General features: G+C 33.0%; 9 protein-coding genes and 2 pseudogenes across 26 annotated transcripts; 8 read left to right on the top strand and 3 right to left on the bottom strand.

The window, feature by feature from the left end:
• Positions 1-3,250: 3,250 nt before the first annotated feature.
• On the top strand, positions 3,251-6,780 carry LOC129307830 (protein NRT1/ PTR FAMILY 5.8-like). Its single transcript, XM_054948750.1, has 4 exons — positions 3,251-3,500; positions 3,730-3,947; positions 5,119-5,642; positions 5,747-6,780. The coding sequence occupies exons 1-4, from the start codon at positions 3,446-3,448 to the stop codon at positions 6,549-6,551; spliced, it is 1,602 nt and encodes a 533-aa protein (XP_054804725.1). The 5' UTR covers positions 3,251-3,445; the 3' UTR covers positions 6,552-6,780.
• Positions 6,781-7,902: 1,122 nt separating this feature from the next.
• On the bottom strand, positions 7,903-9,932 carry LOC129301839 (uncharacterized). The gene is made up of 3 exons (XM_054940449.1): positions 9,850-9,932; positions 9,390-9,559; positions 7,903-8,627 (listed from the first exon to the last, which is right to left on the bottom strand). The coding sequence occupies exons 1-3, from the start codon at positions 9,930-9,932 to the stop codon at positions 8,449-8,451; spliced, it is 432 nt and encodes a 143-aa protein (XP_054796424.1). The 3' UTR covers positions 7,903-8,448.
• A 2,791-nt stretch (positions 9,933-12,723) lies between these two features.
• Positions 12,724-16,835, top strand: LOC129301845 (potassium transporter 5-like; annotated as a pseudogene).
• Positions 16,836-26,625: 9,790 nt separating this feature from the next.
• Positions 26,626-30,753, top strand: LOC129294381 (potassium transporter 5-like). Its single transcript, XM_054932710.1, has 8 exons — positions 26,626-26,861; positions 26,946-27,174; positions 28,232-28,480; positions 28,567-28,617; positions 28,733-28,993; positions 29,099-29,266; positions 29,374-29,628; positions 29,712-30,753. The coding sequence occupies exons 1-8, from the start codon at positions 26,691-26,693 to the stop codon at positions 30,647-30,649; spliced, it is 2,322 nt and encodes a 773-aa protein (XP_054788685.1). The 5' UTR covers positions 26,626-26,690; the 3' UTR covers positions 30,650-30,753.
• Positions 30,754-48,744: 17,991 nt separating this feature from the next.
• Positions 48,745-54,833, top strand: LOC129292261 (uncharacterized; annotated as a pseudogene).
• Positions 54,834-60,624: 5,791 nt separating this feature from the next.
• LOC129290068 (protein indeterminate-domain 12-like) lies at positions 60,625-62,892 on the top strand. Its single transcript, XM_054926781.1, has 3 exons — positions 60,625-60,923; positions 61,013-61,409; positions 61,588-62,892. Exons 1-3 carry the CDS (start codon positions 60,737-60,739, stop codon positions 62,549-62,551), a joined length of 1,548 nt encoding a protein of 515 aa, XP_054782756.1. The 5' UTR covers positions 60,625-60,736; the 3' UTR covers positions 62,552-62,892.
• A 964-nt stretch (positions 62,893-63,856) lies between these two features.
• LOC129295016 (cysteine-tryptophan domain-containing zinc finger protein 3-like) lies at positions 63,857-75,676 on the bottom strand. 6 transcript variants are annotated; one of them, XM_054935561.1, is made up of 15 exons: positions 74,956-75,077; positions 74,621-74,743; positions 74,192-74,264; positions 73,963-74,093; positions 73,427-73,825; positions 71,996-73,344; positions 70,532-70,926; positions 68,537-70,428; positions 68,297-68,457; positions 67,153-67,313; positions 66,440-66,600; positions 65,372-66,118; positions 65,077-65,243; positions 64,875-64,979; positions 63,857-64,182 (listed from the first exon to the last, which is right to left on the bottom strand). In XM_054935561.1, exons 4-12 carry the CDS (start codon positions 73,993-73,995, stop codon positions 65,924-65,926), a joined length of 4,746 nt encoding a protein of 1,581 aa, XP_054791536.1. In that variant the 5' UTR covers positions 73,996-74,093; positions 74,192-74,264; positions 74,621-74,743; positions 74,956-75,077; the 3' UTR covers positions 63,857-64,182; positions 64,875-64,979; positions 65,077-65,243; positions 65,372-65,923. The 6 variants fall into 6 exon arrangements, with proteins under 6 accessions (XP_054791536.1, XP_054792761.1, XP_054791043.1 ...); XM_054936786.1 differs by having other exon boundaries at positions 74,185-74,264; XM_054935068.1 differs by lacking the exon at positions 74,621-74,743 and having other exon boundaries at positions 65,391-66,118; positions 74,956-75,676.
• A 7,905-nt stretch (positions 75,677-83,581) lies between these two features.
• LOC129319214 (peroxisomal ATPase PEX6) lies at positions 83,582-90,539 on the bottom strand. 4 transcript variants are annotated; one of them, XM_054964231.1, is made up of 16 exons: positions 90,016-90,539; positions 88,911-89,531; positions 88,579-88,822; positions 88,060-88,198; positions 87,536-87,719; positions 87,059-87,250; positions 86,604-86,888; positions 86,357-86,428; positions 85,636-85,722; positions 85,408-85,530; positions 85,186-85,296; positions 85,064-85,102; positions 84,857-84,978; positions 84,625-84,674; positions 84,318-84,385; positions 83,582-83,790 (listed from the first exon to the last, which is right to left on the bottom strand). In XM_054964231.1, the coding sequence occupies exons 1-16, from the start codon at positions 90,292-90,294 to the stop codon at positions 83,701-83,703; spliced, it is 2,706 nt and encodes a 901-aa protein (XP_054820206.1). In that variant the 5' UTR covers positions 90,295-90,539; the 3' UTR covers positions 83,582-83,700. The 4 variants fall into 4 exon arrangements, with proteins under 4 accessions (XP_054820206.1, XP_054820213.1, XP_054820199.1 ...); XM_054964238.1 differs by having other exon boundaries at positions 84,318-84,398; XM_054964224.1 differs by having other exon boundaries at positions 84,625-84,769; positions 90,016-90,538.
• A 7,864-nt stretch (positions 90,540-98,403) lies between these two features.
• Positions 98,404-103,549, top strand: LOC129319182 (zinc finger CCCH domain-containing protein 32-like). 5 transcript variants are annotated; one of them, XR_008595459.1, is made up of 8 exons: positions 98,407-98,785; positions 98,933-99,075; positions 99,553-99,615; positions 99,763-99,882; positions 99,957-100,247; positions 100,352-100,663; positions 102,149-102,761; positions 103,263-103,549. XR_008595459.1 is itself a non-coding variant. In XM_054964189.1 (7 exons), the coding sequence occupies exons 1-7, from the start codon at positions 98,692-98,694 to the stop codon at positions 102,214-102,216; spliced, it is 1,098 nt and encodes a 365-aa protein (XP_054820164.1). In that variant the 5' UTR covers positions 98,404-98,691; the 3' UTR covers positions 102,217-102,361. The 5 variants fall into 5 exon arrangements, 3 of the variants coding, with proteins under 3 accessions (XP_054820164.1, XP_054820172.1, XP_054820151.1); XR_008595458.1 differs by having other exon boundaries at positions 102,149-102,685; XM_054964189.1 differs by lacking the exon at positions 103,263-103,549 and having other exon boundaries at positions 98,404-98,785; positions 102,142-102,361.
• Positions 103,550-112,752: 9,203 nt separating this feature from the next.
• On the top strand, positions 112,753-119,984 carry LOC129318532 (zinc finger CCCH domain-containing protein 32). Of its 5 annotated transcripts, none has more exons than XM_054963384.1 (7): positions 112,753-113,181; positions 113,328-113,470; positions 113,944-114,006; positions 114,154-114,273; positions 114,348-114,638; positions 114,778-115,089; positions 119,233-119,456. In XM_054963384.1, the coding sequence occupies exons 1-7, from the start codon at positions 113,088-113,090 to the stop codon at positions 119,305-119,307; spliced, it is 1,098 nt and encodes a 365-aa protein (XP_054819359.1). In that variant the 5' UTR covers positions 112,753-113,087; the 3' UTR covers positions 119,308-119,456. The 5 variants fall into 5 exon arrangements, with proteins under 5 accessions (XP_054819359.1, XP_054819373.1, XP_054819341.1 ...); XM_054963398.1 differs by lacking the exon at positions 119,233-119,456 and adding an exon at positions 115,769-119,170 and having other exon boundaries at positions 112,756-113,181; XM_054963366.1 differs by having other exon boundaries at positions 112,757-113,181; positions 119,240-119,984.
• A 19,893-nt stretch (positions 119,985-139,877) lies between these two features.
• Positions 139,878-143,675, top strand: LOC129303953 (BTB/POZ domain-containing protein At1g03010). Of its 2 annotated transcripts, none has more exons than XM_054943551.1 (4): positions 139,878-140,219; positions 141,322-141,388; positions 141,770-142,966; positions 143,059-143,675. In XM_054943551.1, exons 1-4 carry the CDS (start codon positions 140,128-140,130, stop codon positions 143,596-143,598), a joined length of 1,896 nt encoding a protein of 631 aa, XP_054799526.1. In that variant the 5' UTR covers positions 139,878-140,127; the 3' UTR covers positions 143,599-143,675. The 2 variants fall into 2 exon arrangements, with proteins under 2 accessions (XP_054799526.1, XP_054799533.1); XM_054943558.1 differs by lacking the exon at positions 139,878-140,219 and adding an exon at positions 141,130-141,203.
• Positions 143,676-144,179: the final 504 nt, after the last annotated feature.

Here is a 144,179-nt window from a genome sequence, read left to right on the forward strand (position 1 = left end):
AAAATATAAAAAATAAAATTTATTAATTTTATTTAAAAATTTAATAAGTTTTACTTTATCTCCTATTAAATATGTATGCTTTAATAATATATTTCTCTCACCAATTTTTAATGAAGGGTAAAAAATGAAAACTTATAGTAAAAATTTAATTACATGATTTATTAATAGGACAAAAAAAACTTTTCTTTACCGTATAAATAAAATAAAAGGAAATATTACATAAGTGTGTGTAAATATTTCATCCAGGTATATTAAACTTTAAATATATTAGATCCATACAAATGCAAATAAGAGGGAAGAAGCTGGGGGAGGGGGCATGGCCCCCTCACAATGCATGTGTACACCCCTGATTACCTAATTAGGTAGATTATTTTCTTTAGAACATGGTGGGCCTGTCTGATTTTTTTGTGATGATATTGATCACAGTGAAATAAATTCTTTTTATTGAAATTATGACTCAAATTTTTATAATTCTCTGTGGTTATTTTTATATATTATTTAATATAAATATATTATATCTTTATTTGATATTTTAGGAGATATTTATTGTTATCCAAAATAATATTTTTAACTGATATAAAGCTTTAAAAATATATATATATATATATATCTTATCTTTTCATCTCTCACGGTAGAGATAATTATTATAATTTTCATTTTTTATATCAAAATTATTATAATTTCTATTTTTTCTGGAAAAAGATAAGTCTTCTTTTCTTTTGAAGAAAGACAAAAATTATTAAAGCGAAGTGGTACCTTGGGCACTAAAAACTGAGATATGGTCAATTTTAAGATCACTCACTTGAATAAATGGAAACTTATCACCTGATCTTGTCCATGAAAAGAAGCTTTCAATTTCGATCCCAAACCAATAACATACCAGAAACATACCTTCTTTATCATGTTTATAGTGGAAATTAAAGCAGAGATGGTCATCAGTGAAATCCTTTTGAACGTCATGATAGTGTCTCCCAATTATTTCATCCAATACACAGCACTTTTAATCTTAAAAGTCTTCCCATTCAATATAATATTACTTAATTAATTAATATTCATACACGCTGCTCCCTCTACGGTTCTGATCCTTTGCATGGATTACTCTCCTCTCTCTCTCTGATATATTTCATGTCAAATCCATTCAGCTCAGCAGATTTCCAGTCCAGCTCCCATTAATCATGAGATTTTCGTAGAGTACTTACGATAAGTGTTCTGCAATTTCGGTGTACTACTTTTATTTTCTATCCTTTTTCTCTTTTTCGAATCTTAGCTTTTAAAAGGTTTAAAAAGGGGGAACAATTACTTGAATAGTTACGTAATCTTAGTGCGGGCTTTCATGGGATTGAGTTAGAATTGTACATGCATACGTAACGGTAAGAAACGCGGTGTGATTATGGCTTTCATATCATATTATAGGACATATATGTTTGGCGAACTTATACATGCGTTCGTAGAAGTTCAAGGGACCATTGTGGCTGATGAGATTGCTTGACGAACTTATAGTGGCGAGTATTTATTATAGCTTATCTCAGTCTTGGTCACATATATAGTTTGCGAGGTTTTCATACTTGAATAGATTGATTAAATCAAATAAACAGGAAAAATCTGTAGTATAAAGCATGATAATTCATTGAACAACAGAAAGTACGTAAGCTACCGAATTTTGTTGGTTGGATCACTGAGAATCAGTTCTCACAAAACACAAAAAGCCCAGAAACTCAATCACCTATATGATCACCAAAGATAAAGAACCAAAAACGTGAGTACGTGACACTTACAATTAATCGATCCGTCCTGCACATCGACAGACATGTGGGAACTGTACATAGTCAAAAGAAAAGTGGTATCCATCTCATTGAAGCACCACACACACAGCAAGTATGGCGAAAAGCATCTCTGCAACCTTGCCTCCTGATCATGATTATGTCTTGGATATATAGGATTGTCTGTAACCTCTGCGAGCCTGAGTGTGTGTGTAGCGTGTGCGCGTGTGCCATGACATGTTACTCCACGTCTTTTGGTTTGTTCCTGATGCTAATCTGCTGCCTAATGTAAGGACAATCCACCACCAGCCCAGTGCAATTGTGGTGCCGAGTATTGACCCAACCCTTTTTAACTTTGAATCCCCATAATATCACAGAAAATAAAAGTTGGGATTGAGTAGGAAATTCACTTTAAGCTCAAATGGTGGTGGAACATAAAGAAGATGATAAAGTGACATTGAAATGGCAAAGAAAGGTGGCCACAGTGTGGAAGAGTCCTTTTTAATTAAGATTGTCGTTAGCTTGATCAAGGATGACTTGCATGCACATGCATGTCTGGCAAACTAGAAAGTGGTCTGAGTCCATTTGACCATTTTCAGCTGAGTATTTGTCACTGTAGGCCATCATATCAACATCAGTTTAGCTAGCAACTCCATCCTATTAGTTCTGATATTTGGAATATCCTCTTTGGATAATGTGGCATGCGCGTATAGGACTCGAGTTATGGAGGATCAAGTAAGTGAGGAAATTTGGGTTCCGCACTCTTAACACAATTTCTGCTCGTCAAGGATCCGATCAAAAGCTGAAGTTGATGCTAAAAATATAACTTTATTATTTTGAGTGTAAATGAGTAAATTACCTTTGAATTTTAGGTCTAATAACACTATAGACTTTGAATTCGTACAAATTGTTCTCTCAATTTTTCAAAAAGTAATGCAATTTAGTTCTTAATGTTAACAATTTTAACCATTAGTTAATTGGATACTGATAGAAGACAACTTCAAGAATCATAGAAAAAGACCAAATTTTTCTGGTCCTTTCATGTAACTTTTAGGTCCTTGTCTTTAATTTTTGAATCCTTTATTATAATTTTTGTTGCCCTTTTCTATAATTTTTGAGATCTTGTTCTATCATTTTATGGTTAATTAATAATCAAAGTTAACTTTTGTTAATAGCAAAGGTTAAATTGCACTGTTTTAAAAAATTGATGAAACAATTTGCATAATAAATAAGTTTAGGGTCAATGGCATTACTTAATCTAAGTTCATGGGATAATTTGTTTATTTAGCCTATTATTTTTAATAGATTTTTAAAAGATGTGTCTGATATGATCGAGGGACTGCGCTCATCATAAGCACCACAGTTTAAAGATGTCAATTAAACAAGCAATTATAATGAGATACTTGACCGAGAATCCAACAAACAGTAACAACTTTTTTTTGTCCCGTTAAAGAGCTAAAGCCAAGTCCTCTGCTATATAATTAACCACCAAAGGGACTGAGAGTATCTCCTGACTATACAGACTGAAAAGGCCAAACTAAGTACAATATTCACTTCTACATGAAGAAGCAGAATCCCTTTTGGTTTCAGTTCTTATTTCCCTCTTCTTTGTCGTCCCTTCAGTAACAAGCTTCAGAGTGCAGAAAAACTTCATTTTTCCTTTTCTTCTCAATTTTCCATCTCACATGGCTGGCGGGCAGAGACCCCAGGGGTTTAACAAATCGTGTATACTGCTCATAGGTAAGCCATATTTATGTCTACTTTCTCATTTTCCAACCATAATACACTTACATTTCATCATCATGAACGAGAAAAACAGATCGAAGTACGGATTCTTATTTCCTTTGATATCAGATAAAGGCTGATCAGAAGTTCGACTGACATGCATATTAATTCCAATATGTTCTTCTGGCCCCATGTTTCTGTATATATTAGAAGCATAACATGTGGTTTTTGATATGTATGACAGTTATTGCTGGTATAGAGAGATTTGCATTCAAGGGGGTGGCGTCAAACTTAGTGACATATCTAACAGATGTAGTGAAGATGAGCAACTCGTCTGCCGCGAAGATGGTGAATAGTTGGTGTGGATTCACCTCCATAATGCCACTGTTTGTAGCTCCCATTTCTGACGCTTATTTCCACAAATACTCCACCATCATGCTCTCTTCTTTCCTCTATGTTACTGTAAGTTACTCTCCCCAATCTATTATCTGTTTTTTTTTTTTCCAGAATACATCAATACAAAGTTTATATAGGAAATGATTGATGCATGTTTTCCTAGAATTGTTTACTTTTGAGAGTGACACAAAAAGTGAGAATGTCTGTGAAACAAATCAACTTCGGTTCTTTCTTTGTCCTCCCTATTCTCTCCTCTCTCTCTCTCTCTCTCTCTCTCTGAGTTCTACAAGAACTTCACAATATTATATAGAAGATTCAAATTCATAATCTTTTTTTCGAACGAAACAAATTCATAATCTTTAAGGGGATGTTTTGTTGCTGGAAAAAAATGAGGTGGAATATTGGATTAAAAAGATAAAGACAATAACAAAATGATCAAAATATGAAGGGAAAATAAGTCAATCATATTTATGAGAAGGGAAAAGTTAATTTAACTCGTAAGATTAAAAGTTATAATTCAAGAGATTTATAAAAGATGTGGTAATTCCCATATTAGGGGGAGGATAATTTAGTTCATCATTCTATCTTCATCCTTTCTAATAATTAAATGGTTTTTAATTTTTCTTAATTTTTTATGTCTGATTAGTCTGTTTGTTCTTTAATTGAACGTTGTTCATAATTTAGTTGATTTTTTTTTTTGCTATATCAGATGAAGATGATAATTCATAAAGGTATTGGAGTATGAGTCATGCATGCTTTACCAACCTTTTTTTCCCCATTAACATGCTTTACAACTTTCATAATTAAGTGGATATATTTTTTTTTACTTCAAAATTGTCCTATTAGGAATAGACATATAAAGTATTAATTCATCTTATACTTACATTTTTTTTGAAAATTCAACAAAAATGATTTAATTGACATGGATTAATCGACTCACACCCCGTAAGTGTATCGAGTCAAACCTGCTGTTGGCATCATTATCTTATTAATTAGTGATGTGATGAGATGGAAAATGTTACTTTGTTAATTGTTAATGTCCCCGGCATATACAGATGTACTTTCCATAGCTGTCAACTTATGGTCATGGGAGCTTTTAGTGTGAAGATATTTTCCCCAATAATTTGGTTAAACCAGGTCACTTAAACTTTTATCAAAAATAATAAAAATTAATCTGATGATAAACAAAATGGAAAAGGTTATTTCATTTTGTTTCTGTGTGGATCCTCGTACCCAGGGACTTGCAGCATTGACAATAACAGCAGTGGGAAGGACGAGGCCGAATCGACACAGGACAATAATAATGCCATCCTCGTTTCTAACTTTGTCTCTTTACGTAATTTCATTGGGACAAGGTGGTTATAATCCCTCTCTGCAAGCATTCGGAGCAGACCAGCTGGATGACGAGGAGGAATTACCATGTAGCAAGGACGATCAAAACTCCAATACGAAGACACTGTTCTTCCAGTGGTGGTACTTCGGTATATGTGGCGGAAGCCTATTGGGCGTCACCATCATGTCCTACGTCCAAGACACCTTTGGCTGGGTCCTAGGTTTCGCCATCCCTACCATCTCAATGGGTCTCTCTATTCTCATTTTCTCGTTTGGAAGCCCTATCTATTTGTTCAAACAACACCACCATTCTAAAACTTCTAACAAATCCTTTATCAACCTGCTCCACGCAATCAAAGCTTCTATTCTCAGACGCTTCCATGGCGGAACAACCCCACCTATCGACAAGTCTGAAGTATCCGAGCTCGAGTAAGTTCCCGCTTTCCAAATTATGGATGTCATACTTTCGTCGCTTGGAAAGTCATGTGTTTACTGTAACTCGCATAAGTTGACTGTTAAATTTCTTGTGACAGACTGCAAGAGAAGTCGTTGTGTCATGAAAACATGGACAACATTCCCAAGAGGAGGATGTTCATGGTTTCGAATGCCAAGGTCGTGCTTCGGCTTTTGCCGATATGGACAATGCTTCTGATGTTCGCGGTCATCTTCCAACAGCCTGCCACGTTCTTCACAAAGCAAGGAATGACGATGAAGAGGAACATAGGTGGCAAGTTCAAGATCCCACCCGCCACACTTCAGAGTGCCATCACGCTCTCCATAATTCTATTAATGCCATTATACAACAGAGTCTTCATACCACTGGCTCAGATCATCACGCGTCAGGAGAAGGGCATAAGCGTGATGCAAAGGATGGGAATAGGAATGGTGCTTTCAATCATAGCCATGGTTATTGCAGCTCTGGTTGAAAGGAAGAGACTTGAAATGGGGAGAGAGATGAAGACCGAAACGGTACCATTGAGCATATTCTGGCTGCTTCCGCAGTACATACTTCTGGGGATTTCGGACATTTTCACTGTGGTGGGAATGCAGGAGTTCTTCTACAGTGAAGTTCCAGTGGCCATGAGAACGATGGGGATTGCACTGTACACCAGTGTTTTTGGGGTTGGAAGCTTCGTCAGTGCACTGTTGATCACGCTTGTGGAAGTGTTTACGAGTTCAAGAGGGAAAACAAGTTGGTTCTCTGATGATATGAATGAAGCACGCTTGGACAATTATTATTGGCTTCTTACGTTGTTAAGTGGAGTAAGCTTGGTAGTATATGTGGTGTTGTGTATATTTTACCAACACCATAAGAGTGACTCGCAGAATGAAAATTGAGTTTTCTCTCCTCTGGCATTTTGTTTTTGGCTCTTCTTTAATTTGTCAACCTGCGTACTTGACTTGATTTCTAATGATAGTGATGTACATGTGTGTGTGTGTGTTTATGCTTTCTGTCTATTTGTGTCCCTAACTCCTAATTTTCTATTTTCTTTGCTACCATGGAATGTGGAATATTCAACAATGTTATAATCCAAGCAGAAAAATCAAGAAAGTAGGAAGAAAGACTTGTCAAGGCTGTTTTCCCCCCTCCATGAGTGGCTTTTATATCTCACTTCTTGTGTATTTGTTCTAATCTAACCAATAATTTACTACCGTTGATATCTCATAATTTCTTTCTATTTGATTCTTGCCACGCTAAAAGGTAGAATTTGTGGGCTTGTTTAAAACTGTTTTATTTTATTATTTTAAAAATTAGTGTTTTGTATATCATGTTTTGAAAAAAGCAATGATGAAAACAAGTGTTTTTTAATTCTTTTTTATTCTTCGTAATAATAATCTCATAACATTTAAAATATGTTTTCGGTTTTCTATTCTAAAAAATAACATTTATTTTTTTTTGACACTTTTTGAAAATATGTTGTTAAACAATTTTTTTGTTTTTTATTCTGAAAAATAAAACATTATTTTCAAAATAGTTTGCCAAACAACCACTACATTGCTTCAAGCTTTTCTTTTTGGCTTAAAAAAAAATTGTCTTGGAAGAAGGATCACACTTCCATTAGGAATCTCTGTAAGGCAGGTGAAATGAACTCAAGTTAATTAATCTACGACTCAGATGTGAAAGCCAACAATCCCAATAATTGAAAGGCCGTAATCAAAGAATATTATAAGGGAGCGTTACAACCTGCAAACAGCTACTAGACATTACATTGTCTCCTACCTTTAAGGCCACATATAGTTATGTGTAACAGCTAACTGCTAACCAATCCCAAGTCCCAAACCATATGCAAATATATATATTTTTGTATTACAGTCACATGTATATTAAAGAATTTATTAAAAACAGCTTATGACAATATCACTTTTTTATAGAGAAAATTACATCTAGATCCTATAAAAAAGAATTTATTACTAAAAATCTTATAAAATTTACAAAATACTTTTAAGTTTTGAGTCTTGCATGTTTACAACTTGGCAACGAGAATTGTAAGTTATAAATGTTTATTACCATTTATAAATGCGCAGGATTCAAGACTTTAAAGTATTTTATAAATTTTATGAGACTTTTTTAGATAATAAATTTTTTCATTAGTGTAATTTTCCCTTTCTTCTGCCTTTTCATTTCTAAAATTCAATCAATAGTTTACACTTGACAAATCATGCATTGAAAAAGAAAGAAAGAAAGAAAGAAAGAAAGGTTCACCTAGATTTTACTTTAAGTGGTGTGTTTTAGTCCCAAAATAAGTCACCAACTGTGTCCGGACATGACAACTTACATTGGCGTAAAATAAGTACATAGGATTTGAGAGTATACCTCGAAAGTAATTAACATCCTGAGATTAGAGTTCCCCTCAAAACTCAAAGGTAACATCCTTAGCCAAAACACAAGATAAAGCTAATACTTTATATTATATACTGTAGAAGTACATGAACGTCTGGTCGTGCCTTCCAAGATGATGAAGCACAGCACAGACTACAGATACCACAGAGGTTCATAACGCTACAAAGCACGAGAGCAGGGGACGGGCCACATTCCTATGGTATAAACCACAGTGGACGATGAAGGAAACTAACTGGCAGGAGAGCTTGGCTTGATATTCACAGATAACTTATTTGATTCAGAGGACATCATGTTCTACAGTACATAGAATCCTCTGTACCCTTTATTAAACACAAAATCCACACCGATGTAGGTGGTGCATTCTGGGCAGAGAAAGACTCCGTGTCATGAACATCAGGAGCGGATAATACATGGAGCACACCTAGCCCATCTGAACAGCTTCAAATAGTGCCTCTTCTTGCTTTTTCCAGGAGATCCAGTCAACTCTGACTCGTTTCTTTTCAGCATCTCCCACATAACATGTATATCATGATATTCAGAAGCCTTCACTTCATTTCGTATTTTCAGCAATCCTGCACATTTTTCCAAAGTCCACCTCTAACATCAATCGCTAGCAACTTCTCTAATTGTACAGAACAAAACTCGGGTACTAATTATCTATGATAAACAACAGAAACTAGTAATATTCCTCATATCTGTTGTTCTGTTGGGGGAAAAAAACCCCAAAGAACTATCATATTATTATGTTTTGGCCCTCTGTAGCTTTAGACTCCTGGTTAATTTCTCGAGTTTCACAACATTAAAGGCAGTACCTAATAGTCGTTCTGCATCGGCTTCTTTATGGGTCTGTAATGAAAACAACGGAAACTTAAAGCACACATCACAAATTAACATTGTTATAAATTTAACTTCCAGCAGGGTTCATATATATCGTTCCATGCGAGTAACAAGCATCAGAAACAGCTTCTTGTCAATCTAATTTCTTTTCATCACAGAAGAACTGAATCAAATCAGGATCGTCCCTGTCCATCACTGAGAAAAACAGTCAAATTATTACAACACCCTGCCTCAACCATAATCAGGATTGTCCCAAACATGCTTGAAACTGCTATTACAACTGCAACTACAATTACACCGCATCAGAACCTTAATCTTAACCAACAGCCAATGCTGTAAGTCACTATTTATAATAATATCACTTGTTTGTTATAAATAAGTCCAGAGATAGTACCATCTAATTAATCATCAAACAAAATTCCCAAAAACATCAACAAGGCGAGAGAAGAAGAGGCGACAGGGCACCATCAACCCCAAGGAGAAGAGGAGGAGCTTACCTGTTTTGCGAATGCCGAGGCGGGTAGCGATGCTAATCCAAACACTACGCATCGGGTGGACTAGCTTATCCCACCACTCCATCTGCCGTAGAAGGAGGAGACTCAAGCGCAGATCAAGATCACGCTCCCTCACCACGAGTCCAGAATGTTCGAACCCGCAACCCCCTCCTCTATATTCCCACCAAAAAATTTCAAAAAAAGAAAAACACAATTTAAATGAACATGAGAAGAAAGAGTAGTTTCATTTCATCAACAGAATAGTGACAATTTAAAAAAATAATAATAAGAAATTCAACCAAAAGGGAAAAACGAAAGGAACAGATTGACCAGGGTGAAGTAACGAACCGCGTGAAAACTTGTTAGCGCTGTGTCAGTATACTCCTCCTAAGAGAAATGAGTGAAGGATGTGGATCGTAAAGAAAGCCTGGGCTCAACGACGAATGCCACGTGTCGGGCTCACAGAATTCTATGGTCAGGTTGTAATCGCGTCGGTTGGGACGTTCTGTCTTCCGTGCTGTGATGGGCCTGTACACGTCGTGCCATCTTCCGGCTACGTGGAGATTCAGTATTGGTGTTTTGTTTCCATGGCTCGTCGACGCGTGAAAAAATTATAAGGTCCTCGAGTAGTCGAGTTTCCCGTACGATTATAATTTTATCAATCAAAATGTCCTATGCTAACAGTTTCATATCATTGGTCCCCAAAAAAAAAAAATTCCGTACCAATCATCAATCAGAAGATGCTAAAGTACAAGAATGCTAATTTCTTTTATAAAAGGTCAAAGATAATAAATTAGTAATGTGCCTATATATTCTCGAGCATTAACAGTGGCATGTTTCCTCTATTATCATCATTTATCAATGGCTTTGACTTGTCCCATTGGCCAAAAAAAATGGCTTGATGAATTTTTTTTTACTATATTTCCAAAATTTAAGTGAGTTGGGTTTAAGAGTTATTGGATCAAGACATATTTTCAAATTTAAAAAATACTTATAGAGATATTTGTAAATTACCTACGATCTTATAACTCAAAAAATATTTTTTTGTTAGTCATTAGTATTAAAGTTCAATGTGTAAACTGCATAGTTTATACCTTTTAAATAATATACGGCTCCCTACCTCGTCAAATATGTACAACGAAATAGAAGAATTCTGTCACTCTCTCTTATTCTAAATATAAAACTTGGTTGAGAGTTTTGTTTTGATTCTAAATAGATCCCAATCTTCTCTGACGATCTCTCCCATTTAATATTTTTTTCCCTCAAATTAAATTTATTAATTTCACATTTTTTTTCACTCCCTTGATCTCTCATATTTACACCTATGTTGATGTAGGAAAGTAAGAAATTTTTTTAAGGATGTATATGAACAAAGTAAAAACTTATTTAATTTGTAGATAAAATTAATAAATTTTAAGATTTTGTTAAGGTTATTGGAGCGTTGATTTTTTCTTTTTTATCAATATTAAAATAATAATTTTAATTTCATCAGCTGATTTAGTTAACGGTGCAAATTGAGGTATGGTGTGGAGGGAGGGGGGATATTGGCAGGAGCTATCTCACCCAAGTTTTTAAGTTCTTTTTTTATATTATTGTTTGCACTCAAATTGTAAATTTGGAGGCATGAGATTGACTTAATTTAATTAACTTTAAAATAATTATAAAAAAATAAAATATTTATGAAACCTTAGGCATTAAGTCAAAACCATCACTCATGATGAGCGACCATGATGAAAAAAGTGCTTTCTAAATTTAAAAAAATGATGATAATTGTGTTTGGACACCAAGCCAGGATCATTTATAAATAGAAGAACTTTCTCTCAACAATCATTATGAGCATCAACAAATAACCAGTCTTAGACTTCATGTCTGTTACTTTATTTTACTTTTTCTTTTATCATGTAATTTTAATCTTTATTTTTCTATTGTACGGCTATCATAGCCTGCCACCTCTTTCTTTAATTAATATATCTCTGTTTCCTTGCATTTGCATTAATTTTCTTTATTTCTCATTTTCATATTTGGGTGAATTGTGGTAACAGAGCCCAGGTTCCTGCATTTGAATAGAAATTAGATTCTTCTATCTTTTTGAGACCCCGCGTCTCTGGCATGCGTCACGACACCACGCCTGATTGTTTTTCATGAACTATTTTTGGCACGCACAGTGGGACTCGTGTGAAAGAATGCCAAAGACACATAAGGATCAATATGTTATTAGAAAAAATAGACCTGAGTCTTATACACAGGACATGAAGTAGAAGCTAACAAGAGGTAAAGAGCTTTGTTACAAACTCTAAAGGATGGACTGAGGAATATCTTTGCTATACTGTCTAGATCATCACAAGAGCAAGCTTCAATTGGCTCACACCTTTAAAGAATAAATGGACTCCGCGGGCAGCCTCCTAAAGTGCCCTTTAACAAGCACCAGTATAACATTCCTCAAAGGATAAATGGCAACTCTAATTTAATAGTAGGCCTGTTTGGCCACAAGGATCAGAGCCATTGGGGCTAATACCATAAGGGTCGAAGCCACAAGAGCCGGAGCTATCAGGGCTAGCACCACAAGGGTCAAAGCCACAAGGACCATAATCATCGGGGACAAAGTCATTGAGGCCAACACCATAGGGCTGGAGCCACCGGGGCTGGCACCACAGGGGTTGGAGCCACAAAGGCCGGAGTCATTGGAGTCAGCACCATCAAGTCTAGAGCTATATAGGATTTCAATTTGATTATTTAATGTTAGAGAACTAAAGTATATTTTTAGTTCTCTAACATTATATAAGATTTCAATTTGATTATTTAATTTTGTAAAATATTTTCTTAATCCTTCAATCCTAATATTATTAATTTTAAATGATTATTGTTTGTGTCAATCATTGTTATTTTTTAAAAAGCTAAACTTAATATGTCAACATTTGAATATGTTTTGTCAATATTTAAAAATTTAATATAAAAATTTGTTAGGATAAAACTAATAGTATTAGGATTAAAAGACTAAAAAGACACTTTATAAAGTTAAGGTACTAAAATGAAATATTATGAAAAATTAAAGGACTAAATGTATGTATAGTTTAGCCTTTCAGAAAATTTAAGTGTTAAATATCCATTACGTCCTTATTATAATTAACTAACTTTAATTAACTCAGATCGGGCGGGAAAAAAAAAAAAACCAGAGATCGAGAGATTAGCTGTTTAGCAGGACAGTTCCACGTTTAACTGAAATTAAAGCAACAGTTCTAATTTCTTGTGAAATTGTGAATGGGAATAAGTTCTGGAAGACCAACTAAGTAAGACAAATAAGTCGACTAATCAATGATCATGAAAGAAAATTATGCTTATGAGAGAGGCAAGGAAGCTTGAAACGTGGTTGTCTCTGGCTCTTTTAGCTACGCGGTGAGTCCCCCCAAAATGATAAAGTGCTTCTCTAATTTTTAGGTGTTTTACTTTTAAGAGGCAGTGACGATACCGTGACACTTGACGAGCTTCAAGCATAGAGGAAGATCACTACTGGTCGAGTAGCGTCCGAAATTATGTCAAGTAATGATGAATTTTACGAACAAGCATATTTGTATTCTAAGTCATTTAAATATCATATCGAAGAACTGAATATAAAGTTAGGGCGTTGATGGCTTGTTTCATCTATTGGTTCGGCGATATAACTTATTTTAGTAAGTTGGGTCCCCACTCGTAACTGAACAAGAAAAATAAAAATAGCCACAACACACGGCTGGACAAACAAACGAACGCGTTCACTCCACTGGAAAAAAGAAGTTTAGGGTATTGCGGTTGTCCTTCAGTTTTTCAGTTATGTGTTAATGCTCAATATATATGATAAGGATCAATTAAAATAGTACTCTTGAGATTGGAGAAACTAAGGTTATCATGATAAGAAAAAGGTGCAAGAAAGGATAAGCCTTCAATTTGGCAAAGTTCAGCTTTCAAGGCGACCTCCAGTTTCATTAAAATGGAGGGAGGGACTACTAGGCTGGACAAGAAGGTCTCAAAATATTATTGCTGATGATGACGAACTCTTGCTTTGCTTTTTTCCCACCAATTGTGTTATACATAAGCAGAATGATTATTTCTTTTATTGTTTCAGGATGTTTCTGTGGCAGTGACAATACTACTAGCATTTCAGAGTCAGCCTAGGAATCGTGTACGGTGACATCGGAACATCACCCTTGTACGTTCTGTCCAGCATGTTCAGCGGTGGAATCAATTACATTGAGGACATTTTAGGTGCTCTCTCTTTGATTTTCTACACCGTCACGCTCCTTCCTCTCATCAAATATGTCTGGATCGTCTTGCAAGCTACTGACAATGGTGAAGGTATACATACAAGTAATATATTATTAATTACTAGCTAGAACAGCAGTAGTGATAGTAATTTCTCATCAACTGTTGGAAAACATATATACAGGAGGGACGTTTGCATTGTATTCTCATATTTACCGATATGCAAAAGTGAGTTTGATACCGAATGGACAAGAGAAAGACACTAAGGTGTCGAATTATCGGCTGGAGCGAGCAGATTGCAGGACAAAGAGGGCTTCTGGCATCAAGTCTTCATTGGAGAGAAGCCAATATGCTAAGTTCATTCTCTTGATTGTCACTATGCTTGGTACCTCCATGTTCATTGGTGATGGAGTCGTCACCCCTTGCATCTTTGGTTTGTCACCTGTTTGCTTTCTTATTCGGTAAATATGGTGTGTGTATATATGCCACAAAAAAAAAAAAAAAATCATTTCTGTCCAAGTTAATGAAAAATCATTTTCGCTTGCTGCAGTTTGATCTGCCGTTGGAGGCATCAAGAGGGCGACCCGATCAATAACAGATGGTAAATATATGAATTTACTTGCAAAGCAATACATGGCTTGACTTACAAGTAATTAATCTCTGTTGCTTGTTCGCAGATGTTGTGGTTTGGATACCTGTAGTCATCCTCGTCCTCTTGTTTGTGGTTCAAAGATATGGAACTGATAAAGTGGGAAACAATTTTGCTCCGATTCTCCTTAAGTGGTTCACCTGTATTGCAAGCATTGGTCTTTACAATTTCATCAAGTATGAACCATCCGTCATTAAAGCTGTTAATCCATATTATATTGTGAAATACTTCCAAAAGAACAGGACAGAGGCATGGATTTCTCTTGGAGGCATTGTGATGTGCATAACAGGTTCTCTACAGCTTTCATTTTTCTATATATGTTCGATCTAGAATAATAATATCTTTATTATACTATGGACAAAAGAGTAGATCATGTGGTATAGCCATCAATAATTATCCTTGCGTGGGGTTGGTGGAAAATTGCGTGCAGGAGCTGAAGCCATGTTCGCCGATGTGGGACATTTCTCAGTAAAGGCGATACAGATCAGTGTGCGCTCTATTGTTTATCCTTCTCTCATGAGAGCCTACTGTCACAATCTCTATTCAGAAAGAGAAGAAATTATAAGGTTACGGTGCTTTTAGAGACGTCCAGGACGATGGAAAGATTTTTAAAAGAATCCAAAACATTCAAGAAGAATTTAGTATGTTCTAGAATGTTCTAGAAGTATCTAAAATAATCTAGAATAATCTGGAGAAATTTAAAAGTTTTTAGAAGGTTCTAAAAGCTTATGGAGAAATGTGGAGCTATATAGAATATTCAAGAATGTTCTAATAATATTCTACATATAATTTGAAGGTTAGTCTCTAGAAATATCTTTGTAAATATCTAAATATTTATTGTAGATATTTTTATGGAACACTCTAGAGGATGAATGTAAATCGTAGGATCAGATTGATTTCCACCGTCCATTAAGGAGGTGCGAATTTTTTAAAGAAAGGGAGAGGTCTATAAATACCCCCACAACCCCTCATTTGTAAACAATAAGGAAAGTAAACAATGTTTTAAGCTCTCAAGTTCTCTCATCCAAGCTCTCTTCTTTTTTGTGTTCAAGTTTTCTAGTTTTTTTGCTTACATCTTGAGGGTTCGGCTGACTTAACAAAGATCAAGAGGTTGATCACGCTAAGACCGACACGATTCAAGGAAAAGGAAAGTTTCAAGGCTGTGATGCTATGCTGGTCAAGCCTCCTATCTTCACAAACATCCAGAGAATGTTGCTGACACCTTCTACAAGTCCGTACCAGGTAATTGAGTTTGACCAACTACATATGTACGATTCCTTTATTCTAAACCCAATCCAACGCAAAAGTCTGTGTGCTAGAAATTAATGAGTCAAGGTTGAATGATTTTGTAGGTCCTTTGTATTGGCCAATGTTTGCAATTGCTATTTTGGCAGCAATCATAGCTTCTCAAGCCTTGATCTCTGGAACTTTCTCTATAATCCAACAAGCCCTTTCACTGGGATGTTTTCCTCGCGTGAAGATTGTTCACACATCAACCAAGCATGAAGGACAAGTCTACATCCCTGAAATAAACTACATTCTCATGATACTATGTGTCATTGTTACTCTCGTGCTTAAATCCACCACTACAATTGGCAATGCCTATGGTATCCCTGCTTTTCCATCTTCTTTCACAATCTGAACTGTTTACTTGCATATATGAGGTAAAGTTAATCTGTTTGCTTCTTGCCTGTATATATAGGGATCGCTGTGGTACTAGTAATGACCCTTACATCTGCTCTGCTGGTGATAATCATGCTCATGATATGGAAGAGGAAGACCAACATGTTTTTCATCATCTGCTATAGTGATCGTTGGCTTTGTGGAGCTTATCTATTTAAGTTCAGTACTCTACAAATTTGATCAGGGAGGGTATCTTCCTCTTGCTTTTGCTTTGGTCATGATGGCCATCATGTACGTTTGGAACGATGTTTACCGACAAAAATACCATTACGAGATGAACCAGAAGATCAGTCCAGAAAGAGTAAAGGACATTGTAGCTGAAGAGACCAAGCTGTGTCGAATCCCCGGATTGGCCGTGTTCTACTCACAGCTTGTTGAAGGCATCCCACCAATCTTCAAGCATTACATGACGAACGTGCCAGCATTACACTCGGTTCTTGTGTTCTGGTGCATCAAATCCTTACCCATCAGTAAAGTTCCTGTAGGAGTGGGGTTTCTGTTTAGCCGTGTGGATACGAAAGAACTGAACATATTTCGCTGCATTGCGAGATATGGGTACACTGATATACGCAACGAGAAAGAGCCGTTTGAGAAGGTGCTAGCAGAGAAGCTAAAGGAATTTATAACAGAACAAGCAAGGGAGAAACAAGAGGAGGGGACGAGAGAGGTAAAGAAGGTGGAGGAGGCAGTGAAAGCGGGGACTGTTCACTTGGTAGGGGAGACAGATGTGATGGCGAGTAAAGGATCGAGTTTAGGGAAGAGGATTATGATAGACTATGCTTATAGTTTCTTGACCAAAAATCTGAGGGAAATTAACCACCAAGGTCTTCTATATTCCACATGAGCGTATGGTCAAAGTAGGAATGATTTATCACCTATAGAAAACGCGCGCTTGCTTTGTACTGTGGGTAAATGTAGAAACGATCTGGGAGGCGTATTTTATATCAGAATTATTCTTTTTTTTATTTTTTTTTCCATAAAGAGACCAGCATCTTCCTGTTAAGTATTGGATTTGGATACTCAATTAGTTTTCTAATTATAATCATTGAATTTCATTAACACTTTAAAATTTTCAAAAATTATGCTCCTTCAAAAATTTAAAACAACTCTCACAATGAGAACACTCCTCACTACATATACTAAAAATTTGAGATTTGTTTGGTGTTTTTTTTTAGTATCATGTAATATATGACAAATTTTTTTATATTCGTTACAATTAAATCAAATGTTTTTTATTGGAGTATGTAACCCACTTATTAATTTAGTGGATTTGTGCTGCTCACTAAAATCAAATGATTCAAATCCTGAAGTATGTGTGTATGTATGCATAATAATAATCTGTGTATGGCTGGCCCAGGGCTTTGTATTGATGTCAAATATTTGAGAAATTAATACTTTTATTGACATATAACCTTGAATAAGAATCATCTATGCACGTTGTTGCTTACCGCAAGTGTTTGGGTTGTAGTAAGTAATATAAAATGAGTAGAGTATCGTTTCCTCGAGAATTTGTTTAGAAAACTATAATTAAGCAAAAGATTAAGCAAATTTGATCAAGTTGAGCTACACATAGTTCGGTGAAATGGTTTTGCAAATGAAACTAACACGAGAAAATTAAGAAAGTGAGTGATTCACAAACTTCCAACACAAATTGAGACCTAGGATTAATTGTCCCCCTTACATTTCATAACATCAAAATTACCTCCTCTCATAAATGCTTTTAATGAAAATAAGTGCTAACCTAAGGTTTTAAAATACTTGGACAAGCTCTCTCAAGTCATGAATAAGTGTTTAGTTAAATTAATTGCCCAATCTCTTGTTACAATTAATAAAACTCAATTTTAAACACCAACCCTAATGTGGCTTTGCAAGGCTAGCAAGTATATTTCTATCTTACTAGCAAAACCATCCATTCAACATGCAAATATCAAGTTCTTACACAATTTTATCCAAGTTCTACACTCAACCTAGCCCTCTCAAGCATCAATTAAGTGAACCAAACATCTAAATGGTGGCCAATCAAGTAGAAGCATTAAAGAAAGAGTAAAATAAACACATATATATCATTAATCACAAAAAGAGAGGAGAAATATAGTGTTAATCCATACAAGGGTTTCAAATAATCCTAGAACAAAGGGTTTAGCTACTCATAATCATCCACAAGCTACAAATATATAAAATAAGTGGACCCATTTCAGATTACAAGAGAGGAAAGGGAACAAGAATAGAAAAACCAAAGAAAATGAGCTCCAAATGTCTTCAAACTTCAATCTCTTGATCCCAACTCTTCCAATGCCCAAACCCTAGCACAACCAAACTCTAAAAGTGTCTAAAAGTCTGAAGAATGCATTTTGGGTCGAGCTCTCAGCTTATATGTGTCCTAGCCAACTAATTTCTGATAAATGAAACACAACATTTTTTTGACAGCGATGAAAGTCGCGAACGAAAGTCACGACTTTAAGACGACTTTAGCAGTTTTGCACTGTTTTTATAGCTAACAAAAATCAGTCATTTTGCTCTTGATTTCTTCATCCAAAAGCCTTCCAAAAACATCCACAAAGCTCCAGAAATGCTTCTAATCAAAATAACATGAAATTAGGCCAAAAATATCAAATTAAAGCCAAGAACACAAGCCCAAAACATAATGCACAATTTCTAAATTGGGCAATAAAAACATATACAATTAAACTAAAATGGACTAAAATCTAAGGAAAATGTGATGAAATAACATGAACTTCTAGAGGTTAACACATGTCATTCTACGTACAAAACCCTAACTAGATTTATGAGCTGAGCTTATTTCACCTAAAATAACCACCATAATATTAATTAATATGATAAATAAATTTCCATATAAAATGTATCATCAATATAAAACTTATTCCTTTAATTTTGATAGAATAGTCATCAATATAGTAAAGTATAAAATCTATAAGTGATATATATATATATATATATATTATAGTTGATAGGTATCCTCCTTTGGGTGACAATCATGTTCAAATTATGGTTAATCGTTAAATATATGCACTTCTTTCATAAAGATTTGAACTTTGATTCAAAAAGTTGTGAGGAACTGCCTTTCACTAAACTTAACACCTATTGGTTATAAGAAGTGATATTATTCAAAAATAATATATGTAAAGTTTGGCTTTTCTTAAACTTCATGCATTATTTTTTTTATTCTTTTATCTTTTTCTCCACGCATTTTCTTGTATAACTTCATGGAATGGAACTTTTTTATTTGTTCAATATTTTCTTTCGTATTTTAGTAGATCGACATATTAGAATGATGAGTAGATACTCCAGAAATATTTATATTCTTGCTGTATATCTCGCAAGTGTAGAAAAAAAATCTAATTTATGTTATTATGTATCAGACCATCAGCCTCTGCCTTACTCAAAAAGGAAAAAGATATTATTTAATTTTTATTTTTGAGAAAAAAGATTTTTTTCCCTTTTTTGGGCCCCGAGAAAAGTTGCAGATATTTTGTTGGATGGTATCTAGTTTCTACGAGATTGCGCGTTAGTTACGTTCCGTGGTGCACAGGAACGAGTAGGCAAGCTGATTAATTTGCATTTAACAAAAATTCTTGTCATTTTTGTCGGGTTAAAGGACAAGTTTGTCCTTAAATTGTATGTCATGAACGTCTGAAATTCTAAATTTTTTTTTGGGTGTACTGTTTTCTTTTAATATCTTTAAATGATGTAATATTACTCCTGTCATTAATAAATATTAATTTCATTGTTAGTTAATCCAAAAAATGGTAGAGTTCAGTTTGATATCATTTTCTGCATTTATTTGATTATTTAATTGTTAAAGTTAATTTTTTATTAATAGCAAGGGCAATAGTATATTGTATCATTTTGAAATATTAAAGTGATATATCCCAAAAAAACAAAGAGTTTAGTATCTTGAGTTAAGCACTCCTGAACCTATAATTTAAAAATAAATTTATTATTTAATTCATTTTGTTCAACATTAATTAATAGTGATGGGAGGGCAACTACCAAGAAAAAAGGTGGGCATGTTCTTCATCCTTTTAAAAAAATAATACCATAAAGAGGGCATATTCTACTTTGATTCCCTTTTCAAAACTAGTTATTTACAAATTTGTATTTAATTAATTCTTTAAATATAAAAAATACAAATTCTTCAAGAGAAAGTGGCATATAAAAATAATTGAAATAGACATACGACAAAACAATTCCACAAAGTGGCCTAATTAGACTGCAATTATGAGAGATTTTTCCGACGACGTTAAATTTTATGGTCAAATTATCATATTGATCATCTCCATATATAGTGAGAAAAGAAAGCACATGAAAGCTAATCGTTTAACTACTCCGAGCAGATAAATCTTCCAATAGCATGGAAGCAAAGGTTTTAACGTCGGCCTCAACTAAACCCCTTGCCCGCAAAAAACGAGAAGCAGAACACTCAACATCAAAGCTGATAGATGATGACTTTAGCTTGCAGAATCAAGTTGATTATTGTACATTTGGCTTTCCTTTAATTTCTCTTACTATGCAAAGTGTCTTTGTGGTAATTTTGCAACAAAAATTAATATCAGACACGTACGTATATGCGTGGGACTACTGTTTGTCATATGCCCATACGAGCCTTCTGCATTTTTCAATTTGCAAATACTCCCTTAGATTTTTATAAGTCACAGTTTTAAAAATTTTCATCGTCCCGAATAAAAGTCATATATAAAATGTATAGAATATTAATTTTTCTTTCCACAAATGCCTATATATATGGGAAAGTGTTTTATTGACTTCCTCTCTCTTTTTTTTAAAAGGTGATGTTAAAATTTAATGAATTAAAGACAGTATTGAAAAATAATAATAATTTTTAAAAAATTTAAAGAACATGGAAATTTTTTTTAACTATCTTGTTAATATTGTAAAATAATTAAAAGTTAGATGAATTATTATAGCTGACGTGCATCCCGCTGTTCAACAATTTGGGCCATCTACATTGTGAAGTGACACCACTCTTAACCGATTACGACGTGTGGCTCCTTTTTTTCAAACTTGGCAGTCTCTCCCTTTGAACTTTCCTCCATCCTCCTCCTTTATGGGCACTTTCTCTTCCTTTGAACCGATTACGACGTGTCGTCCCTTACACATGCATGCCTCTTCTCTTCGAAATATTTTTCGATACTACGTACAATTTTACAGTCAAATTATTTGTTCTCCATTCTTTTATATATATATATATTGCATAAAATCTCGAGAATAAAATGCATTAATATGTACTACTCTTGATTAAAGTCGGGAATTCGGAATTCGGACAGGCCGGACTTAGCCCGAATCCAAACAGGCCCGACTCCTTAAAAAGCCCGAATCGCCAAGCCCGACCCTAATTCCTTCGGACTTCGGGCGGCCCGAATATCCGAATTTAATTTTTAAAATTTTTTAATTATTTTTTCACTTTGAAATTAATTATTTTATTTTATAAAAATATAAAATATATTTTTTAATACTTAAATGATGTCTAGGACTCAAATATATAGTATTTTAGTATAAAATAATCTAAAACTTAAAGAATTAATTAATATTTATTATATTATATATATTTTTTTAAAATATAATTTTTTTATTTGGGTATTCGGGCCAAGCCCGAACCCGATCGGGCTTGGCTCAAATTTTTTCGGGCCTATTCAAGCCGGCCCGAATAGGCCCAAACATAAAAAAATACCTTTTTTTCTAAGCTCGGTCCTAAAATTTTTCGGACCAATTCGGACTAGCCGTCGGGCTTGGCCGAATTACCGGCTCTACTCTTGATCACTAGAGTCACTACTAGTGTTCATGTTTCTAAATTTTATTTTATATTTGATATTGATAGTATCTTAAAATGATATAAGAAAAAAAAGTGATTTAATGAGAATAAAATTCATGCAGATCGATAATAAAGTGAAGCAGCACAATAGTCATTGGTTTTTGTTTGATCAGGAAACATAGGGCGGTGCGTACTATAAAATGTCGATTCACATTAACATAGAGAGCAAGTGAAATGCAAAGTAATATATATTGCAAAATACTCTTCTCATCTAATTAAACTGTAAGATATTTTTTCTGGCTGATTAAACTTGATCTAAAATATAAGAAGTTAACTTGATGATGCTTGGAGTCCTATGTCCTTGAAGGAAGAGATATGCTTGGCCTAAAGAGCTAGGGTTCTAAGGAACAAGATGGATGGCTTGAGTTAAGGGGCTTCATTAGAATAAAATTTCGAATTCCTTCTTTGATTCTCTCAATTCATGTTATATTGATTCATAATTGGTTCAATGTATATGAATTGTCTTGTACTTAATAGATATTACGTATAAAGAAGGATTAACTGGACGTAGTTCAAGATTGTGTTCATTGGATTTCTTACCTTGTAAGTTTGTTCTTGACCAGCAATGAATTTGATAATAAAATGTGTTTTTGATCCATCTTCTCTCTTGTCTACTCTCAACTTGAAGCTTGTGTTGTTCACTTGAGAAGGTCAACCTCAATCAAACTAAGTGAGATTCAGTAATTAATATATTAAACACCTAAATCCAATTGAATCAACTTTGTTCTTGCTATTGATTTCGAGCTCATCACTCAATATATACTTTTGCAATCATTTTTTTAAAATTTATTCATGTACTAATTAATGTGAATATGAGAAATATAATCTAACTAAATACTTTTTCTCACTCTTCGTAATGAAGAAGTTAAGAAAAAAAAAAGACCCATCATGCATTATATTTATTTTTATAAAAGTGAAAAAATAATTACTTTTATTGATGCCTCCTTTCTTCGATCCTTATTATAAAGTGTAGAGATTGAAAAACTTGATATAAAAATACTTTGTAGGGGTATTAAATTATTTTTTTCCATATTATCTCTATTAAAATCATTAATTATGAGAAAAATGTAACGAAAATTAAAAATTGTTCATCTAATATAGATAAAATTAAAAATTTATCTTTGTTCAAATAAAAATAATAATTTAATTATCTTTTTTAAGTTCAATAAGATGATTAGAGGTGACTTGTAACCAGAAGAAAGAAAAGGGTGTACATGAAATATGGCGAATCTCTTGATCCAAAAAGCACGAAGCAGCCAAATATGAATGCAGGAGGGCCTTCTGATTGAGTGTGGGGTTTAGGAGTGATGAGTTTGACCGGCGACTTGCGAGAAGAGAAGAGAGGGGTGATGTCATGATGAGGTTTCAGCAGACGCAAAAAGCGAAAAAGGCTTGCAACTTGCCACGCGGAAAACTTATTATCGTCACATGCACTTCCCAGCACCCTTTTTCTTGGACAAATTTTCAAACCCACAGCATTTATATTAATTTATTAAGCTCTTCTTCATGAACTACCCCCACCCCCTCACACTTCATGTAGCAATAATCATAGATATAGTATACTTCCTTTCAATTATAATATAATATAATATATTTTTTAAAAATATTATTTAATTTAAAATATAAAATATTAAATAACTTTTATTTATATATATATATATATATTTTTTTTTCTACTATGTCCTTATTTTGTTTATTACTCTTTTTTAAAAATCATACATTATAATTTTAATTATTATTATCAAGAATTTTGCAAAAGATATTTAATGAGCATATAAGTGAAAATATATAAATATTTTTTAAAATTTAAGTTTTCAACTAACATTATTCATGTAAATTGTAAATTAATTAATTATGACTTATATTATAATTTGAAGGGATAAAATTAATTAATTACTATGATAATTTTCTCACATTGCAGATAGCGAGATTCAAATTTTCGCAATACTCTTATAATTAATATATATGCGTCACATTCTTATAAATGATCAAATTAATATCCATGGACTCCATCCTACAAAGTCATTCCTATATTACTTCTGTTCCCGTGGTCGTATGAGTTAGAAATTAAGATAATTGTTTCGTAGTTCTTTTGCTTTCATCTTTCTCATAGAAATAACAATTATACTAAGTAAGATTTAATTATGATTTCAAAAATCTAACTTTCGATTCTTCATATCCACATGTTCTTTTAAAATGGCTTTCAGGAACATATAAATTAATTGTAGATATAAATAACAATTTGATCTCAATTGATGATCAGTGAACTTCGCTAATATCACTATTAATTATATGAAGCGTCTTTATTTCAATCAGTGGTTGACTAGATATTTAAAGTGACATTATGTGATATAAAATTTATAATAAATCATACTGTTATTTGCAAGTTGTGAATAATATAAATATTAGTTTTTGGCCAAGTTAAAAATTTTAAGAGGTTTTGTGTTTACTGTGTTCATGATCTATTTAACTGTTTATTTTATTATTCTCATGTACGAAACATATTATTAAAATTAAAATTTCCTCAATTACATAGACTCTAGAACTGTGCCCCCTAGCTATTTATCATTTTTTAATGCAAATTTGTCAGTTTCTCTAATTAATCAATGGACCACAAGCTTAATTTATGCAATTACTAGATAAATTGAAGAATCCCATTTGTTCAGAAGATTTTGAAATGTTTCCACACTGCTTGCATCCATTAACTCCCATTGTCTGCTTGTTTCATGCCAATATTTTAAAACACGGATCAAATAATGAACCAAAAAGATTCGCAAGTTTGGCAAATTATGGTTTTTATAGTTTAACCAGAATAAAAAATAATACTTAAATGAAAAATTAGGTTAAAATGGTCCAAGCGTGCTCCTGATCCTTGGATTTTTCTCTAAGTTTTCAAGAATTGTCTAGGTCAAAATAGATTAACTCAAGTCAATTGCCAAAATAGGCCAAATAGTTAAACTAGACTTTTTTTTTCTAGGTGATGGTTCAATCATTTGAGCCGGTTTAGGTTTGAAAATACTTTTTCAAGTACTAGTTGTTTTTCTTAAAATATTTAACTTTATTTCAGTATACAAGCGATTTCAATTCTAAATCTGTCATTTTTAATTTAATAATTGGCTTAATATCAATAAAATAGTTATACATTGGACTCTTTCTTTTGACATGCACACACAAGGTCCGTCCAATAAGAATATTGCTTCTTTAAACCCATTGTTTGACACGAAAGGGGGAGTAACATAAGCTCTCTCGATAACAATTATAAGTTAAAAGTTAAAACGCGACTGATTTCCCAGTACCTTGGATCTGTTGATTCTATTTGGATTTGAAAGGATGAGAAACTCACATGGTTCGGCCCCAAAAGGAATATCCCAGTGACACTGATAATATTATTAAATAGTATTAAACTATGACGCGTTTGTTTTTTTGCCTAAAGCTTGACGCTTCTGTTTATCAAACTTAAAAAGCGTAAAAGTAAAATATTGCAGCTTGACTTTTCCACTGTACGTGTAAATGCAAATTGATTACCCTGCATACGTTGCCCTATTTGTTGACTAAAGCATATAAAAAAATAGAATATAGATAGATCAATATAATCTATATAACAAATAAAAATTCATGAACTTATACTATTATTAAAATATGAACATTTCATTTTGTTTTTCAGATGCATAAAGAAGTGTAAGCTCGTGTTTTAAACTTGGGGACTGAAAATTCACAGTGCTTGCTTCGCAAAAAGTTCAAAACCAACCTAAAGTTTAATTTTTTACGTTTTAGAGTATGATGTAATTAAGTTTCACAATCTACTAATTAGGAAAAAAAAAATCGAAGATCGATGCATGCATATATAAACTTGTTTACCAAAAAAAAGATGTATAAACTTGAGGCAATCTCCTTTAAATAAATTAAGCTATTTTGTTATATATAAAAGCGTTAAGTATAATAATACAGAAGGCTTTAATATTCTAATAATCATTACGTGCATCTCATCAAACTTTATATATCAAAGATGTTTTTAATTTTTCAATACAAAATTCAAAACATGTTCAGGAGCTAAACTTATACTTCCTGTAATTCTATAGTCCCAAAAAATTCCATAATATCAATATGTATATGTATATATATGTGTGTACTGTAAAATATCTATATTGAGAAGTAATATCATTTACAAATTAAATTATGAATGTAGAGTCATAGAGTCTAGACTATACTATTCATTTTTTAGTTCTATTATTCTATATGTTAGATGAAGGAAGCTAGCAGAGCATTACAGATGGCGGCTAGGCGATTGGGTATTTTTCTTTTAGTTTTTCATCTGGTGGGAAAGGAAATAGGGGAAAAAAAACGGCACGTGTGATTGACTCTCTAGTCCTCATGACGTGCGCTGTATGGACTGGAAGAAGAATGCAAAATGAAAATTGCTGTCCTAATTTTTTTTTTAACACAAACATGCTCTCTTAAATTTTTAACTGAGACAATCTTTACAGAATCAGAAGTCTCGGTTATTAATAATTAATTCTCAAATGCATATTTTCGTGTGCCTCTTTTTTGTTTTTTGTTTTTAAGTATCACAAATTATAAAATTTGACTAATTAAACGATGGAGTTGTAATGAGAAAAGCGGAAGTTACAGTGAGGTAGAGGTAAAAGGCGAAATAGGTGGAAGGTAAATAAATGTTGTCAACAAGAGTTGAGGGGGACCACCAGCATGGGAAGATGGAAAATATTTTCCAGCAAGTTGGGGTGCTTCCTCGTCCCTTCCAGAGTCTCTTGCTTATATAAGCCCAGGCCTCCATCGTCCATCCCCGGCCACTCCACCTCCTTAAAACTCATTTCATACTCTAGCTGGTACGATACTCTCTGTTTACAACATATATACAAGTTTTCAGTCAATGGAAATGGCATCCAATGACGACACAGGTAAGCACGAATCAACAGTAATTATGCGCAACAGCCAGAGTGATATTGCTAGCTCAGATCATTCCAAGTTCAGCGCCGGCGATCACCGACATGATCCTTTCGACCTCGAATCCCATAGCTTTTCCGCTTCCCATTCCTTTAAGGTCACTTCATCTTCTTCTTTCATCTCGACGCATGCCTTGCCTGCCTTACTTCTTTCCTAAGGTTTTGTTGATATGTATATACAGGGGCCGGCGTTGAGGGTGGTGTTGCAGCTGGCGTTTCAGAGCATGGGCATTGTGTACGGAGATATCGGAACGTCGCCGTTGTACGTGTTCTCCAGTACCTTCAGTGATGGCGTCGTCCACCACCGCGATGACATTTTGGGGGTTCTTTCTCTCATATTTTACACCCTCACTCTCATCCCTCTCTTCAAGTACGTCTTCGTCGTCCTTCGAGCCAATGACAACGGCGATGGTAAATATCCTCCTCCTTTCATCATCATCATCACCATCATCTCATTTCTACTTGTTCTTTCCCCTTAGAAATTAGAATATATTCTCTTCGTTTAAAAATATAAAATATTTTTAATTAAATTTTATTTTTTAGTAAAATAATTATCTACTTTTAAATTAATCATATCTTTTCATATTTATTCCTGTTAAACACTCTATAATAAATATAAAATTATTATCACTAGGGACACTCTTAAAAAAAATAATGATTATACTTGAAAAAATTAAAAATACTTTACATTTAATAACATCTAATTCCTTAAAAAATAATAACGGAGGGAGTAATTAATATCAAACTCAACACCTAATATGTAATTTAACTGTGCATGTTAACTTCTGCCATTATTATTATTATTATTATTATTATTATTATTATTTTGCAATTTATTTATTCTGCATTTTCTGTTTTCCATGTTCTATCTTGATGGTTCCTTACCCCCCCAACCTCTCCATTCCTCCCCAGTCAATAAATACCGCGTGCTTATTAATGTCCAAAGATTTCAACTGTTTGAATTTAATTTTAAAGCTTTTAATCAATAGTTTTAAAATAACAAAATTATTTTTTAAAAAATATAATAATAAAATTAAATTAAAAGTGAAATAGTGTGTGTGTGTGTGGAAATTTAATTTTGACGGATGAAAATAAGGATTCGTTGCCTCCCTCTTTTTCACACGTTTACTAATTACGACAGCTCGAGAAGATTATGACGTTGTACTTTTTTGGGTAAATTTGCCTCTCAACGGAAAGCGCGTGATTTACGAGTCTTGTTTTACCCTTCCAACACGAGGCAGAACTGGGCAACATTCATCTAATATACTCCAACCTTTAAGTCCATCCATCAATAGTCCAAAGTTTTAGTCAAGGAGCATGTCAGAAAATACTTCAAGAGAAAGAAAAGTTATGCGCTTATGGGTATTATGTTTAATTAATTAAAATATAAGTATCAGGAACGCTTTCAACCTTTTCAAAATTCATTTATTTACAAGTTGCAGTGAAAATTAATTCACTACTTTTTCAGGAGGGACATTCGCTCTGTACTCTCTGATATGTCGTTATGCGAAAGTGGGACTACTTCCAAACCAGCAAGCTGAAGACGCAGAAGTGTCTAATTATCAACTAGAGTTGCCAAGCAGTGAGATGAAGAGGGCTTCGTGCCTCAAATCAAAGCTAGAGAACACATACTCCGCCAAGCTCTTCCTTCTCTTAGCCACCATGCTTGGTACTTCCATGGTCATCGGCGACGGCGTCCTCACTCCTTGCATCTCTGGTTCGTCACTAAACCAATCCCTTCTTTTCTCATCATTTCATTAGTTTATATGATTTTTCCTTATCTATTGTTAAACTTGACTGCAGTTTTGTCTGCTGTGGGAGGGATCAAGCTAGCCACACCTGCAATGACAGACGGTATGTTCCCACTCATCACAGTACTGTTGCTTAGTCTTTTATGGTTGATTTACAGTTTTGGTCTCAAGTTAATGGGAAGTTAATAACTTCTGTTACTTTTTTAACTTTTACGCAGATAGGGTTGTTTGGATATCAATAGTAATTCTTGTGGGACTTTTCATGGTTCAGAGATTTGGAACTGACAAAGTTGGATATAGTTTTGCTCCCATTATCTGTCTATGGTTCACTCTCATCGGAGGCATTGGTGTTTTCAATTTCATCAAGTATGACCCCACTGTTCTTAAAGCAATAAATCCAAAGTATATAATAGATTACTTCACCAGAAACAAAAAAGAAGCTTGGATTTCACTGGGTGGCGTGGTGCTGGCCATAACAGGTTCGTTCCTATTTACTGGTTTTATTTTTACTGTGGCTGTAACATTGATACAAGTATCTCCAATAACATTTCTCATGAGTTGTGATCTGAAATTGAGCACTGCAGGAACTGAAGCAATGTTTGCTGATGTTGGACATTTCACAGTTCGTTCAATACAGATCAGCATGTGCTCTCTGACTTACCCTGCTCTTATACTAGCTTACACAGGACAAGCCTCCTTCCTTCGGAAAAACAGCGATCTTGTTTCAGAGACATTCTACAAGTCCATACCAAGTATATTCATATTTTCATCAGTTTAAGCTATAAACTTCCACACTGTGAGTTGGCAACTTCGTATCATTCTGTGATCAACTAATTAACCATGGAAAAATGTTTTGCAGGCCCATTGTATTGGCCTATGTTTGTGATAGCTGTTCTGGCGTCAATCATAGCTTCTCAAGCCATGATATCTGGGACTTTCTCTATAATCCAACAATCCCTCTCACTCGGGTGTTTCCCTCGTGTGAAGATTGTTCACACATCGGCCAAGTATGAAGGACAAGTTTACATCCCCGAGATTAACTTCATCCTCATGATAGCTTGTGTGGCCGTCACTGCAGCATTCAAAACCACCACAAAAATTGGAAATGCCTATGGTAATCCTTCCTCTCACTTGCCCTCTGTTGTTCACCATCCATTAAAAACAATTTCTAATCGAAAATTTTATATGCACGTGCAGGTATAGCAGTGGTGTTTGTAATGGTTCTCACTTCTGCTTTTCTTGTATTGATCATGATCATGATATGGAAGACCCACATTCTGCTGGTTATCAGCTATGTTCTTGTCATAGGATCTGTGGAGCTTCTCTATCTGAGCTCAGTGCTATACAAATTTGACCAAGGAGGATATCTTCCTCTTGCTTTTGCTGCAGTTCTAATGGCCATCATGTACGTATGGAACGAAGTGTACCGAAGGAAGTACCACTACGAGCTGAACCATAAGATGTCTATGCAGAAGCTTAAGGAGATAGCAACCAACTCCGATATTTGTCGGATACCTGGTCTTGCAATGTTCTACTCTGAACTTGTTCAAGGAATCCCTCCTATTTTCCAGCATTACGTTGCAAATGTGCCTGCTTTACACTCTGTTCTCGTCTTTGTCACCATCAAGTCACTGCCCATAAGCAGAGTCGCCATGGAGGACAGGTTTCTGTTCTGCAGAGTGGAACCTAAAGAACTCAATGTGTTTCGCTGCGTTGCTAGGTACGGATACAACGATGTGAGGAACGAGCAGGAGCCTTTCGAGAGGGTGTTGGTGGAGAAGTTGAAGGAATTCATCGCCAGGGAGTTCTGGATGTCTCAGAAAATGATCCCTAGCGACGAAGCTGAAGGTTGTATCGAGGAAAACGAGAGAGGAGAACAAACGGAGGATGAAGAGATTAAGATGAAAGAGAGTCTTGAAGCAGAGATAGAGACAATAGAGAGAGCAACTAGGGAAGGAGTGGTTCACTTGATTGGGGAGAACGAGGTTATTGCTAGAAAAGGGGCAGGAATGTGGGACAGGGCTTTGATAGATTATGCGTACAACTTCTTGAAGAGGAACGTAAGACAGAGCGGGAAGGTGTTTGAGATTCCTCATAAACGTATGGTCAAAGTTGGGATGAAATATGAGCTTTAGAACTTTGGGAGATATCTCATCAGTTCTTGATCCCGACGTAGGATGTTACAGGCTTCCTGTACAGGAAAATAAATTGCAAGAATTTGCCTACTTACGGATTGTGACATACTTGCAGTTTCCGTTTCATTTCATCGTCGCGAATGTCTGCAATCTGCTTTAGACCCAAAAAAAAAAAAAAAACCCAATATCAGATATTTATGCATGTGGGCCAGCAGGTTTGGTTTGGTTGCTCATTAAGTGTGGTGCTCACCACTTGAGCACCTGGATCGTCCGGGTTTTTTATCTAAATGATTCAGATTTTAAGATTTTATTTTTATATTTTTATTTTATATTTATTATAAAAAATAAAAAAAATTAATAATTATACTTTATTATTAATTTGAATAACATAGATTTAATTTATACAGTTTAATTTAATATTAAATTTTTTATAATTTTTATAAATTGACTATTTAGATATATTTTAGACCATTTAAATTTATTAATAAGCTTTTTTAAAAACCATCTGAATTTAACAATAATTTTTTTAAAATTCATATAAATTTTTATTTTAGTAAATATAATAGTAAAAATTAAAAATAAAGATAATCTTCAAATTAGCACTTTAAAAAAATTAAAGATAAGTTGTAACTTGAAAATTTTAAATTCAAATTGTCTAGAGTACATATGGATAGTTAATTTATAAAAATTATAAAAAATTTAATATTAAATTGAATTATTCAAAATAAATCTATATTGTTCATATTGATGATAGAATAAATTTTATAATTTTTTATCATAAATATAAAATAAAAATCTTAAAATCTAAATTATCCAGATTAAAATATAGACAGTCTAGATTGCTCATCATGTGATAAGCACCATGTTATTTATCATATGACGAGCACCAAAATCAAAACTCATAGGCCATTGCATTTAAATATTACAGTTGCCACTTGCCTATGGCTTGAATATAATTTTTGATGATTATTACTCCCTTTGTTAAAAAAATGTAAGGCATTTTTTAAGAAGTTAGATGTTCAAAAAATGTAAGGTATTTTTAATCTTTCAAGGTGTAATCATTACCTTTTTTCAAAAGTACCCCTATTAATAGTGACTTTATATTTATTATAGGGTGTTTAATAGGGATAAATATGAAAAGATAGAGTTAGTTTGAAAGTAAGTAAAACTATTTTATTGAGAGGTAAGATTTAGTTAAAAATACTTTATATTTTTGAACAGAGGAAGCATTTTTTTAAAAAAATAAAACTATTAAAATGTTTTTAAGAAGTTATGCATAAAATCACATGTCCAGATTTGCCCTATGTTTGATAGATTTTTTTAGGAGAGAATGGAATAAAGTAGGATGGCTAAAAAAAACATACATTATTTTGTTTTTTAAATAATAATGAAATGGTAAGGAATGGCCTCTAAAATCTATGGGAGGTTAAGAATGAAATAATATAATATAATTATTTTATTTATAAAATTACTTATAGCCTCGTGCCATTTTAAAAAAATCTCATCTATTATTTTTATTCTTTAGTCATTTCTCTCGTATCCCGTCATATTTCTCTCACTCCTGTCATCTCTCTCTCTTCTTGACATTACAACTCTACTGCATGTTCCTCTTGTATAATGGGTATGTTTGCTCAAGTAGTTCGATTACTTGCTTTCTCTTTTTATTCTTAATTCGTGGGTGCCATGTTTGACTATAAATTTTAATTATTATTATTATTTTGTTAGAAAAATATTATAATAATTTAATGAGTATTATTATTTTCTTTAAATTTAATCGTATGGGTAATATTGAAAGAAAAAAATTTTAATCCATTCCATTCAATCTATTTTATAATAACTTCTAAACAATGATAATGTAAGACCTTTCCTTTTCATAAAAAAAATCCCATAAAGTAAAAATTTTTGTTCTATTTCACTCCCCTATGTTCCATTCCATTTTATTCTATTAATAATAATTTTTTTCATTCTATTCTAAACTCCTAAACCACTCTTATATTTGATGAGTGACCTAAATTCACTCATTCAATAAGTGTCTTGCATACCATCATAATAACAATTCTATTTAGTCGGACATAAAATATTTTGTTATATAATATTCATAAAATATTAAATTTTAAATTTTTGAAAAGAGCAACATTTGTGAGTAGTAGTTTCATCATGAAGATTATTTTAAATTTTTTGAAGGAAATATATCTTGATCATTTTTAAGTATTTAAAATTTAATAACTGTAATTTAAACACTCATTAAATGAGTGAATTTAAAATACTCATTGAATGCAAATACTAAGTATCCACCATTGCAACAACAATGCATAAAGACGAAAATTAACCACGGAAAATTGAAGAACCATTACAGTAAGAGTTTTTTCCTTCTTTTGGGGATGTTTACAGCCCAATTTTGAAATATCAAGACTTTTTGTCATTGTGATTTTCTCCCTTCGGAAATGCTTCTTATCACTTATGCTAATGGGCATGATTGAGATGATTGGGTTATCCACTTATAATAATGGGCTTCAATAGTAGCCCAATAACATCCGGCCTATTATCTAAAGCTGTTAACCACGAAAAATATATTAATTTCTTTCATTCTTTCATTAAAAAAAAAAAAACAAAATGTTCATTTCTCTTTCACATATTTAATGAAGAATACTCTTTTTTCAAGGGGAAAAAAAATTTACCAGACACCAAAGGTTCAGGTAGTTGTTGGCCGGCAAAAAACAAAAAAAAGCCAGACTCATCTCATATATTACGTTTTAATAACAACTTTTTGATGTGCTTGTTATTTTGATAATAATTCAGAGTAAGTTGAATTCAACACATATTTATGGACATCTCAAAGTTGGATATATACCAATGAAAAAGTTGGAAAGATAAACAAATGAAGGAAACACGCAGGTTACATGGGAAGAAGAAAAACCTTGACAAGGGCAAACTAGGGCAATATTATTAAAGTTTCTTTTGTTTATTTTGGATGGAAAACAGCGACTTCTTGAAAGCAATTCAATAGCTTTAGTTCCAGGCTCTTTCCTTTTCTTATTCCCTCTCTTATTCGAAGAGCTTGGGTTCATGCGTGCAAGTTGCAACTCATTTCAACTTTGCTTGCTCAGCTCATTAATACATTATCATCATAATGACTTGATTGAAAGGGAAAGAGAAAGTAGTCAGTGTAAAGATTTATATTCAATGACTCTATTTAATACAGACATTGAGTGTTTGTAATATTTAAATTGTTAAAATTTAAATCAACTATTTAAATAAATTCACTTATTTATTAACTACAAATAGAGTATGAATTTAAAATTATTAATCTAAATTTTAACAATTTTAGATATTATATGTATTTAATGCTTGTATTAAACACAGTCACTAAACTTAAATCCTCAATGTGAAAGGAAAAGTTGCAAAGAGCAAATAAAGTCATAATAGTTATTTTACTTCTTCTTTTAATTTAAATCCTATGTGGGTATCCAACCATAAAGTCTTTTTGCACTTTCAAGATGCTCAAAGTTATTCGGGTAACAATTGACAACCCAAATTGACTTTATAAAAGTATATCTAAATGAGCTCGAAACTGAATTTGGCTAATGCGAGTATATGAAGCTTTTGAGATATACATCTAACTAATGCTTCCTACACCCTTAAAGAAATTCACAAATTCACAATGAATGATATTTCGGGCCCACACCTTTCTTGCAACCATAAGAAATTTTTTTGATGTGATCCTCGTCCATGTACAAATTAATATATATTTTGTATTTTAACAGTTAACCCAAATTTTGTAATAACTAATACTATTTAGTAATGTTAGTTATTAGCTATGAACCATTTGTTTTAAAATTATGCTTAATACACAAATTTTATCTAATTTTATTTTTAAATAAAATAAATAAATTCAATTTTTTATAATTATAAAGTGCTTTTTAACTTGAATAAGATATAAAATATCAAATAACATTAAATTTTAAACATTTTTATAAAAAAATTACAAATAATAAAAATCAATATCCTTTATAATAGTTGTACATTCAAAAGTACACTTCATTATATAATTCAAATAACTTTCAATTTATTAAATTGATTTTTTTAAAAAATACTTAAATATAAATTTTATTACAATAACTAATATTTGTTAAATTGAATTTTGTCACATAAACTTTTGATAAACTGATTTTTGATTGATAAAAAACCAAACACACACTTAATTATGATAGTTTAAAAATTTCTGTGACAAAAATTAAGAATAATGTTATTTCCAATGTTTTGGTTAACGTGAGAGCTACTTATACTCTCCTGCTATATCAACATCCTAGAATTGATAGATGTTTTTCATTATAAGTACCTTGATGATATATTGCTAATGATTATTTTTTAATATATTTTTATTTAAATATATTAACTATGAAAGAGAATATAATATAAATTTAAAATGTTTTATTTAAATATGTGTAAAATCAATTTTTTTTTTCATTTTGAATTAACCATTTTTATTTTATTTCAATAAACTGATTAGAGGTGCTTTATAATAAGATATAGAGGAGTATAACATTAAGCTTTGAAGTTTTTTTGATTGAATTTTTCATTGACCCCTTGTCTAGATTGAGAGAAAACTAGGAGGAAGAAAAACTCTCAACAACAACAACAACAACAATTACTATTTTTTTTAAAAAAAAATTCTTCTTATTTTATCTCCTTCCTATTTTCTTTCAATTTTGCCTCCATCCAAAGTCCAAACCGAGCCTTACACTCAAGTATGGTTACATGTTTAGTAGATTCAAGTTTGGAACAGGATTGAGCATACCAATAGACAGAATCCACAAAATGATGTGTTTTTTTTTTTGGTAGAATAAAAAGTGATTTGTTAAACGACAACATGTAGCGCATAAAATTTTGAAGATTCTTTTAGATAAATTCAAACATTGAAATAAATATATGAAAGGCACGTTTTAGCATTGTTTATGGAATAAAGATGCAAACTTAGTTATTAATTATTTTTTAGGAGCATATGATATTTCATACTATGAGGTGATGCAAAATAAATTATTAATCGTTTAAAACAGAATACCTAGCACCTCTTGTTAATTTGAGAGAGATGGGTGTTTATTTTCCTCGTACATTTGTTTACATTTGAAAGAGGGCGCCAAAAAGGCATATGGCATATTCTATGCCATGTGTTGCGGTACACGTTTAATGCGCCGTAGCGCATCGCCAAAATCTAGCATTTATCAAACATTAAATGCATTTGATTTCAAAAAGAAAAAGGAGAGATATTGAGCGGAATGTCTGAGGAAGAGATCATGGCTGCTAAGGTGTGATCCAAAGGGCATATTGGAGGCAACATAAGCCTGAATTATCTTTGGGTAAGTTCCATATTTTCACTCCTTCTCCTTTATATGATTTTATGACTTCTTGAGGCAATGGAGGCTTTGATTTCAGTTTTCTGAGGTTTAGACCAAACCCATTGACTTAATTAAGGTCTTGAAAAGTTAAATCAAGCCTCTAACCTTAGGTTTATAGGTTTTATAGTGATTTAAAATTTTTAACTAGGGTTTAAACGAACCCTATAACATAGGTGAATGATTGGTGATGTTAATGTGTTTGGATATTGAATATGATTGTTGGAGTGTGTTGGAAAAATTGATATTGTTAAATGAGAAATTTAGGTATAATGGGCACCCAAAAGTTGTGATTTTAGGGTTTAATTGGAGTGATAATTGACAATTATCACTTAATTGTATAGATTAGGTGTTGCTCGAGTGTGGTTGTGCGTGTTGAACATGTGGAGCAAACATAGACCACGGTAACCTTTTTTGTAACAAAAGATTGAGGTAATGAAATAATTTACTCTATTCAATAAAATGCTTAACTTTTTGTGAGTAGATGTGTTAGTTGCCTATGTGAGTTTTGAAAGCATTACATATTGCGAAACAAGGTTTTATGCATTTGAAATGATTTCTAAATGATGAAAATTTATGAAAGTCTCTTATATGAGTTAAATGTAATTTGGATACAAATATGTGGTATGTATGATAAGTGTGAGCATGATCATGATAGGGAGTAAAAGTTCACCTGTAGGAAGAAGTAGTGAAAGTCCATATGACATGCATTTCCTTAATGCCTAGTAAGGTATGGTGTTGGAGATTATTTCCTTAGTATTCATGTGGGATACAGCATTAGAGATTGATGCTTCTTAACATCAATGATGTAGTATTGGAGTTATAACACCTCGATTCATGTGTAATAGGAGAAACCATAGTCTCAAAATGAGATAGGATACCTTTAACTAAATGATCTTACCATTGAAGGTGAGCTCGAACCATTATGAATGTGCACTTGGTCTCAAAGCTATGGTTTTAGTTGAGGTAATATGGAGGCTCATATGGTAGAATGATCATGCTAAAGTGAAAATGAACCATGATTATTGAAAGGATTATGTTGACTATGCTAACGAATGTTTTAATGTATATTATCTTTACTTTCTTACGGTTGTGCATGATAATTAATAGCGGTGAATTATTTGTTACTAAGATATTTATCTCATCCCGTGATTATATTTTACATGTAAGGGCTCCAATAAGGGCAAAAGAGAGGAAGGGACTACTAAGAACTAAGGGCTACTTTTGTATAGCTCTTTTCCCTTATCATTTTGGTATTGTAATGAATATTAGGAATATTCTTCCAACTTAGAAGCATTTCATTGTTTTGTATTCACTTGCATGAAAATCATGAAGCATAAGTGTACATCTCGATCTAGATTGATGTATATGTATTAAAGTTATTGTGAGAGGTCGAGATAATTGTGTAAGTGATATGCTTGTGTTGGAATGGTTTAAATGACATTTATGATGAATGTTATCCACCCCTTTATATTGTAATGGAATGAGATTTTGGTGGTCATTTTGTGTATGGATTGTTATTTATGATATATAATTGGCCTATTAGGTTGTTTGTAGTCTATTTGAGTTTGTCCAAGTGGTACTAGGGCTTTTGGCACTTGGTTGTGTGGTTTGGATACCCTTCAGTGTGTTATAGGTTAAAAATAAATTATTTTGAGTTCAGGTATCTACTTTTTAATGATTGGGAATTTGAGTATAAGACACGTGTTAATAGCTAGAGGGCTCAAGAACTACGTGTGAACACTTGAATTGCTTAAATTAAATCTCAAATGGTGAAAGGCGCACTTCAAAAGTTAGTCTGGAGTGCTGTTATGACAGTAGGTGTGTAACATCCTAATTTTTAGATAAAAAAAATTTATGAAATTTAAGTTTTTTTTAAAATGATGATAATAATAGGAATTTACATATGGATAGTTAATTTATAAAAATTATAAAAAATTTAATATTAAATTGAATTATTCAAAATAAATCTATATTGTTCATATTGATGATAGAATAAATTTTATAATTTTTTATCATAAATATAAAATAAAAATATGAAAATAAAATCTTAAAATCTAAACCATCCAAATTAAAATTTAGATAGTCTAGATTGCTCATCATATGATGAGCACCATGTTATTTATCACATGACGAGCACTGAAATTGAACTCATAGGCCATTGCATTTAAATATTACAGTTGCCACTTGCCTATGGCTTGAATATAATTTTTGATGATTATTACTCCCTTCGTTAAAAAATATAAGGTATTTTTTGAGAAGTTGGATGTTCAAAAAATATAAGGCATTTTTAATCTTTCGAGGTGTAATCATTTTCTCTTTTCAAAAGTGCTCCTATTGATAGTGACTTTATATTTATTATTGGGTGTTTAATAGGGATAAATATGAAAAGATAAAGTTAGTGTAAAAGTAGGTAAAACTACTTTATTGAGGGGTAAAATTTAGTTAAAAATATTTTACATTTTTGAACAGAGGGAGTATTTTTTTTAAATAAAACTATTAAAATGTTTTTAAAGAAGTTATGCATAAAATCACATGTCCGGATTTACCCTATGTTTGATAGATTTTTTTATGAGAGAGTGGAATAAAGTAGGATGGCTAAAAAACACTTGCATTATTTTGTTTTTTAAAGAATGATGAAATGGCAAGGAATAGCCTCTAAAATCTATGGGAGGTTAAGAATGGAGTGATATAATATAATTATTTTATTTACAAAATTACTTATAGCCTCGTGCCTTTTTTAAAAAATCTCATCTATTATTTTTATTCTTTAGTCATTTCTCTTGTATCCCGTCATATCTCTCTCACTCCCACCATCTCTCTCTTCTCGATATTACAACTTTACTGCATGTTCCTCTTGTATAACATGTATGTTTGCGCAAGTAGTTCTATTACTTTCTTTCTCTTTTTATTCTTAATTCATAGGTGCCTTGTTTGACTATAAATTTTAATTATTATTATTTTTTTGTCAGAAAAATATTATAATAATTTAATGAGTATTATTATTTTCTTTAAATTTAATTGTATGGGTAATATTGAAAGAAAAAAGTTTTAATCCATTCCATTCAATCTATTTTATAATAACTTCTAAACAATGGTAATGTAAGACCTTTCCTTTTCATAATAAAACTCCCATAAAGTAAAAAATTTTGTTCTATTTCACTCCCTTATGCTCCATTCCATTTTATTCTATTAATAATAATTTTTTTCATTCAATTCTAAACTCCTAAATCACTCTTATATTTGATGAGTGACCCAAATCCACTGATTCAATAAGTGTATTGCATGGCATTATAATAACAACTCTATTTAGTCGAACATAAAATATTTTGTTATATAATATTCATAAAGTATCAAATTTCAAATTTTTGAAAAGAGCAACATTTGTGAGTAGTAGTTTCATCATGAAGATTGTTTTAAATTTTTTGAAGGAAATATATCTTGATCATTTTTAAGTATTTAAAATTTAATAACTGTAATTTAAACACTCATTGTATGAGTGAATTTAAAATACTCATTGAATGCAAATACTAAGTATCCACCATTGCAACAACAATGCATAAAGACGAAAATTAACCACGGAAAATTGAAGAACCATTACAGTAAGAGTTTTTTCCTTCTTTTGGGGCTGTTTACAGCCCAATTTTGAAATATCAATACCTTTTTGTCATTGTGATTTTCTCCTTTCGGAAATGCTTCTTATCACTCATGCTTCTTATCAATACCTTTTATAATATTTAAACTGTTGAAATTTAAATCAACTGCTTAAATAATTCACTTATTATTAATCACAAATGAAGTTTGAATTTAAAATTATTAATTTAAATTTTAATAATTTAAATATTATATATACTTAGTGCTTGTGATAAACACAGCCACTAAACTTATATCCTCAATGTGAAAGAAAAAGTTGCAAAGAGCAAATAAAGCCATGATAGTTATTTTACTTCTTGTTCTAATTTAAATCGTATGTGGGTACCCAATCATGAAGTCTTTTTGCAATTTCAAGATGCTCGGGTAACAATTGACAACCCAAGTTAACTTTATTAAAGTATATCTAAATGAGCTCGAAAGTGAATTTGGCTAACGCGAGTATATGAAGCTTTTGAGATATACATCTAACTAATGCTTCCTACACCCTTAAAGAAATTCACAAATTCACAATCAATGATATTTCGGGCCCACACCTTTCTCGTAACCATAAGAAATATTTTTGATGTGATCCTCGTCCATGTGCAAATTAATATTTATTTGTATTTTAACAGTTAACCCAATTTTGTAATAACTAATACTATTTAGTAATGTTAATTATTAGCTATGAACCATTTGTTTTAAAATTATGCTTAATACACAAATTTTATCTAATTTTATTTTTAAATCAAATAAATAAATTCAATTTTTTATAATTATAAAGTGCCTTGTAACTTGAATAAGATATAAAATATCAAATAACATTAAATTTGAACATTTTTATAACAAAAATTACAAATAATTAAAATTAATGTCCTTTACAATAGTTGTACATTAAAAGTACACTTTATTATATAATTTAAATAAATTTTAATCTATTAAATTAACTTTAAAAATATATACCCAAACATAAATTTTATTATAATAACTAATATTTATTAAATTAATTTTTATTAAATAAACTTTTAAAAAATTAATTTTTGATCAATAAAAAACCAAATACGCACTTAGTTATGATAGTTTAAAAATTTTTAGAATAAAAATTAAGAATAATGTTATTTATGATGTTTTGGTTAATGTGATAGCTACTTATACTCTCCTGCTATGTCAACCTCCTAGAATTGATAGATGTTTCTCATTACCTTGATGATATATTACTAATGATTATTTTTAATATATTTTTATTTAAATATATTAACTATGAGAGAGAATATAATATAAATTTAAAATGTTTTATTTAAATATGTGTAATGTAACATCCCAAAAATTAACCTAAGGTTAATTAAGTTAATTAGAGCAAATGAGTAATTTTAAAGGAATATTTAGATATAAATAATTTTAGTTAGAAGATTAATATTGGATTTAATTTAGATTAAAATCCTAAGTTATGATCTTATAGTAAATAGAAATAGTAATGATAATATTAAAAAAAAGGGAAGAAGAAGGAAAGGAACATAAAATCAATTAAAAATTGAAGGGGGGGAGAGAAGTAATTTTTACTTTGGGTGTTGAGGTGTAAATAATGCCAAAAAAAAGAGAAAAAGTGGAGGCGGAAGAAGTCATTCACATGTGTGCATTGAAGAAGACAAAAGAAAGAGAGTAAAGGCTGTGGGACCCAAGCTTGTTTTTAAAAAAATGCTTTACCTTATTTCATCTATTTCTCTTCCTTCTTTCTTCATTTGCCTCTGGTGCGAATAGAGAGTGAGCGAGAGAACACGAGTGACGTTGCGACTAGAAGAGCTAGTTTAGAAGGTGAAGCTCCATAATAAGATATTTCAGATGAGATTTTAAGTATTTTAAGACTAAGTAAGTGTTTTAAATATTTTTTTAGTTATTTTTTCCCTGAGACTGTAGATTCTGAGATTTTAAAAAATCAAGAGTTTGAAAGGGGGATGAATTTTGATGAGAAAATTTGGTTGTTGAGGTTGTTGGTAATGTAATAAATATTTTAGAGTATTATTTTGTTGATAGAATTAAAATTTGAAGCATTTGAGTTTATTCCTAGATCCTTATGGGTAGATTTTTGATTAAATTTAAAATATAAATTAATTTGTTGATATTTAGATGATTATTTGAGATGAGAAATAAATTATTATGGCTATAGAATAATGATTCTAGGCTTGAAATCAAGTTTGTAATTTTTGGGTATTTTTATGTGCGAATTTTTTTGAAATAAAGGGAAATTTTGATATTAGAAAATTATTTGAATGAAATTATTGTGAAAGAAACTATTGAACCTAGTAGATAGGTTCAAATACATGAAATTAAATTTTAGAACTTAAGAGGCTAAAACTAAGGTCTTAAAAAAATAAAATAAAATAAAATAAATACTTAGGTATTAGAGTATGAGTGAAAATTGTGTTAATAATATTATTGACACATTGGAATATGATCAATTGTAGATTAATTTCCCTTTGACACCATTCAAGCTGCTTTTGGAAGTGTTATAACTTGAGGGGTAACCTTTGACCTCTCAAAGGTTGAGGTAATTGGGGAAAATCTATTTTATGCATTTGTATGTTACTTAATTAATTATGTTGGTGAAATAAAAGAATATATATATATATATATATGTCTAAATTTTAAAATGGTTGTTTGTAATGCATGTGACTTTGTTGAGACTCTTTGACTTGTGACCAAGTTAATTATGACTTGGTGTGAGTAATGAGATTGATGGTTGATGATTAAGTGTATACTCTTGATTATAAGTTATGGATTATGCACAGTGATGAATTGTATAAGCATGTTGAGTTTTATATAATGCTAATGTGGTTTTATGTAATAATATAAAAATTGATGCAAGAGGCATGATTGAAAAATGATGATTCTTGATGTTTGTTAAGCAAGAAAGTTGATGAGCGTGTGGGAAATTGTGAATTATATATGAGTTTTTGAAATGTATTTTCTCATGAGCATTATCATATGGCGAGAGTTCGCCTTAGTGAAGGAGTTAGCAGTCATGCAAAATTCATATGGTACTTGGCTATTAACTAATAATCCTAGGGGTTATAATCGCTGCTTACCTTATAAGATACTATAGCATTGTTCCTATTAAGGGACTTGACCCTACTAGCCTACTTGAAGTTTTGGGTAGAGCTAGTTTTGGGTATGACACCCCATAGTGTGTGATTTGGAGGAAATCGTGTTCATAAGTAAGTAAGGTAACCCTGGCCCGATAGCCCCTCATGATATGATTAAGGCCTTAGGTAGTCTCACCGCATAGAAAATCCCTTTCAGTTGTTGGCCCACAGATTTCATGTCAGAGGAAATAAGGGGGGATATAAGGAAGAGATCGATCATGCATATTATTACTATCATGTCATTTGAGTGATTGATGGCTATGTTAAGAATATGATTATAATTGTAGAAATGAGAACATATAGTAATTATGCGAATAACATATATGTGGCTATTTGTGCAAATTTTGTACTTGGCTTTATTCTTCAAATTATTCACATGAGTTAAATGTTAATGTGATTAACATGTTATTAATGTGATTGTTTGAATGATCACCTTGATAAATTTATTGGCCACTTGCATTCATGATTAATTATCATGCATTTGTATAACTTGGATGTACCTTGGTTATTGAGTGATTGTACTCACCCTTCTCTTTTAACATATTACAGGAGCTAGCTCATTTTAGAAGAACAGAGAAAAAGAGCATTAGGCCAAGTGATAGTAATCACTTCTGTAGGCCTTTCTCTTTTTATTTTTATATGTGTATTTAGTTTATGATATTGCCAACTAGGATAATATATTCTTGATCCACTTGTATTATGGGTTTTGCGTTGAGGGAAATGTATTTTGGGCCCTGGGGAATGTGGTTTGATGCTTGTGCTATATTAACGAGCCAAAATATTTGTGCAAGTGAAAATAGTTAATATTGCCTAATTTGAGAACTTGAATGTTGTTATGGTCTCCCCTTGTGTTTTTGATGTCCAAGGGTGAGCAGTTGATATTAATTATATGTGAACGAAAAGAAAAATTTATGTATATGATAGGCTATTGATGAATAGGTGATATATAGAGTATGATGATTAGGTAATAGTCATTGTGATAAATGTAATTGAGACCTTGGCCCCCGCTACCAATTATGGAAGGGTTTTAAGTGGCCAAGTGTTATGTCGTAAATATGTGTATATATATATTGTATAGTAAGGCATAGAGAGAATAAAGGGGGAAGCTCTTCTCCCATGTTGATGTATTTCCTTTATCATGCTTCCGCATATGTTTAATTGAATGATACAATTTTTTGAAATATTTTAAAGATTTAGGATCCCTTTGTATTGAATCGTTTGTGAAAATACATGTTAAGAATTTATTTATGTTAATCTCTAATAGGATAATCTTTTTGGGGTTAGCCCTTGATTTACTATAGTTAGTCTGATAATTAAGTCCTAATTTAGGATACCCTTTACATGTAAAATCAATCTTTTTATTTTCAAACATAGTTAATGAATTAACCATCTTTGTTTCATTTCAATAAAGTGATTAGAGGTGCTTTACTAAGCTTTGAAGTTTTTTTGATTGAATTTTTCATTGACCCTTTATCTAGATTGAGAGAAAACTAGGAGGAAGAAAAATTCTTAACAACAACACACAACAACAATAATTACTATTTTTAAATTTCTTTCCAGTTTTGCCTTCATCCAAAGTCCAGACCAAGCCTTACACTCAAGTATGGTTACATGTTTAGTAGATTCAAGTTTGAAATAGGATTAAGCATACCAATAGACAGAATTCATAAAAATGATATGTTTTTTTTTTGTAGAATAGAAGTGATTTGTTAAATAACAACATGTAGTTCATAAAATTTTGAAGATTCTTTCAAACAAATTCAAACATTGAAATAAATATGTGGAAGGTACGTTTTAGCATTGTTTATAGAGTAGAGATGCAAACTTAGTTATTAATTTTTTTTAGGAGCATATGATATCTCATACTATGAGGTATAGTTGTCAAACTCTCGAGTTAACTCTACGAGTTTAACGTTTTTAAGTTTTTAGCTTATAAAATTATGTTAACTCACTCATAAACTCGGATTAAATATAAACTCAGTTAAACTCACGAGTTTACCTTTCAATTTACCACTTTATGTTTTTAATTTTATAAAATCGTGTCCACTAATTCATAAACTTGAACTAAATGCAAGCTTAGTAAAACTTGTTAAGCTCATCATTTTTTTAGTTGAGCGAGTTAAATATATATTATGAAAAATTCAATTCATAAAAGTTATAAGACCTGGTTCAAAGAAAAAAAAACTTAAAATGCAAAAACTAATATTAATAAAAAAGAAAACAAAAATATCAAAAATAAGTTTCCCTATTTTACAATTTTTATGTCTTACATATGATAATTTATCAATATAGATGGGTGTAATTTCAATGATTTATATTTTAATATATTTAAATTAAATCATGACCATATTTAACATGTATTTGTTAATAAAGATAAACTCTTACGAGTTTACGATACGAGTTTATATTTTTGTCGTAAATTTATTTAAACTTGTGAATTTAACAATCTTGCTATGAAGTGATGCAAAATAAATTATTAATTATTTAAAACAGAGTACACAACACCTCTTGTTAATTCGAGAGAGATGGGCATTTATTTCCCTTGTACATTTGTTTACATTCGAGAGAAGGGGCCAAAAAGGCATATGGTAGATTTTATGCCATGTGCCGTGACGCGCGGTTAATGCGCTACGGTGTATTGCCAAAATCTAGCATTTATCAGATATGAAATACATTTGATTTGAGAGAGGAAAAAGAGAGATATTGAGAGGAATGTCTGAGGAAGAGCTCGTGGCTGCTAAGGTGTGATCTTAAGGACACATTGGAGGCAACATAAGCTTGAGGCAATGAAGGCTTTGATTTTAATTTTCTAGTGTTTAGACCAAACCCATTAACTTAATTAAGGTCTTAGGAAGTTAAATCAAGCCTCTAACCTTAGGTTTATAAGTTTTATAGTGATTTAAAAATTTTAACTAGGGTTTAAATGAACCCTATAACATGGGTGAATGATTGGTGATGTTAGTGTGTTTGGATATTGAATAGAATTATAGAATTGTTGAAGTGTATTGGAAGAATTGATATTGTTAAATGAGGAATTTAGATATAGTAGGCACTAAAAAATTGTGATTTCGGGGTTTAATTAGAGTGATGATTAACAATTATTATTTAATTGTGTAAATTAAGTGTTACTCGAGTGTGGTTGTGTATGTTGAACATATAGAGCAAACATAAACCACAGTAACCTTTTTTGTAACAAAAAGGTTGAGGTAATAAAATAATTTACTCTATTCGATTAAATGCTTAACTGTTTGTGAGTAGATATGTAAGTTGTCTGTGTGAGTTTTGAAAGCATTGCATATTGCAAAATAAGGTTTTATGCATTTAAAATGATTTCTAAATGATGAAAATTTGTGAAAGTCTCTTATATGAGTTAAATGTAATTTGGATACAAATATGTGGTATGTATGATAAGTGTGAACATGATCATGATAGGAAGTAGAAAATTACCTGTAAGAAGAAGTAGTGAAAGTCCATGTGGCATGCATCTCATTAGTGCCTAATAAGGTACGGTGTTAGAGATTATCTCCTTAGTATTCATGTGGGATATGGCATTGGAGATTAATGCTTTTTAACATTAATGATGCAGTGTTGGAGTTACAACACCCAATTTATGTGTGATAGGAGGAAATCATAGTCTGAAAGTGGGATAAGATACCTTTGGCCAGGTGATCCTATCATTGAAGGTGAGTTTAGGCCATTGTGAATGTGCACTTGGTCTAAAAGCCTATGATTTTAGTTGAGATAATATGGAGGCTAAGATGATAGAATGATCATGCTTAAGTGAAAATGAACCATCATTATTGAAAGGATTATGTTGACTATGCTAACGAATGTTTTAACGTATATTAGCTTTTATATTTTACAAGTGAGGGCTCCGGTAAAAGCAAAAGGAAGGAAGGAACTACTAAGGACTAAGGGCTACTTTTGTATAGCTCTTTTCCCTTATCATTTTGATATTGTAATGAATATTATGCCAACTTAGGAGCATTTCATTGTTTTGTATTCACTTACATGAAAATCATGAAGCATGAGTGTGCATCTCGACCTAGATTAATGTATATGTATTGAAATTGTTGTGAGAGGTCGAGATAACTGTGCAGCTGATATGCTTTTATTGATTTTGTGTTGGAATGGTTTAAATGACATTTATGATGAATGTTATCTACCCCTTTATATTGTAATGAAATAGGATTTTGGTGGTTATTTTATGTATGAATTGTTTATGGTGAGTTTGTCCAAGTGCTACTAGGGCTTTTGGCACTTGGTTGTGTGGTTTGGATACCCTTAAGCGTGTTATGGGTTAAAAACAGATTATTTTAAGTTCAAGCGTCTACTTTTTAATGGTTGAGAATTTGAGTGTGAGACCCGTGCCAATAGCTAGAGGGCTCGAAGAGCCACGTGTGAATACTTGAATCACTTAAATTGAATATTGGATGGCAAAAGGTGCGCTCTGAAAGTTGGTATGGGGTGCTATTATGACAGTAGGTGCACGTTGTAGTATATAGCAATCACACTGTGATGCATTTGCCCAGCAAGAGTATGGCTTTCTATGCCATCCATCGAGACAAGAGGAGGCCTGTGCCATGGTGGATGAGTAAAATTTTAGAATTTTCCATATTGCTATAATTGTGCTTTTAAGCACTATTATGTTTTTCATACTTCCGTTATCTTATATAATTTATTTTAAACTATAATTTGAACTCAAACGTCTTTTTAAAAAAGAGTTTTCTTGAATCCTAACATTTTAAACTTTTTACCTTTAAACCTGAGGGTGTGATGACTTTGTTTAATGATTGTAATTATTCTTGATTATCACATCGATATGTTAGAATGTTGTCTTGATAATGTCAAGGCAAATATTACAATTATCGACGAGGTCTTTGGTGAGGCAGAGGAAGGTGCTGCTAACAAAGCAACTTTAGAAGTAGAGCATGAAGCATTTGGTAAAAGGGATGAGACTTGAGAACTCAATGCTAGGCATGTCGACACTGGAAGTGGAGTAGAAGATGAGATAGGTTATTTTTAATTTAGGTCTCACCCATTCTTTAATGGTGTTTAAAGATGCCTTCCCACTGAGCTTTGAAATCTCCATAATCACCATGTCCTGGCAAGCATTTAGTGAAGGTTCATTTGCAAAACATAAATTAGTTTCATAGCAAGCCGAGAATATGAAAGAGAGACTTGGAAAGAGTCTAAGGGAGAAAGAGAATGTGAACAAACATGAGCCCCACGAGAAAAATAAACGCCTGTCCCTTTCAATTTAGACGTTGGTTTTTAAATAATTGATAATTGATAATTTATTTTACATTATTCCATAATATTTGTTGAAAAATAATTTATGAGTAAACTTTGACCTTTATCCTTTTTCTGCAAGCTAGCTGAATGCTTATCCACAATTATAGCGGAAAGAATTTAACAAAAAAGGAACAAAAACAAAGGCACAAATTTTTATAGAAAAATGAGAAGCCACATTTCAATGCGCTTCAAAACGCCAATTGTTGAGCCCACACCAAGGAACGCAAGCAGTGTAGCCCTAATAAATCAAACGCAAAATCCTCTCTTTCAACATTTCCCTTTAATGCTTTTAATTACTCTCTTCTTCTTTTGGCCTCTTGACCGTCACAAAACAAAAAACATCTCTCTTGTAGTCCTACACAGTACGACTTTGCTGTCATAAAGCTTCACCTCTCTCCTGTTGTAATACGAGGTAATCTGTTTAATACCTTAGCATCTCTCATTGGCCCCTTGTTTTGTCTTCCTGTTATGTTGTCTTTAATCTCTCATCTCTGTTTTATTCTTTTCTCCTTTTCATCGCGAAGGAAGGAAAAGAAGTTGACAATTGAGGCTATTACTGGTACTCACTTCCCTAGGTCAATTTCTACACGTGGGATTTCAACGTTTGAGGTTGAAGCTATTCCCTCAAGGTCACGTCTCATTTCTAGTCTTTCCTTCCATGGTTTGCATTTTTCTTATGATGTTCTTTGACTCTATACAGCTTTTTTACTCATTTTTCAAGTGGAATTAACCATTAATTATCACGTCAAGTCCATTCTGAATTTGTGATTGTTTAATTCACCTCTATCTGGTTGCTCCTAGTTTGGTTCATATAATCTTACAGTTATTGAGTTGAAAAAGTTATTTTTTTCATTGCTGGTTTTCTTCGAATTTTTGTTCAATTGTTTGTTTTATTACTGTTTAATTTCCATTCTAATAAGTGTTTGTAGTGGAACATGCTGATTCCTGGCACGTAACTTAGAATTTCAAGATGTCCTCCTGACCTTCTTACTCGGGTGTTGTTCCTGTGCATTGATTAACGTCATTTATCCTTTTTCTCCTCCCATTTATTTTGCAATCGAGAATCAGGAGAGTAGAGTCAACCTCAGAAAACATGTTTTAACAAATTTCCTGCAATTATGTTGAAGCATTACTTGAATTTCTTGTTCATAAACTTGGTGGTTATACTATTTAGGCTCCAAGGGTTGACTTATGCCACTGCCTCGGTTTATTCATTTTCTACTCCTCCTCCTCCTACTATTTTGGAATCTTTTAATGAGATATTCATGCACATTTTAGTATATTTTGTTCAACTCTTGGTCCATTATTAGCAGATGGATGTTCTTTGCTTGGGTGACAGCAGAGAAGGTACTAAAGGGAAATCTTTTGAGATGTCCACTACTTGAGATTCCTCTGATATGGATGACAAATTTGCGGACCCTTAAGTGCTTCCTTGTGTTGGAGATCAATATCAGGCCGAAATTCCTCCATTAGTTATGGCACCTTGTCCTGCTTAGCTTATAAACAAGTTTAGAGATTCAGAAGCCAGGGTAAATATGCCAGAGTCACTGGGACTACCCATTCTTTTTATAAGGGGTTGTTGTAGAGTTGAAAGCAGTCGAGAAGCTTTAGAATCTTTCATCAGCGAAGAAGGACAAGTTATTTCTGAGAACAATTGTGATGATCAGTTTAAAGTTGAACCTCAGACTAATTTTCCTGGAGAGGGAAAAAATGTCACTGGAGTTTTAAACTTTCAGTCTTCTTTTAAATGTGATGAGATGGGTACTGATTCAATTCCAGAACTAAAAATTAAGTTGGATCAGGCAAAAGACAAGTGTCGAATCCCTGAATTGTGAGTTGAACCTTGGACTATCACTGAATTTGACAGTTTCCTTCTTGGCCTCTATGTCTTTAGGAAAAATTTTAATTTTGTAAAGAGATTCGTTGGGAGGAAAAAATGGGACACATATTATCCTTCTATTATGAAAAGTTTTATAGGTTTAAAAGCTTTCAGCGATGGTCATATTGTAAGAAGTTGAGAAATAAGCGGTGTATATAAACAACAACAACAACAATAAGCCTTTATCCCACTAGGTGGGGTCGGCTACATGGATTGCAAGACGCCATTGTGCTCTATCATTTATTAAGCTTTTAGAAATATTATTAATTAAGAGATCACGTTCAACAACTTCCAAGAGTGTTCTCTTAGGCCTTCCTCTACCTCTCTTAATCGCACTCAAAGTTATATGTTCCACTCTTCTCACTGGTGCCTCCCTTGGTCTTCTTTGTACATGCCCAAACCATCTCAACCGATTTTCTACCATTTTTTCCTCAATAGGTGCCACCCTCACTTTTTCACGTATGTGCTCATTTCGAATTTTATCTTTACGTGTATGTCCGCACATCCATCGTAACATTCTCATCTCTGCTACTCCAACTTTATGCTCTTGCTGTCCCGTTAGAGCCCAGCATTCACTACTATATAACATTGCCGGTCTGATAGCAGTACGATAAAACTTTCCTTTAAGTTTATTAGGCACCTTACGGTCACAAATAACTCCTTTAGCTTTTCTCCAATTAAACCACCCAGCTTGAATTCTATGTGAAATATCTCCACTGATTTCGCCATCATTTTGAATAATGGCTCCCAAATATCTAAACTTTTCCACTTGAGGTATAATTTGATCTCCCAATTTCACTTCCAAATTATTTTCGAATAGTCCTTTACCAAATTTACAATATAAATATTCCGTCTTACTTCTACTCAGACGAAAACCTTTCGACTCCAATGTCCTCTCCATAACTCAAGTTTACAATTAACCTCTTCTCTTGTCTCTGCTATAAGAACTATATCATCCGCAAAGAGCATACATTTCGGGATTTCCTCTTGAATATGTTCCGTCAAAACATTTAAAATCAAGTTGAACAAATAAGGACTCAGAGATGATCCCTGATGTAGTCCAATCTTTATAGGAAAATCCTTTGTTTGACCACTAGGCGTTCTTATACTAGTTTTTACCCCCTCATACATATCTTGTATGGCTTTAATATAAGCAATCCGTACTCCCTTTTTTTCCAACGCTTTCCAAAGCACTTCTCTTGGTATACGGTCATAAGCTTTTTCCAAATCAATAAAAACCATGTGTAGATCTTTATTTTTACAACGATACTTTTCCATTAATCCCCTTAGTAGATAAATTGCCTCTGTAGTTGATCTACCTGGCATAAAACCAAATTGATTCTCAGAAATACTTGTCTCCAATCTCAACCTGTGCTCAATTACTTTCTCCCACAATTTCATTGTGTGGCTCATGAGTTTAATCCCTCTATAGTTAGTACAATTCTGAATATCTCCTTTATTTTTATAAATAGGAATTAATGTACTTCTCCGCCACTCATCAGGCATTTTCTTGGACCGTAAAATCACATTAAATAACTTAGTTAACCATCTCACCCCTTCTTCACCTAAACATTTCCACGCTTCGATAGATATACAATCAGGTCCGTTAGCTCTACCATTTGCCATTTTCTTAAGAGCTTCCTTTACCTCCTTATCACGTATTTTTCGATAGAATGACAAATTTTGTTCTCCTTCACCAGTTACTAAATCCTCCAAGTTACTAGATGAATCTTCTCCATCATTGAAAAGTTTACAAAAATAAGTCTCCCATCTATTTTTAATTTCATCATCTGTAACTAAAATTCTTCCCTCTTCATCCTTAATACACCTTACCTGTTCTAGATCTCTTGATTTTCTTTCTCTACTCTTGGCAATCTTATAAATATTTTGCTCTCCTTCCTTCGTCTCAAGGTTCTTATAAAATTCTTCAAAAGCTTTGGAACGAGCTTCACCCACAGCTCTCTTAGTTTCCTTCTTAGCCATACGGTACCTCTCCCAATTTTCCTCATTGTTACACAAATGTATGGCTTTAAAACAGTTCTTCTTATACTTGATTTTGTCCTGTACACTATTATTCCACCACCAAGACTCCTTATCTCTCGGACCAGAACCTTTCGATTCTCCCAAAACTACTTTTGCAACCTCCCGTATCTTTTTAGCCATATCCTCCCATATGATGTTAGCACTTCCCTGAGAATCCCAAATTCCTTCATCCAAAAGATTTCGCTTGAAAATATCTTGCTTCTCACCTTTTAATTGCCACCACCTAATCTTTGGTGTTACTACTTGTCGACGTTTTTGGATTTTACTCATAATACACACATCAAGGACTAGGACCCTATGTTGTGTCGTTACAAGCATCTCCAGGGATCACCTTACAATTTTTACAAAGTGTATATATGGGCAAAAAATATTCACAGGGTGGAGGCAACAAGAACTGCTATCAATATTATTTTCTCTTGTGTCAAGGGAGTGTCAGAATACATTGGTAGAGGTAATCATCTAACGTACTTTGCAAATCATGTTATACATTGTATAAATATGCAGTTGAGTGAGTAATGTTCTTGTGGGATTAAATTAAAATATTAAATAAATATATTGGCTATGACCTACGAAGCAGAATTGGAATTGTAAAAATGTTTCAATTCCTTATCTTGGTGATTGTGATATTGTCCTATATTTCTGACATATTAGATGACTTTCTTTGGAGGTTAAATGTCAACAATCAGCGTGCTTGGGATTTTCTAAATGCTTGAGAAGTCTTACAATAGTGTGTTGTGCATTAAAAGAAGGTCAAGCAATAAATAATGATATAGGGCTTCTTACTTTTTTTATGCAATTAGATTATGCTGTGGCCATTGTGGTAGAATGCTCATCCTCATCTTCTATTATCGTTACTTCCTCTTGCTGCATGAGAATTTTGCCTCTAATCATTTTATTGGGGCTTCATTTCTAGTTGCTGATTAGCAGTACTAGTTTAAGGCCAATGGCATATTTCCTCATGTGTGATTATCAATGTCACGAAGGGGCAATGTGAAATTTTCAGGTTGGCCTTTAGGTCTTTCTAGCAAAGAATCAAATGCAAACTATCGATTATTATTCATTTCATCTCTCCCTAAACAATTTCTTTCCATTGGTATTTCTTTAAGATTTTGATGTCTTGGACAACCTCATGCAATCGTTTCAAACTTGATGGGCATAAGATAGTTTTATCGTTCAATACCTGCTATAATCATGTGAGGCTGTTGATAGGAAGCCTTGATTTCCTATTTATACATGCTATTTTTGGCATTATACACCTTCACTTTTCATGCTAATAAGGCATATACTACAAAGTAAGTGCTATAAAGACTGTGCAGTATATGTATTGGATAGAGAGTTTGGATGTTAATCTAAAAAGGAGGCCATGGATAGAGAAAATTCTATACAAACTAATTAGTTCATTAGGCAAACAAGGGTAATGGAATCATGTAGGAAAGAAGTAAGATAAATAATAGTTATATATCTTTATCAGGTAACCATTAGACGTACTACTTATAGATGGTTAATCCTTCTAAAGATTTTATATTTGTTTTTCATGGATATCTTTGTAGGAGACGCCTATTGGATTTAATGTTTAGTTTCAAATTTTTTATCAAACTTCACAGGCTCTTTTAGCTTATGTTGCTAAGCTGGCCCATTCGTCTTGTTGGTTTCTGTTAACTATGTACTGTATCTTCTGATTTGGCATTACTTTCTGTAGCTTTCGAAGACTTTTGTGGAGGGAAAAATGCCTTTTGAAGAATATGTATTTGCTTTAAAGAAGACTGTTGGTGTTGGCATGCTGATAGATGTTGTTGGTATTGGCAAAGGAAAGTATGATCTCAGTGATCACATCTTCTCTATTCATCGTGAAATTCCAATTGGCAAAGCCTGCTCCTCTCTTTCATCTGCAGACATAATCAAGTTTTTGACAGGAGGTTTTAGGTTAAGCAAAGCTCGATCAAGTGATCTCTTTTGGGAAGTTGTTTGACCTCGTCTTTTAGCAAAAGGGTGGCGCTCTGAGAAGCCTAAGGATTACAATCCTTCTGGTTCAAAACAACCTCGGGTTTTTCTTACTCGTCGTGTTAAGAAATTTTCAAGATGGAAACTGGTGAAAGGTAACCACTACTTTGATTCTGTAAGCGATATTCTAAATAAAGTAGCATCTGACCCAGTATTTCTTGAGAATGAAAGTGAAGGCACTGAGGGCAGAGTTGATGGGGAGAATGAACAGAACAAAGACAAACAGGATCAATATGGTTTGTTAAATAGGCAACAACATCATTATCTTCAACCTCTTACTTACAATCTGATAGAGCTGGTGATTCCCAAAAGATTTTCCTGTCATTTCCTAAGGCTTACAGTGGACAATCTAGGCAGGGAGGTGATTTAAAGAAGACTAAGACCAGTGGTCAAGAGGTTTATTTGAAGGTTTATAACTGTAAGATTCAAATAATAAAAGAAAAGTCAGGTTAGGTGCAGCCTAGGGTATGGGTAGTGTCAGCAAGGGTAATGACTACTTTTCGACTCTATAAATATCTACTTCCGTGACGAGGGATGAGGGGGGATTATTGGAGAATTGTGGTCAAGTGAGGAGAGTTCTGGCCTCTCGAATGCCAGATTAGGGGTGGAGAAGATTATCTTTTCTTCATCATTTTATCTTTCTATTTCAGTTTGTATTTGTGAGAGACCAGTGTCCGTGTTGCTGCTCAGAGGGTATAGTTTATGTTGTTTCATGCTCTGTAATTGCCATTTCAGTGTAATTTCAGTCTTTATTTTGATTGTAATCCCACTCTATTGTTCAGCAATAGTAATTGTTAGTTACATTTACAGTGTATTTTCTGGTTTTGCTTATTTTCAAGCTTAATAGAGTAGAGGGTTCCATCACAATCTAATGAAATTCACTATTATGGATACCGGCATAGCATATGATTTGGTACAACGCAAAGTGAGAGAGCTGAGAAGTTTACCTTCTGGAACTCTAAATATATCCACTTTCATTAGTTCTTCTCGTGAATCTGAGCAAGTTACATATGAAGAAATGGATCAATGTGAACAAACTAATTCTTTAAGCCTTGTACTGGAGTTTGCAGAGAGGCCGATGACCGTTGAGTCAAAAGATTGTACTCCTATATCTGAAGCACTGAATGCTGATGAGCTATCTGTAGAATATCATAAATGTGGTTCTAATCTGCATAGTGACAAGCTTTCAGGGGAGGAGAATGACTTACATTTCATTCAAAATGTTTCATATGGTTGCTTTTCACACCTCATGAATCCTGAAGAACTTAGCCACTGCAATGAAAGCACTCCTGCAGGCAGGAAGTTGGGTTAAATGAGCCTACTGCACCATCAAATCTGTGTGATGGATCAGGAGACTTGTTTCTTTCTGTGGATCTGTAAAATATGTCTCGCTCAAGTTCTCTAGTTAAAGGCAGTCCAAGTGGGAGCAACGTAGACGATGCTACTCTAAAGCACCTGGAAGGAGAAGAATGTGCAGAAAAGCCTAAAAATAGGATGTTGATTGACTTGAACCTTCCTCATGTTCCACCTGAGCTAGGAACTGACATGTAAATTGAAATACCATCTTTTATGGTTGAACTGCAAAATATCTCATCATATGATAAAACTTAGCCCAGCCAAATAGAGAAGCATGTTCACAAAGAGCAACAACCTAACATTGTCAGTCATCGCTAGAGTACAAGGAACTGCCCATTGACCACAAAAGCACTCGAAGCTCTAGAGTACAGCCTTATTAACTCAAAGAGGAAGAGAAAGAATTTGGATAACTCATACAATAACTCGAAGTCACAATGTTTACGTGCAACTGTGGAACAACTGTTGGTATTACCACTAACAATGGCACTGATAATATAATGGCAGAGGAGGTGAATGAACTCCAGGCACAAGGCACGAGCAATCTTAGTAGCGAGGCTCGCTATTACTTGTGAAAAGATTGGCCTATCCTCTTCTTAAAGGACGTCAAGTTCATAAATTTTTTTTGAGGCGCTCATAGTTTCATTCTTTGAAAGGCTTCCACAATTATGCAAGGAGATCAAAGCTATCACAGCCTATACTTGTTTTCATCAGAATGTGACAGAGAATAATAAATCATCGTATCAGTGGATCACGTGATTTAAACATGATCTTTGGTGCTGAATCTTATTTCCTATCAGACTGACGGGAGTCTAAATTATGGTTTGATGATAAAAGGTTTGCCTCACCTCAGCTTTTCATTTCATGATTTAATTAGCCTGACTGAGGAAGCCTAGCAGATATAGGTGCAAGTTAAAAGGCATTCTACAATGACTTGTAACTACTACCACAAATTTTCTCCTCATTAATAGTGACCTCTTAATAATCGTAGTTATTTGTTAGATCAATTTTATACATGTTATAAAGGTTTTTTACACATTTTGTTATGTGAGCTATAAATAGCACTGATTTGAATAGATCAGTGCAAGTCTTCATCGTTTGAAAAAAGGAAGGTCCATTCCTTTTTTGACTCACATATTTGACCAAGTCAAATGATGTTTGTTTTCGACCATGCAACTCCTAACTAGTCAAGTTCCCAATTTCCTTTGTTAGTGTCTTCATCACATTAAGTAGATAAGGGTTTATAAGTTGACAGGATCAGGGTGTGCGGAAAATGAATGTGGGTTTTCTTCAAGCCTTCTCGTTAGTGCTGGTCCTAAGGTAGTAGGTTACTTGATAGACATTCTCTTGGTTCAGGACTTGGTCAGAGAGGCCCGGTCCATCTGCAGGCCATTAGATTTAATTTTTAAACAGAGAAAGCCGTGTTTGAATATTTTAGAACAGCTTCAGTTCTAGTGCGATCTCTTCAACTCAAGAACAACGTAGCTGTGGTGAGGTAGATTGAAAGGAAAGGTGCTTGCTTATTATTATATATTGAGTAAATGAGCAAATTACTTTTCAAATTTTAAGTCCATTAATATTAAGATTTTGAACTTATTTATTGTGCAAATTATTCTTTTAAGTTAACTTTAATCTTTTTTTTTGGGTCAAAATCGTTAGTTGACCAGAAAATGAAAGAAAGTAATATAAAAAATTACAAAAAATGACCAAAAAAATAATTTTTTGGTCCTTTTTTTTTTTGGTAATGTTCAATATTTTTTTTATTTTATGGTCAACTAATGATAAAAGTTAACTTTTATTAACAACAAAAATCAAATTGCACAATTTTTAAAAGTTGAGAAAACGATTTGTATAATAAATAAGTTTGGGGTTTATGATACTATTAGATATAAAGTTTGGGGATAATTTGCTCATTTACCTTTATATATTTATGAAAAGTTTCTATTTTTTTTTAATACAAAAGACATAGAAAACCTGCATAAAAGGTAAACAGAAATCAAATCATGTCAGGTTTCATAAAGGATCTGCATCGTGAAGTGGATGATTAAAAATAATACAATCGAAATTTCCTAGAGAGGCTTGGTGAGTGAGTATGTTTGCATATTTGTTTGCTTTCCTGAACGTGTGGTTGAAGATAATGATCTAATCTTTTATGACAAATTTCTTGACTTTGTTGATAATTTCAAAGAGAGGATGATTGTCAAGAAAATTATGTTGAATAAGTGAGAAGGTTTCTATGGAATCAGAGTGTGTGCCGAATAAGTAAGCATGAAAACTTTCTATATTTTAATTGTATTTGTTTTTAGTTCTTATAAATTTATTTCCTTGTTTTTAATCTCTTTAATTCGATCCATATGTAACATTAATATATATAATTTAAAAAATGTACATAAATAACATGAGTTGTTACTGACAGAGTTAATTATTTCGATATAACTATGCTAACTACTTTGTTGATATGGTAAAAGTATGTCCACATGAAAATAGATTGACAATGTATGAATAAAAATAAAATGTAAAGGGGAAAAGGCTTTCGTATATATTAAGATTATACCAGTGTGAAAGATGAAGACAAAATTAAATGCACATCAATAAAAGGGTTGAAAAAGTTTAGTACACATCAATAAAATTAATTCTGTCAATGCCAACTCATGATCTTGCATTTTTAAAATTAAAGAATTAACGTTGCAGGTGAATCCAATTAAAAGAATTGAAAATAAAAAAATAAAATTATAAGAAATAAAAATAAAATACAATGATATCTACCGTTATATTCTCTCTATATTTATTATAAATATTCCAGATGAAGGAATTGCCTGCTGCATGAAGCCATGAAGTTATGTTTTTTCACAACTCAGACCTGTGATTAACAAGTCACACCGCGACAACTTTATCGTTGCGCCAAGGCACTCCTCCTTATAAACATTCCAATTATTAACGTTGGATGCTCAAGGTAATAAAATAATTGTTGTCAATTTTTCAGCTCCCGAGGCTCCATGCAGGCTTTGATGAGCGACTGAATACTTTAAAAAATCAATATTCAAGTACGTATTCCACCTAATCAAAACACGTCCATATCAACAAATATTAGTTTTATGAATTATCTTTCCTTAGATAATCAAATTGTCACAAAACGAATTTAATATTCTCGAGGGAAAGCATAATCCGCCATTGTCCTTTATGTCGGTTTTTTCTGTAAGGTTGCTTTGTCTCTGTCAACTAGTAATCAGGTCAATTTATAATTATCAAAAAATCAGAAATCCAATTTCCGCAATAACGGTTATAAATTGGGTTTACTGTAAGATAGTGATGAAGAAATTAATCTGTGGGATATATAGTTGATAACAACGTTGGGAGGCAAGCTTTGTCGTTGCATTGTTTAACGTATGCAGGGTTCGTTCATCAAATATATCGATCTATATAAGATTGATAATTCCTACGAGGGATTCTTGTTCGTCGTTTCTCGAAAGTTTTAGATGAAGAAACATAGATAGATATATATATATATATAGAGAGAGAGAGAGAGAGAGAGTATTTTCAATGACAAGGCCCTCAAAATTCTCTGACTCGAAGTTTGAAGCGTAGCCCATGTTTGATATTCTGATTTGTGTCTCCTTGTTTGCTTCTTGTTTGTTGGTAAAAGCGTGTGGGGGCTACGAAGTTCAACATAGAACAAATGACAGAAGAAAAGGGAAGAGATCTTTTTTTTTTTTTGGGTAAAGAATATCTAATTGAGATAATGACTGCTTTTATTAATAATTATGAACAACCCAAATGTGAAAAAATATTATGAAGGCATCGATTTGAGACCTTTCTACGGAATCTTTAAAAAAAAAATTGCCAGAACCTTTCAAGCAATCTTAGCTTAATATTGACATTTGCACTAATTAACTGCTGCTTCCAAGAAAAATTGTAAATTTATTTCTAGACAGAAGATTATTTTATAGACTTGCTTCGTATTCAATCTTTCTTAACAATAATAATAGTTCCCTAGCCGGGGAAAAAATTTCTGAGATTTTCTTACATTCTGCTGAAACAATCTGAACCGCTACAACATGCATCATGTGGCAATTATCAAACCTTCAACAACATATGCGTCATTCTTGTCAAATTGATCATAATATGAATATATGCTTTACATGTTCTATTAAAAAATATAAGAAAGATATTATTTTCAACATGAAATTGGACATGTACATCTCTATATTATCATATTATCTCACTTTTTTTTTAATTTTATCTTGTTCCATTTTGTTTTATATTCCAAAGAAATTCAAAAATACCCTGATTTTTAATTTCCATCTCATGACACACGCACACACTGGAATCTTAAAGAGATTATAGGATGCTCTTAGTAAATGTGGTTATGGAAAGATTGCGTCTAGGTTAACTCGGAAGCAACCAAGCATCTTTTATGTCATATATATATATATATATATATATGAAGAGATATATATTCCCCATTGCCTCGCTTTGTTTCCTTCGATCGTTTGGATCAAATTAATGACACACTCCCAATTCGGCTTCTCCAGCTGATTATTGTTTATTTATTTATTTATTTATATATCTGAGCTTCGTTGCCGTTGGTATTTATTAAGTTGCTAAATATATAATAGAAGAATTCAGGAAGCTCTTAAGTACTAGCTCCAGGCATTCCGACCAATAACGCATATGTGTAGGTGTGTTATTATTCCATTAGTCTTTAATTACAAAGTTAAAGATCATGAAAACAGCCATAGCGGGAAACAAATTTTATATATATATATATATATATAAAACAATTTATATGGGGGAAAGCTGTTGAACATAATATATTTATATATATATTGTTTTCATATCAGTTATAATACAATGTGATATAGTTTACCTTCAAAATATATTTAATGGGCTTATTTTTTTTTTAGAGGAATTTGAATCATGACAAGTGAATTTGAAAAAGAAAGACACTTGACCACTTAATTAACTAGCTAAAATAATAATTTGGTTGTGTATACGATGAACTTTTAGAAATATTTTCTCAAACGCTAGTTGAGCTGAAAAAATAGAGAGCAAGAGGATATATCATATATGGAACACTCAAACTGTCGCACTCTATCGATCGGTTACTGTAAAAAAATAAAGAACTAAAACAAGATATTGATACAAAGAAAGAAAGGGGACATCATCGGCCTTGCAAGTTGTCTTTCATATATAAATATAAAAGGCCAAGGTCGATGACTTTTGCTTCCAATTACTGCCCGCCTCATCAAGAAGATCAGAGCGATCCTCCAACACTTTCTGGGTTTTTGTCTTCCTCTTCTGCCAGATAAAGAACGTACAGGAACGAAATAGAAGAAACAAGACCGACAGAAAAATGTCAAACGTTTCAGGCGATGAAAGAAGCTTCTCCTCCGGGAACACGGGAGAAGTAGAAGTCCATCAAGAAGTCAACGACGATCAACAGCACCAACACAACACCACTTCAGCTCCCAATAACTCTGCTCCTTCCAACAGTAAGAAACCACCACCCAAGAAGAAGAGAAACCTTCCCGGAACACCAGGCATGCCCCACATACATATTTCTCGTTTTTTTATCATCATTTAATCTCTTATAATGAAGTCCAAGTAAACTGGCCGGTGAATGAAACAGATCCGAACGCTGATATTGTTGCGTTATCACCGACGGCACTCATGGCGACGAATAGATTCGTGTGCGAGATATGCAACAAGGGGTTTCAGAGGGACCAGAACCTGCAGTTGCACAGGAGAGGGCACAACCTGCCATGGAAGCTGAGGCAAAGGTCGAGCACGGAGGTGAAGAAGAGGGTGTACGTGTGCCCCGAGCCCTCGTGTGTGCACCATAACCCAGCTCGAGCTCTGGGAGACCTCACCGGCATCAAGAAGCATTACAGCAGGAAGCATGGCGAGAAGAAATGGAAGTGTGACAAGTGCTCCAAAAGATACGCCGTCCAATCTGACTGGAAGGCCCACCAAAAAACCTGTGGCACCAGGGAATACAAATGTGACTGTGGCACCATTTTTTCCAGGTATATATCTTCCCCTAAGAGTTGATCGCACCCAACCAGTTTAACCAGTAAACCATACCTTGATTGGTTCAATAAAATGTTTGCTCATGACTACTCTTACCGGCTTCCATGTGCCTTGACCAATCTAATTTTCAGTAACTTGCTTGAATCGTTTATTGATAATAAATGAATAGTGCAGGAGAGATAGCTTCATCACGCACAGGGCTTTTTGCGACGCTTTAACTGAAGAAAACAATCGCGTGAACCAAGGATTAACCAGCAGCATGCAACCAAACATGCAAAATCATCTGACAGATCTGATGCCCGCCCTCTCCCCGGACCTCGGTCCAAGCCCATTCAAGCCTACGAGCATTGGGCCCATGTTCTCTACCACGTCAGGATCGCTCTTCTCTGGCCCAAGGCCCATCTCTCCCTCCTCCTCCTCGGCGCTCCAGCTAAGCCCCAACGCTTGCTCCACGGCTTTCAATTACTTACTGGATAGCAAAAACTTGGGCCCAATGATTTCTGGATTGGCCCAAATGTCTGCGACAGCTTTGCTACAGAAAGCAGCCCAAATGGGTGCCACCGCGAGCAACAGCATCAACTCTCCAATGATGCAGAAGAGCTTCGTCACTAGCATGGCTGGTCCTGATCATGTCTCTTCCATGAACAAACTACCATTTTCTGGTGCTGATCCTTCCTCCTATGATCATTTCCATCATCCTCATCGTGATCAACCCGACATGGCTGGGAATAGTGGCGGCGGACCATTCACCAATCAACTGTTTCACAAAAGCCCACAGGAAATTTCACAACTGTTTGATGCCACAAATGCTGCTGGATCTGCAATTACTGATATGGGCATGTTCAGCCAGATTTTCCTCGCAAGTGATCAGAACCCAGGATTGATGATGAAAAACAATGCGGAAGGAGAGAACAGCGGTGGTTCAAGTTTGATAATTCACGGGAGAGATGTGGGAGAAGGGAATCCGATGGGGCCAAATATGGCGACAGTACATGATTTCTTGGGTGTTGGGGAACCACAGCCACAAAGGTTGGAGATAGAAGCGATGAATCAGCAGGGGGTATCAGTTATGAATCAGTTTGAACACCATCTTCCTCGTGGGGATTCAGCTTTGGATAAATCCATTTGGGATGTTTGAGTTTGCTTTTAATTAATTAGTTGGGGCAAGTTTGGCACTGGGACGTCCTTTGGGATTGTTGGTTTCTGGATGGAACATGCACTCAAGGATGTTAGTGAAATGGGAAAGGAAGCAACAACATTTGAATGGTGAATGCCACATTCTCAATTATCAGAGGAAGGATTGTGTTTTTACAGAATTGAAATAACAGATTTTTACCTGCCAAGACAACGAAATGTTTTATTGCGCATGTGTCATATTGTTGATGCCATGAATCATGTCTCGATGTCTTCTCTCTCTTTCTCTCTGCTGTTTTGGAGGCAGTGATGCTAAGATTTTAGGAAGAAAAGAAAATTGTCACAGTTGCCCGCTCACTCCCTCTTACCACTCTCTTTCTCCGCATTGTCTTCAACTTTGTTCCCAACCTGCGTTCTCATCAATATACACGATGCCTCATTCCCATCCATGCCCTCCTCTCACCCCCCGCTTTTCTTCTTTCACATTTATCGACACATGATTAATTCTACTTGCCTTGTTTTTCATATATATATATATATATATATATATGCGATTACTCAGATGAAAAAATGTATTAGAATTTTATGGTTTCACCTTCTGTTTTTTATTTCTTTTGTATCATTATATACATTTTTTACCAAATTAATTTTTTTGATATAAAACATGAAAATATATTTTGAGACAATATATGATGATTTTTAATATCAATAATTCAGTTTTAAAATATTTTGATGAATGGTAATTTTAATTGTAATATGATCTTTACCTTCAATTTATTTTGATAAAGATAACTACATGAGACAAAATATATTATAATATAGGATATTATAGTCATTGTGTCATTTGTTCTTTTTATATTTTTTTTCTATTCATCCAAATAGGAGTGATGTTGTATCATTTTTCAACTTTTCCTAAACTCCCAAAATAAACTTTTACTTGTACAGATTATATCAATATTCATTTTTTATCTCATAACTCTACATCAGTATCAACATCAAATATTAATTAGCAACCCCACCACAGACCACAGTCGACATAATACAGGGCTCTAAATCCCTCGACTATTTTTCCCCAAAGCGTCAGCCACTTCGTTGTTCTCTCTAGGCACCTAATCTCGAGGTCTAAACTCCTTTCTTATAGGAAGTGTGAGGTTTCTAATAGTGCAGCAATTTTTCCTTCATACTTTTATATATTGGAGCTTCGGACTCTCAATAAGCGAAAATAGAGCCACCTGAAAAACAAAGTACTTTCATAACAAGAAAGAATCAAACTCAAACAACCTTATGGTATGAAGGAGAAGATCATTCCTGAGTTCAAAATCACTTTCAGCTATATTTATTTCATTTTGCATACCAAACAGATACCAATGTTTTTGGCGCTTAAAAAAGGTTTATTACACAAGGTTAGCAAACAATTAAATGCACTATTTCTGTACATGAGAAAGAAACCAGTGGATGGTAGCTGCAAGGTTGGAATGTCAAAATTGAATTCTCTGAAGTGAGCTTATATATACTCAACGCCAAGCCGGGGACATCCATGTAATAGTAATACAAATAATCAAGGAAAACAAAAATCTCCTGTGAAGCGACAACCGCAACCGCAACCGCATCTAAAATTTGACTCAGGCGCTGAACCTGAAAGTGAAACCAGAGATAGGTTGCGACCCACAGATCAGATGACAACAAATGCCACGCACAGTGCTGTGGACAAAAACCATATGAAGCAAACAAACGCAAAAAGCACGACGCTAATAGGAAATAGTGTATCACCAAGCATTAACTTGTCGAGATACAACCAAAACCAACATCATGCTGAGCACGGTAAGGTCAATTATTCAGATGAATCGGACAAACAATACTACATGCATCCTTTTCTGCGGTTAAGACTTGCCATGCAATCTGACAATATTGATATAAATCCAAGCAACATGAAAAAACTTGCATAACTCCCTACGTTTGGTTGCTTTTTTTTCTTTTTCTTTTTTTTTTTTTTTTTTGGGGGGGGGGGATGGTTATCCTTTTCCAACGTATTAAAAAAAAGAGATATGCATTGCTAGTTATATTCTTCTTGTCATTACTCCGTCTTTTATTATTATTATTATTATTATTTTTACTCCTATCATTTCTCACCTCCAAGATTTTTTTTCTCATTATATTTTTCTTTCAATTCCATTTCATTCTTTGTATATAGCATCCTAAAGAGCAAGAAACTATAAATCAAAATTTATGCAACAGCATCGCCTAATGACAGGCAAGAACTTCACTTTCTCATAAGTTGACTGTATAATAGGGTATATGACGGAATGCCAAAAGCTGGGACAACATACCTATCAGTTACCGCAGAGGAAGCTATCACAACAGCTTTAACATGAACGAATAGCTTCATAAACGCCGGTGTGTAATTGATTGTGAAAAGCTAATTTACATATCCGCTACTTTCATCAAAAGCACAAAAAAGAGATGGGGGGAGGATGCAATTAGACATGCCTCAATCGAACACAAATTTCATAAGAAATAATTCTTGTATACCTCTAAGCTAACAAAGTATTGGCGGGCTGGCAGCATACTGCTGTGGACTCTAATGTATAGATTTCCTGCTGTACATCCTATTTCCTTCTGCTTCCTGCTACTTATCAACAAAAAAGTAATTGAAAAAAAAAAATCCACCAGCAATCCCAGAAATTGTATATGACAACCTGCAAAGACCAATAAAAATAAATCAGAAAGAAATGGCTAAATTGTAAAGAAAATATGTATAAGCATTTTTCAAAGAACAAATGCATATTTATGGTATTCATAAGAAAAAAATAGCAGAAACGCTTACTTGCATGACTCTCTCCTACCTGTCTTCCTCCGAAGAGCGCTTTCACCACCAAAGAGAGTACAAATTTCACATAGAAGGATGATCAGCAAAACCCACAATTTCCTTTACCCATTGGTTAAAAATTTACAAATTTACAGCTTGAAAAATTATAACTCCTCCAGTATGTGAAACCACCAAAAGATGGCCAGTAATATCAAACTTCAAATTCAAAGTCTACTCACGTCCACTGATCAAATCTTTAACCAAAATGCATCAGCTTTGCTGACTTGTGTTTCCCAACATCTCCACAATATCTCAAGGTTAACCATAACTGTCATTCTTAAAGGCATAAAAAATGAATTGAATGCCCTGACTTCGTTGATTCAACAACTGTGGCAATCGAGCAAAGGCAACACTAGCTTTAAAAGTTGGCAAGAGTGGCTGGTGTTCAACATTATAAACACAGCCCTTCATATCACCATCCAGGTCATCTTTACCTCTGGGAATCCTATATGCAGGATCATGAAACATGCTCTTCCCAAGCAAGGACCATCTTTAAACTAATTGGACTTTTCAACGATTAATAGCTTCCATTGCAAGCCGAACTAAGCGTAGCAAACCCTCCACATCTTGGAAGTTAAAATCAAGAGCTTTCTTGATAGGGGAAGTACCCTCTGCATGCTTGACCTCACATGAACTTGAACTGGCAACTGCAAAAGCAATCCGTGATTTCCTTGAGGCTTCCATGGCAAAATTCACATCCTGAGCCTGCAATCATTAAAAATAAATTATACAACCGAAATAGACCAACTCAAGTAAGTGCTTAAGCTAGCATATAGTGGTGCATGACAGTTTCCAGTGTAAATGCTACTCCATGACACATGACAATCAGTGAATTGATAACATGGTGCCTTTTGCAGCCGCATAATCATAAAGAGAAGTACTGTCTTTCTCCACAATTTCAATTTTTTTAAAATTTGAAATTACATACATATTCTCCAACAGGATTCCTATTTAAGTTTCTGAGGATTTTCCCCTTTAAAGGCCTTCTTCTCTGTGTAAAAAAAAAAAAAAAAACTGTTCACTTACAAATTTAAGCAATCGCATTACTTTGGGGCGATTTTGGGCAGCAATAACATGGTTTCCAACAACCTGGGGAGGACTAACACCCTTTGACAAGGTTGTCTTGTCTGCTGCTGCAGAGTTGTTAGCATTGTCAACATCAGAAGCAGATGATGAGGGAGACTCGCCTGACAAAAATACAAGGTCAAAATTCATCACCACCACATTCTCACAAGTGATGGGAGACATGATCAAGAAAGAATGGTTGAGATGATAACAAGAGATAAAATAATTAACATTCATCAGCATCAATAAAATCAGATGTATCTACTTTTTCGTCTCATTGTTGCATTATATCACACAGCCGCAAAACTAGATAGAGATGTATCATAGTATAAGCAATTTGGCCATATTTCTAAGAAAGGAAGGTCCAAATGATCAATGATAGTTTATATGCCATTCCAATTATTCTACAAGACAGTCAAAATATTTACCAAGTATCATCACCTGAAGCTGAGACAAATACATGTTCAATTAGTAATTGGAAAAGAGATTGGTAGGTTGGCAAGTAAATTTTTGGTAACCAAGAAGGTTATGATTTTCATATGGAAGAAATTCTCCGTGTCAATCTAGGGAAGAAATTTCTGAGGTTACAAACCCAGAAAAACTACAAGCAATAAGTGAATTTATTGGGGAAAAGGGGGAAAAAAAACCTTCTGCTATGTCATAAATTTCATTACCAAGAGGAACGGGTTGCAAAGATGCCTGCAACTCACGTTGATCTCTGCTTGCGCTAGTGTGGGAGGAATATATTACCCTCATATATGCCACCTCCATGCATTTGTAAGCCAGAGCAGCAGCAGCCATGTCTTTCAACTTTTCAAATTCGTGGGCACAAAACCTACCAAATGAAGGTGTCAAGAAAAAAAAAATCCACAAAAAGATTCAAAACCCAACTATGAGCTTAAAATGTATAACAGAATCAACCAGGATAAGGTCATTTAAGGTTCACGTTTATGCAGATGCATCATCCCCAAATATGCTCACTTAAGAAAGGTTACAAGAACAGATTAAATAGAAAAGCCAGGGACCTAATATTCTAATTGCAAAGGAAAAGCAATAAAGAAATAAGTAACACAGATAGCAATAGGATAATAGTGAAAGACTATATGCATGGGTGAAGAGAAGACAACAGATATAAAGTTGGTAAGGATAATGGCGCAGCAACAGCAACAATAATTGATAATCTCAATGGCAGCCTGTATAACATTGGTCCTCCAATCTCTATTTAGATGAAACTACAGCAACACAAAGACATGACCATTTATTTTGGGTGAACTACTAGGAAACATCACATTAGCCTACAAGACAATACTCTTACACTCTCTATCACATCTGAACTCCATCACATTACTCCGTAGCTGAAATTCTGCCCAACCTTACAAACACAATATGCATCCAAGGTTTCAGATAAGAGCCCCAGAAAAATGAGTCCCGGATCTCATGTATAATATGTCAAATTAAGAAAATCTATGGAATAGCTAAAATTATTAACCATCAATAATCCAAATCTAGACACTTGTTAAGCTTTGAAAAATACATGATAAAATACACAACACGATGTCTTCATGTAGTGCCCAAAGTTTTTGCCAGCCCCTCTTAAAGAACAGTTAGGTGCTTTGCCTGTTTTTTGGCTCCAGAATCTCCAATTATATAAACTAATAATAGCATACCCAAAGTCTAAGGATGTGATAACAATTAGATGGAGTGGGAAGCATCCGCAGATGACTACACAATCATTTGTATGTGCATTTCACTCAGAGCAGCATGTTGCCCATATAAATAAAGTTATGCATGAAGCAGGAGGAAAAAATGTTAACATACTCGCACAATTTTGCCGTGCTACTATATATTTGCTTTGCTTGATTCATCTCACTGTATTTAGCATTATCATTGTTCCCAGATTCCAATAGAGAGGCTCCTTGAAGAAACTTGAGGGCTGCCTCAAAGTAAAGACCAGTGCTCTCAAGAGAGGATCCTGAATTCTGCAGTGAACCCCAAATTTCTTATTAAAACCAAGAAGATCGAAAGACTTATTGTAGAAGGTACTATATAAAAAAAGACCTTAAGACGATCAGCCAAATGCTTTAGATCTTTAGCTTCTTTCATAGCATTGTTAGCAGCATGACCGGAAGATTCCCTTCTGATTGGACTTGGGGCATCAAGCTCCTTGGACCTGTGTCCATTAAGCATGGAATGTCTTGAACTAATTGGCTGAGTTACATTTTGATTATCAGCCTTTCTGACTTGTTTTTTCTGCAGTGTCAAAGCATTATCAACTTTCCAAGGATCAACCACCATATCTCCATTTCCTTGGTGAGGACCACCAACTGGCTGGGGGCCATGACACAATGTCTCAGTTTGAGCCCCTCCAGAGGGTGGCAACGGGAGAGACTTCCCTTTACCAAGAACTTCTTGATCACTTCTTTCAGAAAGAGACTTCCTGGAAAACCTTTCTTCAGCACAATCTGGAAAATGATTCTGGCCAGAAGCAGACAGCTGTTCCGGTTCACAAATGGCATCTAGAGCAGTATCTTCAACAGCATGGCCTCTATTTAACTGATTGTCTTTTTGCCTGCTATCATTTCTGGCACAATCTTTCTTGCCAGCAATTATATTCTCACTTCTGTCAGATTTGAGTCCAAGCTTATCCTGCAGCTTAACTTTGCCATCCCCATGTTTTGCCTCAGATGAGGGAGGTTGATCTTGCATTTGAGAAAGACTAGTCTTCTTGACCTTTTCAGCAGTAGATTCTGATTTACAGCTCATGCTGTTGTCCTTCAAACGTGATGAAAACCCTTGACCAGTTTTCCTTGGATTAGACATATTATTAGTACAACAAACATCATTTCTGTCTTCACCTTGGCATTGATCCTTTATCTGATCCCCGCTGGAATATTTCCTGTATTGGTCTACAGTGTCCACTCCACCATTTGTGAAGTGACTAGATGTGATGTGAGGAGAGGGCAACATCTGAACTTTAGATTTTCCATCTAACACATGATTAACATCCTTCTGAAAATCAAGCATAGAAGGTCCACGGGAACCATGATGGACCACAATAAAAGCTTTGCCCTTCCTAATTGTCCCAGATCGATCACTCCCACCATCATCTTCACCATCTAAACATCTGATTGGACTACCTATGGCACCAGCATCATGAGAATTGTATTTCCCCATAAGTTCCCCACTTGTAAACTTCTCTGTATTTCGACTTCTCAAAGGTGAAGAAGAAACTGATTCCACTGGTGAACCTTTCACTTCCTGAAAGCTGGCTTTCGTTTTATGTGAGCCAGAAACCTTAGAAGAGCTGGAAGTGGCGGCAGCAGAAACTTGCACAGATCTCAAGTCCCTTTTCATGCTGTCCGCACCGTCCAAGCTCTGCTGTGACAAGGTATTCCCTGGATCTTTCCTGATTTTTTGATGTTTAGTCTGACTAGCTCTTTTGTCAGTCTTACCACTGCCTTTACTAATACTTGACTCTCTACCCTCTGACTTTGATAATCTTGCCTTCTTTTCTTTCCTGGAAAACTCATCCTGTGCAGAAATCTTGCTCTCCTGTTGGTGGTGGTGACCTGAATCCTGATACTCCTTCAATTTCCTTTTCCTTACACTATCAATGGTATCACGATTCCTCAAATCCAGAGACTCCTCATATAAAGAAAGACAGCCTTTATCTCTTGTTTTTTCGACAGAAACTTGCAACCTGTCCTTTCCATCATATTTTGAGTCTCCTAATGATGAGCGATCTTTATGCTTAGGCTGTTCCTTGCCAGCTGCAGTAGTCGGAGAACTGCTACTCAAGCTATGATGGAACTTCCTAGTAGCCCCACTTGGGTCAGGAATCCACTGCTGATCAGTAAAATGCATGTTATCAGTCTTGCCTTTTTTGGATTGTCTAAAATAATCTTGATCAGCATCCCTACAGCTTTTCGCCTTCAAATTCTTAGTATCACCTGTCAACAAATTTCAAGTAGTTAATAATATTACTCAGAGCAGTTTAGCAGGTCCTCCATCATCATTAATAAGATAACCAAAATGAATATCAAGTTAACTCACCTCTATCAGAATAGCTCTCTGGTTTCTTCTGCTTGGTTTTGTGCTTTTCCCCTCGGACATCAGGTTCACTAATTGCAGGAGATTTGTTCATATCACTTATGCTTCTACTTTTCATTGATGACTGAGAGTTTTTCTTTATAGAAGATGACAACTGAGATGAGCCATCTTTACTCGCCAAATTTGATATCTCTTTAACAGTTCTTTTCTTCCCACCAGGCATTGCATTTAAACCATGATTTAGTTGGTTTTGGTTGGGATACAGGACTGCTGATGAAGTTTCCCCCATCAAAACACTTCCAGAGATACTTTGACTTTCAGGCAGAGGAACTTGGAATAACGCAATGTGAGCTTTTGTAGTTTCATCTTGACTAACACTACAACTATTCATGCCAGGCCTGCACAATTTTGTACATATTGTCAGAGCTTTTAATTAGAAACACTTGGCCTAAACCTAGTACATTATGAATCTGATATAATCAGGATACCTAGTTGTCATTACACGTTTTGAAGCACCTGTTTGTTTAAACAAACAAAATTGACTTTTAGACAGTTTCGAAATTTTATGGAATGTCATTTATCACGTAAACAAATTATAAAAAGCAAAACTTATTTTGTGATTGGTTACCATCATAAAAAAAAGCTATTTAGTATTTAGTCATTTTCAGATGTTTCTGTTCACAAAAAATGATTTACCATCTAGTCATTTTCAAAATTCATGATATCACCGTGTACCTTGGTATTTTTAAGTGCATTATCTCTCATTTACAACATCTGATTATTTTCATAATTTATCCAAAGTAACTTCTCAAAATTAAAAAAAAATGCTTTTTTTCAATTCTGATTATTTTTAAAAGATTCGAGCCCACTTGTTTAAAGCTTAAAAAATAAGTCATTTTTAGATAGTCTAATATAAAAAGTGATTTATTTTGTAGAGATTTTATAAAAAGCAGAAATTATTTTATGAATTGGTTACAATAATAAAAAGTGATTATTATTTAGTAATTTTCAGATTTTATATCTTCATGGATCTCTGCTCATAAAAATTGATTTGGTATTTAGTTATTTTAAAATTTTATGATATCTTTGTGTATATCCATATTTTCATGATATTCTCAATCATCTACCATATCAAATTATTTTCGCAAACTACTCAAAATAGTTTTTCAAAACAACCAAAAATCTGCTTATTTTTGTATTTTGATTATTTTTAAAAGCTTAAACAAACATCATAAACTTTCACCAAATAGATTTTCTTCAAAAAAATGTGATTTTTCATTATATAAGATTAAACAAACAGGCCCTTGAACAAACATTGGAATTTTTCTCAAAAATGATTTTTTCCCAATAAATAAGCAATTTTTTCAAGAAAAAGGCTTAAGCAAGCGGGCCCTAGGTAAAATAGCTACTTCAATATTTTTGCTATGGACAGATCTATCAAATAATAGTCAATGGAATAGAGCTTACAGCCAGTTAAGCATACTACACAGCCACTTTTCAGGAAGGCTTTTAGGATTTGTGCCAGGAGGGAGAATACGCCATTTCTGACACTTATCACATTGTACCCAAAATTCTTCTATGACAGCAGGAGGCACAGTTACAGGAGCCCCATCTCCATTGGTTGACTCAGTAGCATGCATGTTTCCAGAGCACCGGACTAAATTTGTGGCTGTTGTAGGATATGCTTCAGATACTAATGGCTTGTCAAATTTCTTACCACCTGATCTCTCTCTTACTGCAGAATTAATCATGGCTGTACTCCTCTTAACCACTTCAGAGTCCTTCAGCTTATCTTCATGAAGAGTTTCCAGTGAATCCATTCTGTCCTCATCATCTTCCAAGTCCCCAAAGAAATCTCTATATGTGTCTTTATCCTTCCCATGATCTTTCTGTAATCTGGCATCTTCTATCTCATTTTTAGACATCAAAATATCGTCAATCCTATTCTTAGTCTTTGACATTAAAGTACCAGCCCTTGAGGCTTCTTTATTGCTCTCTGTAGCCATAGTCTGATTACTTCCCTTTAATTTTTTCTTTCCCCCAGGAAATGAATGTTCTGTAACATGTAATGCTGTGCTATCATGTTCACACAAATCACCTTTTTGAAAAGTTTTCTTTGGCAACTCTACATGTTCAATGCTTAAATCTGCTCTACCTCTGTCAACATTAGATTCAGCTGTTATTGAGTGAGGTATTTCATCTCCATGAAAATTGTCTTTCACTGTATGAAGTGGTGCGTTATCAAGAAATTTACCAACTTTATCTCCTGCAACTTTCCTTCCGGAACCACCCTTCATCTTTGATACAAAACCATTCACTTCAACAGATGTTGGATCCACTCGTTCCATTTGCACTTGTTCAGTACAAAAGGCTTTCTCCAGCACCATATCCTTGTTGGATTCCTTCAATGTATCAAAAGGCCCACCCACATCTTTTAATGACTCATCACTGGAAGAATATGAACTGGATAAAAGTGGAAGCTTCAGGGTTTCTGAAACCAGCTCCTCAGCAGTCAATGAATCAATAACTTGCTCCTTCGTTGATAAAATTCCAACATCATTTCTTGCACTTTCATGAGTGCCACCCTTAACTTCTATCAAGGACCCATATCCATCCACATATTTCATTTTCTTCCCCCCTATTTTTTTGCTGTCACCCTTTATGGTATTAGAATCAAGTTGCAACTTGAATGAACTTTCTGGGCCATCCATATAGATAGGAACAGGTATGCTATCTTTGGCACATGTTTCTTCTCCAGCCAATTGAAGAAGATCATCAGACAGAGGAGACAATGGCATAGGAAGAGATGACATAATCTGTACCAAGAGACCACTGTAAACACTTAATCTCTTCAAGGACAATGTGAATAGAAATTTAAATTGTAAGTAGATAATTCACCTGAAGAATACTAGCTGGGGATTCAAATGGAACATCATGGGGCCCACGAGAAATTTCTTCACTTTCTGAGGAGCTATCATCCAATGATGATGGTGACACATCAAGACCAAGTCCACTATAGATTGCAGCATTTTTCCGGGTCGACAAACTATCAGTGCCCATTTTAATTCGAACCTTCAGTGTCTTCTGGTCTGATATGCTCAAAGATTTTCTATTTGCAGATTCGTAATTAGAAGTGAATGCCTCAGCACAAGTAGACGTCATGCATTTTTCTTGGTTGATTCCTCCATCAGTGGAGAGTGCCTTAGCAGCAAGTGGCCTAGAAGAATTAACAGAATTTGGCCCAGGTCTCAATGACAGGGTTGCCATTGAATAATCGACAGAATCTCCTTGCCCACCCTGTTTACAATACAGTATGAGAAGTTGAAGTCAAACCTAAATGGGATATCATGCTATGCCAAGTCATGAAAATCTCATACAATCATCAGTTTAATTATGAAATGGACTGCATAATAGCATGCCTAGAAAGAATATACCTCTAATCGCAAATTGTTGGGAGATTTTGGCATAGTTTGACCATGAACTTTTGGTGGAGTCCTTGGATGAGACCAAGCAGGAGAGCGCTGATAGGCAGGTAAGAATGAGCCATAACCACCAAATTTAGCCCCTGTACAATGAATAGTTTCCCAATACATTAGGGTGGAGTTTCTTGATCATGTAAATTTACACTCAGATAAATTATGATTCAGCTGACTTACAACTTACCTAGATTCGCTGCTGAAACTCCACCTTCAAAATCTTTTTGGAAGTGTCCCAGGACAACTTGAATTTTTTCATCCTAAGAAAAACAAAATACCAGAAGTTCAATGTTTAAAAGAAGAACCACTAATTCCCAGAGGAGATGAAATCTAAAATGACAAATCTCAAATAGACGCAGATTAATTATGGCAGAAATATAAACATTGTTCCCTTGCTGGAAAACGTAGGCTAGGATGTATCATAAAGCTGCACAATTAGCAAGATATGATATGCATTTCATGCTGTCTTATAATTAATCAGGAGAATAGGAGCAGCACAACTCTAATATATTGGGGTGCAAAGCAGGCATTTGCATGGATACCATTCTGAGAAGAAACTTGCATTCCAGAGTTATAGACAGTAATTAAAAATCCGGGAGAAATTATTCCTACGTACAAAATTACATTCAGATTTCAGGCTGAGCCTGATTCGAAATCACCATCTGTTTGAGAAGTGGATTAACAGGAACTCTCTCCGTCCTCCTAATGCTTCAAGTTGTGATAGAAAAGGCCACTAAGTCTGCAATTTTCTAAAACATCCCTTGTGTAAAACATCGTAAAATCTACATCCTTTTTCCGAGTAAGAAATTTAGCTCCTCGCATCTCCAAATGACAAAATTCATACCATATACGGAAACAAGATGTTCAATTGGATCTAAGGCAGTTAGACAAGTAGAAACCAAAATTAACTGATAAAAAATAATAATAATAATAACAACATAAAGCCCTTACAATGTAAGAGAGGGCAACGTCAGGATCGATGCTGGCATCAAAATCTTCGTTGTTTTGATAGGAGCATGCCTCGCCTTCCTCAAGCTCGGACTCTTCCATATCTGCCCTACCACCACCAGCACCACCAAGGCTTAACCCTAACCCCTTCCTCGCATCACTACTTCCCACAGAAATCATCCAAACAAACACCAGAATATAATAAAAGTTGACAACTTCCCACCGTCAAAATCCCGGTTTCTATTCGACCAAATTCGTGGGGTCTAAAAACTACCGCTGTTCGTGCCCTAGATTACTGGCAATCAAAACGATTGCGTAGAAATCACAAACGCAATTTTGTATAACTAAAATCGATGAAAACTCCCCTCTTGTTCAAGAAAACCTCAAACGCTCTGAATCTGGAACCTTACTTCGGCGTCAGCCCCGTTGTTTTAGAGCTGCGATTGATGAACAGAGTTTCCCCGTCCCTACCTCTCCCCCTCGCTCCCTCCACCCCTCTCTCTCTCTCTGATTTTTGGCGAATACAGCAGCCGCGTTTTTGTCCCTTTGTTTTTTTGGTTGAATAGTAGTAATATTTTTTGTTAAATATAATTTTAATCTAAGAGAAGAGAGAGACCGGCGCAAGAAGACTAGTTGGGTTGACAAGGGAAAGTGAAAGAAAAACAAGCCGCTTTGCCCTTCACGGATCTCTTACATGAACTTTCCCCTACAGATCCCTGCCTCCAGGATCAGATCTAACCATACTTGGACCTGTTAACGAAGCGCGTGGCTATAACATTTTTTAGAGAGAATCCCCAATTAAATTTTTAAATTTTAACTTAATAGATCTGACGGTATAAGGAGGCTCTATTTTTACGTAGTTAAATCAGATTTCAGGCCCAAACAAATATCTCATTGGCTTACAGTTATCTTGTTTTTTTATTGACGAATTATTGGGGATTGCATGAAATTAACATTATTAATTTTACAGAAAAGCCTGTATTTTATAATGGATAAAATCAATCAATCAATTATTAATTAATTTATATATTCAAATGTTATCGGAGAATACTCAATGGCCAATTACTTTAGTATCACGTCCTTATTTTTTGCCCTTCATTTAAATTTAATCTTTAATTTCTATAACTATAACAAAGACTAATTATTTTTTAAAACATTTGTTATTAATACTGCTTCACTCACTGTAGGGATTCATTTTTTTAAGGCTAAAATATATAAAACCTCCCTAAATTTTAAAACAATTACATATAATCCCTTCACCTTTAAAAGTTTAAAATAGCTTCTCTAACTTTTAATTTTGTTTTTCAAAATCCTCCATTGTTAATTATGTTAATTTTTTATGAGAATTAAAATGTTATTTATCTAAAAAAATATTATTAAATAAAAATATTATATTGTATAACTATTTATAATAAATTTTTTATATTTTTTAAATAATTGAGACATTGATAATAGCTAAAAGAAATATTATTATCACCATATAAAATTTTAAATATTTACTTTTATGTTAGTTTTTTGTATTTTTTTATTAGCAATGGTGTCTAGTTTTCTAGTATTAAAAGAAAAAATTAATCTAACAAGATAATATTTAAAATTTTAAATATTTTACCTATGTGTATTACATTAATCTAACATGAAAATATAAATAAAAATTTATTTTTTAAAATAATAAAATTATGCACCATTAATAACAAAAAAATGAATAAAACTAACATAAACATAAATATTTAAAAGTTTATGCAGTGATAATAACATTTTTTTTTGTTATCAATGCCTCAACTATTTAAAAAATATAAAAAACTTATTATAAATAGTTATATAATATAATATTTTTGTTTAATAATATTTTTTAGTTGAATAATATTTTAATTCTCATAAAAAATAACATAATTAATAATAGAGAGTTTTGAAAAACAAAATTAAAGGTTAGAGAGGCTATTTTAAAATTTTAAAAGTGAAAGGGTTATATGCAACTGTTTTAAAGTTTAGAAGAGTTTTATATATTTTAGCCTTTTTTTAATGACATTTTTGTAAAGGTATGTTGATTATTTAAATTAGGGTTAAAAAAGTTTTTAATTAATTGGTTATTCAAATATAATTTGATTTTTTTGCAATTTCAACTTTCAATGCATGTCATTCCTATTTTATTCTTATTTCTATAGAATAATTATCTGTCGTGTTATATCATATAATCATATAAGTCATATTATAATCTAGTAATAATTTAAATAACTATTCATTCAATTTAAACTTTAAAACATAAATTAGTTAGGTTTAGGTAGATTATGACATTTAATATATGTGATTATGAAGATTGATATGAATATGAATTTGAAAAGCTCTTACAATTATAAAATTTTAAATTACAAGTTTATGCATTAATTTATTGATTTATTAACAAATTAATGGAATAATAAATAATATATTGAAGTGCAGTTGTTTATATGGCAGGTGAATAAAATATAACAACCAATTTAAATGTGGCGGGCTTTGCATTGGGAGAGCAAGTTCATTTAAAAATTAAAAATAACAATTTGAAATAAAAAAATTATTTTTATATATATTAAATGTCTAGATGCTCACACAACAAGGTCTAGAATTTAGACTAGTCTAGGAGAATTGCGATAGCCCCACTTCATACCAAGCGGTGAAATAAAAAATTATTAAATTATGAATTAGATAGTTTAAAATTTTAAATTTAGAATCTACATTAGGAGTGAGACTCAAGTGAGTTTAAGAAAATAAAGTGTAAAATATAAAGCGGAAGAGTGAAAAACAAATTTATACTTTCTATTTGTAATTTTTCTCAATTAAGGGTTGCATATACCCCTTATGTGTACGTGCCTTTGGAGCCAAAAAATATATTTCAAAAAAAATGAAGTTGGGTTTTGGTTACCCAGTTAAGTATGTTTTTATTTAATTCTCAAAAATTGAGTTATTTTAAATTTTTAAATTAAATTTAAATTTTAAAATGTATGCTTGTACTTTAAAATTATAATTTATATTATCTATTTTTAATTTTTAACCTTATATTTTAGAGAATTGTTATAATATAAAATTTAAATTTTAAACAATTAAAAAGGCAAAAAAAAAGGCTCGCACATATTGTTATTGGCCTCAATCAATAATAGTCAAACTTAAAAAAGTTATCACTTTTAGGGTGACAAGGTTTTTAAACCATGAGCTTGTAAGGATCGGGTTTATATGAATTAGGTCTATCTATTTTTTTTTAACTCCATGGCCCTTTTTGGTGTGAAGGATTGGAATCAGAATTAATTAATCCTATCTTTTTAATGTTTGATGCGGAGGAATGAGCTTTTCAATCTTAATGCCAATCTTATTTTATATAAAATTATTCAATATTACCACCCCTCTTGGTATCACAAAATTATTCTTGAGATTAATTTTTTAAAAACCAAAATGCCCTTCCAATCTCTTCACCTCCTTCCCTTCCTCTCAAGATGAATCCAGCACTTTTATGTAGAGCCCATGTCTCAACCAAAGGTTCTTCTCGTCCAGATCAGCAGGAACGATGCTTTTGACTTGTAGAAGTGAGCTTTAATGTTCACCCATGGGTTTAACTTCAATGCTTAGCCCATTGATGAGCTCTAGAAGATGTGACGCAAATCATCTCCCTATCTTCACTTCTTCATTTTGTTGGAAGTCATTCATGTCGCCATCTCTATCACAAGTCATCTCCCTCCTTCCAAAACGTGTCTTTGTCATTTCTGCATCTCCTTCCATCTCTCTCCATTAGCCTCCCATTAGTTCAAGTTTGAATATGCTCGCCTTCTCCCTTTATCTACCTCCCTCCAAATCACATCTGTTTTGAGATTGTTGATGATGTCCAAATCTAGTTCACGAGTTTGATGACATTTCAAATCTAGTTTTGAGATTGTGTTTGATTCACCTTATAGTTTGAGTCTAAGATATGATTCTTTAAATTTAGTTCATGGGATTTACCAAATTGGGTTTGAGGCTTTGATTTTTTTGGTTAATAATAAAAGCTATAATAGCCTTTTAATAATTTTTGATTGATTATGAAGTAAAATTATTGCAAATATTTCATTAAAATATTATTTCATACCAAACATACTTTTAAAGCATCAATTTTAACTTGAATTTTAATATCAATCTCAATTCCAATATCAATCTTAATCCATTAAAATTCATATCTTCATACCAATTAGGCCTATACAATTACTACCAACTGTTATGTATGTGCAAACTTAGTTAAAGAGGTTTATTCTTTTTTTTTTTTCAAGTAAGAAAATAATTTCTGTTGTAGTCTACCTTTTATCTTTTATGCTAGTAAAAAAATAAAATATACTTAAAAATAAGTTATAATATAGTTTGTGTCTTTTTATATGATTTTTATTTTTAATCACATGCACAAAATTAGATTGAAGCATTCCTTTTACTCCTGCAATGATATTTTTTTTGGGACGCAACCCCTTTAATCTTTGCCTGTAAAACATCATACGGTGTTCAAAAATAGCCTCCAAATTTTACAGTCAACGTTTTTGAATATGTCTTGAGCGCGTGCTCCACCAACGGCATTAATTGCGCTTAGAAGAATATTAGTCCAGTTATGGTTCATCCTAAATTCCAAATCTTGGCCCGGCAATTATCCCTTTTGTTTTTTAGCAAGAGGAATAGATATTAATGTCATGAGTTGATAAACGGGATCAAACGTGAAACCTTTTATTTAGAAGAGAGCTTGTTTGGAGTATATCACTAAATTACAAGACTATTTACAGTAATTATCACCTTTTTGAGTCTTTCATGACCTTATTTTGGGTTTATTCATTGGATGAACCCAACTTTTTCATTCCCCTAGTTTTTATTATTGATAGCATTAAACCCCTGCCAGACAAATATATATTTTTAAAAGAAGATTTGAAATGCAAGTAATTTATAAACATATAGATATAATGAATTTTTAATGAAAAATTGAGAGAATATTATTATGTGGAACATTTTTTTTTCACTAGCATGTGGCACATAATCTTGGAGATTGATACAGTTAAAAAATTCCATACAAAATAGTAAAATATCACAATAAAAAATATAATCGATTAAGATATGATATATGGTGGCTTCCAATTATATATACGGATGGTTAAAAAGGTCGACAGTGATGATGAAATAAAAAAAAAAAATACCACGATAGTTAAATGTTAACTAATTGGCTACTCTAGAGTCCTTATACATGTACAGTGAATTTATGGATCAAATTTTACAATCTCACGTTTTTTTTTTTTTTGGATCATACAATCTCTCGCTTCATAGTATACTGCAAGTGTGAATGTATGTTTGCAGGGTACGAGGATGCATATTTTCATTTGACTATTATTGTCCCAACAAAGTCACTACTAATGGGCATGATAAATGTGTAGATTGTTATTGAAACCTACACAATTATCATTATTTGATAAGAAATCTCGCCTTTTTACTAAAAACAAACAGAAGAAGAAGAAGAGAAACATTTACATAATAAGTATGTAAAATTTGTTCAAGTTAAAATGGTTTATTATTTGAGTTAAATTTTATTAGTTTTTTTTAAATATTAAATGTTTGAGTTAGAGAGTTCCTCCAACTCCTTGGTTCCAAATAGCCTCCCAGGTCCCAGCAACATCCTTCGCATGAAAAATAACGAATAAAGAAGATTTTAAGGTTAAATGAAGACATGTCAACAACAAAAATACATTAACCCTTTCAAAGTAGTTGAGAACACAAAATTAATTTAACGTGCATGATCGGTTGATCTATATAGAATCAGATTCTAATATACCCCAACCTTTAAAATTTCATGGACCTTCCTTTCTTACAAACTCTCATCAAAATGCCTGAAGAATTATTTCCAAACAATTACAAAAATCTGATCGTCCTCGAGAGAGAAAGTAAAGCTATAAAATAAAAAATAAGACAATAAAATTTGACATCACTGTAGTGAATACCAACAAAAAATTTATATCAGCCTTGTTGAGCTTCACATGAATATATTCCAGATACGAATAACCTCATCTTTAATGCGAATGCCATAGAGAAACGCAATGTTAGTGCATAATTATTGTTATTAGTTTCTAAAATTCAAAGCAAGTGATATCTGTATACGAGAAGGACCCTAAAAATAATGACATGTTAATTCATACAATACACTCACAAGATTCAATACGAGATAAAAGGTAGATAAATAAATTTGTATTGTGTGTACACATATACACACGTTTATTTATATGTGATGTTTTGGTTTGATGTTACGTTGGAGAAATTTTTGAATTTAGACTATCCGCAAAATGAAATTCGAATTAAACCCTCGACAAAATAACTATGCGATATACAGAGGATCATCATCTGAAAAAAATAACCGTATGATTAACAACAGAAATATAGAGGATTATTAATATTTAGTTTTTTTTTTGGATTGAAAAATTTGAAACCTGAACAATCTATTTGTGCAGTTAAAAACTATTCAATTATCCAATTGAATACATAAATTAATAAAAAACCTTTAACTATTTATTTATTCAATAAAAAATAAAATTCTACTATATCCAAATTTAAATGAGACTGATATATAGATCATCAAGGAATAAGACTGACAATAATTTAGACCATAATATTCAAAAATATGTGTCGATTTTAAATCCTGGTTGAAGAATATTTAAATTTTTTAAGATAATTAGACGTGACAAATAAATTTTGGAAAACAAAAATAGATTACTAACTTTAATAGGCTCATCACCAATCTGAATAAATTAAAATTCGTAATTTTAAAAAAATATTCTTACCATAATCAACATTCAAAAATTGTTAGATTTATCCTTCAACTATATATATATATATATATTAAAAAACTAACTTAAAAAATAGAAAATTTATACTTAGATTTTTCAAGATAACTTTAAAATAAATAGATTTTTAATTAAAACAATAATTAGTTATCATCATTAAATTTATCTAAAATCAATTATTAAACCTGACTTTTAAAGATAAAGAAACTCGGAAACACAGAACTGCAAAAAACACTCCAAGTCAAACCATACTTTTATATGATAGAATGATTGATGAACGCATATTATGCTTGCCATCAAGGAGACTAGTTTCAATACACAGATTATATGCTTTGCCATCAGTCGGCGAAATGCTTGGTCCATCTGCTAATTAATTATTTTTTTTAAATGATAGATAACTAGAAGGGAAATTTCGCCTTATGACCTAACCTAAGGGAAGACTCATTCTGCATCAAAATGTGTGGAAAAAACACACACACTACGTGATGACTTTTTTTCAAAAAAAAAAAATAATGTCATCAACTGCTAGCAGTCTAATACGTTGACCTTAAAATTGATGCTATGCAACATTTATCTCGAGGAGCGTATTACTTGGACGTGTCTTGGACACTTGGACCACCGATGGTTGTAACAACTCTCGGTAGCGAATTGGACAATTGGTGCATTTTTAAAATAAAAATAATATATTTAAACTTTAAAGCAAAGAGTTGCAAGGTATTAAGTTGGATTGAGTACTTATCTTTCATCATATTTACCTTATATTTAGGTTGGACTGAGTTGCCAGGTATCAAGTTGCCAGATATTTTTTTTTAATTCATAATACAGCTGTTTTAAAACTTTGATGTCTTATTAACAAATAAAAAAATTACCTGATAATTTAAAATGTAAAAAATATTTCAGCAAGAATTAGAGTTAAACTCATTTAACTTGTAATTCAAACAACAAGGAAAAAGAACACGCTTTGCATTTGGATCCCTTTGGATCCGGGATCCCCTTTGCTGTCCACCTTGTAAACCAAACAATATTGTGATTGGAAAGTTTCTGTCAAAAGAACTTGAAAAAAATAAAAAAAGTTAAACAACGTCACCCTTTACGTTATCAAAACAAAACAATTCAAAAATGTCCGTCCATATAAATAGAATTTTGAAGGTCTCCCTCAAATCCGAAAAGGATTATCCCCACTTCCCAATATTTTCACAGAATTACAATGTCCTGCACACTTGTAACATGTTAGATGTAAAACAATGTTTCATTTCATGTCATGAACTTTTTTTTTTTTTTTAATCATGTCATGAACTTTGAAAGCAACCACAGGAAAATACAAACAAAATGGTAAATGAGCCCGAAGCCGAAAGTAGTGGTTGAAGTACTGTATCAACAAACGGACAAAATTTTTGGCCCCAAAAAAAAAAAAAACAAAGGACAAAACAAGAAAAAGTGAGAATTGAAAGGGAAAAGAAAGGATAGATGTATCCACTGGTTGACCAATAAGAAAACGGCATAGGCGACCAATTTTCATCCACTTGACTGGAAAATTCATGCTTGGGGTCCCTTGAAAGGGAGGGAAACCATATCCACCAAATGAATATTTAACAATTTACCTAAAAGCAGTGGAATATGCATTACTCTTCCAAAACTAATGGACCAGAATATGCTTCAGGAGTTGCGCTTCAAACCTTCAAATGAAGTAAGAAGGAAGGGTGACGCACTGAAGAAGATTGGAATCACCCACGTGACGCCCACCCCAGGGATATTGTCAAGGTATGTTGAAGATATGTGCAAGACAAGACAGGAATATTCCTTTTTGTGGGAACACATGACCGATGCCAAAATAGCAACATGAATAATTACATTTTATTTTTTATTTTTTCATTCAAAATTGATCATTCATATTTATTATGGTTATTGTCTTGGTTTTGCAGGAAAACGAATCATACAAGAGTAAGATGGATTATTTTGACGTCCCTTCAAACTGATCTCTCAGTTGCTCGTACTTTTTAAGCTCAGCCATAGACAGAGAAGGAGTCAGCTCCACCAAGACCTGAAAATCAGAAAATGGCAGTCAAACAAACAACGGAATGATATAGAACCAATAGAGAAAGCAAATTTGGCAATGGCTTGGTGCTAAAATCAAACGTTTTTAAATTTTTACATGTCCCTATTACCAACATGTATGAAAGGCACTGGAGAGTGTATCCTGTTAGTAACTGTACATCTCCAGAGAATGTCAAAATTCAAACTGTCAACCATCTTCAGGAATTTGACTTACTCTTATTAAGATATTAATAAAGTTCCCTACACCTGGGGCTAATGGGAATGTTGTAGGATGGGGTTGATACATACATATACGTATAGAAAATATGTTGAATCATATTAAACTGGGTGAGTGATGCAGGCCATTTTTACACTAAATTTGATTGATTAAAGACATTTCAAGCACGTAAAATAAAAGATATAGTGCCGATAAACTTTTACGCATGATATTGTTGCCAATTAAGGGCCCAAAACCAAGTAATTTTACGATCTCCGCTGGGGGCACCAGAATTAAAGCCAACAATAGCAAGTTACCTGGACAAAATCATCGTATTCAACAACAACAGAATCTGCTTCGTCATCCTTACAGGAAGATTCTGGATCTGCACTTAAAACCTAGAAGGTGGTGTCAGGATTAGCAACTCCTAAAGCACAGACTAAATAATTCAACATCAAAAGAACATTTAGGTCTCTAAATACGTCCCCTGCTTGCTAGGGTAAATAGACAACTCAATATTTTCCTATAAAATTGACAGTCCCATCATCTCCACTACCATAACAGGCCTAATGTCAAAATGCAAATAAAGCAAGTAGGAGACATTGTCATCCAGGCCAAACTTACCTTGCGTTTTGCAGCCTGAAACCATGCATCTGCACACAAGGCGTACATGTCTGCACCAGTAAAGTTTGGCGGACACTTTTTAGCTATTGAGTAAAGTGACACATCTTCTGACAATTTAAACTTTCGGGTAAGTGCTTTAAGAACCCTGGGAAAGAAGAATAATTGAGGTGAACAAGGCCGTGTCACATACAACAAATACATCAAAACATAGAGGAGGAGGAGAAAAACTTACCGCTCTCTATAAGATGCATCAGAATTAACTCCAACATACAGCAGTTTATCAAATCTGCCAGGGCGTAAAAGTGCAGGGTCTATCAAGTCTGGCCTGTTACTTGCACCTATAATAAAGAGATCCTAAAGGAAGCAAAAGAGATTCCACATGTCAGAAGCAGAGTAGGGAATAAAATATTTTATAATGTTTTTTCAAGCCATAAAAAACCTGTGCAGAATCATTCAGGCCATCAATCTCTGCCAGCATCTGATGAAAAAGGAAAATTTACCACATTAGGAAACCCAAAGAATTTACAAACACCATGGTCCCCCTCAGAAAAATAAAATCACCTGAGAAACCACTCTGTCCATAACACCCCCAGAATCCCCAGAAGCACCTCGAGCAGGAGCAAGAGAATCAAGCTCATCAAAGAAGATAACACATGGTCGTGATGATCTGGCCTGCAATGTGCATAATATTGATGTTCACTAAAGCAAAATCTGATAATGAAAATTGTCCCCCCCTATTCTTAAATTTCTTTTAACTTCAGAACTACTAAGAAAGTACAATACCTTCTGGAAAATGTCTCGCACATTCTTCTCAGACTCTCCAATGTACATGTTAATCAGTTCAGGCCCTTTCACACTAAGAAAATTTAAGGAACATTCGGTAGCAACAGCTTTGGCTAATAATGTCTACAATCCAAAGAAAGAGCAAGAAAATTAGGAGACGAACTTCAGTCAGAAGTACTATAGAAGGTAGAAAGGTGAAGTAGGAACTGTTGACACTCTGCAACTTACTTTGCCAGTTCCAGGAGGACCATACAGAAGAACACCAGACCGCTTACGTAATCCAGATGAAAACAGATCCTTATGCAGGAGAGGCAACTGAAATGTGAAGCATAAAATGAAATATTTAGAAATAATGGCCTGTCAAAGTGTCAACAACTTTTCCAAGCTTTTATCTATATGTGACAAAAACTTTAACAAATCTTCGTAAGTTATTAATAGGTGACTTATTTCACAAACTTTCTTTGCCCAATGCACGAGAATCACATTAGTTTAAAATATGAAGTCTAACAACCTGCATTATTCACTAGCCATGAACATACATGACTTCTCTCTATAATTTACTATTCACAAGCCACATGAGCAATGCAGTTTGCATTGTTCTTTGTACTTCTCTTTATTCCATTATTACTATTAGCATTATTCTTTTTCAATTTCTCTAAATTCTCAACCCGAAAATTAAACAGTAGCAGGATCTAAATATTTCAACAATTTCATATCAAATCTGAATTAGTTGGACAAATACATCAGGAAAGATGGCATCCTAAGTCCTAACAGGAAATATATCTGAAATCTCTATCTGGCGTCTCTTGATTATGAACTTCAGTTACAAGGCTGGAAGTCTAACGCCAAATCAGACAAATTAAATATCCGGTAGAGATTTAACAGAGCTGTAAAAAAATTACAAGAAATATGTGACTATTAAAACAGTTATGCTGGACAAGAGGCCAACCTGAACAGTATCCAGGATTGATTTTTTTACATCTTCAAGCCCACCAACATCTTCCCATTTCACATCAGGAACCTGAGAAAAAAATTCAATGTCAAATTTCCTGCATTGAGGAATATATTCTCCAAAAGATTACATTGCTCATTATTTGTAGCAAGAACAGAGGTATCTCCGGTCTGAGCTTTTAGCACTGCTCAGTGCCCAATGCAGATGAGAAAATAATCATGGAAAGCTGGTTCACTTAATGTACCTTTGGAGCACCCAATGCAACTGCATTTCTTTTCTTTGATCGATCCAAAGCTTTTGCCAAGTGTTCTTTGCCATGAACCTCTGGCGCAACTTTCCGGTGGTTGCTCTCCGGCATCACTTCAGAACTAAAAGAACCATCAATATCCTTAGGCCTGGCTTTGTCTACAGCTTCGGAACTCCTGGGAAATAGGTTGGCACCAACATCAGCAATCAAAGCACACATGTCCCGGGGCATAAAACCAGATGTCTGCCCAACTATTTCTTTTACAAAACTGTCAGCATCAGTCTGCAAGAAGCAATGATCTGATTACTCATAATCAACAGTAATGATCAAAGTAGACCAAACCATTATCAAGTCCCTATCTTTTGACTCGAAAAGGGGGCTATTCTGAGAATAATCAATGTCTAAAAAATATTAAACCACAGAAGCAAGATGCAGCTCCATTTTTTACTTACATTAGAGAGGAATTCAGAGACACTTTGCAGTGACTGGGATAGCATTTCAGCCCTTTGCTCTTCAGTCAAAGGCCCCATTTTTATTTCATGGCTGAAGCAGCGTCTGATAGTTGAAGGCAGACCTTCTGAACTAACAGCAGCTGCAATCAACAGGATCTGATGCCCACTTGTCTTTTCAGCACTCTTCTCAACCTTCACCAGGATGTTGTGAAAGTTAAGATCCACAAAACTATATTTGTTTAAAGAATCACAATTCAGTTACTCTTTCGATTCTTGATTCGGAATCATTCCTTGACTGGCCCATTGGAAAATGACGTGTAGGGATTTATATATGTACTTCAAAATTGTATTTCCTAGACCTTAAAAGATGTTATATAAGGAGGACACATTTTGCAGCACATTGGGGAAGAATATATAGACAAAATTATGGACTACAAGACAATGGATAGCAGCAGTGAAACTCAAGTTAGATCTTACAAATTCACCATTTGGTTTCTCATGGGAGTATATGCCACCATCTTTAGGAGTTGGCTCAGTGAATTTCCTAATAATTGATGCAATTTCAAATGTATTTCCTCTTTGATCATTTACTGGACCCTCATTAGCTTGCATGTCTCGAAAAACTTCAAAATGACGCAGAAGAAGTATAGTTGGTGAGTATCTGTAAAAATACCATACACTAAGTGCAGGAATCAAAATTTACAGATAAGACAAAACTCAATGAACTGAGTTTCTCAAATCCAGACAAAACCTAATTATTTAGTTCATGGCTCAAGCAAGGCCAGAAATCTCACAAATATTATGTCAGAGAAAGGATTCTGTGTCTGTATGTGTGTGGATTTATAACAAGACATGTACTTGTGATCATGAAAAGAACATCCAGTTAACAGAAGATGGTAAAGTATAAGTTTCTCTTGACAAAAAACATAAGAAATGCTTGGGAATATAACTTCCAAAAGAATTTGCATCTGTATTATTTGTAATGTTTGAAATATAAGAACCTTCGAGCTGTCTTGAAAGCTTGAACTAGCGCAGCAGATGTGTTCCTCTCTGACAATGTTAAATCATGACAGTTATATTCCACCACATGCAGGCCCAATCGATGAGCAACATATCTAACAACAGTCCGCTTCCCACAACCTGTATTATCATGCAATCAGGGATCAGGAAATGCAAAATGCACTGCCAATGCAATTCAGAATAACAATTCAAGTGATATTTTCTACAGAAACCACTCAATATATTATCAATAAATAAATTAACAACTAAATTAATCAAATGCCGATCCCATAACTTGCATAATGATGTGATCAGGAACCAATGCAATTCAAAACAACCATTTCTGCAATGCCTTCTTATGAAAACCATCAATATAATAACATATCATCAATAAAAAAGTTAGCAACTGAAAATATCACATGCCAATCCTGATCACAAATCTTTTTACAGGACATGGAACTGGTATTTAAAGGATGAGAATCAGTTACCGATTTTTGCAAAATACAAAGTCTAGAACGCACCTTCCAATCCATACAATAGAACTGAAACTCTGAATTTTAAAGAAAGTGCTGATGGACAGCAAGCTGGTGTAAGCACTGAAGCCAAAATTTTTACTGCGTCCTGTTGTAAAGGCACAGGCTCTTCTGGTCCAGCAATTAACAAATCTGGTGGAAGAGCAGAAGAGAAGCTCCCTCCAAGCACCAAAGCTGTTGACGATCGATTGACACGAAGAATTGGTTCATCTGATGGTTCCATAGCAATGACCTGAAGGTATAAGTTACATTCTAACAGTAACCTGGGATATACAGGGGTAGGTCTTGAGCATTTATAGGGAAGAAATAAATAGATTTACCTTGAAAAAGATGAGATTTCCATTTTTCTTTTGTGATTCTCGGTTGCATGGAATACATGCTACGGAATTGCAGTTCCAATTTATGCTGATGCTAAAAATATCTCCTTTTGTCAAATATCTATCCACTTGAAAATAGTTTTGCAATGCCAAATCAATCATATTCTGGCGGTCTTCTGATTCAATAGGTGAACTTCCCCTTATTGTTTCAAGGGTACCACATTGTGGTATCTTCACAAAAGAAACCCTTAAATGTGATGCATACCTAGGAGCTTGAACCAAAGGTACCAATTCTATGTTGATGACAGAAGTCTCCGTGCTTTTTGCAGTAGCCTCACCATCCACTTTCAGGTTGAAATAGGATGCTAATGCCTCTTCCCCTTGGCATAGAATGGATTCTAAGCATGTTATGTGCAAATCGAGGTTAAAAGCTAAGAGAGGAGATATATAAGCAGCTTCATGATCTAACGTGTCACCATGAGGGAAAGCACAAGAAGGAAATGCAAGCATTATAGGGGGAGAGGGCAATTTAACACCAGATGTGCAGTCATTGCTGCCAGGAGGATCTAAGGCAACTGCCTGAGCAATTCTCTGGATGTTCATCTCAACATTCTTGACAAGCACCTTGCATATTAAGGGGGGAAGATGTATTAATATTTGCACTTTAACAGTAACTAATTACAAGGAATGGATTGTAGAAACTTAAAAATTTCCCGCAGTTTCACGTAGGTCACATTGGATGTCTTCTCTGAATTGTTCAACAGCGCATAATTTTTTATGCAGATAAAATAAAATCAATTCCCGTCTCCAGGTAAATTTTTATAACATGGAAATATAACCGTATGCTACGAAACGCACTTGGATTGCTTCTCTGAATGTGATAGATCATAGAACCGTCTCATCACTTTCGTATATCATGCTATCTTTTTTATAGGAAACAAATCCCCGATAAAGCAAATTACATCAGTTTAACATATACATTAGTTCAGTTATTTGACATTCGTTTGAGGTTCTATACTGTACATAATTGGAGTTTCAAAGTGGCACCCACTGCAAAGGACTAAAAAATGGGGGAAAGAACTACTAGCATGTCATGCAGAAGAATTACCAGTGAACCCGCAGTAATAGTAAGCCTTCTCAAAAGCGAAGTTGATAGGCCGACCAACGCAGAATCGTCAAGAGCAGCCGATTGAGGTTCTGTTCTCTCGTTTCCATCCTCCGAGAGTCGGAGAATGCCCACGGGTAACTGCAAATTCCTGAGAGAGTCGTCATCGAAGAGCTTGTCTCCGGCTCCAGGGCTTGCTTCCGCGCCTTGTGATGAGCTGAGCACAGAATTAATTAGCAACTTGGTGGAAGCGAGTACCAGAGGTTTCCTCCTTCCCGCCATTTGATGATGATTAAAATCATAAACCACCAAGAAAACCCTAATTTGTCAAATTCATATGCACGGTGGAAGAAAACCAATTGGCGCTGTCTCAAGTCTCAAATTGAAGTGGATGGTAAGTTCGGAAACGATGCAGGTGACGTTGGTCTCAGCTCGCTTGCTCTGACGCCACTTTTTTTTTGGCTGGTTTACAATCGCACGGGATTGCAGTTGCCAGTTGCCCTTTCGATATTTTCAATTACCAGCGATCAGCGAATGAAAAAAATTTGGGTGAAGTGGGGCAACAATATTCATTGTATTCGAAGGAGCAATGCTTAAAAAATCAGAATAATACTAAAAACTGATTAGGATACTGTTTTACAGTTTAATAATTTAAAGCCCGTTTATTTAAAATCAAAAAATAAGTAATTTTTAAATAATTTAAAAATTTTATTGAAAAATTATTTTATTGAGATCTTATAAAAAAGATAGTATTTAATGTTTGATTACAATAAAAAAAGTATTTATTAATTATTTATTTTTAAATTTTATGATATTTTTATAAAAAGAACTTATTATTATATTATTTCAAAATTTTATATTATTTTTATGTATTTTTTTAAATATTTTTTATCTATTGTATTAAATTATTTTAAAAATTACTTAAAGTAAGTACTTAAAATTTTTTTTAAAATTTTGATTATTTTTAAAAATTAAAACAAACATAATAAAAATTTACAAAATAAATTTTTAAAAAAATAAGTAATTTTTTATAAAATAATTTGATTCACAATAAATATAATAATTGTTTAAAATTGTTGTTATAAACAAAAGCACCAAAGTCCAGCGCATCTCTGTTGAATTTTATGGGGACCGAGTTAGCTTGTTAATTATTGATTCATATATAGTTAGAATTAGAATATAGATCAAGTGAAAAAAATTAAATAATAAATAATCGTAAGCCAATGTCAGATACAAGGGCGGAACCGGGCCTTAAGTTGTTGGGGGGCCGATTTTTTAAAAAATAAATTTATATTTAACATTTTAAAAAATTAATTTTATTAGTTAAAATATATTTTTATATGATAATTATTAGAAGTATAATTACATAAATATTTCAAGAAAATTAAAAAAATACAAGATACCATATATCTAATATCTAATATTTTAATTTGAAGAAAAATTTAAATATAATATATAAAATGCTGATATCACAAATATGTTTTCATTTTGTCACTACGTATTGATGTTTTTTTTTTTTAAAGGATAGGACATGATAAAGTTTTATGAAAAAAATTAACAAACCAATAAATGCATTAAAAAATTGAATGTTCTTTTTATTGAAATATATTCCCTCCAATCTTATTTATAATTCACTGTTAGCATTTTTACTGGAACCAAGAAAAACTTAAATTTTATTAATTTTGTCAAAAAATTTGACAAGTTTTAAACTTTATCCTCATTGAATATACATATTTTAAAAATAAAATATCTATCATTTATAACACTCTCAGCATTTAATAAAGAAAGAAGGATAAAAATAAACACGATAATTATTAAAGTACTTTATAAATAAGATCAAAATAAATATTTTCTCTTTACTTTATAAATAAAATCAAAATAGTACAGATAAAAGAAATGTGTGTATATTATATTATCTACATATTAAACCTATAAGTATATTTGTATAAATAATTAATTAGGATGCAATATTGTACTTTATTTTAACCAAAAACTAAGATGTGGCGCGACTTTGTTTTTCTCTAATTTTTTTTTTCCTGTGGGGTTTGAGCACTACCCTATATTTGTCGTGTTGAAGGGTGGTTGTGCTAGGGAGGCTGTTGGTCAACGTGGGTCCGCCCCTGGTCAGATGTTCATATATGAAACCTATCACTAAAAAGAACGCGGATGATATAGGATTTCACATCAAAATATGCTATTGTAGATGATTTGGATTGGCTGCCACCTCTATCTCCATTCCTCACGGGCTTGTGTTGTGGCGGTGTTACCAGCTAGCTGATATTTGGAATGCCCTAACGGAGAGTGAAGTATTGGGCATTTACTACTTCTCTTGATTGGGGAATAATTAAGGCCCAACTCAATATATGAAGGAATTCTCACTATGTAAATGGAATTAGAAATGAATTCTTAATATAAGCTTATTTGGTATTATAGATTTTGAATTCTTCAAAATCTTAATTCCAACAAAATAGCTAGAATATAATTCTATCCAAAGCATGATAGAATCAATCCAATTCTTTAAATTTTGTTCAAAATAGCCACTTCTATCCTTTTCATCGTTAGTTTCCTTCACCTTAATCCATCGTCGTTCTCTCCTCCACCTTCTTCTACTTTCAACTTCTCCTATAACTTGTGTCGACTTTCTCTTAGAGCTCATCAAACTTCATTGCTTGCAACAACCAACACCCATTATGCAACCGTTTTGGTGACTTATGAGCTTCTCACCACCATTGCAGGGTTGGTCATAGATCTAGACATGCAGTCTTGAATATGTTGGCAGTTTTGTGGTGTGGCGGGAGGAGATTTGGTTGGAAGTGTGTTGCAATAGGTGATTGAAAGAGATTTGGCTGGTTGGAGGTGTGTTGCAACAGGTCTGGTCATTATTGATAGGGTTGTTAGGGTGGGCATAAGTTTCTTTTTAATTGTGAAAATAATACTTTGGTCTTTCTCATTTTAAGTACATATATTTCATTTAAATTATATAAAGATTCTATTCCTAAACACACTTTCAAAGCCCAATTTTATTCCAATTTCAATTTTGATTCTTATTTTAATTTGAATTTTAATTTCATTAAAAACTCCTCTATCAAACCAAAAAGGGCCTAATAGTCTTTTGCTTGTCTAGTCCAATTTTTTTTTTTTTTTGCATAAGCTCCAACATTTGTAGGTTTTTAACCTAAGCTAGCTTGGTTAACAACTTATGTTGAGAATTTAATTGTTATTATGTATTCAATACTTGAACACACCACTCCCTCATTGAAGAGTAAGATAGTGAGATTGCAGGATTTATCTCATGAATATGAGTTGTGTTGTATGAGTTTCCATTACAACTTTGAATGTAAAAATTCACATTATGACTCGAGATGATGTATGCAATAGCAAGCATATTTAGTCATTTAACAACAAACAACCATAGTATTATATTTTCTTAGTGATAAGGCAAGAATTTATAAAATAAATTATAAAAAGAGTTTAGATACAATTTTCTTGGTAATAGCAAGGCCCTTGGTTATTATTCTGAAACACTATTTGATTTGAAAAGTATCTTACTATATTATGTATAACAACTATTATAAATTTCCTCTCATACCCTCCCTGCTCCCTAGTCCTCCTCAAGCTTGCTCGGCATGAAGCAATGCAAGTTGATCATCTTTTCCCTTAAAAGTTTAGTTCCTTTTTTTTTTTTTGGAAAAAATGTATCTTTTAATCCTATTTTGAAGCTTTTAAGTGATCATATCCTCCATGCTTCCAAGCTCTTTTCAAAGTTTACTGGCATCTTCATGGCTCTATTTGGGTGGTTCAAGAATAGGGTCCTTTTTTTGGGGCATTTTAGTGTGTTTGGATAAGGAAAAAAATTGATCCCCCCAAAATTGATTTTTTTAGCAAATTATCCAAATAGTCAAAAAAGGACAAAAATTGATTCCAAGGCCGTACGCATGCTTTCCCGTAAGCTCCGTCCATAAGCTTTTGCCAAAAGTTTGTCAAAAATGTTGGAAAAAATTACAAAGACAGGTCCAAAAAAAATTATAAAGAAAGCACATAATTTAATAAAAATAAAATTAAACTCTATGCTTTTTTCTTTTTTTTCTTAATAAAATTTAAACTTTGTATCTTTAAAAAATTAATATTTGGTATTTAAAAATTAAATCATATAATAATTTATATAGCTAAAAATTAATTTTGATTAAATTATCCAAACATCTTCAATTATGTTAAAATCAATTTTAGAAAAATAATATCTGAATAGATTGTGTTATAACATAATCAATTATGATTAAAATCTATCACTTAATTAATTATTTTTATAATCTATTATATCCAACTGAAACTCGACTTTTATAAGGTTTTTCTTTACCTGTCTTCCCTTGGCTAGAATTCTTTTATTTTTCTCTAGACTCGTTCCTTAGTTTTAAAGTTTGGATTCATTCTCATGGCCTTCCTCTTTCTTACTATGATGAGTCCATTGCTGCTTTTATTGGTAATAAAGTAGGCAAGTTTTTATCTTTTGAACATTCCCGTCTTTCCTTTAATGCTGGCCTTTGCTTATGTGTCTTTGATTCTTGTTTTTCGTTGCTTCCCTCTTCTTTGATTTTGTTTTCACATTTTGGCGAGTCTTTCACTATATCTGTCTTCGTGGAGAATATTGGTTGTGTGCGTGTGTGCTTGTTGTTTTCATGCTGGGCACACATATGGTTTGTCAACAGTTTCTTCTCTTAGCATATGTAATATTTAGGTTAACTACTCGAGTTTCTCTAAATCGGTTCAAATTGTTTTTATCGAGCCTGGTTATTCTTTGAAGGGATTTGAGGTTGTTTGGCCCAGCCTTAAATGTTCTCGAGATGGTTTTTCCTCATCTTCACCTCCAGTTTCACTTCGTGTTGTTACGCATTCTTCTTCTGCATTAGCTTGTTCTTCATTTGCCACTTCTAGGCGCAAATTCCTAGGGTGCGATCGTGGTCTTGATTTAACATTGTAGCCTGCTATGAAGTTTAAGCATAATCATTCTTCTGAAGGGTTTTCATGTTCTATTGTAATTGTAACTGCGTTCACCTCAATAAACCATAGTTGGGAATTTTTTTAACTCTTATGAGGTGTCATTTATTTGGTCAACTCAGATGTGATTCCCACTCTTGGCTGTGTTATTCTTCATGTGTTGGTTTAGTTTGATCTTTCTCTGCTTTCAGTGTCTCTCTACTTCAGCCTCATGAAAACACAAACTGGAGATAAAGCCTGGTTGGACTTGTGAGCTCTCCTCTGCTATAAATTTTAATGGTCTTTCAATGGGTAGATTCGGACATGGTGGTTGTTCAAGATGTCATTCTGTAGACCAAATGGACGAGGATCATCTTATGGAAGCTTCTGATATAGGGTCAGGTCTTGGTTTTACGAGCTTTTATTCTAAAAAAGCTCACCTTTCAAAATGATGGGTCGTTGGTTGGAGGGGTGTTATGAAATGGGTAGTGTTATAGTATCTCTGGTTGTTTCAGGCTGCTTACTTCTCCGTTTTTTTTTTTTTTTTTATAATTGCTTCTGTCGTAGTTGGTTCATGTTTGGCTCTCAGAGTTGCTTTCCATTTTTCTTACAAGCTTTGAAATTACTGGCTATTGTTACATTTTGGTGGCAATTGAGCCAAAATTCTGAGAACCTTTGGCTCTCATTTCTATGTCTGCATGGTATATACCTCAATTTGTGGAGATGGTTCTTCATTGATCGTGTAGGTTCTGGCGTTCTGCATTGTTGCTGGCACGTTGATCCTCTAGTGACTTGCAATGATAATCTTGAACATTACTTACCAAGTGGATCAATGCTCGGGGGTCTTTTTTAAAGTTTTAATGTTCTTTTGTTTGGCCCATATCTCTTTTTGGTTGGGCCCTTTGTTTGTTTGTATTGGATTCATGTTTATTGTTTGAATAAATTGTCCCTTGGTGACATCAAAAAAAAGAAAATTGCCTCTATCAAAAAAGAAAGAAAAGAAAAGCAAATTGTCTCTTAATGAAAAATGCGTATCTTTATGCAATAGCTGGTTTCATGAGTTCCATGATCTCCCAAATACTTCATCCAGCGCTTAATACAGGACAAACTTGATCAATTTCATGCTTATTAAGGAATAATTATTATACTTTTTAAATTGTTTAAAAAATGTAACTCTTTAATTTTTCATTCTCTGCATTTACTAACCACAATAAGTTACTTTCTCTAATTTTGGTAAAAATATAAACAATTTAGTCTTTATAGAAATTGTTTTTTTTTCCATTTTACCTATTGTATTTATTCACTTGGTTTTTGTGTTTACCCGTCATTCTTGATTTCTTCCTAACTTAATTCATTATTGTTAGTTAGGGAGGGTGAAAAAGAAAAAAACTATAATATATTTTTATGAGAATAAAGATATATTTAATTTTATTGACATGCTAATTGTAATTGAAAATTGCTTACATTTTAAACAGAGAGGAGTATTGTCTATAATTTCAACTGATAATAAATAAACAAGGGGTGAAATTATAAAAAAAAAATCAATTACTCTAATTTTGCCTTATCAAGGATAAAACAAAGCTTCCAACATTTCCCCTATATTAAGAATAAGCCGGAGTATTTAATTATTGTTAGCAATCTAACTAAGTCGAGACAAATAGATCTGATTTGGATTTCATTCAATGAATAAAGTTTCATAAAATCTTCATGAATGCTCGAAAGTTCAGTGAATATATCAACAAAAACTTCAGTGCGAAACATCAATTCAATCCTCTGCATCGTATCATTTTTCAGCGTTAAAAAAGGAAGTCTGGTTTTGGTCAACAGGGGGAAGAGATGCAGCTTGCTTGCCTTCACGCATATTCTTGGACCTCTCAGGTAATAAATGTTTCCTGTTGTGATTGAAATTTTTTTATTGCAATCACCCAATATCATAGGGAATTGGAGTATTATCATCTCTTGTCCAAATTAATTGAAACTTTGACAATCTTACAAATATTTTAGAAATATTTTCAACATATTTATCTAATACTATTGCTTATTTTGGTACTCCTTTCATTTTAAATTATAAAACATTTTTAAAAAAAATATCACATATCAATAAACTTCACTAAATATATTTAATAATCTTATTTTTTAAAAAATAAAAATATAAATTTTTAAAAATATTGATTATTTAATATATTAAAAAAAGAAGGGATGTAAATTAATTATAAAGAGATAAAGTATAATATTAAAATTGATATATTTAATGAAAATTTAATTTGTTCAAAATATTTTATATTTTAAAATAAATTTTTTTTTTAAAAAAACATTTTATAATTTGAGAGAGAGGGGGTATTTAAATTTAAAATCTCAAAAAAATTTGATTCACTATTTTTCATTGGTCAAACCAAATACCTTCAGACATGGCTGGAATTTCTATCTCGCTGCACTGAACCAAAATCAGCGTTGTCGCACAACACGACTTTGGTTCGCGCGTGCCATACTGCCGTTGGCTTATCACTACTGCCGCAGCTACAACGTCGCTGTCCGTTGTATCTTTATAATCCATTCATGTTTCTTTTGTCTGTTTGCATCAGCACAAATACAATGTCCTCCGTTTTCAGATATACAATATCTCTTATGATACTTTTAACATCATTGCTTTTCTTTTTATTATTTGACCACACACATGTTTTATTATATTTTATTTTGTGAACCATACAAGGAGGTAAATGAAAAAACTTTTTCATTATCGCTTTCTAATTCCTAATTGTAGCGCTCGGGGAACAGGGGCTTTTTTCCTTCCTCTTCGTTTGCTTCTCCAATCGTCCGGCGAAATTTAAGACCTTGTTATTCTTATCACCTTGTTTTTTTTTCCTCGCCATAATTCTTCTATTTCGGCAAAACTTTCAAGTGTCATTAGTATCCGACCATGCAGAGATTTCTAAATGGGAATCTTAATAAAGAAAATTCCAATTGATATCACCATATTCTCCCCCACCAAAAAAAAAAAAGACAGCCGCCATTCTCCGCCATCGGAACGGACCAATAATAAGGAGTCTAGGAAAACTATCTGCAAGTTGAAATGACAAATTTGTCCGATCCTATCATATATGAATATGAGATATACCTTCAGAACTGTAAAATGAAAGCCTACTTTTGTTGCCGCTCCACGACAATCTTCCAGGGACGAAGATTCGAAATATAAGGATATTTGCGTCATTTACGAAGAGCGAGTGTCGGTTACAGCTCGCTTCGCCCAAACTCAAAACTCGCGTTTAAACTTTAAACTATTTCGTGGAAAAGTATTTCTCCAGGTGCGCTATTTGGCGGGCAGCCGGGCAACCCAGCAGCCTAAGCACACGGACAAGGCATGAGCGAAAATTTAAATTAAATTAAAAATAGAAAAGAGAAAAATAAAAAGAAAAGGAAAGAAGCTGGAACCCAACCCCAAAGCCAGACCGTACACACTGCCCTGTCCTAGAGAGTGTGCGTGCGAGGCAGTGAGCTAGTGAGAGAGTAAGGGGAGGAAAGGAAGAGCAGAGACTCCGTTCTTGTGTACACATCTCCGTCACTCGGAATAGCGACGCAGCCGAGCAAGGAACAAAAGCGTCACCGATCTCTCAGAACATTCTAGACCACTGTAAATTTCTTGTGCAGTACCCTTTCGGGCCTGTAAAGTTTGTGAGTTGTACAGGATTCTCAGTACAAACAACCATTTCCATGGAGTTGTACGGTCGGAACCCGGCTAGGAATGGGTCGCAACCGGGTAATCAATATGAATGGCACGCATCAGGCGGCGAAACTGGGCTTGAAGGTGATTATATTAACTCTAGAGTTTCAAATTGCCCCGTTTTGTTTCAAATTTGGTCTTTTTACGATGTTTCTCTGTTAGGGTTTCCTGAATGCGGAAGTTAAGTCGGGGTTTGTGATACTTTATGTTTTAATTTTGGTATTCATGTAGAGCCGATGTGGCAACTAACCATCGGTGGCAGCGAATCTTACCCGGAGCGACCAGGCGTGCCCAATTGTGTGTATTACATGCGAACCGGGTTCTGTGGATACGGTAGCAGGTGCCGTTACAATCATCCTCGTGATCGTGCTGCGGTATACATTGATAATTTTAAATTAGTTGTTTTTGGTCCGATCATAGTGTTAATTTCTCCCTGATGCTTTATCAATATTTCTATAGTTGACATACCCTTTCCTTGCTGCTGACTTCAGTAGAATGTGTTGAAAGGTTAATCAATGTTCAATTTTTATGTGATCGAGAATCGTAGTTCTTCTTCTTCTTCTCCTCTTTTGTTCAATTTTTTCGGAATTTACACCCCCAAAAAAAAATAATTGTGGTATTTTTGTCTGAGTTACTAATTATCAAGGAAACTGATTCTTGAATTGGTCACTGTCAACTGATCTTTCAAACAGCAATCAGCTGAGAGGATAAATTTATTTCATGTTGCATAAATGCACATTAATAAGAGGAAAAATAATAAGAAGGTGGATATGGATAAGTTTTCTTACCATCTTCGGGTTTGAGAAGTGATATTTAAATATATGAATCTCAATGGAGCCAAAACTACTCAGGTAGCAGCTGCTGTTAGAGCTACAGGGGAGTACCCAGAACGAGTGGGGGAACCTTCATGTCAGGTACTGTTCTTTATGATCTTCGCATTGTATATTCCTGGAATTGCCTCACCTTTCACTTTCTCTGGCCAATTGTTGTTGCTATCTTTACATTGTAGTTAAAATAGCTTTGTTCTGGTTGGACTAATCTGGACCTCTTCTCACGAGCAGTATTATTTAAAAACGGGGACCTGCAAATTCGGTGCATCCTGTAAATTTCACCATCCAAAACACGGAGGTGGATCATTAAGTCAAGCTCCACTAAATATTCATGGATACCCGTTACGCCCGGTTTGACTCTTCTTCCTTCTCGTGTAATTGAGGGTGAATCATGCAATAGTCAAATCACGTGTTAATTTTTGCAGGGTGAGAAAGAATGCTCCTACTATTTGAAAACGGGGCAGTGCAAATTTGGCATGACCTGTAAATTCCATCATCCTCATCCTGCTGGTGCATCAATGCCAGCATCTGCACCTCAGTTTTATCAACAGGTGCAGTCTCCTACAGTCCCTCTAGCTGAACAGTATGGGGGGGCATCCAACAGTTTGAGAGTAGCTAGGCCTTCAATGTTGCCTGGTTCATATGTGCAAGGGGCTTATGGTCCTGTCCTTCTTTCTCCAGGGGTTGTTCCCTTTGCAGGATGGAGTCATTATACGGTATAATCACTCTGAATTATAGTGTTAGTCATCCTTTTTTTGTTTTTTTAATGTTATTTAGTACTTCTTTTACTTAGGATAATTAAATTGTGCAATTGGCACAGGCACCTGTGAGTCCTGTGTTATCACCTGGTGCTCAATCTGCTGTTGGGGCTACTTCTCTGTATGGAGTGACCCAGTTGTCTTCAACAACATCAGCTTTTGCTAGACCATATACTCCTCTTCCCTCTACTACTGGCCTTTCGGGCAGTGGCCTGAAGGAACAATTATTTCCTGAAAGGCCTGGTGAACCTGAATGCCAATACTATCTGAGAACAGGAGACTGCAAATATGGATCAGCATGTCGATATCATCATCCTAGGGACTGGACTGTGACTCGGCCACTTCTCAGCTCCATTGGTCTTCCTTTACGTCCGGTAAGTATGGTCACATGCTTGATTCAAAGTTATGTTCAACTTGCTTTGTGCTCTTTTGTAGTTTGGTTAAATTTCAAGTTATATGCGAGGTTGGGGGGATGATATTTGATGCTATCCATAGTTTTTTAAGTTTGGTTGTTCTTGTCTAACTGCTTATCTTTGGACAAATTGTTGATGAATTTTTTAGTTTTTGTTATGTATATATATATTATGACATGTGCGAGTAAGTTTAGCCTTTTTTTGGTGTGTTTAGCTTCACAGTTGTATGTTGAATGCTTAATCCCTTGTGTTTATCAGTCTATGCTTTGGATAAAAGAATGGATTCAGTTATATTTCCATAAACTTGTCATTTTGTCATTAACATGCGTTTCTGATAATTTCATTTTTCCTGAACTTGTCTTGAAGTTGAACTCCACACTGACCATGAATCTGAAGGTCCCCATTTTATTCCTTATTTATGCACTTCTGGTGTTGAGTTTAAATCAAACACCTTCATAAATTCTAAATAACTTTGATGTAAATATGTATTTTTATTTTGGGGCATGCGTCTTAGCAGCATGCTTGAGACAAGCAAACCCATGGAGAAACCAAGGGCGCACTTGAGTAACAAATTTTTGGATTCCAAAGCATCACTCCTTATTTTTGAGTGCCTGATCGAAGAAGAGCATGGATGGGAATATATTCTATCAAAGGTTTATGTACATTACATGTACAGCATTATAAATTTTGGTTGCAACCAAGTTTTTCGGCTTGTAATGGGATAGAGAACGTGAGAAGCAGTTTAACACATTTTGGGGCTGTAATTTTGTTTACAGAAAGCTTGCATTCAGAACTGCAGTAGTGACTTAATATGAAGTCTAATGGCTTTACTTAAACTTATTTATTTTTACTTTGCTCTACCACTTTTCTTAGCTGTGTATATCAGTGGCTTTGAGAGTGTTTCCTTGCAGTGTTAGCCACTTTTACAGGCACTGAAGGATGGTAATAATCTTTAATCACATTTAAATAATGGGGTGCTTTCCCATTTTCCTTGAATTTAGATTATGTTCTTTTAGTATGTACATCGGAGCTAATATATATTTTCTTTGCAGTTAAATGCCCATCTGGTGTCGCTAAGATCATTTATATGATTTTTTATTCACTTGCATGTGTGCTAGTGTTGGCCCAGATTTTCCTAGCCTTTTCTTATCTTGCATTTTATTATTCTGTGAATGATGTTTTGTGATTTTTTTACTTCTGCTGTTTAATTTGACGCTACCTACTTGTTGAAAGAATTGCTCTGACTGATCATTTCCAAGCCTGCTGTGTAATAGCATGTTTTGAGAGATAATAAGAAATGGGACAAATATAATGTTATTGGATATTATTTGTTGCTAACAACACAAGGATTAAGTTCTAAACATTCTCATGTTGTTTTGCTGCATTACAATTAATGTTCTTTCTTTTGGGAATTTTTTCTTAATCAATCCCTTTTCTAGAAAACAGGGGGTGCAACCTTGTGTTTTTTATCTACAAAACGGGCATTGCAAGTTTGGCTCCACTTGCAAATTTGACCATCCTCTGGAGTCTGTGAGATACAGTCCGTCTGCATCCTCTCTCATTGATATGCCAGTAACTCCGTACCCTGTTGGATCCTTGCTGTCTACCCTGGCTCCTTCAACAGCATCTTCAGAGCTGATGTCAGGCTCAAAAGTGGAATCTTTTTCTACTAGAATGCCATCCTCCGGAAACGGTTCGAGCAATTCTGTCAGTTTAATTTTCTCACAAGGTGGGACCGTCTCTCTTTCTGATGTGCAATTCTCAACTCAAAGTTCTACTCCTTTAAGCAGTAGCAGAAGCACTAGACAAAGTGGTGACATACGATGATCAGTCTAATGCTAAACTGACTCCTTATGATCTATTGGATGTGATTTTCCATTGCTCCATTGCTCCTGTCGATAATCTTAGTGATTTCCTAGTGGCAACTATTCAAAGTTTCAGTCCCAGCCGACAATTCATCAAGTTCTGGTTAGCCCATTCTAGGTCATTCTCTTCAATGCTATTCTCATCTGATTTTATATCATCTGAAATAAGCTTTAACAGGAGAAAACTTGCCTAGGTTTGTCTTCTGCCTTGGATGATTTTTGTTATTTTATTTTTGGTACTAGTGTGATATTTATCATACCATGTGTATATTATATTGTGGCTGTTGCGTGAGGCCATAGCCATTTATGCATACGCAGGTTTAGAACTCAGATTACAGTTTTACTACTGCAGTGAAAAATAACTGGCAATTGTGCTCTCCTTGTTACAGGTTAATTAATGTGATATTCATTTTCAGTGTTGATTAATAACGAAAAATTGTGTGTAGTATATATGTTTGCCCTCGAGATTATACTCACCTCTCACTTAGTGAGAAGAGTGCAATTTCTTTGGCATAATGCCAGGGAGCTTGGTGCAAGGAGTTAGATATTATGATTACTGCTGGATTATTTTGAGATCCATGTGGAAATAAGTTAATTTACATAGATTTTTGAAATTTTTTGGTAATTTTTTAAAAATATTTAATGGCAGGAGTACATGACTCCACAATAATAATATGCCAATTTTCTCTCTGCAGGGTATTTGACACCACGCAGGGAATGAATGAGTGAACGACCCGCGTCCTGTTTTGAAACTAATTTGCTGTGGAGGTAACAAGGGAATTACGGAAATGACTCTTTATTTGCGCGTTAAGTAGCAAACTGCGGGCCTTTGGTGTTTTGGTTTTTGGGGTAAAGACGCGGGCCTCAAGTCAAAATCAAACAAAATATTACTCTGTTTCACAATATGGGCCTTTTAAAATTATTTACACGCAAACTAAGAAATACAATAAATGCATAAAAGTATGGGTTAAGTTGCCTATCATCATTTGTTTTCTAAACTTTGACATTTATTTAAAAGTGTTGAAGTATTTGCCCAAAAAAGGTGGAAAACCAGAAAAATATTCATTAATGCTGCTTTAGATTTCTTAAAAGGCTTGTAATGAGAAGCACCATTTTTTTTTCCCATGAAAACCTACATTGTGAAACGAAGGTAGTTGAGCATGGAATAGATTTGGAGCATATGATGTTGCTATACCTTTATGCTGTTACTTTGCTTGTGAGTACGACTGGAATATGTTAAATGTGCAAGAGTTTTGGTTCTAATGGGCAATAATATTGAGGAATATAAGAGAGGTGAGGAGGTTATATTTAGAACTGGTAAGTTGGGCAGAACAAGCTTATTTGGGTTGAGTTTAAAATATCTTATCATTTTTAAAAAGTCTAAATAGTCAAGTTTGATCATTATACTTGTAGGCTTATTTAGGTCAGCCAGAATTTTCTAAACTTTTTTAAATTTTTTAAATAATTTTAATTTTTAAATAATTATGTTACTTATAAAATATTATTTTAACGTTAAAAGAATAAAATAAAAAATAATAACTAATTAATTTTGTATTTAAACAGTTCTGTTATTATTTTGTTGTATTATTACAATTTGTTTATGAATGTTTTTTCTACTTATAAATTAATATTTTAATTATTTAAATATTGCTCTTACTATGGTTATATATAAATATTTTATATATTTTAATTAAATTAAATTATTTTAATTACGATTAAGTTTATCTCAATTTAATCATGTTTAGACTACTAATTTAAAATTATTATCTTGATTAGTTTAAATTTTTTAATAACTTTTGAGTAAACTATTTTTCATATTTTAACAATATAAAAAAATAGTCATTATTATATTATATAATTTAAAATAATTTTATTATGAGTAAAATATTAGTTTTTTGAAATTGTTTTTTTCTTTAACTTTTCATATTATTTAACCTCTACATATGAGGGTATTTATTCTAATTTATTCTTAATTTTAATCAAGTTTGACATGGACAATAATCATGTAATTATTTAGAAATATTGTTCTATTTATTCTTTTTATTTAATGGTAGAACTAAAAATTCGTACATGCTCAAATTTTATTTTTACTTTAAAATTAATTATCTTATTTTATAAAAAATATTTTTTTGATACGCGAATAATGCATAGGATTGAAACTTTTTTTAAAAAAAATTGTATCTTAAAATATAAAAATTAATATTAAAATATATTTTTAATATTATTTTAAGATATTTTATAGGTTAAAAATAATAAAAATATGAAAATATAAATATTTTATTTTTTTCAGAAAAGAATTATAGTAATGTACTCAAATATATTGTATTTTAGTATAAAATGACATAAAGCCTAAATAATTAATTAATATTAATTATGTTATATATTTTTTAAAAAATTTAATTTTTTATTCGGGTATTCAAGGCTCGAATTTTTTCAAGCTTATATAGGCTGACCCAAATAGGCCTGAACATAAAAAATTATTTTTTTCAAAGTCCAACCTTAAATTTTTTGGATGAGTTTGGATTGGCCCGTCAGGCTTAATCTAAATTACTGACTTTAATTAAATTTGAGAATTGCTCATGGGGATTTTTAAAATTTTTCCACCTATCTTCAACAAGAGGGCCCAAAGCGCTCAATTGATGCCAGTCTGGACAATGAAGATGACAATGACTCGATGCCAAATGCAAGGAAAGAAATTTCATTTCCTGTGTGGGTGTGTTTGGAAGATGAGGAAAGTTAGCAAGAGAATGGGTGAGGGAAAGCTCTGTAAGAATGTGTGGTAGTAGGGGTCACTTTGTGATTCCTTGGAAGTTTGTTTTCTTTCTTTTGGCCAAAGGTAATTTCTTGGAAGTTGGAATCTTTACTTCTATTTGTTTATGGGGAGGGTTCTCCCCTCGAATAAGGAAGGCCTAACCACCCCTACCCCAAAATTTTTTCCCCCTCTTGGTGGGTCCAAGGATGAGGAGATTAAATGCAATTATATGGGCCCAAGCCACGTGTCACGTCCCTACCCTTACAGCGTAAGAAAAAATTGGCTACAATATCAAAATGCCCAAATATTTGGGCATAAGCCTCCCATGTAAAACCTGTATCAATAATTATGATTTTATGTATGAATAATTTCAATATCTTGTTTATTCATAACAAAATATTTTCTTTGTGCGGCAGTAAAAAAAAACATACTTTTTTGAAGAGAGATATTATTTCACCAATCAAATCACAGGTATTTAACATTTTCATACCTAATGATTTTCCGTGAAGTGGTAACGAAAGGTATAACTTATACAAATCTTTTTATTTTTTAATTAGTAAAACTTGCAGGGAATCATTGGTCGAAAGTGAAAATATTTTTTTTTAGAAAAATAACAACATTTCATTTCTTTATTTTTTTTTTTTTGCTTACTTGAGGACATCCATAAATCTTCAATAATATATATGTTTTAGAGACGAGTGGAGAAAAGGGAAGGGGATTTTGATATTTTTGCAAAAAAAAAAAAAAAAAAGTCTTTCAAAGTCTCTGGTTTCATCCAAGATTTGTTTCTACATTTGGGACTTACGCGATTTGCCTAAATATTTAAGCTTTTTTGTCAAGGTCGATTTTCCCTACAATATACTTTCAACAAACTACATGGTGCTCCCCTACCATGGGGTCTTGCCTCACAGTTCCATCAAACTCATTGAAATGTCACGTCCCTTTGAATCAAATGAACACACGTATCTCACCCACCTGCAGTAATTTCCTATCACGCATTTTTGTTTCCCAGCATCTTTCCAAAGTGTATCTAGTGAGCAATGATTCTTGTATTTTACTGGCTTCCTTGTATGAGCAATATACATCGAAGAGATAGCTACATAACATACTAATAATTATGTGTTTACATGCCTTGCTAGCATGCGTCGAATTATCCCCTTGAGCTTGATTGGTTGTTGGTGATCAGTGGTGGAGCCACGTTTGCGTGAGAGTAGGCAAATGCAGCTCCTCATTTTGAGACAAATTACGAGCAGGTATTAAATTTTGCAATTTTACATCCTCTACTTTTGATATTTTACACTCTTTGAATTAAATAAAAAATATTTATGCTCAAAAACTTATTAGATGTATATCATTTTAATAATTGAGATAAGATATGAAGAGTATATTTGTATAAAAAATCATATTAACATGTCCAATATAATTTTCTAAAAAAATGATAATCATTTTACTAATGTTATTATAGTTATAGTTGGTGTAATTGTTATTTTTAAAAAAATATTAATTTTTAAAATTAAATTATCTTGCACATCTAACTCTAGGCCCTGACTCTGCCACTCTCAATGTCTTGAGTTTGAAAGTGCACGAACAACCATATGCATATCCACAATAGAAAGTATGCGTTCTCGCCAACTTCTGAAGTTGTTGCCAAGTATCTCAATCCTGGGGGTATCTTGGAGAGGCTTGGCAATAGGGACGATTGGAAAAACAATTGGAGGCACATTCTCCCTTCAAATAATAATATAAATCATTTTTTAAATGTATTCCTAGCTTAAATATGAGACATTGGGTGAATTTTATATTTTTTTTTCATTTGTACCCTTGCTTTTTTTTTTATTCTATCTTTAAATGTTCCATACTTAAATGTCATGCACATATTACTAGAAACTCTTGAAATAGTAAATAAAAAAAATTTGAATATTTTTACAAAATCAAAGTTTCAATTAATATTTTTTGTAAATCATGAATTAATTAATACAAATATATACGGTGGTTTGGAGGAAATTGTTAAGTTGATGAGTTGGTGGAAGCATTAATGTTTGTACAAGCAGTAGAAGTAGCATCAAGATATCAACATTAAGGACAACGTGCTCCATAATCCTTAGGATTGTTGGTGAAATAATGCAGTTCCTTCTATCATATACTGTAGATTTTTTATCACAAATTTTTCATTTTACTTTTTATAAAATGTTGATGAAAGAAAGTATATGCATTTAATATGAGTATATAAAGGCCACCTTGGATGCTTGGGTGTGGAGGGTTGTTTTGTGATGAAGATAGGATATGGGTGGTTGATTGTATGTGCGATTTGGGACGTTGTTTTCTATTAGAGGTTGAATTATGGAGCATTTATCATGGGTTCAAGGTTGCAAAATATATTAATTTCAAGAATCTTATTTGTGGAGAGTTATTCAACAATTATTTGTCAACTTCTTCAATCCTTCCTTACCTTAGGACAAACAGATTTCTGGCAACTCAGACATGATGTGATGTTCTTAATCTTGGTGTTGATGTTGTGGTTAAGAATGTTTTCAATGAAGGTAATAGATATATAGATTGACTTGTGAAGAAGAATGTAGACCAACCTAATAATTGCCTTACTCTTGAGATGCCTCCAAGAAAACTCGTTTCTTTATTGTGTCAGGATTCTATGAGGGTTTCAGTCCCTTTTTTATGTCTTAGCTTTCTAGTTGTATGGGATTTGCCTCATTTTCTTTAAAAAAAAAAAGATTAAAAACTTATTAAATTTTTTAGATAAAATCAATAAATTTTAAGATTTTTTTTATTATGGTGAAACACAATGGATGTGATTTCATATGATGCTGTTTTTAAAGATTATTAGGCCAACATGAACCTTCTTCAAGATAAAACATATTTTTTTAAAGGAAATTAATCATTTAGTTTATGTATTTTTAATTCAATTGTAACTCAATTCTAAACTTTGACTTATTATAATTCAGTCTCTGAACTTTTTTAATTCTATTATAAATTAGTCCCTAAACTTTGCCTCTTATAATTTAGTCTCCAAAGTTTCAACCTCTAAAATATTGATCCATTTATTTTAAAAAATAAAATTATAAAGATTAAAAATATTTTAAAATTTATTACTAATATCTTAAATTACTAAACATTTTTAATATTTATAAATATTAAAATTTTAAAATATTTTTAATATTTATAATTTTATTTTTTAAAATATTTAAGAGATTGAAACTTCAAGGACTAAATTATAAGAGGTAAAGTTCAGGAACTGATTTATAACAGAGTCAAAACTTTAAAGACTGAGTCATAATGAGTCAAAATTTAAAAACTAAATTATAATTAGATCAAAACTATAAAGATTAAATGATTGATTTTTTTCTTAAATTGGAGTCAACAATGTGAGGAAAAAAAGCTTCTAACCCAAAAAGGAAAGAGCAAACTGGTAAGAGTGAGGGAGAAGTATGGGAGCAAAAAAATTTCAAATATTATTGGTCCCATTCAGACCAACCACCTACACACTCGTACAATATCATTCCCTTACCCAATGGATAAAAGTAGTGAAAAAATTACATGTATAAAAACCAACGGGTATTACTAAGTAAAATGTTAATGTTCAGTAATACATTTGTGCTGTTCAGTTTTAACTTTTGATACCCACCGAACTTGCATTTGGAATTTAAATTGTGCTTCCCTAAATCATTATATTGAAATGAATGCTATTTAATTAATGCAATTTAACTTCTTGTAGAATACCGTTGGTGATCTGTTTGGAATAATTTATTCTAACATAGTACTATCCTACTGTAACAGCATAACAAATGCCTTGTACAGTTGTAGTATTGTCCTTCTCGAGACCTCAACCGATTTTGGCGGGGAAAAAGCCAGGGGAGGAATGATCTAAAAAAATTAATTAATTTAAATTAAATTTTAAATATTAAATTTTAAAAATTTATAACTCATTCTTTTAATTTTATATTTTTATTATAATAAATTTGTAACTTACTCCCTCTGTTTTTATATATAAAAAAAACTGTATCACATCACTTAAAAAAGTTGATTAACCATAATAATAATATTTAAAAATAAAAAAAATTAAAATACCCTATATTAATAAACATAAGTACGTATTAATTATTTTTTATTAATATAAATTATTAAAAATAATTTAAAAAATATATAATAAATGTTTATTGAAATAGATGATTTTACTTATATAAAAAAATAAATAAAAAGTGATAATTTCTTCTAGAAATAAAAATGGAAGGAGTATTTTTCAAGTTTTAATGAAAAAAATAATTTTTTATTTTCAACCATATTAACATTTAAAAAATAAATTATAAATTTATCATAACTGTAAAATTAAAAAATTGAGTTATAATTATTTAAAGTTTGATATTTAAAATTTAATTTAAATTAATTGATTTTTTTAAAAAAATTTTTGTCGTTCGTCCAAAAAATTAAGGAAAAGTTTAAAAGTAGGGTTGGGCGAGCTCAACGTTCCAGAATGCTTGCCTCTGCTTGAACTATCTGGAGTCACTGGACTAGGCACGAGGCTAGGGTCATGTCTGGCTCACACACACACACACACACACACTATTTTATAATATCATGTTTCTTAATATATTTCATGCGACATTTTATTTTTTATCATCGTCATTAATGTTTTTATGATTCTAATTTTTTAACCATTTTCAACATTTTAAAGTAATTTTAAGTTAGTAATATATAAAAATAATAAATACTTCTTAATTATATATAATTTTAAAAAATTATTACTTTCCATTATAATATTGTTTTCATATAAAATTTATTTTAAGTAAGGATAATTATGTTTTGTGACAAAAGTTCTTTTATCATTTTAAAAATATTTTATTTTTTAAAATTAAATGAAGCACAACCCTAACAATTGAGTATTTGCTAACCCAAACTGCAGATCAGGCAGGGCATTGGATTAGGAAATGCCAATCCAATTCATGTATACCATTAATTAAAAGTGTTGTGTAGCCATATAAATAAATAATAAAAACAAAGTATGGCTTGATATGAAAAATTTAGATGAGATTTCAATTGAAAAAAATATTAATATATCTTAAATAAGTTGAGAAAACAAATTCTCTCTTGCTTAATGGACAATGACTTTTAATTTCTCAGTTAAATTTTAAAATTAATTTTCTTAAATTATCTCAAACTCAAAGCATATAGGCAGGCAAGTGAGTTAAGAAATCAAATTTTAAAGAGATATAAAAATAACATCAGTAGAAAAAATTTTAAAATTAGTTTTCAACTTCATACAATATGCCAAAAAATTAATATATCTCCCATAAATTAAAAGTAAATTAATAAATGAGTCATATAATTTATTATTTACAAATGTCGGTGTAGTCAATTATATTTTTTGTTACATTAAATAATAACATCATGGATTGTATAAAAGAATAATGAAATTAATAGTGTAACCAAGAATCAATAAAACTTGACAATAATAGCAGATTAATACTTTTTATATCTAGATTGAAAAAACTAAAGCATGTATGGAGCACTGGACATTATCCAATTATATAATTTTTTTAAATATGTAAGAACTATTCTCAACTTTTAAATTTTAAGTATTTGAAACCCTAATGTTAATTGGTTGAATATTGACCATTACACGTGATGAGAGAGAAGGCAGTTTGAACAAAATTTGCACTACAAAAGTAACAATCATTTTTCATAACTTAACATTAAAGTTTCAAGTACTTAAAATTTAGAAATAGAAAAATTTTTTACATATTTTAAAAATTTAAGATTCAGGATGCTATTTGCGTAATCTTTTAAGATCTAAGATGTCTATTAAACTTTTCAATTTTCAAAATTGAAAAAATAAAAAAATGAATTTATAATTTTTAAAATTAAAAAAATATGTTTTAATGGCGGTTTGGCAAAAAACAACTCATTATAATGTGAGTTATGCCAACCCACTCTATTAGTGACTCTTTGCTGGTCAACCTACTATCAATAGGTTGACTCATATTATCAATTTTAAATTTAAATGTAAAATTTGAACAAGTGGTAATTTGTTTTTTTATTTTTTATTTATATGTGTGAAAAATGACATCCGATGGCCTTGATACTTCACTGTATTAAACAAATTTATAAGACTAATTTGTAAATAGGTTCCTTATTTGGGTCTTATCCGTAATTTCACTTTCTTAATAAAGTAGGAATTAATAAAATGATTTGAACAGACCAACAAAATAAGAGCTAAGGATGGCCACCTGGAAGTTGAAATGACAAAGTTGTCCAATTCTATAAATATATCCGTTTAGAACTGAAGATCAAGGCCTGCTTTTGTCACATCTCAATAATAATTCATAACTCATGACTTCAGAAACCTAAAGCTATTTGCTTCATTTGGAAAGAGAGAGTGTGGGTTATCGCTCCCATTGTCAAAAACTTGTATTTAAACTATTTTATGAAAATTAAAATGGGAAAATTTTATTCATGTCCCTTATTTGAGACCTAATTTAAAAATAAATCTCATAAATTTATTAAAATAGTTTTAAATTCTTCAAAATTTGGTTGAAATTAAGTTCATGTGTAAAATAGCCGATATATCCTTTGTCTTTGTCTAACATTGACTATTGATCGATGGTTGATGTTCCTTGATTAGTTATTAAGTAGAAGAATCGATTGAAGAAAATACATATTTTAATTTTTGTATTGATAAATTTTAAGTCAAAATATTAATAAATTTGACAGTCATTAGTCAAAATTTATAGACTTACAAGTAAACTTTTTGAAACATTAATGTTTTTAAGAGGTTGACTTGCAAATTTAAGAAGTTGACTTATATATTTGAGATATTTACTTTAAATGAACAAAGTTTGTAATATATTTAAATAAAAAATATTTAATAAAAAGTAATTTCTTAACCTATAAATTGACAGTGATGAATAAATGTCGATAGATAATCAATCAATATCAACTAATAATAGGCATATCATATCAATGTAAATGGTTTATGTTACTCTATCCGTTTAAAAATATAAAATATTTTTAATTAAATTTTATCTCAATAAAATAATTACTTACTTTTTAATTAACTCTATATTTTTATATTTACTCCTATTAAATATCCTATAATAAATATAAAGTCATTATCAATAGGAGCACTTTTGAAAGAAATGTAATGATTACACCTTGAAAGAATAAAAATACTTTATATTTTTAAATATTTAATTCATTAAAAAATATCTTATATTTTTAAATAAAGGGAGTATTTTACATGTGAAATTAATTATCATCAAAGTTTAAGAGAGTTTTAGGTACTTTTACCAGATTTTTAAGACTTAAATATAAGATTAAAAAATGCCCCATGCTTGGGTGTTAAATATAATTTTCTCAATTACAATTTCCTCGCGCGCGATTTGGCGGGTACCCAACGACCAAAGCGGACGGACAAGGCTTGAGCCAAAAACCAAAACGGGAAATTTAAAAATTAAATTAAAATTACAAAGAAAAAGAAAGAAGCTGAAACCCAACCCCAAACCCAGACCGTACACTACAGTCCTAGAGAGGGTGTGTGAGTGTGCGCGAGCCAGTGGGGGGGAGAGAGAGAGGAGGAAAGAAAGAGCAGAGACTCCGTTCGCATCTCCGTCACTTGGATTTGCGACGCAGCCGAGCAAGGAACAACAGCGTCTCCGATTTCTCAGAACATTCTAGACCACTGTGAAGTTCTTGTGCAGTACCTTTTCGGGCCTGTAAATTCTGCGAGTTGTACAGGATCCTCAGTAAAATCATTTCCATGGAGTTGTACGGTCGGAACCCGGGCAGGAATGGGTCGCAACCGGGTAATCCATCTGAATGGCACCCATCAGGCGGCGAAACTGGGCTTGAAGGTGCTTAGATTAACTATGAGTTTCAACTTTCCTCGTTTTGCATCATGTTTGGTCTTTTTACCAAGTAGCTCTGTTAGGGTTTCCTTAATGCGGAAGTTAAGTTGGAGTTTGTGACCCTTTATGTTTCAATTTTGGTATTCATGTAGAATCCATGTGGCACTTAACCATGAGGGGCAGCGAATCTTACCCGGAGCGACCCGGTGCACCCAATTGTGTGTATTACATGCGAACTGGGTTCTGTGGATACGGTAGCAGGTGCCGTTACAATCATCCCCGTGATCGTGCCGCGGTATACATTTGTGATTTTTAAGTAGTTGTTTTTGGTCCGATCATAGTGTCAGTGTCTCCCTGATGCTTTATCAATATTTCTACAGTAGACACACCCTTTCCTTGCCGCTGACTTCAGTAGAACGTGTTGAAACCTTTATCAATTTTCAATTTTTAAGTGATCGAGATTTGTAGTTTTTTTTTTCCCGTGATAAATCTTGCTTGGAATCCTACTTTTTTTTTTCCCCCATTTGCATATTTTTTGTCTGAATGACCAATTATCAAGGAAACCGATTTTTGAATTTGTCACTGTTAATTGATCTTTCAAACAAGAATCAGTTGAGAGGATGATTTTTTTCTTTTAATGTTGCATGAATGCTCATTAATAAGAGGAAAAGGAACAAGAGAGTGGATATAGATAAGTTTTCTTACCATCTTCGGGTTTGAGATGTGATATTTAAATATATGAATCTCAATGGAACCAAAACTACTCAGGTAGCAGCTGCTGTTAGAGCTACAGGGGAGTACCCAGAACGAGTGGGGGAACCTTCATGTCAGGTATGGTTCCTTATGATCTTCGCATTGTATATTCCTGGAATTGCCTCACCTTTCACTTTCTCTGGCCAATTGTTGTTGCTATCTTTACATTGTAGTTAAAATAGCTTTGTGCTGGTTGGACTAATCTGGACCTCTTCTCACGAGCAGTATTATTTAAAAACGGGGACCTGCAAATTCGGTGCATCCTGTAAATTTCACCATCCAAAACACGGAGGTGGATCATTAAGTCAAGCTCCACTAAATATTCATGGATACCCGTTACGCCCGGTTTGACTCTTCTTCCTTCTCGTGTAATTGAGGGTGAATCATGCAATAGTTAAATCACGTGTTAATTTTTGCAGGGTGAGAAAGAATGCTCCTACTATTTGAAAACGGGGCAGTGCAAATTTGGCATGACCTGTAAATTCCATCATCCTCATCCTGCTGGTGCATCAATGCCAGCATCTGCACCTCAGTTTTATCAACAGGTGCAGTCTCCTACAGTCCCTCTAGCTGAACAGTATGGGGGGGCATCCAACAGTTTGAGAGTAGCTAGGCCTTCAATGTTGCCTGGTTCATATGTGCAAGGGGCTTATGGTCCTGTCCTTCTTTCTCCAGGGGTTGTTCCCTTTGCAGGATGGAGTCATTATACGGTATAATTGCTCTGAATTATGGCACTAGTCATCGTTACTTTCTTTTTCTTTCTTTCTTTCTTTCTTTTTTAAGTAGTGTTTTCAGTGTTCTTCAGTACTTTCTCTATCTTGGGATAATTAAATTGTGCAATTGGCATAGGCACCTTTGAGTCCTGTGTTATCTCCTGGTGCTCAATCTGCTGTTGGGGCTACTTCTCTGTATGGAGTGACCCAGTTGTCTTCAACAACATCAGCTTTTGCTAGACCGTATGCTCCTCTTCCATCTACTACTGGCCTTTCAGGTGGTAGCCTGAAGGAACAAATATTTCCTGAAAGGCCTGGTGAACCTGAATGCCAATACTATCTAAGAACAGGGGACTGCAAATATGGATTTGCATGTCGATATCATCATCCTAGGGACCGGACTGTGACTCGGCCACTTCTCAGTCCCATTGGCCTTCCTTTACGTCCGGTAAGTATGGTCACATGCTTCAAAGATATGTTTAACTTGCTTCATACTCCTCTGATGATTGGTTAAAATTTAAGCTACATGCTAGATTGGATGTTCGATATTTGATGGTATGCATTGTTTTCCGGTTTTGTTATTCATGTCTAGCATCTTGCTTCTGGACAAACTTTGAACGAATTTATTGTTAGTTTTTATTTGGTATATTGTGACATGTGTGAGTCAGTTTGACCTTTCCCCCCTTCTTTTGGGGTGGTTTCACAGTTGTGTGTTTAATGTTCAATCACTTATGTCTATGCTATGGATAAAAGAACTCGATTCAGTTATATTTCTGCAAACTTTTCAATTTGTTAGAGAACTTCAAGGTAAATATGTGTATTTTTATTTGGGCAAAAAGGCAAAAATGCCTTGGAACTTTTCTCTTAGGGGCACTTGGTATCTTGAAATTTTTTTTGAGCAATATCATCCCGGAACTTTAAAAAAGAATGCAATATTACCCTGTCTTCAATGTTGACCGTTATTTGACTGTTAGCTACCAGGTTGGCAGCCATGTGGCAATTTGAAAAATAAAAAAAATCCACGCAATCATTCTTCTCAATACCAAATTTCCCGAGTATTATTTCTTTCTGTCTATCTCTAAAGTTTCTGAAGAAGTTTGATCACTAACAAATGAAGAAAATAGCAGGAATAACAATTAAGACTGATAGACCTTGAATAGACACAAAAGATCCATTGAATCTGAAAAGCGAGCATTGGATTAGGTTGGAGCTATAGCCACTGGGAATGGGCGGCAAGGAAGAGGGGGAGAAGAGGATTTAGAAGGAAGATAAAGAGAGGACCAAATCGATTGCTCTCAACTGGTTACTCACACCTGATGAACAAGACCATAGCAACGAAGGTGAAGATGAAAAAGAAGAAAAAGGAGAATCAAAGGACGACGATCCTTCATTCCACTTAATATTCCCCTTTGCCTCCTTTAGCTTCACCATCTTCATAGGCATTTGGAGAAATCTGAAAGCATTATCTAAACCAGCGTTCTTGGGCTAGATGGATATGGCTTTTACTTGAATAAATCGAAGTCTGAATGGTGGACTGATTATTCAACACAAACAAATCCATGGTTTATTTCTAGAAACACACTAGAAAAAGAAGAAATTCAAAATGTTCTCTTTGTTCATTTCATGAATAAGCTACAACAGTCGTCTCTTTCTTCCACAATCAATCTCAATTCAAATTAGTCCATAAACAAAAAATCTTGATTCAGTTACCTGGTGACGCCTCTGTAAACAGAGCTTCTTCATCCATCGTTAATGATGGAAGAGCTTGAGCTTCAGGAAGAGCGCCAAAGTGTGTCAACCAACAACGAGAGAGGAGTGCTGACGAGATCTAATGAAAACCTGACCAGTAAGGAGAAGATTGAAGGTGTGCTACAGGTGGAGAGAAGAGCGTCGCTAGCCACTGTGAAAGGGGAAAAGAGGTTTTGAGTGGCAAGAACTTTGATTCCTTCTATGATTAGTTGCTATGTGTGAGGATTAGATATGGGGATTTGAGTAAATCTGTTCTTAGCACCATGATGGAGATGAAGATGGCTGTGAATTTGGTTTGGGTTACTAACTTACTTTCAATGGAGTAACAGCCTTTGAAGGCAGCAGCGGAAGCTATTTCCACAGCAAGGGAGGGTTCTGATGTAGTCATGTCTACGAGAACTCCACTGAAGATAGGTCTAGAGAGAGCACCAGATTTGGGGTCTACTGGAAGGAGTGAACACACATCAGAAGGGTAGTTGACGATAGAGAAGACATCAGACTGGGAAGCCATTATGTGAGGATACTGAGCCACCTGAGCACCCATTTTGAGTAGGGGTTGAGCTTTAGAAACAGTTCGATTGAAGATGCTGAGCACCAGATTTGGGGTCCAGCTGGATTTTTTGTTGGTTTTTTTTTAATTCCAGGTGGATGCCACCTGGCAGATAGGGCAAAATTGTTCTCTTTTTGAATGGTCTGGGACAAAATTGCTTTAAAAGAAATTTAGGATATCAGGCGCTCCTTGAGAAAAAGTTCTAAGGCATTTCTGCCCTTTAACTTTTTTTATTTTTTGAGTGCTTGACTGAAGAAGAGTGTGGATGTGAATATATTCTGTCGGAGGTTTATGCACATGTACAACATTATAAATTTTGGTAGCGCTCGGGTTTTTTGCCTTGTTATGGTGTAGAGAACGCAAGAAACAGTTTAGCACATTTTGGGGCTGTAATTTTGTTAACAAAACAGTTGCTTTCTTAACTACTGTAGTGACTTGAGCTGAAGTCTAATAGCTTTACTTATACCACTTCAGTAGCTGTGCATATTTATGACTTTATTTATTTATTTATTTTTTATTGGAGTTAGTTGCTTTTACAAGTATTGAAGGATGCTAATAATCTTCAGTCGCATTTAAAAAATGGGGTACTTCCCCCTTTTCCTAGAAATTGGATTTTGTTCTTTTAATATAAACCTCAAAACTAATATATAATTTCGTTGCAATTAAATGCTTGGCTGTTATCATGAAGATCATTTATAATTTTATATGGTTTTCCCCAGAATTTTCATAGCCTTTTCTTTGTATTTTATTATTCTGTAAATGTGGTCTTGGTATTTATTACTTTTACTGTTTGATATGACGCTAAGTACTTGTTGAAAATAAGTGCCCTGACTGATCATTTGCAAACCTTCTGTGGAATATGTGTTTTGAGAGATCATAAGATATGAAAAAAATTCAATGTTACCGGATATTATTTGACGCCATTGAGGTGATTATAGATATAATATTGGAGTTCACCCAGGTATGGTGGGGTCGTTATTTATAGCTGGACTTGTCAATTTGGATCATTTTGTTTCTGGTGATTAGAGATGCTAATGGGATTTGGTCCAGTGCCAAGACATATTTTTTTAAACTGGACTAGCAGGTGCTAGTAAAGACAAAAGGAAACTCAAGTATGCTAGAAATCAGTGGGACAGACCCCCACTATAGTCAGACAAAATGAGCGCCTCACAACCAGCAGGAATATCCTTAAGAATGCCAAGACATATTTTAGAGAAAGAATTGTGCGAAAGAAAATGGTGAGCTGTGTGTGTGTGTGTGAGAGAGAGAGAGAGAGAGAGAGAGAGAGAAGGGAAAGGTCAGGGGAATTGTAACTAACTCTGACAAGGGAAAATAGGATAGGGGAGTGTAGGAAGTAGGCAATTGGTTGAGGAGAGTTTAGCCTCTTGAATACTAGAACAATTGTCTGAGAGTCCTTTCAATAATTCCTTTTAGCTGTCTGTGACTGAAACTCTTTAATTTCTTGAGCTTTATCCTTATTCTTTGATAGAGTACCAATTCATAAAGTCACGTGCACAGTAAATTAGGGGCTTACGTGGAAATTAATTATTCTGATGTTATTATTTTATTAATATTTATTTTAGTGGTTTTAGTGATTAGTTTAAGTGTTGCATAAGTCTAGGATAAAGCGGTGTCTGTTTTGATTGTTTACTGAGTTAAGTATTCATTTTAAATATTTTCATTAAACATGTTTACTCTGTTGTTTTCCATTTCTAAGTGATGCGTTAGTGGTTTGAAGTGAATCTCAGCTTTTGAATAATAAAATAATACCGAATCACGGCTGGGTTCCAACAGTTGCTGGTTGATTGATATAATTTGTTGAGAATGAAGCTTTGTTTTCCTCGAGTCTTATGAAAGAGAATTCGCTTCGTATCTCAGCATCAAAGGAATAACTCTAGTCAAGTTTTATGGAACACTTTGTTGCATTCATGTGATAAAGACTGCACTACAATTTCTTTTTTCCTCTCTTATTGTAACTGGTGTTGATAAGTTATTTGCTGAGCTTGCACTTTCCTGCTTTACAATTCCACTTCATATATTGAATTATTCCTTACATATGCTTTGTAGTTACGTTCCATTAGTTAATCATACCTGAATGGTGATTAGTCATAACTGAATGGTGACTTGTAAATGGGTTTGCATCATTAAGTAGTTTTGTTTCTTCTCATCTTTGATATCAAAGTAATTTAACAACATGAAGATCAAGTTTTAATGACATTCTTATGTTTTTTTGCAGCAATACAATTAATGCTCTTTCTTTTGGGAACTTTTCTTAATTAATTCCTTTTCTAGAAAACAGGGGGTGCAACCTTGTGGTTTTTACTTACAAAACGGGCATTGCAAGTTTGGCTCTACTTGCAAATTTGACCATCCTTTGGGGTCTCTGAGATACAGTCCGTCAGCATCCTCTCTCATTGATATGCCAGTAACTCCATACCCTGTTGGATCCTTGCTGTCTACCCTGGCTCCTTCAACAGCATCTTCAGAGCTGATGTCAGGCTCAAAAGTGGAATCTTTTTCTACTAGAATGCCATCCTCTGGAAATGGCTCAAGCAATTCTGTCAGTTTAATTTTATCACAAGGTGGAACCGTCTCTCTTTCTGATGTTCAACTCTCAAGTCAAAGTTCTACTCCTTTAAACAGTAGCAGAAGCACTAGACAATGTGGTGACATACGATGATCAGTTTAATGCTAAACTGACTCCTCATGATCTATTGGATGTGATTTTCCAATGCTTGATTGCTTCTGTCGATAATCTTAGTGATTTCCTAGTGGCAACTATTTAAAGTGTCACAGTCGCAGCCGACAATTCATCAAGTTCTGGTTAGCCCATACTAGGTCATTCTCTTCAAAAACAACTTGCCTAGGTTGGTCTTCTGCCCTGGATTAGTTCTGTTATTTTATTCTTGGTACTAGTGTGTTGTACATCATACCCAGTGTACATTATCTATAGTGACTTTTATGCGAGACCAAAGCCATTTACTATTGCAATGAAAAATAACTGGCAGTTTTGCTCTCCCGGTTACATGTTGATGTGATATTCATTTTCAGTATTGATTAATGACTAAAAATTGTGGCTGGCATGTGTTTGCCCTCGAGATTATCCTCACGTCACACTCTTGGTGCGTAGGGTGCAATTTCTTTGGCATAATGCTAGGGAGCTTGGTACGAGGTTATTTTGAGATTAATGTGGACATAAAAAATTAATGTACATAGTTTTTTTAAATGAATATGTAAAAAATATGTAAAAAAAAAAAAAGAAAAAGTTGGTTAGTGTAGAATATAGAATATAGGTAGATGTAGATATTGTACTAATTTTCTCTCTGCAGGATATTTGACGCCACCCATTCTGCTCACCCAGGGAATGAATGAGTGAACGTCCGGCGCCCTGTTAAGAATCTGATGACGGTAAAGGTAACGACGGAAGTGACTCTTGACTCGCGCTAAAAAAGCAGAAACCTACGAGCCTTGAGTTAAATCAAACCAAATAATGAACAGAATCTTGTTTTTGGAGGGATCTTGATTTTCTACTGCCGCTTGTCACGATATCTCTTTACATCCTCTCACGATCATCTAAATCAAGGGGTTTTCTTTTATCTTTTATTTTGTTAAAAGCATTGTTTGTGAGGGGATACGGAAAATAAGTATGGAAAGTAATAATAGATAATCAGAAGATCCGTTTTGAAGCAGCTGGCATTCCACCTTCATGTCCTTACCAATGTTGTTAATGCGACACCAAGAAGATCAAATATGCAAGTTTTATTGTGCACTAATATTAAATAAGGAATGTTGGACAGGCGAGGCAGAGTTAAATGTGAGAATTTGTCTAGATTTGGAGGCTGCTAACTAGCTACTATTTTTGAACTTGTTCACACGAAATAAGTGATAATTAAATTAAGTTGTCCCTCTTTTCAGTAAGATTTAAATTTAATGAAAAGATTTCATTGATGCCATATATTCTCTCTAGTTATTTTTTATCAGTCATATCTTGGAAGGTTTTATTAATTCTTTATATAAATCACTTTGTCTTGTTTTTTTTTTTGGTAATTTTTGATGCACAATTTCAAAATTATCCTCTAGCAAATTTTTTTAAAAAAGTATATTATTTCAATTCTCAAAAATACATATAAAAAAATTTTAAATTTATGAGCAAAATTAAAAGGTAACTTATTTTTAAGATAATTTTATTATTTTAACTAGCTCAATTTAATTTTGATAAATTAGTTAAAAATAATTTATAAAAAAAATGAGGTAGCACAAGAAGCAAAAGACAATTCCTATCCTCTAATAGTCTATGTTTGGTAGAGGGGGAATAGGTGCCAGTTGCAGTCATGGTTCCCATCTTAACTTTTTTGGTTTGTGGGGAGGACTTTCCACTCAAATCAGGAAGGCTAATTTTTTTTTGAATCCAAATGGTTAGGAGAGCTTATGCCAAATTACGTGGGCTTTGACCTTGTGTCACGTCCCTTTGCTTCCATTCCAATCTATTTTCAACAAATTTTATTTTATTATGTCTGCCCTCGCTGACTATAGGTTCTACTTCCGTCTTCTTTCTGTCCTTTTTTCCCTCCCGGAGTATTAAATATGACCATGAGGTCTAGTGCCTCACAGAGTAATACTAGATTCATTGAAATGTGTTATATTCCTCTTGTCAATAAAGATTAATTAAGTTAGTAAAAATTTGAGTTATGACCTGTAAGATAGTGAAATCAAATCCCCTTGCTGATATAATAACTTTATTGATAGGTAATTTGTTTGTAAGTATCTCTATAAACATTATTTGAGCCTTCAGACATGTTTTAGTCTTAGTAAACCCTTGATATCAAATTCACCTAAACTTTTTTTGTATAAAAAAATGTTATTTCTCCATCATCAAATTAACATGCCCAGGTGCAGGGTTGGGGTCCCAACCTGATTGCGATAGCCTCCCTCCTTGGATTTATTAACTCGATATGCCAATTGTGCACTAGAATCTTTTGAATTCTAGTAATTGATTGGTTAAATATGTGACAGATCTCTGGTTGCTTTGGCCAATTTGCAAAGCACCTGATATTTTAATTTTTTCAAGGGAGCCTGAGAGGAAAATACTGTTTTTTTTTTTTGGCATAAAAGAAGGCCAAGCCCATAAATAAAACACTAAAACATGGGGGATTGAGATCAAAGACTCGTTTTGCACTAAGGTCTGTATGTGAATTGGAGCCGGCTGGAAAATAGCTAAGCCATTAAGTTCATATTTTGCCATTGCAACTGTCACTCTTTTTGTTTCCCCCTTTTGCACCTAGTATCTTAAAGTGTTTGGGTATATTAGATTTATTGTCCGTCCAATTCATTTCGGACTAATCCTCAATTGCACTGATACATATCTTAAAACTCAAACATAAGATCCTAAATAAAGTTATTCAAGCCCTTAACTACTTGAACTAATGCACGTTGATTTGCACTTGCCACTCTTGATAGATTAAAGACTTGCGCCTGCCAAGAGTGGACATAGTTTATAAGTGGCAGTTTGGGAGGATATGAGCGTGAGAGTTTTTCCCCCATTCTAGGCCTGCTCTCAGGTTTGGGTCTCGTCATTAGGGTCTACGCTATGTTATGTTTGTGGACCCCAAAAAATGTATGACGTTGTAGACATGAATACCATGAACCTGAAAAATTTAGGTGTACACATCGGAGTGCCATTTGAATAGGTCTACTCTATTCTATGCATCACCTTTTCATTTTTATCCCTAAAACAATAATCCACCCGCAATAATTATTCCACTCACAATTGCCGCTTGAAAAACCACAAACAACGAACCCTTTAACTTTTACGCACACATGCATTAATTCACACACGTGTGCGTGTGCGCGTGAGAGACGCAGAGAGTGCTAGATTATTATTTTTATTATGTTGTATAAAAAGTTATTCGTAAAGCAAGACATAAAATACACAAGTGTCTGCTCAATCTTAAAAATCAATGCTTTGCCTATCACCACAAACTTTTTGTTGTTGCATCTTTTTTTTTTTTAAAGTGAAATTTTAGACAAATTGAATTCCAAAGACTCGCAAGGACTAAAACATATTTTTAGACTTAAAAAATATTTACAAAGATTCTTACAATTCAAATCATTCACCAACGTTTTGTCTGTTTTTTGTTTTTCTACCAACATTTTGTTGGTGTTGCATGTTGTAAAATAGAGAAGTGTTGATAAAAAAAGAAAGCGGAGGGGAGGGAGTAGTATTGCCATAATCTCCAACTAGTATATATCTCATGCAATACACATAAAGGTGGAGTCAGGACTCTTAATTTTTTAAATTTTTTAATAAAATATAAAGATTATATATTTTCAGTCCTTTTAAGTTGTCTCGTTATAGAAGCTTTGAAATACTAAAAGAAATTCTCATTTCAATTTTATAGTAACCTTTTATGCATACATAGTTCAATCATTGTAGTAGCTTGAAGATATAATAATTACAAGATCTATTTATTTTCAACAAGATAACATTATAATTGCTAAAGCGTTCATATCATTTAATTTTATTTTTATTTTATATTTAATGAAATAAATTATGAGAATTATCACTAATAAACTTTACAAAGCATTGCAACAAAAATTTCAAGACATATTGAATGAAGAATATATCATTTGAAAGCATTAAATAATAAATTTAATAAGCAAAGAAATAGAGTTTTTTTTTATTGAACAAAAGTTTAGATCTCAATAATGAATTTAAATAATTCAATGCCTATGGGGAAGATGAAATTTTTGCCCAATTTAAAGAATAATTAATCATTATAAATATGATAATTAATTATTTTTATATCATGAAAAATTAATGAGTAAAACTTAAAAAATAAAGATGTATATTTATTATATATGTGTGTGTGTGTGTGTGTAAAATTAAATATAAATATATAGATTAAAATATTTATGTTATGTTAGTGATATATATATATATATATATAATTATCATATATGCTTTGTCTTTTCGATCCCCTCAAACAAAATTTTTTGGCTCCTCCCCTGGATGCACAAGTATAAAATAATAAATAATGATTTAAATAAATAATAAGAAGTTAAATTATAAACTCACAATGTTATTAAAAGAATGGAATGAATTTAAAACTAAATCAAATTTTATAAAATATATTTAAATTATAAATAATATATCCATGTTGTACAATTAAATTATAATTTAGAATTAAAATTAATTTCATGAATGCAATTTGTTGGTAGAAAAGTTATGATGCTTGAAAGTTGTAAATAATTTTAAAATTTAAATTTAGAACTATGAATAAGAAGTTTAAAAACTGTGATAATGGATAGAATTGTGGAAGAGAAAATTTAGAAAGAAAAGTAGTTTTTGATAGTTTTAGAAAAAATACTGCTTTATTTTTCAAAATATATTTTTGATGAATAAGATAAGAAAGAGTTACAATCATGATGGAGGGTAGATGCTTGAATTATGAGTATGGGGAGAAGATTATTTATTGCGATTTTCTCAACTAAAGCACAATTTAATTGTATACACACATATATAGATATATATATATATATGTATATATATATATATATATTCTTTATTATACCAAATAATAGATTATTTATATTATGCCATGATCCCTCGATTTTTAAAATTAAAAGTAAGAATAATCTGATAGGATTTTACAATTAAAAGTTATAATAATACTAGAATACGGGATAAGGGTTGTCACACCCTGAAATATGGGAGTGACCGGCATGAGATGTGCACTTAAACACGCATCCCTTAAAGCCTTGATTAAGAAAAGTTCTGAATTAATACATTTGACTTACTATCTGTCTAATTGTACGCATCAAATTTTACATTTTAAATAATCAAAATATCAAACTTTTTGTAAAAATTTCAGCAATACCTCCCTATAAGTAAGATCTCTCCAAAATCTTTACAACAGAAATTTTACAATTCATAACCAACAATACGAAGCTCTACTTCTCAGCAATAGATGGACAATATAATAAAGAGAATTAGAACCCTAACTATAGTTTATGTGGAACACCTAGTCATCTTTCATGACATAATTCATAAATTCAGATTTACATGAGTAGAAAACATTTACAGAACAAATCTCTACTAAGCTCAGTATAAATTTCCTCATTAAAAAGCAGAATGTACAGTATCAGCTACGCCATTCGAGATTAAAATAATTTTTTCAATGAATAATGTCCCAACCATAATATTTTGTAGAATCACAATGAATAAAATACAATAATTATATAAAATACATAAGAAAGCAATTCAATGGAAGCAAATTTATCAACTTAGAATAAAATTTCTATATAACTTCCATAACAAAAATATTTAAATTTATAACGACTAAATAGCTTTAACATTTGATCTTGACAAATCAAAATAATTAGATAATAAATAAGAATAAAAATATTTACTAATTTAAAATCATTAAATATGAAATCACCAACTAACTAAAAGTTCATATTTTTTGGGATTTATGAGAACATTTCACAAACGTGGACATACAGTCCATGAGAGTAAATAACCAAACACGGCTTATACCATAAATACAAACGTGGACACATAATCTACGAGGGTAAGTAACCAAATATAGTCAAAGCTACGAAACAAACGTGAACACACAGTCCACGAGGGTAATGCTAACCAAACATGGCTCAAAGCCACAAAAATAAATGTGAGTACGAGACTCACGAATAACAAACGTTAAAACAAAACTCACGAAAATTAAATTAGCTAGTCATTTGATTATGGCACGCTAAGGGCTAATGGGACTGCCGTTAGCAATCAGTGTTCTGTATAAAATCCTCTTTAAAAAATTATTTTCAAACATACGAGAAAATTATCACTTTCAAAATATAGTTCTCATTCTTAAAATCAAACTTGCATGAACATTTTAAGCATTAAAATTTGCCAAAATAAAAATTTTAAATCTAATGGTCGTGCTTGTAACACACCCAATTTTTTTTAAATAACTTAACTCAATCATAGTTGGGTTACAGCCACCCAACACATTTTATATCAATAATTTTAATATAAAAATATTTTATAATTGACTTCAACTCGCACAATATAACATTTCAGATAAATTTTTACCTCTCACATGCCGTTAAGCTAAATCACCTTTGTCCATCCTTATACTCCCAACAAGTAAACTAAATTACATTTGTCCATCCTTATACTCCCAACAAGTAAAATAAATAATTTAGTTAATTTTCAAAACAAGCCAGTTATTTGGCCTCATAATCATGCCATTTTAACCAATCAAAAGTAAACCAAACATTAAAATTACAGTCATCCAAAGTGTACCAAAAATAGAAATAGTTTGAAAGGCATGATTACATTTATATATTCATATAATTATCAATAAACAAAAAGCCCTAATATTGGCAATATAACACATTATAGATTATAAATCAAATACCTAAAAGAGACAGTGGATTTATGCCACTAAGCCTCTGGGACTCCTTCACGTGTCACTCGTGGCTTTTCTCTTGAAAATTGTTAACCACATAATGAGACTCAAAAGTCCCAGTAACCATAGCCAATTTATAACAGTATATACAAACAGTTAAGTGTGTGCTTATTAAGTGAGAATTAAAAATAATATAATTCTAACAAATATAAAAAATATTACAATACACACAAATAACCATCCTTATATCCTTCAATTAACCTCAAGCCGTAGCCCTCACTCGATGCTAAATTACCCGGCCAAAGGTAGATTAGCCCGAGCCCTTACAAACCACCTATTGAGCTTCAATAGGGGCGTACCACATGGCACATAAATACAACAACAATAGCAAGTCTCCCAACACCTTCCACAATAATCAAACAAAATCATAATAATATTGCACAATTATACAATATTACAAAATTCATAATTTTCTCAATAATCACTCAATTAACATGAAGTAACACTAATCACAAATTAAAAGCATAGTTACCTTGTGGCTTTTTCAATAAATTATTCCTTAAAATTTCTCTCTCACCACAATCTTCACCAATAATACAATCTACAAATAACATATTATTTATAAATATTAGTTTCAATTTTTGAAACTAATAAAATAATTCTAATAATAGAATTAAAAATATAACATAATTCCTAATCTAAATCTTAATACAAATCTAGAGTTAATACTATTAAGTAAAATTTTTAACTTCTCTTTTAATTATTAATAAACATTAATAATCTAAAAATCAACTTCTAAACTAATTTCTATTATCAAAATTTTCTTTTTATTTTATAAATTCGCACCTAAAATACCAAAAAATTAAAAATTGAATCTCTAGCTTAGAATCATAATCCTATAGCCATAATAATTCATTTCTTATCCCAAATAATCATCTAAACCTCAATAAATCAATATATATTTTCAGATCTGGTTTAAAATTTGATCCATAAGCCACAAATTCAAAGATCATCAATAAATTTATACTCTAGAACATTTATTATACTACTAACAACCTCATAAATCATATTTATTTAATATAAATTCATCCCTCTTTCAGATCCTAAATTTTCTACCACCACAAAATTAGAAACCAAAGAGAAAGGATGACTAAGAAAAAAATTTTAGAACACTTACTTAGTCTTGAAAAACTTGAAATCACACCCTAAATATCCTATTAAAAACTCTTACCTTAAAAACTCAGATCTTTCGCACCGGCGACTCACTCTCACTCTGCCTCAGCTCGCGCACGAAGGAATGAATAAAGAAACGAAAGAAACAGGTGAAATTTTATACAAATTCAGTAGGTCCCATATCTTTTTTTTTATTTCTTCTTTTCTCTCTCCCCCTTATTATTATTATTATTATATACATAATGATTGCATCGAAAGCCATCACGTTTTCTTCTTTATTTCCTTCCTCTTTCTCATGCCTTTTCTCTTTCTTTCTTTTTATAATAATAATAATAATAATAATTTAATAATATTTATTTATTTATTTTTAATTAATTAATAATTTTTTAATTAATTTTTTTATTTTAATTTAGAATTATATCCTAAATTAGATTTAATAATTATTTTCTACTAATTTGCTTACCTCTAATTATTTTTTAAAATTTCTATTAACTAAAATTAATTATTAAAATTTAAATTGGGATGTTACAATGCTTCCATTTATTGAACAATCAAAAATTATCAAGGCTAGTGAAAAGAAATTTTATCAATCTTGAAAGGATATCTCATAAGGGGTAAAACATTCATATGTTATGATGAATTATTTTTCACCACCATCTTAAAACTTAAAAATGAAGAAGTTTAATTAACAAAGTATCCACTAATCAACATAATTGTTATTAAAATAATCAACATAACAAAATAAACTCCAATAAGAACAATTAATTGATAAATTAGTTGGGACGCTATTCACTTACCCGCAGTATTCTCAAATGCAAAATTCACTCTTTAAAGCTTCAATCCTCCCTTACTACCTCAATTGAGATTTTCTTTTTCCAAATCTCCTATTTAATAATACAAAATTTTAGTGGCCTTTATCCATATTTAATAAACTCTCTTCCTATAACAACGCTATAGTCACTAAGTTCTTAAATCAATTTGATATATAATTAAAATCCTTCAGTCCTTGCAATAATTTATGTATGTATATGTCTAAAGTTTTGTCGATATCAGACTTGTCTTCCCAAGTCACCTTAAGCATGAGTAACTAAATTTTATTTAAAGTGTATACATTACAAGCATACACACCCAATAACTACATAATCAAAATTCTCCACAAGGCTAATTTGACTTAAATAGAACCCATACCAAATGCATCATCACAAGAATTAATAAAATTCATAAATTATATTATTAGATAAAACTCTTTCAAGTAGACATTTTTGTCAAACACCTTTTATGTATTAATTATTGAACTCAAATCAAAAATTTTCTCCTTAATTCCAACTCCCAAAAATTTTATAAATTAGATATTTGAATAAACTAACTTTCCAAATTCTATAAAAATAATTGTCTTCTAATGATGGTTTTATTTAATCAATCAACAATATTCTCATATATATATATATATATATATATCATACCATTATATTACAAGACTCCCTCTTAGTCATTTCGTTGTACACCAATCTCTTACTAAGCTTCTTCTTATTCAATTCAATTTCCCAATATCAATCTTTGAATGACTTTACTTTTAAACAACTAAACCCATTTTATCGAACAGCTTAGGTGCACCCTTTAAATTAAGTCATAAAACAATATCATAGTTTATAATCACCCACCATATAACTACCAAGACTCAACTAGTTATAGACTAATTCATAATCCAATTTCTTTACAGCACCAAGCTCAAATTTATAAAATAATAGCATTTAAGCTTGTTGTGTTTCTTAAGAGATTAATGAGATTGTAGGAAATACATAACCCAATGAGCTCCTCCTAATACACATTTAATCAAACACCTCATAGACATCAGTTTTTAAATCTTAATTTTAAGCTTTTGGCTTGAAATTCCATCCTAACAATCTATGGGTTTGTTATATTTTAATTTTTTTTCTTCAATCAAATTTACCAGCAAGGGTTGATTAAACTCAAGAAAAACTCAATCTAAACTATCCTCATATTAAATCATATCTCTTCCCAACTGAGACGCACGTGGTAGCAAATCAAATAGTAAGGGTAAAATTTTAAAATCCTAGCCACTTAAACGTTTATACTCATGAAATTGTCAAGAAGCAAGGTTCGACACTTCAAACCTGAATCAGCGACAGCAAAGAAAGGGAAGAGAAAGAAATCGACGAAAGCAGGGGAAAGAATCATGAAACCATGGCAGCACACACGCAGTAATGCACGGACAAAGCAGGAATAAGGAGGGAGTTTCCTGCCACTCACACTCTCTGATGGTAGTACCTAGAGTACAAAAACAACAGTGACTTCAATAAAACCTCCACCACAGCAGCGATCATCAGCGACAAGGAAAGAAAAAGACAAGATTACAGCTGATGTTGCAAGACAGGATGAGCACCATGGCCATCAAAGATGCAAAGAACGGTGGAGGAGTGCAATGGCGATAAAGAATCAGAACATCTATGTCGATGAAGGGAAGGAAAGAAATGAGCTGCCCATGCTCTGTTTTTGCATGAGAGATATAAATTTTGAACCAAAAAGAATAATTGCGAAAATTACAAGAAATGGTACAAGAAAAAATTACAAAAGAGGCACAAAATATTTTTTTTCCATAATTCAAAACAAAATAAAACCACACTTTTTTTCAATAAAATTCAAACTCTGAACAAAAAAAATATTAGATAAGTTTTTCTAAACTATCACTCTCTACTTACTATAAAATTAATTTAAATAAAATATCTATTATTAAAAAATTTATTTACATTAATTCAAAAAAATTTGGGTCATTACAAGGGTGTTCTAGTCCCATTTTGAAAAATGATTAAGATTAAATTTTATCTCGTATCTCATCTCATCCTAAAAGTTATCCCATCCCTTTTAGAATCAAGATAAAACCAAGATGTCTTGATAAAGTGGACAATATAAGAGAAATATCTGAATAACAATATAAATTAAATATTAAATCACATAATTTATTAAGTTTAAAACTAAAATAATAAGAGTATATAAATTGCAATAATTTAATGTTAATTATTAAATTACATTAATTACAACTATAAATATATAACTTAAAGTCAAGTATACATGAAACATAACATATCATAATAGCATTTATAAGAGTTATAAAAGTAACAACAATAGACAAGCCATGCATAATATCAAATCATTGTTCTTCTTCTTTAATTAAGATATTTTAGGCTATTGATTCTTTTGAAAATGAAACAAGAAATATGATATAAATAAAAATTATCAAATATATATATATAAGAATAAATTATATTAATGTAATTAATATATTATAAAAAAAGAGAGATTACCTTGTAGTGCTTGTTTTGTGTCATTAAAATTATTAATATAAAGAATTTTTTGTTTTGAATATGAATTGAAAACATTGAAATTATAAATAATATAATTTATTATCAATATAATTAATATAAAAATAAATTTTATTAATATAGGAGTAAATCAACCCAATGTTCGCAAAAACTATATTAACTATAAATTATGGTGGAAATTTTTAAAATTCTAGAATGTGGCCCATTTTTAATTAGTTAGGGTGCGATTTTTCCTTTTTATCCTCAAAACAAATAAAAAAACTTGTATAACAAAATATCAAAACTTCCATAACTAAATTATTATAATCATGACCCATTTACAACCATATATCACTTTAATATTTGAATATTTTTAAATATTTCACTATCAGTTTAGTAGGTTTAGTATATTTCAGTTTTCAGAATGAGAATAATATTTCAAATTTGAGGAGAAGAGGTGTTTTTATCATTTCAATTTTACTTAAATATTAATTTGGCAACATTGTAAAATATCTGAGGAGAAGAGGTGTTTTTATTATTTCAATTTAACTTAAATATTAATTTGGCAACATTGTAAATATTTAAAATGTTATGTTATTATTTTTATTTGGTCCTATTAAATGGGTTATATGTGCAAAAATTTCTTAATATAGTGTGTGTGTGAGATATTTAAGATGGGACAGGACATTCCAGGGACAATCTCATGTCTCATCTTGTTCATCCCAAATGCCTCTCCTGTCTTGTCCTGATATGATTGGAATGGCATCAAGCTAGCTTGAATGAATATAAGGTTAAACACCTCTAGTTACAATAATGGGAGGGTAAGTGAGATAATGGAAAAGAAATGATGAAAAAATATGAATTACGATAAATTAATAAATCATTTTAAAAATAACATGGGTGAGAACAATAAAATATTGAAAGGAGTAGGGTTAGCTATAGACACAGCATCAGAAATTGTGATTTTAATATTAAAAAATTTGAGAAAATGTAATATAAAAGGAAAAATTACATATAAGTTCCCTGGAGTTGACTAATTTACAAAGAAGTCTCGCAACATACTGAAACCATAACTAGGTTTCGTGGGATTTGCGTGTAATTTAAAATTTAAATAAAAAGACAATAATGTTCCTATTAAACATATGCATGTTCATCAGCCAAATAATTTATAATTACTTCATCACTTCAACTGTTATGCTCTGCAAGTGTACGGGTCGTACCAAGTAATATAAGATGAGTAAAGTATCATTTCTTTAGGAATTTATTTAAAAATAATGATCAAACAAAAGACTAAACAAGTTCGATCAAGTTGAGCTAAATACAATTAGGACAAAGTTGATTTTGCAAACTAAACTAATAGTAGAAAATAGAGAAAAGCAATTGATTTATATACTTCAAACACAAATTAAAACTTAGGATTATTAATCCTCCTTATATTTCATAACATTAAAATTACCTTCTCTTATAAATCTTTTTAACGAAAATAAGTGCTAACCTATGATTCTAAAAATACTTGGACAAGCTCTCTTAAGTCATGAACAAGTGTTTAATTAAATTAATTGCCCAATCTCTTATTATAATTAATAAAACTCAATTTTAAATACTAACCCTAATGTGGTTATGCAATGTTAGCAAGTATATAGAATCTTACTAGAAAAACTATTCATTTAATATGTAAATATTGAGTTTTTGAACTATTTTGCCTAAGTTCTACACTCAACCTGACTCTCTTAAGCATCAATCAAGTGAACACAATATCTAAATGGTGGCCAATCACTTAGAAGCATTAAGAAAAGAATAAAATAAACACACACATATATCATTAATCTAAAAAAGAGAGGAGAAACTTAATATTAATCTATACAAGGGTTTCAAATAATCCTAGAATAAAGAGTTTAACTATTTATAATCATTCATAAGCTACAAATACACAAAATACTTGGACCCACTTTAAATTACAAGAGAGAAAGGGAAGAAGAATAAAAAAATCAAAGAAAATGAGCTTTAAATATCTTCAAAACTCTAATCCCTTGCTTCAAGCTCTTTCAATGTCCAAACCCTAACACAACCAAGCTCTAAACGTGTTTAAAAATGTGTAGAATGCCTTATAGGTCAAGTTCTCTACATATAAGTGTCATACCCAACCAATTTCAGATTAATAAAATACAATGTTTTTCTGACAGCGGTGAAATTTATGAATGAAATGACTTTAAGATGACTTTAACAGTTTTACACTATTTTTATAGCTAAAGAAAATTATTCACTTCGTACTTGATTTTTTCATCCAAGAGCCTTCTAAAAATATTAACAAAGTTCTAGAAATGCATCTAATCATATTTTAAACCAAAATAACATGACATTAGGCCAAAAATATTAAATCAAAGTAAAGAATACAAACTCAAAACAGAATACACATTTTCCTAATTTGTGCAATAAAAATATATGCAATTGAGTCAAAATGGATTAGAATCTAAGAAAAATGTGATGAAATGACATGAAATTTTAGAAGTTAACAACAACAACTTTAATTTTTTATAACTATAACTTTATATATATCCAATAATTAAACTGATTAATTTAAATATTGAATATGTGAAGTTATAATTGAAAAAATTTAAAATTATAGTTGTAAATTATAAATGAAGTAGTTGTAATCCATGATTATTTAACTATTGAATATGTGGAGTTATAGTTATAAAATGTTAAAATTATAGTTATAAATTGTTAATGAAGTAATTATAAATTAATTATTTAATTGATGTAATGTATGTTTAATAGGAGATATTATTATTTTTGTAGCCTAATTTCAAATTACACTCAACTTTAAAAAAATCTAGTTGTGGTTTTTGAATTTCATGAAACTTATTTATAAATGAGTTTGCACCATAGGATCAATATGTAATTTTTTCATTAAAAAAAAATCTAATATGGCACATTGACATCGCAGAGTTTACAAAATAATAAATTATATAAATAGTATATATAATTATATGAAATTTTTAAACCAATTTTTTATAAATAAACAGTTGCTATGATACATATTTATATAAATAATATTTTATTTTATTTTTGAAATAGTATGGTAATAAATACTTTGCTATCTTTCATGGCTTCCATGTTCCTTTGCTCCTAGCCATTTTTGTCCTCTCTTGTACTCTTTCTCCTTACCAAGGCGCTGCCATTGCCATCTCTCACCATGTGATCATTAACATCACCAGCACCTTTCTTCATGGACAAGCTTGTTTCAGGGTGTGTTTGAATTAAAAAATTTACAATTGAGGTTAGGATTTAACTGAGGTTAGCAAACTGAAGTTAAAGAAAAAGTCAGTTAATGTAATGTTTGGATACCTTTTTTTTAAAGTTAATTAGATAAATTAAAATTTGTTTGGATAATTTGATTAAAAAGTCAGTTGAGATTTTTAATAACAAAAATAAATATAAATTTTTTGTATATGTTTTTGTGACTAATTTGATATTTTTAGGAAAAAATACTTAAAATTATAATTTTTTAAAGAATTAGGTTACAAATATAAAATACATCGATAAATCAAAAGTCTGAATTTTCAAATTGCCAACAATATATATATTTGTTTTAGGCAACATAAAGTGATTTGGTTAATTAATCTAAGATATAAATTAATTGTTCAATAAAATTAAAAAAAATTATATTCAATGTCTTTTTTATCATAAATTGCCAAAATATATATAACCACACTAATATCCTAACAAGATAATATTATAATTATATAATATAATTAAAAAAACATTTGCAAGTGTGGATGCCTTCGTAGGTTGTTATGACATACCTGGGATCATCCCCCTTTCTCTCCACTTTCTTTTTCATAGGGCATCCTTCCTCTTAACACTTACAGTAATTCCTCTTACATTCATAAATACACACAAGGTAATCATCACACAAGCAAAAGTTTCATGAACAGTTAGCATTTCTTTTATTTGCTCATATTTCCCCTAGATACCTAAACTGGAAGCACGAGTAAAATGTGTGGACACACACACACACATGTATATATTTCTCGCAAGGTACACCCACCCACCTTGGATTTGGGCTATCCTTCACCATTTTCTTCCCATACTTCCTCTACTTGTAGCTATCGTCCAATGCTTCAACCTCTGACCTTGTTTTGAATGCAAATCTCTCCCTAACTTCCTTCTTCTGGTGTCCATTCATAATAACGTCTCCTAATTAAAACACAGCCAACCAGTGGGGGCCATTAGTACTAAAATTGAGAGATAACTGATAAATCACACTTTGAAATATATGCTGTACATGAACATATTTCTCAAGAGAAACAAATTGAGTATAATAGCACTGGCCTAGGTGGGCTTACTTGTACTACCACAGCCTGTAGACCCTTCAACGTGGCTGCTACGTCCTCCCAAGTCACTTACTTCAACGGAGCTCTGATAGATCAACTGGTTAGGAGCATGCCCGCCAGAAACAAAACATTGATCTTGATCATTGTCTGGCCAATGATCACCATCGAATTTCAAGTACTCAGAGAGCTCCAGAGGAAAAGAAAAACTATTGCCATGTCTTGTCCACTTGTGCGTACCTGTAAAAGCGTGAAGAATCAACGGAAAAGCAAACTATATGTAATAAAGCCTCAAGTTCAAGAACATATTGAGGCAGGGAAGCATAGATCCGACAGGAGAAGAATGTGACGACCACGACTACACTTTCAAACTAGGGAAGCTCTCAATACAAGAAGAAGGACGACGGCAAGCAAGAATCAACGTGAGTAACACTCACGGTTGAGATCGGACAGCGATGGTGATGATCTTTGGTCAAATATGGCAGAGCAAAGGAGAAGGAGGTGGAGAGATTAGAGCAAAGGACTGTTAGGAGGTGAAGTAGAGCAAGGAGACAATCAGGTAGTGAAGAGAATGAAGAGAGAGAAGCCCAACATCCATTGCCCACTCAATGTAGCGTTGTAAAAGCTGGGGTAATTGGCTTTGTTGAAAACGCCCATTTAGACCCCAACGTTGGTTGCAATTTTTTTTCATCCAAACAAAATTTTTTAACTTTTAATATCTCAACCTAAGTTTGGAACATCCCAACTTAAGTTAGGATGTTATCCAAACACACACTTAGTTTTAGCATCTACGTTTGACATTGCATCTTAACAGAGTATATTGTAACAGCCCTCCGCTCACCCCGCCTCCTTGAGGTCTTTTGCGGCGCTGGACACTCTCCCCCCAGGCCCCACAACAAGGGCGACCCCACCCCTTACGGTGAGCATCAGAAGACAAAGACTTCCCCGCAATAATGTGCAGGATTATTCCCCTTGCGGAGAGCCTCCCCAAGTTCGATCCTTAAACCTTTCCTACATAACAAAGTTGAGGCTGAACCTGATACCATTGAGTCAAAGATGCTCACCGTAAGGGGTGGGGTCGCCCTTGTTGTGGGGCCTGGGGGGAGAGTGTCCAGCGCCGCAAAAGACCTCGATGAGGTGATGTGAGCGGAGGGCTGTTACATATATTGCTTAGGAAAATTGTTAACAAATATTGCAGAAAGATGAATAATTAATTAGTGACATTATTTTTCTCTTTTCATTAATCCATAGAATCACCGGCTCTTCCTCCTCTAAAAAACTTTGCAATTTTGAGGCTCACAATTCCTTCTATTTCTAATGGGTGATCCATCATGAAATGCATTTATGGGATGGATAAGTTTTGATACTTGAAAATTTCAAAAGATTTTAAAATTTAAAATTTAAAATTGTGAATTTGTTGAGAAATTATAATAATAGACAAGATCATGTGGGAGAATATTCAGGTATAAGGGAAAGTGATTTCTAACAGTTTTAAAAATAATAATAATATTATTATTTTTTAAAAATATTTTTAAAAACTAATGCTGATATAAATGGTTAGAATTGCAGCATTCCTGAATTGTATACGTGCCAAGTCAGGAATATTGCTTGCGGTTGTGTCTTTATATAGAGACAATCATAGATGATGTGGCACAGTCTAAAAATTTCTTTTGCGCGCGCGCAAAGATGTGCCTTTCATATGCTTCGTCACTAAATCTGTTTCCCTTTTCCCTTTTGTTTACCCAAGAAAAAAAAAATTCTGTTCCCTTTTTCTTCCCGTAAAATGTCACTCCTTTCTGTGTTTCAAATACTTGTTTAATACTTTCGAAAAAAAAACTTGTTTAATACATACGACGAAATAAATGAAAAATAAAATAGTTTTAGAGGAAAATGATCATCATGTTTCTATCATTCAAAAACTAATATAATACTGTTAAATACTGATAACAACAACATAATAAATGCTTAAAAAAAATTCTACTAATATACCAAACCGCTGGTAAAAGATATTTTAGGAGCACTTTCCCAACTATAAGAGAATTATGCTGTGTCTAGACTTGGAAAAGAAACTGACTTTTTTATTATCTCTGAAGGCAAAGTGCTTAAAATATTACATAAGATAACTCATTTGCGGTAAATTGAATAGTTTGTAAATTAGTAATCTCTTACACTTTTATCTGTTTCACCAATAAATAGTCTCTTGGCAGCGAATTGAATCTTGAAAATGCTAATCATTAAAGCTGAACGGCTTTACCCTCCAACAAATTTGACGACACCCAGTAATTCAACTCCCTTTTTGGTCAATTTTGGGCAACAACAAACATAATCTCTGTGATCAGGACAGAGCAATTTAGGGGGAAAAAAATCCTAAACTTTACATTGTTCTACATGAAAAACTAGGGTACTAAACTAGGGCCATCATGAATATTCTCAAACTTTTTCATTCTTCTTTAGATATAGAGTTTGATTGAATCCCAATTAGCCGAGTTCCTTGAATGGGAAGGCACGCTTGCTCATTGTTGATTTGAGTGGGACCGCTTCACTTCAGCATCCCATGCTGCTTGCGCAAGTATCTCGCACAATTCTATTACAGAGCCTCTTATTGGGCCCACGGCCCGGACAAATCTACAGGCCCAAATTCACTATGAAAAAAGACGGAAATTTAAAATTAGAAAATATAATAATGGTGCAGGGCATCAATAATCATTGACTTAATTGTTATCTATATTTTCTCTTATCAGTATATTTTCTGTTTAATTATGAAGGGACGCGCAGTTTGAAAAATCCACGAGTTATTGATCAGGTGCGATAAATAATTGAAGTGCATATACACCAATCTGTTCAAGTAACATATTATTAGTTATAATGCCATGAATGTATAAAATAATAATAATAATAATAATAATAATAATAATAATAATGTTGTCATGAAGGCGATGAAGTGTCCAATTTTAATTCTAGTCCCCACTTTGTCAAAGGATGGGGCCAGTTGTCTTCCTTGTGTTATAATTGTGGCCACTATCTTTCCACACATTGCACTCATGCCTGACAATAATCTCTTTGGTATCACTAAATGAAAAGAAGCAAGATGGTTTTCAGGTGAAAATTTTAAATAGCAATAACTCGTGCATAAATTTGTGTTTTATATCTATTTATGGGATTAATAAATTGTAGCGCGGAACCAATAGTTTTCCTTCTTAAATGAAACTAGGTCCATGATTAATTCTGTGAGCTTTCCACATGTGTTTCATAATTGATGCTTGTCTTTTAATTGCATTTTGCTTTAGCAAACGATTATTATTTATTTTCATGAACTTTAACGAGCACAACAAGCAAAGCTACTTTCTAAATTGAAATGTAAAGAGAAAAAAGGAAGCTCATTTTTAGTCTCAGTTTAAACAAATTGGCACAGATTGATGGAGAGGTGATTCCTCTGTTTGCACACTTCATGCGGGAACCTTCTGCATTGCTATGACCTGCAAATCCAAAACAGAGCAAATAACAAATATGGTTTCCCACACAAAAAAAAAAAAAAAACAGCCTTTGTTCTTTTTTCCCTCAAGTACATTTTAATCATGCTTTGGGATCACACCAGGTCCACTTTGAAAATTAGAATGGTTAAAAGGAACAGAGGTTAAACACAAAGTTCATCTAAATCTTAAAAAATCGATCCAATAACTGTATTGTACCAGTAAAAATGTCATGCCAAAGAGCCAAATTTAGACATGAGAAGTTTGTTCAAAAAAAAAAAAAAAAGACATGCGAAGACTATTACAATTTCTAATAGACAAAAAATCAAATCTTAAATCTTAGATATAATTTTCTCAAAATTATGTACTGTTTCTGTCCTTTTTTTTTTAATATAAGCTGTGGATATTATTTGTTTAAATTTCATTCATGCGTAGAGAAACATTAACCTGACAGAGATTGTTGACAGAATAACGTAGGACCACGTGCCAACTGTTAACTTTTTTTCAGTTAAGATAAATTGGTGACATGTAGAGAGTATAAATAAGCAAATTAAGGTAAAATAATACGATGATGGATTGGAAAATTGGATGGAGGAAGTCACAGTCCACCACAACCAACCACTTCATCAAAACATCTAAATTTTATGTACTAAACTTTTAATAATTATACCTACCACAGACTACTCAGCCATACAGCAAAAGGAATTGATGGCCTCATCATGACCACCAAATCAATGCAATCCAGTTACATGATTACTCCCACAGTTGTCACATTCACAGTGTGATAACCACATCACTGTCCATATCATAAGCAGATATTATTTTAATTCACATTAATTCTATTGCCATCCATCATCCCTTCCTCTTCTTTCACCCTTCTTTTTTCTGACTCACTAATGCATTCATGTTATGCACTTGAACTGATCTAACTCATCCTGTAATTACCCACTTTGATGAACTTTAGACATACTATTAGCCATACTTTATGCTAATCTCTTTGTATATGTAGCCTAATAGCATTCGTTAGCCATGATGACAAACCCCAAAAGCACTGCAGCTCTTCAGGATTCCAGCAATTTCTCAAGACAAATAAAATAAAATAAAATAAAAGCCTTGTGAAAAAGGAAAAAGGTGACTCGGTCACTGCCTTTCACCGAAAAGTGCAAGCATACCTGTGTTCGCCTTGACTTTAAATTAAGTTGAAATTATAAACAAACATGCCATAAAGTATGTTTCAGAGTCATCTCCATCTTCTAGCCCTGCATGGGTTCATGTGACTTTCACTTCACCACAACAACTTTCCCCAGACATACTAGGAGGAGGGAGGCTCAACAAGTGGTCCTCCAAGCATCTGTCAGAAGAACAACGATGCACTTAGTTTTCTTATGGTATGGAGTGGATCTTTAAGATAATAGTGTGAAAATTCTAAGTGGGGTTGGTGGTGTAGACTGTAGAATAATCACATTTGCCAGGTCTCTTTGAGATGGGCGTCGTTACAGTTGCTGAATTGAAGCCTAGTATTTCAGGGAAGAGGTCCTTTCGTCCAAATTCAAGCATAAGGCATGCCACTGAATGGTAATTCTTTTTTATTCTTTGAATCCTTAGTATTCATATTGCAGTTCTGCTTCTCTATATAGAATGTCAGGTGCTTGATTCAAGTCCAAAACCACAGACCTGTTGGTCTTAAAAATGTTTCCAATAATAGAATTGTTAAGTGTTATTTTTGGAGTCGTTTTCACAGACCCACACAAGGAGGGGATGGTCTACTTACAATGAACCTCATCTTGGAATCTAGCTCTCCGTGGAGAATTCCCTGCAGTTTCATGTTGTGTGTCTATTTCATTGTCCCTTTTCTGTTGGATTCTGAAGGGCCTGTTTCCCTTCAATCTTCCATGAACTCGCCTTTTGGTTTGCCCAGCAATTTTCCATTCCCTTGCCATCACAGCCTGTAAAAATTTATGGCAGAGAGCAACGCTTAACTGTTCTGGTATTAATTAAAACCACTGATTGTAGAGAAGGACGTAACCTTGACATTGATGTAGTCCTTTGTGTAGCCGACAACGACATGAAGGCGTATAGTCAGTGTCCAGCTCTCATCTGTCACCAACGTAAGCGCCAATTAATGTTTGTCTGTCAATAATTAGGCAGCAGATGTCATATAAGATTTATCACCGACTGTGTGAAAATCTTCTCCACATAGAACGGACAATTATATCCAGCTATCTGACAATGCTAGCATGGCTCATGTTTTTCCCCCACCTTTCTTATCTTGGGTAGTCAATGATTCTGGGTTAATGGGTTCCACTATAATGGTTCAACCAGTCCTGCCATGTTCAATTTAAGCTTATGCTTGTGAGTGAAACCATACTGTCTGTAGTACGGCTCAAGTAGTTCCACATATTCAGTGATAATTGAGTTGGGGCCAATCTCACCTTGCTCCTTGATCTAGGAAGATTGTGTTGTCTTTTGGCTTGTGGTGTTTAAAGCCCATAACTTTGAACTACATTTCTGTACGTTTAATTATTCCCAGTACCTGCCACATGAGGCTCCTCTGGCAAGGTCTCTGACTATCTCGTTTCGGTACCGATTAATAATATGCATGCTAGCGGTTGTTGCTATATATTGAAACTTCCATGTCTGTCTCCTACAATTGTTCAACTGGACTTGCTTGTTACAGGCCAATCTCTGATGTCTCTAGCGACCTCACCATTGAAGTTGGAACATCAAGCTTTGCACTCCACAAGGTACACGAAACAAGCTGCCTTTCTCATCCTTACAGCATATCCACCCTGGATTTCTTAGCCAGATAACGTTGCCTTGATACTTCTTTATTTTGATTTAATCCAATTTTTACCAATCAAATCTTTGGAAATTTTATTATTTTACTTATCCATGCAACACATTAGGCTACCACATATCAGTAATCCCTAAGAGTTTAGGAATACTTCATGACATCTCTTGATGCCTCAGCAAGAAAAAGAGTGGAATGCAATATTGCAAATATTTTCTCTAAAGCATATGTGAAACTGAAAAGAAGGCATAAAAATGTTATATCATGACGTTGGAAGCATATGAAGTTTTTCTCTTGAACTTCTAAGAAGATTTTGTTTTATTTATCCATGCAGTTTCCTCTAGTTTCTAGAAGTGGAAAAATTCGGAAACTGTTGTTAGAAGCAAAGGATTCAAAGGTTTCGCGGATAAGTCTCCCAATTGTGCCAGGTGGAGCGGAGGCGTTTGAGCTTGCTGCTAAGTTCTGCTATGGAATTAATGTCGAGTTCACTCTCTCAAACATCGCTATGCTACGTTGTGTTGCCCTTTTTCTGGAAATGACTGAAGAATATGCTGAGAAAAACTTGGAGACTCGAGCTGAAGCATATCTAAAGGAGACAGTGCTGCCAAACATTTCAAGCTCAATATCTGTTCTTCATCGTTGTGAAGTACTTTTGCCTATATCGGAAGAGATCAACCTTGTTAGCAGGTTAATCAATGCAATAGCAAATAATGCCTGCAAAGAGCAGCTCACCTCTGGCTTGCTAAAACTTGACCACAATTTTCCTTCTAAAACCATCTCAAGCATGGAACCAGAAACACCCTCAGATTGGTGGGGAAAATCTCTCAATGCTCTTAACCTCGATTTCTTCCAACGAGTCCTTTCTGCAATGAAATCAAAGGGACTAAAACAGGACATGATCAGCAAGATTCTGATAAACTATGCACATAATTCTCTTCAGGGGATTATTGTTAGGGACCCTAAAGTGGTGAAAGGAAGTTCATTGGACTTGGAATTGCAGAAGAAACAAAGGGTCATTGTTGAAGCCATAGTTGGTTTACTTCCAACTCAGTCAAGGAAGAGTCCAGTTCCGATGGCATTTCTATCAAGTTTGCTGAAAGCTGCAATAGCAGCATCAGCATCTACTTCTTGTAGGTCTGATCTGGAGAGGAGGATGGGTCTTCAACTTGATCAGGCCATTCTTGAAGACATCCTAATTCCTGCCACCTCAAGTTTGAATTCCCACTGTACAATGTATGACACTGATTCAATTCTGAGGATCTTTTCCATTTTTCTAAACTTGGATGAGGAAGACGAGGATGATAGTCACTTGAGAGATGAGAGTGAGATGGTATATGACTTTTATAGCCCCGGATCTCCAAAACAAAGCTCAATTCTGAAGGTGTCCAAGTTGTTAGACAATTATCTTGCTGAAATAGCATTAGACTCAAATTTATTGCCGTCGAAGTTCATAGCACTAGCAGAATTACTCCCAGATCATGCGCGTATTGTAAGCGATGGACTCTATAGAGCTGTTGATATCTTCCTAAAGGTCAGTATCCCATCTCTCCCTCTCTCTCTACTGTTCCATTATAAGTTCCAAGTACTTCTGGAGTATATTACCATTTGTTTATTTTCTTACAGGTTCATCCAAACATGAAAGACTCAGAGCGCTACCGGCTTTGCAAAACCATTGACTGCCAAAAACTGTCCCAAGAAGCTTGCAGCCATGCAGCTCAGAATGAAAGGCTTCCAGTGCAAATGGCAGTCCAAGTTTTGTACTTTGAGCAAATAAGGCTAAGAAACGCCATGAATGGGGGACACAACCAGTTATTCTTTGCAGGTTTCAATGGTCAGTTTCCTCAACGTTCAGGAAGTGGTGCTGCAAGTGGAGCCATTTCCCCAAGAGATAACTATGCATCAGTGAGAAGAGAGAACAGAGAGCTGAAGCTTGAAGTTGCAAGAATGAGAATGAGACTGACTGACTTGGAGAAAGATCACGTGTCCATGAAGCAAGAGCTTGTGAGGTCTCATCCTGCCAATAAGCTATTCAAGTCATTTACAAAAAAGCTTAGCAAGCTCAATGCGTTGTTTCGGATGAACAATATTAAGCCGATTGGAGCGAAAGCTAGCGCTGACAATCGATTTCCTTTTCAAAAGAGAAGGCGTCACTCAGTTTCATGATCATGAATGTATAATATAAATATGTATGTCAGAATTGATGTATAGTATGCGTAGCGTGATTTCGTGTTTATTTTCCAGTCGATTGTTTGAATTTTGGCGCTGAGTTCGTTGTGTTCAAATGGCATCATCAACCAAACATGTGGGCTGGATTATTTGAGAGTGGATGCTTAATGAAGTAGTGTCCTCTGATTGAGAATTTTGACATTACTTAGTATATAAATCCTAACGGTACAGTTGTCACGCCTTAGACGCAAAAATGATATTAAAAAATATCAATTTCATGAATGGATAATAATTAAATGACAAGGACATGATTATGATATCCAAATAGCTCAAGTTAGTGCGTTCATTCTTTATAGTTTTACATATCAAAGGATCCATTTAGATGTAATAGCCAGTATATTTATTCATTAACTTCCTTTCTTTTTTTAATGGTAAGATAGGTTTAATATAAATTGCCTCAAACTTTTCTCTATAAGATTGTCAATATTTCAATCAAATTACATCTATTTAAATTAAGCATTTCAACTTTCCCGTGCAATGTACGGTGTGTTTAATCTAGTTACTTAGATAGTATATAA

The sequence above is a fragment of the Prosopis cineraria genome, unplaced genomic scaffold, assembly GCF_029017545.1.
Source record: "Prosopis cineraria cultivar Desert tree isolate PC_DT_omini unplaced genomic scaffold, ASM2901754v1 PC1, whole genome shotgun sequence".
Lineage (NCBI taxonomy): Eukaryota > Viridiplantae > Streptophyta > Magnoliopsida > Fabales > Fabaceae > Prosopis > Prosopis cineraria.

Coding starts and splice junctions, on each gene's coding strand:
- LOC129307830 (XM_054948750.1), top strand. CDS start 3,446: ATGGCTGGCGGGCAGAGACCCCAGGGGTTTAACAAATCGTGTATACTG. Junction 3,948..5,118: donor CTTCTTTCCTCTATGTTACT/GTAAGTTACTCT, acceptor CCTCGTACCCAG/GGACTTGCAGCATTGACAAT. Junction 5,643..5,746: donor TCTGAAGTATCCGAGCTCGA/GTAAGTTCCCGC, acceptor TTCTTGTGACAG/ACTGCAAGAGAAGTCGTTGT.
- LOC129301839 (XM_054940449.1), bottom strand. CDS start 9,932: ATGGCACGACGTGTACAGGCCCATCACAGCACGGAAGACAGAACGTCC. Junction 9,560..9,849: donor CAACCTGACCATAGAATTCT/GTGAGCCCGACA, acceptor GTGGGAATATAG/AGGAGGGGGTTGCGGGTTCG. Junction 8,628..9,389: donor CCTCGGCATTCGCAAAACAG/GTAAGCTCCTCC, acceptor AAAAATGTGCAG/GATTGCTGAAAATACGAAAT.
- LOC129294381 (XM_054932710.1), top strand. CDS start 26,691: ATGGAAATGGCATCCAATGACGACACAGGTAAGCACGAATCAACAGTA. Junction 28,618..28,732: donor CACACCTGCAATGACAGACG/GTATGTTCCCAC, acceptor ACTTTTACGCAG/ATAGGGTTGTTTGGATATCA. Junction 29,267..29,373: donor ATTCTACAAGTCCATACCAA/GTATATTCATAT, acceptor AATGTTTTGCAG/GCCCATTGTATTGGCCTATG.
- LOC129290068 (XM_054926781.1), top strand. CDS start 60,737: ATGTCAAACGTTTCAGGCGATGAAAGAAGCTTCTCCTCCGGGAACACG. Junction 60,924..61,012: donor AAACCTTCCCGGAACACCAG/GCATGCCCCACA, acceptor TGAATGAAACAG/ATCCGAACGCTGATATTGTT. Junction 61,410..61,587: donor TGTGGCACCATTTTTTCCAG/GTATATATCTTC, acceptor TGAATAGTGCAG/GAGAGATAGCTTCATCACGC.
- LOC129295016 (XM_054935068.1), bottom strand. CDS start 75,132: ATGATTTCTGTGGGAAGTAGTGATGCGAGGAAGGGGTTAGGGTTAAGC. Junction 74,265..74,955: donor ACGTTGCCCTCTCTTACATT/GTAAGGGCTTTA, acceptor TGTTTTTCTTAG/GATGAAAAAATTCAAGTTGT. Junction 70,927..71,995: donor TGTAGTATGCTTAACTGGCT/GTAAGCTCTATT, acceptor AAAATTGTGCAG/GCCTGGCATGAATAGTTGTA.
- LOC129319214 (XM_054964217.1), bottom strand. CDS start 90,294: ATGGCGGGAAGGAGGAAACCTCTGGTACTCGCTTCCACCAAGTTGCTA. Junction 88,199..88,578: donor TCTATTGTATGGATTGGAAG/GTGCGTTCTAGA, acceptor ATGATAATACAG/GTTGTGGGAAGCGGACTGTT. Junction 85,723..86,356: donor CAATCCTGGATACTGTTCAG/GTTGGCCTCTTG, acceptor TTCACATTTCAG/TTGCCTCTCCTGCATAAGGA.
- LOC129319182 (XM_054964176.1), top strand. CDS start 98,692: ATGGAGTTGTACGGTCGGAACCCGGCTAGGAATGGGTCGCAACCGGGT. Junction 99,616..99,762: donor TGGGGGAACCTTCATGTCAG/GTACTGTTCTTT, acceptor TCTCACGAGCAG/TATTATTTAAAAACGGGGAC. Junction 100,248..100,351: donor CAGGATGGAGTCATTATACG/GTATAATCACTC, acceptor CAATTGGCACAG/GCACCTGTGAGTCCTGTGTT.
- LOC129318532 (XM_054963366.1), top strand. CDS start 113,088: ATGGAGTTGTACGGTCGGAACCCGGGCAGGAATGGGTCGCAACCGGGT. Junction 113,471..113,943: donor ATCCCCGTGATCGTGCCGCG/GTATACATTTGT, acceptor AAAACTACTCAG/GTAGCAGCTGCTGTTAGAGC. Junction 114,274..114,347: donor ATGGATACCCGTTACGCCCG/GTTTGACTCTTC, acceptor TAATTTTTGCAG/GGTGAGAAAGAATGCTCCTA.
- LOC129303953 (XM_054943551.1), top strand. CDS start 140,128: ATGGGCGTCGTTACAGTTGCTGAATTGAAGCCTAGTATTTCAGGGAAG. Junction 141,389..141,769: donor CAAGCTTTGCACTCCACAAG/GTACACGAAACA, acceptor TTATCCATGCAG/TTTCCTCTAGTTTCTAGAAG. Junction 142,967..143,058: donor CTGTTGATATCTTCCTAAAG/GTCAGTATCCCA, acceptor ATTTTCTTACAG/GTTCATCCAAACATGAAAGA.